The 144,179-nt window shown below is 43.9% G+C and overlaps 2 protein-coding genes across 4 annotated transcripts; one reads left to right on the forward strand and one right to left on the reverse strand.

Moving 5' to 3' along the window:
- Positions 1-15,030: 15,030 nt before the first annotated feature.
- ARHGAP31 (Rho GTPase activating protein 31) lies at positions 15,031-104,365 on the forward strand. The gene is made up of 12 exons (XM_082221537.1): positions 15,031-15,151; positions 73,321-73,423; positions 74,411-74,555; positions 80,225-80,307; positions 81,385-81,492; positions 84,900-85,045; positions 87,048-87,246; positions 89,676-89,800; positions 90,801-90,860; positions 92,240-92,860; positions 94,355-94,644; positions 98,010-104,365. Exons 1-12 carry the CDS (start codon positions 15,052-15,054, stop codon positions 100,440-100,442), a joined length of 4,413 nt encoding a protein of 1,470 aa, XP_082077663.1. The 5' UTR covers positions 15,031-15,051; the 3' UTR covers positions 100,443-104,365.
- Positions 104,366-110,432: 6,067 nt separating this feature from the next.
- Positions 110,433-133,186, reverse strand: UPK1B (uroplakin 1B). Of its 3 annotated transcripts, none has more exons than XM_082221602.1 (8): positions 132,919-133,186; positions 121,886-121,973; positions 120,427-120,627; positions 118,838-118,912; positions 117,821-117,943; positions 116,065-116,244; positions 115,129-115,212; positions 110,433-111,643 (listed from the first exon to the last, which is right to left on the reverse strand). In XM_082221602.1, the coding sequence occupies exons 2-8, from the start codon at positions 121,952-121,954 to the stop codon at positions 111,593-111,595; spliced, it is 783 nt and encodes a 260-aa protein (XP_082077728.1). In that variant the 5' UTR covers positions 121,955-121,973; positions 132,919-133,186; the 3' UTR covers positions 110,433-111,592. The 3 variants fall into 3 exon arrangements, with proteins under 3 accessions (XP_082077728.1, XP_082077730.1, XP_082077729.1); XM_082221604.1 differs by lacking the exon at positions 132,919-133,186 and adding an exon at positions 132,055-132,112; XM_082221603.1 differs by lacking the exon at positions 132,919-133,186 and adding an exon at positions 126,465-126,506.
- Between the last annotated feature and the right edge of the window lie 10,993 nt (positions 133,187-144,179).

The raw sequence follows: 144,179 nt of genomic DNA on the forward strand, positions 1-144,179 counted from the left end.
TCCTTGCTCGTATTCTAGCAATAGCTACTTCTTTTCATACTCTGTCCCCTGCTTGACTTTTGTCCTGTCTGCCCTACTTTGATTACAACAATCTCCTCAGGATAGGGTCCTGCCACTTTTGTATCATGTACAAAATCCTTCACACTGTCAGCACTAATTGGCGAGGGTGGCAGGAAGCAGCAAGACTGCATTCTCACCAAGTGCCATATTGTGCTATCATATGGACAAAATGTGGTGTGGATGAGCCCAGCGCAGGCTCATCACAGTGCATAAAATACAGGATGAAGCGGATACCTGAAAGGAGACTGGATGGGCTGTGGAAGTTGCAGCTTACAACTGATGCAAGTGGCCTTTGCATCTACAAAGGGCACCTTTTTGTGCAAAGAAAAAAAAAAGTACAACAGCACAGCTTTTGCTTGGTTATTGGGGGATCCAGATGCCTGTCCACAAAGCTGCAAGAAAATATGACTTACTCAGTGGTTGCTTAGGAAACACCTGCTTCTCTTACATTCCACTACACACATTGTCCCTCATCTCTCTTTTCATCCTGTCTCATCTATTAAACTGTAGGCACTGTTGAGAATAATACTAATACTAATAATAATTAGGATACCTGAAAGAGCATCTCCACCCCCTCATTCAGCCTGTACAGTGAGATCCAGCGATGAGGGTCTTCTGGCAGTTCCCTCACTGCAAGAAGTAAAGTTACAGGGAACCAGGCATAGGGCCTTCTTGGTGGTGGCACCCGCCCTGTGGAACGCCCTCCCATCAGATTTCAAGGAGACAAGAAGGAGAGAAGAATCCCATTGCACTTGTCACAAACTCATTCCTAACTCCAATTTTATTTTATTTTAAAAACTGAATGAAGAGTAGGATATAATAAACAAAGGGAAACCAGAATTGAATTTTAAGAAAATCAATGTTAAGAGGCTTGGTCTCCTGTGTTAGTAGGTTAGCTTTGACTTTTACAACCCCAAATGGCCCAGGACTTGGGTATCCAGAGGACCAGGAGAAAACTGTCCCGGTCTTTTAGATTTCAAACTGTATTTAAATATATATATTTATTTAACACTTATTTGTTTTTAACATCTGGCTTTATCGTTTACAACTTTAGGTTGTTTTTTGTATTGTGTTTTAAGGTCTCTTTCTTTTTGCTTTTTGTATTGGTTTTAACTTTTTAGTAGGCTTTAAATGAATTCGTTTCAAAACTGCCTTGAGGGCTTTGGAAGTCAAAAGATGTGATATATTTAAATTGATAAATATAATAGTAGACATGGGGAGGGTGTGCGTGCCTCAGAAGTACTTCAACAGCGATCCATTTAGAATTGGTAACTGCCGTCATCTGCGGATATTCAACTGCTCAAAAATGTGCCAGTGCAAACTTTCTCAGAGAGAGAATTTCTAAATGCTGAGAGGATTTATAGAAACCAGCTAATAATGTTACACACAAGGGTACATTCATCGAGAAAAAAACAACCAGTTAAATCTAACTGGAGGCCAGCTTAAACAGGAAATGGCCAGCATTCAGCAGTCCCACGCACGCACGCACACACACACACACAGAAAAAAAATGCTCCTGTGAGTAATTTCAAATAAAAAGCACAAGGAAAATCATATACAAACCCATTCCAAATAATCAGTAGCAGGAGGATGCCAATAATAATGTGAATCAACACATTAATTAAACTTTTTTCTGGACTTTTCAGAAGCAGAAAGAAAGCGATAAAGTATGGAACTAATACTGTAATCTTGCTTGCCGTTTTATTTGTTATTAATTAATTAATCAATCAAATTTCCATCTTGCTCTTCTTCCCAAAGGAGTACAGGGTGGCTGACAACAGCATGATACAATAGTATTTTATTTGTTTAAGATTTAAAAATATTAAAGATGTCTAAAAACATTTTAAGACAGTCACATATCCTCATAGCCAATAATGTCCAAGTATATTTCAGCAATCCAATACCTTGGTGAACAGGACTGTTTTTAAATTCCTCCTGAATGTTCAAAATGAGAAAGTCGGATGCACCTCAAGAGGGAGGGCATTTCATAAATAAAGAGCCACTACTGAGAAGGCTCTGTCACGTTCAGCGCACACTAGTGAAATTATCGCAGAAATCTCACACACCAGGGAAGGGAGAGGCAGGAGGATGCCAGCATGGTTAATTGGCAGAGGCAAGGAAAGGGGCAAGCAAGCTTCTGATGTGTTGCCCAAATTAGCAGAAGATATACAAACTTGGGCCAAAGAAATGCAAACAAAACAATATAAGATGCAAAGGTAAAGGTAAAGGTAAAGGGAGCCCTGACCGTTAGGTTCGGTCGTGAACGACTCTGGGGTTGCGGTGCTCATCTTGCTTTATTGGCCGAGGGAGCCGGCGTTTGTCCGCAGACAGCTTCCAGGTCATGTGGCCAGCATGACTAAGCCACTTCTGGTGAACCAGAAGTTTACCTTCCCGCCGGAGCGGTACCTATTTATCTACTTGCACTTTGACGTGCTTTCAAACTGCTAGGTTGGCAGGAGCAGGGACCGAGAAACGGGAGCTCACCCCGTCGTGGGGATTCGAACTGCTGACCTTCTGATCGGCAAGCCCTAGGCTCTGTGGTTTAGACCACAGTGCCACCCACAGGACTCCACAAATCTGAATAATTTTTATTACAGTGGATGCTTGGGTTGCGAATATGATCCGTGCAGGAGGCACGTTTGCAACCTGCAGCGTTCGCAACCTGCAGCGCCGCGTCTGCGCACGCACAGGTTGCGATTTAGTGCTTCTGCGCATGCGTGATTGCCGAAACCCAGAGGTAACCCTTTCCAGTACTTTCAGGTTTCAGCGCATCCGTAACCCAAAAAAACCCCTCAACCTGAAGCATCTGTAACCCGAGGAATGACTGTATATGTATATTTTATGCATATCCATTCCAGGTTTTCTAAAGTAGCCAGCACATAAATAGATACATAGAATAATGCTGTATAAAAATACCTGTGCATGAATACTTATTTACTTAGGAAACTGAAATAAAGCAGTGCCTGGGGCATGACTCCGTAATATTTATTATACATTTAATATACATATTACACCATATATTTTTTTACATAATTAGCTGGTTTTTATATCATTAGTTGGCTTAGCAATACGCAAGTGACTCAGACATAAGCGGGCACTCAGTGCGAGAGGTCTGATATGGACAAAACTCAGCCAGGTCAGATCCATCACATTCTGTATATAAAGTTAACCATGTTAGTTAATAGAAGCCATGCAGATATCAGTATGAAATGAGCCCTACCCTCCGCAGCAGGAGAAAACAAGCTTGCTCCATCTTCCATGTGACAGCCCTTGAGGTATTTGAAGATGGCTATCAAATCTCCTCTTGGTCTCAGAGTCCTGGTCAGTTCATATGACATGATATGAGGCAGCTTCCTGTCTCTATCACATTTTCTTTACTTTGCTCTAAAATAATATCCACAAAGGCAACAAGAAAACTCAGAACTGAAGTTAGGGAAAAATAACAAACCTATTTGTCCCGTCTCCCCATCCCCCCTCAGCCTTAGGATATCAGGAAGCCAATCATGACTTATTTTTATCACCTGATTTCTCATGTGTATGAGTGTTTTCTAAGATGTTTGCTTTTCTCCCAGGGTTTTTTTTTGGGGGGGGGGTGGGGTTGGTTTGAGGGGGGTTGGTTTTTTTTGTAAGTCGTCAGTATTGTGCTCTATACGTTTTCTCTTGAGACCCAAGGACAGTTTGAAAAATTCAGACACTGGCTACAGCAAGAGTATTATTAGCACAGAAATGGAAGCAGGAAGCACTACCGACGAAAGAGGAATGGCAGATGAAATTGATGGATTACGCAGATTTGGATAAAATGACAGGGAGAATTCGAAACCAGCGGGACCAGTAATTCTTGAAAGATTGAAGTAAATATACGAGTTATCTGAAATATAATTGTAACCAACTGACTACGCTTGTAGGACTACAAGAAGTTTTGTAAGGAGAACTATATGAAATATTGCAGAAAAGATTTATGAGAATGGATTTTAAGTTATGGATTATTAAAAGTAATAGGATAATAAATGTAAGATTAAGAGATGAGGTTTGAAAATCATTAGACGCGGTTGATGGAAGTCTCAGGCTAAAATAGCCAGAATGTTGTATAAGATGAGATGAGATGATATGTTCTGTTTGGAAAATATATGTAAAAACTAGTAAAAATGTATATTAAAACAAGAAAAGTTCAGACACTGGAAGCATTGAATCAGGACTAGGTGAGGAGACACTCTGGTACAGAAAAAAGTGTGCAGTGTCTCCACAGTGCTCATCTGGGCATTGAAAAGCAGCTATTCATAACAGCACTGAACTTGAGGTCCACCACAGACATAGACATGATTCAAGGCTTGGGTGTACTGAAGAAGAGCATCAGGCTTTCAGACTTCTTCTGTGCTCCTAAATGTGGTATTCTAGACGAGATTAAAAGAAGGGGAAGACTCTCAATTATTATTACTATTTTGTGTGTGTGGAGGGAATTCCTATCCACTGCCCCCTGTTTCTGTACCGATTCTTCTTCCTTTCTTCAGCAGTATTTCCGAGATGAGAGTTTCAAATGGCCTGAGTGAGCGTCTTTCACAGAAAAACACGTGTTTGAGGGGACATGAAGTGCTGTGGAAGTTCTGTCAGTGGTCTTGCCCCCATGAAGTCCCAAGACGGGTTACAACAGCACAGCGTACAGTTATAAAAACAGACAAAGCCATTACGGTTCGAAAACTGTTCCAAGTAGAACAGAAGAGCATACTTAACATTTCAGTCCTATTTCATACTACCTTGGGGGTTGCAGAAAGCTGTCCGAGGTTTGGCAGCTGACAGCTCCGCCATCAAGGCTGGCTGTTTTCCAAGCAATTCTTTCAGGTCTCATTGTTTGGTAGGAAACAAACAAGGGGAACAGCATTGGGTGGGCACATACGAGGGACTAAAAATAGAGAGGCAGCTTCAGGGAGCCAAGCTTCTCGGCTGCAGCTTCCTCCACAGATAAAACCCCACTGCTTTTTTCTAAAAGGAAGCTCAAGCAGAGTCCAAAACAGCTGCAAACCCAGCCCAGCTATCTTGTAGAGGTTGACCGTGAAGCAACACAAGAGCAACACATGATGTAGAGGGTAGATCCATACCACACATTTAAAGTACCGTCCAATGCACATTTAAAGCACATGCCTTACACCCGAAGAATCCTGGGAACTGTTGTTCCCCACTCACAGATCTTCAACCCCCAGTATTCTTATCAAACTGCAGTTCCCATGATTCTTTGGGGGCATGCCATGTGGTTTATATGTGCATTGGGTATTCTTTAAAGGTGTGGTGTGGATCTGCCCAACTATTTTTTTTTTTTTGCACTCTTTTGTGGAAATGGCATCTCAGCCATAGAGACACTGGTGTAAGTCCTCCATTCAGTCCCCCAAAAGGGGGCATGGCGAGAGTGGGACTTACTCATTCCAAAGTCTGCTCAACTCAGTCGCATGATCTAGCAACTCAGCAGAAGTTGCACTGGCTGAAAGGGTGGTGCAAATCAAGCTCTGTTTTAAAGGCTCAGGCTTAGGCCAGTTTAGCTGGAATAGGGGTGTGTTACACCGGGACTGAACCTTGGGGTTTCTTGGTATGCAAAGTATGTTCTCTACAACTGAACTACAGCCCTGTTGTGATATAGGAGGAAGGGCTAATCTTTTGTATGATGACCAAGGCAGGAAGAAGAGTGAAATGATCCACCCAGGGGTGGCAAACCTGTTCAAGGTCTCTCAAAAACCTATTGGGTGGCCAAGCCAAGGCAAAATTAGCCCTGCTTGTGGATTTATTTTGTTTTGTCACGATCCAAGCAGTTTATTGGGGTGACATTCCCCACAGAATAAAATGGGAGCTCTGCTTGTGTGCAAGAAATCAGTTGGAGGGTTTCACCCCAAACTTGATATCATTCTGGGAAACAGGAAAATGGTTTCAGCTGGAGAAGACAGGAATTCACCTTTAACGTAGAGAGAGGTATCACTGCCTGTTACGGAGCACCTGGGCATTGATAGGAAAGGGAGGGCCTCAGCCAGGAAGGAGAAACAGATAGTCATCTTATGTGGAGCCTCAAGGTAGCCAACATGGTGCCCTCAAGTACAACTCCCATCACCCCTAGCCAGCATGGCCAGTTGCAAAGGATGTTGGGAGTTGTAGTCCAGCCCCAACCAGAGGGCACCATGTTGGCTACCTCTGTGTAGCTTACTCTTCACTGTTCCAAACCCTCCAAGTGTCCCTATTTTCCAGGGACGTCCCTGATTTAGAAAATCCATCCCAAATGTTGGCAAAGAAATGTTGGAGGTTATAGAGCTGTCTGAAGGCAATTCTGTATAGAGAAGATTTTTTAATGTTCTAATGTGGTTTTTATATATTTTGGAAGCTGCCCAGAGTGGCTGGGACAACTCAGTAAGATGTGTGGAATAGCAAAATTGTCGTTATGGAATGAGACATCCTGTTCAGGGAAGTTTTTAATATGTAACGCTGTACTGTTTTTAACACTGATTGGGAGCCGCCCAGAGTGGCTGGGGAAACTCAGCCAGATGGGCGGGGTATAAATAAATTATTTATTATTATTATTATTATTATTATTATTATTATTATTATTATTATTTCATCAGAGAAATGTTGGAGGCTTCGGATCAGTAACTTGCTAAGGTAGAAGCTGAGACTATGGGCTGCAATGCTGCAGTTTGGAGTGAAATGGGATTTATCATAGGAGTACAACCTGGCATCAAGCTACCTAATAACTGCAGCAGTCTGACCCAATAAGCCAATCTGCCAACCTAGGTATCTACAGGGAAGCGGGCCTGATGATCTGTTTCGAACAAAACTGAGCAAAATTTGGCATCTGCCTTTCCCCTCTGGAGCCGAGGGAAGGCACTCTCCCAAATCTATTTTGAGGAAGCGTCATCCTCCTTTCCCCTGTTGTTTTTCCTTTACAGCACGATGCGTTTGATGTTTACTCATATCCATCTATGACTTGTTAAGTCTTCACCTACCTCCCAGGCTGAGGAAAAGAAATGGGAGGGGCCAGGCTACAGGAAAAAGAAGAGAGAACTCCCCTAAATATAGCTCTGCTGTGAGGATTGTTTTCCTGTCACACACACAGTTCATTGTTAGACCCTTCCATATGACCTCCCCCTTTCAACTTCGCCCCCAACTTTCTTTTCCGCCTATACACACTCACACACCCCTACACACCTTATTCAGTTTCCTGTCAACTCCCGAATCACATTACAGCTTCTATCACAGGATGACATGTGTGAGTAAATTAAAATCGGCATTGTCTGTGGGTTCTACAACGCCTCCTACACCTAGGCAACTTTACTTCCTACAAACTAAAGGAATATTTGGGATTGTGGGAGTATTTGTTGCACACAAAAGACAAAGAACGACTTATCTTCAGTAACTCCGCAACTTACAAACGGACCTCACCTGAAGCCAAAACACATTGGGTTCAATGGCGGGTGGGGTTGTCAACATCTTTTTTATGGGATGCTTACCCCCTTTTCAGTTTTTATCCCCCCCCCCCCGTTATTTTGCCAAGCACATAAAGCTGAATGTGCACAAGTTAAATGCACATAAGTTGTGGGCTTACTCTATAAAATCCAAGTGAAAGTCAACAACAGGTGAACTATTGCCATTCCCAGTAGCAACAAAGCAGTTTAGAACAAGGCAGTTTTCCACTATAAGGCTTACGCTATGGAGTCTTCTTGAACTGGCCACATCGCAGTTCAAGGCTAGGCTCATGGTGGAGGATATGACATAGACGGCCATCTTCTAGTCCAAACCCACACCAGGGAAGGGACCATACTGTGTACACACCGTACATTTAAAGCACATTCTAAACACATTCCCCTGTTCCAAAGAATTCTGGTTACTGTAGCTTGTCAAGGGTTGCTGGGCCTTGTAACTCTGTGAGGGGTGAAGCTACCCGTCAGAAACCCTCTCAGTGGTTTACAAATAACATTCTAAAGATCCTCTTAATGCTTAGTCTAAGCAACTGTCTGCCGTGTGCATTCCTTTGGCTGGGGAGCATCCTTGACAGATACTGGGAGGGGACTGAGGCCTGTGTTTTCCACAATCAAGCCCAAGTCTCTAGCTGTGATGTTGCTGGGCACCAACTCCCATCGGCTTCAGTGAGCATCACCAGTACTGTAGTTCAGCAGCAGCTGAAGGGCTACAGTGGTACCTCGCAAGACGAATGCCTCGCAAGACGAAAAACGTGCAAGACGAAAGAGTTTTCCCTATGGGCTTGCTTCGCAAGACGAAACGTCTTGCGAGTTCTTGTGAGTTTGTTTCCTTTTTCTTAAAGCCGCTAAGCCGTTAATAGCCGCTAAGCCGCTAATAGCCGTCCTTCGCAAGACGAAAAAACCGCAAGACGAAGAGACTCGCGGAACGGATTAATTTCATCTTGCGAGGCACCACTGTACCTCTGCTTGAGCTAATATGCCACACTGTCTCTCACTTAAGGAATTGCTTGTATTTTCTCTGTATTGTTGATTGATTCCACCTATGCCTCTAGCTTTACACAAATGCTTAGGGTTTCAATTAAATGGGCGGTGTGTGCTTTGCACAGTCAAGTATCTATACCGTACTGGGATGGATTTTTAAAAACCAGATGCAATTTATAACAAGTGCAGTGATTTTAATCCAAATGTGCATCCTCAGACCTTTTTCATGTTCCAAAGCAGCACAACAATAAAGATTTTAGAGATGCACAACTGTTTCTAAACACCCCTCTTACGGCTTTATAAAGGCTGTTCTTCCCACTACAGTTAATTCCTTTTCACCCCAATTGCTCCCTCTTTGCTTCAGTAAGGCAGCCGCATTAGTCCTTTGGGGGAAATCACCAGACTGATTGTAGCTTTTTTATTTTTAACTTTCCAGTTTTATTCTCAATGCAGCTTGTGATTTTTGAAAGATCTGAAATGCACCCATCTTTTATATGCAGCTTTTCATAGCCATTTCAGCCAATGCTCATGTCTAAACGGGCAATTCAGTGTCCAATTCAGATTCACCTGTGATCTCTTCTCCATGATTCCAAGCACTGATTGCTCACGCTCAGCCATTGTTCGGCTTAGTGTTGTGTGCGAACTCGGCCTGTGTATATCATAAGGGCCTCAAACTACAGGGAACAAACAGGGATAAACAATATTAAGCATAAGCAAAACTCTACATTGTACAAGCACTTAAGAATCCATTAAAAAGAAGTTCTTTTAACAACAAATATTAAAAAGCAAATGAGCTACCTATAAGCCACTCTGCAATAAATATACACAAATTGCTGCATGGAAAGCAAACACAGCCATGGACAGCCCTCTAAGGCAAATCATTATGAGCAACTTCCTTCATAACACACTCTCATGTCTAATGTTCCAGATGTCTTAGTCTTCCTCAGTGGCCCACTGTAGTTTTAATAAGCCTCATGAAAAAATGTTACTGTGTCTTAAAAGCATGAAAGCAGAGGCAGTTGAAGATGTTTTTAAGTGATACATGTAAGCAGGCTCACTTCTCCTTGCAGGAGCAGGCATTTCAATCCATTCACAGTATGCAACATTTCTCCAATGAAAATAGGTAAAGGGTAAAGGGACCCGTGACCATTAGGTCCAGTTATGACCGACTCTGGGGTTGCGGTGCTCATCTCGCTTTATTGGCCGAGGGAGCCGGCGTACAGCTTCCGGGTCATGTGGCCAGCATGACTAAGCCGCTTCTGGCGAACCAGAGCAGCGCACGGAAACGCCATTTACCTTCCCGCCGGAGTGGTACCTATTTATCTACTTGCACTTTGATGTGCTTTCGAACTGCTAGGTTGGCAGGAGCAGGGACTGAGCAACCCTGTCGTGGGGATTCGAACCGCCAACCTTCTGATCGGGAAGCCCAAGAGGCTCAGTGGTTTAACCCACGGCACCACCCATGTCCCAATGAAAATAGGGGCGTCCCATTCCATAATGATATTTTTACTATTTATACACCGTGACTGGCACCGTGCTCTTTTTATTGTAATTATTTGTATGTTGTTAATATATTTTTAATGTATATACACTTTTAATTCTATCAATGTTTAATTGTTTTTCCCTATGTTTTTAGCTGTTCTTATTTTTATCTGTAAGCTTCCTTGACTCTCTGTCAGGAAAAAAGGTGGGGCATAAATAAATACATAATAGAAATAACAATAACAATAATAAATTCTGGTTCATGGATAGTTCCATGATCCATACAGAAAGACCCTTAGCATTTGATACTCATGAATTAATTTAGCCTTTTGATAAAAATAGGCAATCTCTCAGCTGTTTGTGAATGTGAAGGGCATCCGAGAAATGCTTATTTAACTGGCTTGAGGGTTTTTTGTGCCATCTGAAAACAAAACAAAATACTTTCTTATCCACAAATTGGACCTTAGGCTGGTTTGAAAACAGAGGCAATACTGGTGATTGTTTGCTTTATTCAGAGGCAGACATCGTTTGCCAAGTTATTTGTACTTTAGGTCCCATTGTTTTTCGTGTGACATACATTAGATGTGAGTAATTTTACACTGATTTCACTGGTACCCAGTGGGACTAACTTGATTTGGATCAAACCCTTTGACCTTTCAGGTCAGGTATTTGACCACTATGCTGATAGATTGACAAACCAGCTTTCGGAGCTCTTGATGATCTGGTTTGGCAGGTGGGCGGGACCAAGCCCCTGATGTCACTGTGATATCAGGTGATCTGTTTTCCTTTGTCTATGTGGCATGAAATGAAACTGTTGTGGACAAAGGCACAAAGTGTCAATGATCAGCTGATTGCCAACAATTGCAAAACCTTGCAAGTAGCATCACAACAGTAAGTTCCGCTGTATTTGAGAGGGATGGCTCCCTAGTGAGTGTTTTATGAGTGTAGTTTTACAGAGCAATCTTCTACTCCAGTTCTATACCCTGGGGGTAGAAGTGGCAAAACATCACCACTTTGCCTGTAGAATAGGTACTGCATTCTGTGTGTGCTCTGATCACCTCAGGAAGGGAGGGGAAAAACACACAACCAGAAAATGGTATATAGAAGGCAAGTGTCTCTAGTGTATCTCACACTCTGTGTTCGAAAACTCCCATTGTTCTAGGTGCATTTTGCGACAGGGAATTTCATTAGTGCAAGCAGTCTCTGAGTTCTGGGCGCAGCACTGAGCCTAAGATTTCAGATTAAAACTGCAGAGTGGAAGGAAAGGAGGACCTTTTTCTGCCTCCATACTTCCAGCTACTCTCTGAAGACTGGAGGAGAGACCCTCTTAAGAATATTAGGGGGGTGGGTGAGCAGGGGAAAGTCTAGACCATGCGAAAAATGAACATAATATTTTAGCTGCAGTTCATTCATTTTCAGCTTTGTATAAAAAAGCGTGCCTAGACATTCTGTTGCTGTGCCCATAACCTAGGCTTAAGGTGCCATTTAGCTCCTGGCTTTTATATCTCAGTCCCTAACATTTCTCGCCCTCTGTTGGATTCTATGGCCTCTCAGTCATATTGTACGATTGCACCATATACTACCCAGTTTGTAAAAGCACTGGTTGGGCTGCAAAGCAGCTTTTTATACATATTCCATTTCCAAACGCTTAAGATGGCTCCAGCCTTGTGGAATAGCCTTCTATTCCAATGTTATGGTGATGCAATTCAACAAGAGTTTGTTTGTTCTTTATTGTGTTTACCACTGTGGGTGCGCATTCCTTTCCAGGCCCCCACCAACCCCGCAAGCCCTTAGTGATTTTACATGCACACACCCAGATCAAATTAGCAATTTGGAGGCATGAGCAATCCGTTTCCATAGAGCCTTATTAACTGTCGCACTTTACTTTGGGAAACTTAATGCTTTAAAAGAACTGCTCTTTTCTGCATCACTTCCCCCCAGTTTGTCAATGAAACCTATCTCCTGTCTCCTGTAATTTTAAGATGGCGATCAGTCTTTTTTCACGTGGTAGCAAAGCAAGGACCCCAATATAGGTACAAACAAGTGGGGTGAAACATTACAGTGCAAAACACGGCAGAATGCCATCCATCCTTCTCTGCCCTTTTCACAAACACTCCATTTCATGTCCATCCACACATGTAATCTGCTTTACGTGTGGCTGCTGAGCATGTATGAAGTTTCCATTGGGCTACTTCCAGTGTCTGTGTATCCCTCTTTAGATTTCCCCTTCCATCTTGTCCTTTGGTGATGCTGTTTTAACTAAGTAAGGACCAGCATTTGGACAACTGGGAACACGATTAGTGTATACAAATGAAGTCCTGCAGCAAAACATTGCATGGGTATGGTTGGTTTCTTAGTTTGCCAAGAAGCAGCAATTCTCTCTCTCTCTCTCTCTCTCTCTCTCTCTCTCTCTCTCTCTCTCTCCATGGTGGGAAGTAAGATTTATTTGCTGTCTTACAAAAGCAAGTCTCTGTCTAGCTGCTATCATTTATTTCTTTTTTTTAAAAAGAAAAAGCTCAGAGCAATATCTGCTTCTTAGGGCTCTTTTGTCTGAATCCGACGTCTGGCCCTTTTGAAGTTTGTTCCTCATCAGTTACAGTACACGAGAGACTTCCCACTAGAATGCTGTTTCACCATCTTTGGTGAAACAACCATCAGTGATGACATTGTATGTCATAAGGTCCGCGAGGACTCATGTGATTGCCCAACATGGTTGACTTAAGAAGCTCAAAATACCCAGACTCTGACATGTTTTGCGCAAAAAACAAAAAACATTTTACAAAAAAAAATCCCAGGGAAGATGGTAGCAATGGCGGAAACCCCAAAATTCTATGTTGCCAGATGTTTAGTTTGCAGAGTGCCTTACTGCCATCCTATCTCTGACTTCTGAGGAATGATTAACAGGAAAAGAAAATGTGTCTCTAGAGTTATACCTGTCTGTGAGCGTGGAGATTGCAAAGATGAATAGGTAGATGGTTCATGTATCTTCTATACTTTTTTTTTTTTTAAAAAAAGGTTTGGATGTTTTAGTGATAACATTTCAAGCATTTGGTATCTTGGTAGTTTAAACACTGTAAGCTGCCTTGGTTTTAATCTATAAACAAAGATGGGATAGAAAAATAATTGGACTAGTAGTAAACAATGCAGCTTGTAAGATAGAACTCTTTGCCTTCATGCCCACAGCTATGAAATGAAGGCTCTGGTGCCTGGCCCCACCTATTGAAATGCTTTTCTGCATTCTTCAGTTAAAATAAAGATGCAGAAATGCATTGTTATGAGTTTGGGGTGTGAGTGTTAAACTGTATGACAGATGTCTCCAATCCCTGGATCCAGCAAGTGTTAAAAGATAATCAAGCCTTCTAATTCCTAGATATAGCCAAGCTAGCTTCCTGGTGAGGTGATGGGTGATTAAGGGGCTCAGCTTGAAATGGCAAAGACAGTGGTACCTTGGTTCTCAAACATCTTGGTACTCAAACGCCTTGGTTCTCAAACACCGAGAATCCTGCACCACAGTTTCTGCTGTGCCTCATTCCCAGAGGAAACACAAACCCTGGTTAAGCACCAGGAACCCCTGGAATCCTGCACTGCTTGGAGGTTGTGCTGGCGTGCAATAATGTAATATTATTGTTTGGGTGCTGAACATACTTTAGAAAAGTGAGGATGAAAGCTGTGCAGTAATATCCATACTTTTTAGAGGGTAGCAGATTCCTTCTTGCTAACTGATAAGTTTTTTTACACTGCATCCATACTGCGGAAGGGCAGGCTGTGAGGTAATTGATGGCTGGTTTCTGATCTGAAGGAGTGTTGCGGGGGGTGGCTGCCGGGGGGAGGCGCTGGACAGAGAGAATCTCCTTGCTGCATTTACCTTTCTCTTTACTTGTGCCACAACTCTTTTTGCTTGCCTGATCCCCTTTTGCACACAATTCTGCCGCACGCAGGAGAGAGAAGAGCACTCTGTCCCAAGTATGAAGTAAGATGCATTTGGGTTGAGAGTGGTGCTGTGGCAAAACAACAACAACAACCACCACCAAATAAGTAGAGCTGGGCATTTATTGAAACCAGTTATGCTCTTTCTCTCTCTCCCCCCCATCCTCTAGCCCCTCCCTAGGCCTATTTCAGAGCTGACCATTTGTGGAACAGGAAACGTCAGAGCTCCGAGCTGCTGCAGCCTGACTGAGTGGAATTATTTCCTTTCAGGCTGTCCCGTTACCTTTTAGTTGGCAGGACGTCCCCGCCTCTCCCTGCTCTGAGCAGCCCCCTTCACTCTCTGCCTCTCCCCCCACTCCTACACTTCTCTCTCTCTCTCTTCACTGCCAAAAAAGTCCATCCTCCGCCCCCTCCTCAGCTAACTTCCTTCCAGCATTTCCTGAGCTGGATAATCCCAGGATTTGTAAAAACAGGGGAAAGGGGAGAGCGAGAGTGAGGGCACTAACTTAGGGAACCCAGCACTTGTTTTTCCTAACATTGTCCAGTGGCTGCAGGGGGGGGGGGAAGAAACCCCCCAGGGGTGTAAAAAGTAGTGGGCTTGCCTTTCTCTCTGTCATTTTGCTCTTTTCCCTCCCTCTCTGTCTTTTTACAAGTTCGTGGAAGAATCATTTTGCAATCTCTACTGCCTGAAGGACCCATCTTGACATACTTTTGATTGCCGGCTTGGATTGGTTCTGGAGGTTCCTGGGACCTGACAGCGAAGGAAGAGGGAACTTCAGCTAACATCTGCCCCATTGCTACCAGTCTCCCTGGAGGCATTGCTTCATCACCACCATCCGCCTCCCTCTTTGCAGAAGCCTCCTGAACTTGGGCTATGATCTCTCTGCTGCTGCCTGCTGGAGATCTCTGCATTGTCCTGACCTCTCCCTTCTGCAACAGAAGCAGCCGCAGCAGCAGCAGCTTCACATCTGGTGGGGATTAATGTGGAGACGTCCAGCTGGAAGTTCTTCTGGACTTTCGATGTGGCTGACCGGAAGCGGGACACGGGCGACGGCGAGGGTCTGAGGGAGTGGGGGAGCTTTGCACTTGTCTGGTGCAAAGCGAGGGGGGTGGGGGGGAAAAGAAGGAGGGGGGCTCTTTTCGGAACCAACTCATGAAGAACAAGGGAGGAAAGCCGAAAGTCAAGAGGAAAGGAGCCACAAACGTCTTCGGCTGTGATCTGACAGACTATCTGGAGAGCACAGGACAAGATGGTAATATTTATTTTTTAAAAAACAACAACAACCAAGGCCTTACTCTTGCTTTCTCTAGAGATGGGTCTATTGCAGTGCCTTTTGAATGGGAGGATTAATTGTCTACAGAAATGATTATCTGGTCTGGATAGGACTTTAGTGCCTTGTTCTGTCAGCGACCAACTAGCAATGTGCTTAGTTCAGGGAAATGTTTTGCTGTGTGAGAGAGAGGAAGATTAACTATTTGCCATCAAGTCTCTTAACTTGAGGCACACAGAGAAAAGATACTTTTCAGTTACTCAGAGGTGGGGTGCGTGAGCATGAGGCTTCAAGATTGCTCCTTAGGATGTGGCCCTTCCGTGTTTCGCAAGACTTTCCCTGCCCCCAGCCACAGGATGCCACAGAAGCAATGGAGACGGGAGACACATCAGTTCTCAGAATAAAGGTTGCAATGAAGATGTAACGGTGGCTCTTAGGCCCAAGCAAGGCTCCCCAAATTTTCTTACTTGTGAGACAAGGATGTGGGAGAAGGATCCGCCAAAGTGGGAGCACAGCAGTTGGTGCTTCTTACTAGAAACCCACACCCCTTGCCTACAATCCTTTTTCTCAGACGAGCATATGATGTGTCAGACCGTGGGAGGTGGCAGTGCCAATCTGCTTTTCAAGCGGACGAGATAGGAGAGAGAAGCAGAGAACATTTCTTAAAAGTGGGCTGGGTGACGCGAAACATATTGCTGGGTCTTTGGAGGTAGAAGGATTCCTCCCACCTTCTTCTTGGAAACTAATATTTGATGAGAAATCGCCCAGGATTTTCTCCCTCCTCTGCCATCTGCATCCACATGACGTTCCCAGTTTAGATTTATTTGGTTTCCTAAAACTCAGACTTTCCGGGCGAGGCGGCTCCTTGAGCAACATTATTAGGGTGTTTATTCAATAAATGTGGGTGACAGTCATTACAGATGCCTCAGAAAGGAAGTGTATTCATAATAAACTAAGGGACTTTGCTGTTACTCAGTGTTGTGGGCTGCCAGAGTACATGACGTTGTTCTCGTGTTTCCTCTCTTACACAGGCACATTATACAGAACATGTGTTTTCCCCCCAGATCAGTCCATCAAGCTAAGCTTAATTCATTTGACAAATGTTCATGGCATTTGTGTCGCTGTGTACATTGCAACTGCTGCCTAAATGCAGCCACTTTTAGGTTGCTGTTTTTCTCGTTTGGCAGTCCATAGCAATATTTCAGGCCTGTTCATCAAGGAACCTGAAGGAAGAACTACAAGGGGGGGGGTCTAAGTTTTCCCAAATCAGGCCTCAGCAACTTGGGATCCACAAAACCAAGCATTGTCCACCAGCCATTTTAAATGTGGATTTACGTGATTTGCCTGCCTAATGCGCTCTTCCTCTGAGGCTTTGCTGCAACTTGGGATTAGAGTCAGGGTCTTTTCGGTTGTGGTCCCTGGACAGCAACACCCACGCAGCAACACCCCAGCCCCATCAGCCAGCAAGGGATGATGGGAGGTATAGTCCAGCTACATATGGAGAGCTCAACATTGGCCACCCTTTGTGTGTGGATAGCAGTAGGCTAGATAGGCCAAAGGTCTGTTTTGATGTGGCAGCTTCCTATGTGAGTATTTTCTAGCTGGCTATGGTTTTTAGTTCTCCGTTGTTGTTTTGTTTGCTTGCTTATTGTTATAATGCATTTCTTTAATGATTGTAAGCTGCCCTAGGGGCTAAATGCGGGGAGAAAAGTGTCTTAATAAGTAAATGTATTGTTTTCTGCGTGATGGCCACCTCCTCCCACCCTGGGTTTTTTGCAGTCTCAGAAGGGCAGCAAATACAGAAGATTTACTGGTCTCTTGTGGGCCACCATAGATGGCTTTGTGGGTCTCCAGTTGCGCTGCCTTGTTCTCAATTCAATGTAGCCAGGAAAACAGAAACAAGAAGGCAGCTTTTATTTATTTTGAAGAAAGGCGTGATGGGATCCTGTATATTCTCCAGCGACTGCAGACTTTGTCACCAGCTTCTTTTGCAAGATGGCTCGGTCTACCAGCGTGGTCTGTTGTGAGGAGCAAAAATGGGCAAAAGTGAATTCCTTTTCATGTTTGCTGAATGGCATGTCCCATTGGCCAGCAGTGTGTGATCTAGTAATGAAAGACTCCATTGTTACAGGAGCCATTAGAAGGATGTGAGTTAGATCATAGGGTGTAGGTTAAATCTTAACGATAACAAGAAGCAGAAGAGATGTGGGAGTTTTTATTCCTTTGTTCTGCGGCAAGGCAAGGAGGTGGAATAATATTAAAGACAAATCTGCTCTCTAGGTAGCTGTGAGGGCAGGCGGGGGTCAGGTGTCACTAGCATGAGACTTAGAAGCCTCCAAATTACCCTAATTGGAGCCCTTGAGTTGAAATGGCGTCATTTGTGATGGGCAACCATCTATCAGGGGAAAGCGTTTGTTCAGACCCCCCCCCACCAAAGGGAGCCAAGCAATAACCTTGAAAGCGGGAGCGTTCTACCTGTTACATCACTTTGCCTCCTGTGTGGAAAGGGTGGACAGTACAGATGGATCTGGCCACTATTTATTTATTTATTTGCTTTTTTGTAAAAAAAGGTTTTAGGATTCCTTTGAGATTTTGTTTCTTCAAGGAGCTGGAACATATGATATGGGGCTAGAGCAGAGGTTTCCAATTAGCTAAGTACTGCGAACCCCCTATTTCTCAAAAGACCAAGCCATGGACCCCCTACTTTGTCTCTGTGGTAGTTTTCGTTAATGTGAATGGTGCCAATTGGACCAGCATTTGGGAACCACTGGGCTAGAGTGTTTCCTCTTCTTATTCAGAGTAAAGCATTCAGATGTGGGGCTCTGTGAGGAAGAGGTGGGGAACCTGTGACCTTCCAGTTATTGAACTGGCACCACCCCTGACTATAATTTATTTATACCCCACCCATCTGGATGGGTTTCCCCAGCCACTCTGGGCGGCTTCCAACAAAACACTAAAATACAATAACCTATTAAACATTAAAAGCTTCCCTAAACAGGGCTGCCTTTAGATGTCTTCTAAAAGTTGGGTAGTTATTTCTTCTATGGGAAGTCACCCCCTTACTTCTTGTGAAAGTGAGTTTCATACCGAAGAGGTACTTTCTTTTGCCTGTCCTGAGTCTTCCACTCAAACCAGTTTCTCCCCTTGATTGAGTTGTGCACTGATACTTCCAGCTCTCATTACGACTTAGGGAAGGGCACTTAGTAGTTCGATGGCTGGGAGAGAGATCCTGACTAAAACAAATGTCTAGATGTAGTCACAGGAAGTGGCTTGGCAGTTCTATACAGCTTTCCTCCTTCTAGGTCATCTCTTAGCAATCACCCTTGGCTTATGTAAAGCAGCAAGGGGGGAGGGGAGAGACTGGGTTGCTAGAACTGCTTACTTTTGGCTGAGATGTCAATCTAACCTCATGCCTGCTCTGCCACTGAAGAGCACAAATGTTGCTTTTGCCCCTACTGCAGAGGCTGATGGGCTTTTCCATGGTGAAACTGTTTGAGGTAAAAGTGGGGCTAAACACAGACTTGTTTCTCCTGCTCTGATGATTGGCAGGTGAAGGAGAAGCGCGACGAGCAGCCTTGTGGAGGCTTTCAGAACAAATGAATGGCACACAGTCATCTGAGCTTTGGTTCCCATGCAGCTACCTGCCTGCATGGCCACTATCATGACTTGCTCACCTGGAATTTGAGGCTCCCATAGCAAAATAGTTTGCTTCTCCTGGATTGCATCCAGACAATCACCACGTTTCACTTTTCTTTGTTTTCTACCTTTCTTTTTTCTCTTTCGTGTGCATCCGTGGGGGTGCACAGAGATTTCTCATGTGATATGTGCAGATCAGCACAGGAGCAGGGAAAGGGGCAATTTCCTCCTTATTGCTGCCAAGCCTAGCATTGAGATGGGAAGCAAAATTAAACCCTCTCTGCTCTTCAGGGAGCCAGTGTGGTGTAGTGGTTAAGAGCAGTAGTCTCGTAATCTGGTGAACCGGGTTCGCGTCCCCGTTCTTTCACATGCAGCTGCTGGGTGACCTTGGGCCAGTCACACTTCTTTGAAGTCTCTCAGCCTCACTCACCTTAGGGTAGTGATAAAGCAGGATATCAAATCCAAACTACTACTACTACTACTACTATTCTTCTTCTTCTTCTTCTTCTTCTTCTTCTTCTTCTTCTTCTTCTTCTTCTTCTTCTTCTGATAATGGTCCTGAAGAGTAGAGAGGGCATTATTTTTCTTGCCATCACAGTGCTGGGCTGGGTGCAGAGTATTAAATGTCTCTTCACCCAGCCCTGCACCATGATGTTACCCACCCTTAAGAATAGCCAAGGAAAGCCTCTTCTCCTCCTTCTCCTTCTCCTAGCAACCGTCTAGTCATTCCCAGGATGTGGAAAACACTGGAATGCTCAGGAAACAGGAAAGAGTGTTCCAATCTGCAATGTTCAAGTGGCCAGGAAACAATGGCGCTATGCTCCTTGCTGCAGCTGCCATTGGTTCAGGAGCCAGAATACTTTATGTTTAAGGTGCTGCCACTGCTGATGCCTCTACACCCTGAGCTGGTGAAATGGGTGAGGATCTGGTGGATCAGCAGAAAAGTCTAGGTGGGCCAGAATGGGCCCACAGGCTGATGGTTCAACACCTCTGCTGTAAAACATGTTCTTACTACATGAAGCTCTGCCCTGCCAAATATTGGCTGCTAGCAGTGTGTACCAACAGAGAAAGCAGCCACTCATTTGGCTGGTCATACATTACAAAATGTATGAGTTACAAAAGGAAGAAGAGAAACCAAAGAATGTGAAAGAGGGTTTCAAAAGTGGAAGAGCCAGAGGTTGGGAAATCTAGAGCGCCTCAAGAAGAGGTCATGATGAGCTTTCCTTTCCCCTCCTTTTTCCTTCCTTGTAGGAAGTGGCTTTTAAGCTGGCGGTTTGAATCCCTGCTACGGAGTGAGCTCCCGTTGTTCGGTCCCTGCTCCTGCCAACCTAGCAGTTTGAAAGCACATCAAAGTGCAAGTAGATAAATAGGTATCGCTCCGGTGGGAAGGTAAACGGCGTTTCCATGTGCTGCTTTGGTTCGCCAGAAGCGGCTTACTCATGCTGGCCAATAAAGCGAGATGAGTGGCGCAACCCCAGAGTTGGCCACGACTGGACCTAATGGTCAAGGGTCCCTTTACCTTTTAAGTACTTGCTGCTAGCAAGATTGGCTTTGAAGTGTAGTTTGGGGTGTTGCGCAGTGTGAAAAGGAGTGTGCACACAACTCATCACAAGCCAGCCTTTTCTTTTTTGCACTTCTGGTGCAAATTATGCGCAAGACAGCAGCTGTGCTGGTAGCCATGTGTCTTGCCCATGGAGGAATGTTAAAATACTCCCTCCCCTTACACACAACAGCAGAAGGGTCAAAGGGAGGCATACTGATTATGCCACAAGTGCATCCACTGTCTCATTTTCTTTGAAACCACATGAACTCCCAGAGGTGTTTCCCCTCACTATTTTAGGGATTTCTTACACTGACTTAAAGTTTTATGATGATTAAAACACCTTGGCACCCCTTCTCCATTGCTTTCTCCTTTAAATGAAAAAAGGAAATTTCTCAGCTTCTTTGCATCCCTTGTGGTAGCAGATACTTTCTCAAGCTTTCTTTTGCAACCGGAGATGGAAACTTTGTCAGTTCCTTTTTAAAAACCAAACAAAAACAAAATGTTATTAATCCCTGACATCAGCAATGTAAACTGGAATTCCTTGTTCTGCAGCTTACACTGGAAACAGCACATTTTTTTCTTGGGCTGCCTTGTCCGCTCAGAGCCAAGCCCACAATTTCTTCCTCAAGCAAAGGGAACACTCTCTGGGCATTTATGCTAAGTCAGGCTTTTAGAATTTGGTGGTTGGATGATGACTGAGCAAACAGACACACAGTCCCATCCTATTCACGTTGGGTCAGAAGTAAATCTCATCTTGCATAGCCTGCAGCTGCAGTTCTGTGTGCATTTACTTGAGAGTAAACTTCATTAGACACAGGGGGTCTTCTTTCTGGCTAACGTTAATAGATTCCTATTGTATAGTTTTGAAACCCAACACTGAATGTAAACTGAGCTCAGCCTGAAACAGTTTAATGAAACATCAAGGAAGAGAAGGAAGAGGCATTCACAGCCGCAAATAGAAAATGGGATACCAGCCAGATTTTAGCACTGCCAAAAAGGATCCAGGGTCTTTGATGGATCACAAACTGAAGGCAAGGCAATGAGGTTACACTGTCTTATAAAATGGCAAATGGCATTTATCACATCAGCTTTTTTGTTAGATAAATTAACTCCTTTTATAAGGTACTGGAATCTGCATTGTAACTTTATTTCACTGGACAGAGAATTGTTTTTGTTATGTTTTGAAAAATCATACAATTAAAGTTTTTATTTTTTAAAAATACTATAAAAAACTATTTCTCTTGAGAATTTTCCAGTTGACATGAATGTTACTCCTGCCAACAACCTTGGCTTCAACAGGATCATTCCTGAGTAGGCTGGACAAATCTTGACAGTTTCGGGTTTCTTATTTTTCTAGTCTTAAGTTCAGTTTGCTTTTTTTTTTTAAAAAAAAAACCTTATTAAAATTAGTCAGCGTTTTAGTGCAAAATTATATTAAATACATATTTTTGCGAACAAAATGAGTCTAATATATGCATTTTCTGTTATTTTCACCATATATACATTTTTAAGGCACACTTTCCTCTTCATATACACATTTTGGCACACATTACTTGGTTGGAAGGGTGCATCACAAAATTCACAGAAGTGCAAATTTCAAAGTATCGCTGTGCTTTGGTTCTCATATTGTTTCAGAAAGTGTGAGTTGGGCAGTTTCGCATTAGGATTCAAACCAAACCGAATTTCTCCTTCATCTCTACTCCTAAGTATCCTCTCCTGTGCTGTGGAGCTCAAAGGGCACCCTGGTTTTCTAGAGAACTTTGGACAATGAACCCAATTCAACAACACCTGGGATGCAAGTGATTGAAAGCTCACAGCAAACACAGCTGAAGATAAGTTAGAGTACAGTAAGCCCACAACCTCTGCTGGTGTTATGTTCTGGGAAAAGCCAAAATCCTGTATAGTCAAAACACATTGGGTGCAATGGTGGGTTGGACAGCCAATGTCTTTTTTCCCTGGAAGCCCACCCCTTTTCCGCCCCCCTTTCTATTTGTTTCTATATTTTTTGCCAAGCATGTAAAGCTGGCAGAAGCCTCTAAATTGTGAGTTTACTGTACATACTTGTGCCTCTTGTGTGGTGGTGATGGCACTGGAGAAAGCTTGCCTCTCCACTACTATTGCACCCTCAAGTAGCCACCCAGCAAAGCTATTTAGAGTACTTAGTGGGCTGGTGAAGTCTGGCCCTAAATTGGGATTATCAGGACGGTCAGAAGCCTTCAGTTCACAGACTTGCAGTGTGCTTGAGGATTAACTCATTCAATGCTGTCCCAGTATTGCTGCCGTAGTCAGTATGGTTTCAGAGGAGGTTTCTTGAGCACCATCTAAGCATGCTGTAGGAGAACTGTTTTGGCCATTGTGGCCCCCATACTGACTATGGACATGAAGAATCATTCTCTGTTCCTAGAACAAACTCTCTCACTCACATATAGAAGAAAGAATGCTAAGGTTCTGTTGGCATAATTATAAAGTATAAATTAGGGGCATTGGTCAACTGCCACATGTATTGGGGAGGGGGCGCACCAAGCTTTTTCTTACCCAGTGCTACAAATCCCTTAATATTAGAGAATGGGCCATAGCTCAGTGGTAAAGCATCTATTCTGCATGCAAAAGGTTCCAGGTTCTATTCCTGGCATCTCCAAGCACAGCTGGGAAAGACCTCTGTCTGACATGCTGGAGAGCTGGAGATCACCCTTCCCCGATCTGGTGCTCTCCAAATGCTTGGGACTGCAACTCTCATCAAGATTGCCAATGGTCAGGGATGATGGCGGTGTAGACAGTATTGAGTTGGATGGATAATTGGCCTAACTCAATATAGAACAAATTCCTATGTACCACCACAAATTATTTATATGCCATCCATCTAACTGGGTTGTCCCAGCCACTCTGGGCAGCTTCCAACAAATTATAAAACATCAAACTTAAAAACCTCTCTATACAGGGCTGCCTTCAGACGTCTTCTCAAAATCATGTTGTTATTTATCTCCTTGATAACTGATGGCATGGCATTTCACAGGGTGGGTGCCACCACTGCGAAGACCCCCTCTGCCTGGTTCCTTGTAAGCTCACTTGCAAAGGGAACCACCAGAAGGTTCTCGCTGCTGGACCTCAGTGTCCGGGCTGAATGATGAGAGTGGAGATGCTCCTTCAGGTATACTGGGCCGAGGCCGTTTAGGGCTTTAAAGCTCAGCACCAACAGTCCCCTGTGTGACTCATAACACGATGAAAATATTAAAGCTGCCCTTGGTTTTTGTTTTACATATGAGGAGCATAACACTTAGTGTCAGAGAAATGTAGGAAAATATCCAGGTCTCCATCTATTCCTCTGCAAACGTTCCCTAGGAGAGATCTTGAAATCTGGGCATCAGGCACACGTGAGAAGGAAACTGGGTTTTCATGCTGTTTGCTGCATAGTTTGTACTTTTGTTCTTTGTTCTGCCAAACAGTGATACTTTCTGTGGAGTCTGCATTTTGATTTGAGGAGAAGCTCTCTTTGAGCCAAACTCCAAACCTGCTGTCCAGATGTGAATTTGGGTTGTCTCTATCGTGGCTCCCCCCTCCCATAACTGCATGCACATGCCTGTATTTTAATAGACTTTTTGACAGAGTGATATGTTCTTCTCTGGATACATATGTGTACGAGGGAGTGAGTGCATTTTGAAAATTTTCCTTGTGTACATACGTCATCGTTGTATTGGCTTGTCACACAAATAAGGACAGAGAGACTTAAATTTAGTAGGTAGCCCAAAGTGCACTCAGCACAGTTACAACACACATAGCGATAATGTTTTAATCAGGCGATCATGCCAGGCGACTGAAGAGGAAAGAAACACACCAAAATAAAGCCACATGTCTTCAAACATTTTTCTGCCCCTCTCTTACACACAGAGCTTCAGTTAACTTCCTGTCTAGAGCCAGGTATGTAAAGCTTTGGAGAAGCAAGGTTGGCTGAGCAGCAGACCCCTGCTACTGTTTCTCTCTTAGTCTGTCACTGACTTAAAGCTGAATTTGATCTGTGCATATTGATAACATCCCAAAACCTGGAGACCAAGTCCTGTGAGGAACAGCTGAGGCAGCTGAGTCCTATGAGGAGAAGAGGCAATTCAGAGGTGATGGGATAACCATCTCCAGAGATTTGAAGGGCTGTCACATAAATGGTAGAATGAAATTTGGGGGGGGGGGTTGCTGCTTCAGAGGAAAACCTGAACCAACGGGTTCAAAGGACAAGAAAGAGGATTCTGACAAAACGTCAGAAAGACCTTTGTGATGCTATGAGCTGCTCAGCGGCAGAAGAGACAGCCTCAGAAGTTCACTACTTCTCCTTTGTTAGAGTCCTTTAAGCAGAACAATGTCAGATAAGCCATGGCAGATCAGACTAGTGGCCCGGCTATTCCAGCATCCACTTCTCCTAGTGACCAACCAGATGCCTGTGGGAAGCTTGCAAGCAGGACCCGAGTGCAACAGGACTCTCTCCCTCCTGTAGCTTCCAGCAACTGGTATTCAGAAGCAAACTTCCTATGGCAGTATGAGGCAAGGGCTGAATGATCACCTGGCAGGGATGCAGTAATAGCAGAGTTCCTGCACTGGAAGCAGGTTTGTCCAGGTGACCTTTGAGGAACCTGCCAGCTATGAGTCTATGGCCTGTTTGATTCCATGCTGATTGCCTCTCCTGCTCCCCAATTCATACTGTGGGCAGTATAGGGGCTGAGTGTTCAGTTTTTGCATTATAGTGCTACAGCACCAGGCTCCACACAGGCTATGCAGCATGTGGCACAGTCAGCCCTAAAACTTCATATGTAGCACACAGTGGTGGTGTTTCAGGCTAGGGGCGCTTCTCCTGCAGCACAATGTCCAGCCAGGCCTAGACTGGAGGGCCATGACATGGGGCTAGAATGGGTGAGAGTTCAGGGGAAACTGAAGGCAGAGGGTGCACACCTACATTTGTGCATAACCTGATCCGAATCTCAGCTCCACCCATTCCTGGATACTTTAAAGTTTAAGGAACATACAGTGAGGGGGGAAAGTATTTGATCCCCTGCTAAATTTGCCCGTTTGCCCTCTGACGAAGAAATGACCAGTCCATAATTTTAATGGTAGGTTTATTGTAGCTGTGAGAGACAGAATAACAACAGGAAAACCCTCAGAAACCCAGAAGACAAAAGTCAGAGATTGATGTGCATTATAATGAGTGGAATAAGTATTTGACCTCTTTGCAAAAGATGACTTAGTACTTGGTGGCAAAACCCTTGTTGTCAATTACAGACGTTTCTTGTAGGTGGCCACCAGGTTTGCACACATCTCAGGAGGTATTTTGTCCCACTCCTCTTTGCAGATCCTCTCCAAGTCAGTAAGATTTTGAGGCTGATGTATAGCTACTACACTAAACCTACCATTAAAATTATGGACTGGTCATTTCTTCGTCAGAGGGCAAATGGGCAAATTTAGCAGGGGATAAAATAGTAGAGCATAGAATCATAGCATTGTAGAGTTCGAAGGGACCTAAAGGTCATGAGACTCTTAATCTTCGAGTCGTGAGTTTGAGCCCCACGTTGGGCAAACAAATCCCGCATTGCTGGAGTTGGGGCTAGATGACGCTCTTAGTCCCTTCCAGCTTTACAATTCTGTGCTTCTAGGAGTGATAGGCCCAAGTCCACCCAGTGAGCATCATGGCTGAGTGGGGATTTGAACTTGGGTCTCCCAGGTCCTAGTCCGAAACTCTAACCCAAACATCAAATGATTGCTCTAGTAGCTTGGTGTTTCTTTGGCTTCTCTTTTATTTAATATTTAAACTAATATGTTCTTGCATATTTGGGTTTCTATCAGATATGCAGAACACCCTCCTCCCCCATGCTTGCGAGGCCAGTTTTGCCACCTCGCTGGTCACCATGGTGCCACCCGCTTCACTGTTAGAAGGAACGCTATGTGATGAGCAAAATGTCCAGGCAAATGAGTCCTTATTTATAGAACGTAGCAGGCTGCAAATAGTGGCATATACTGAAATAAGCACGGTCTGTAGGCGTAGACTGCGGTAGATGCTGGCATACGTGCAAAATATCTCTGTAAGTTCATATATGTGGCTTTCTTCTTGCTGGGCAAAAAACAAAGAACAAAATCTGGCTTGGCTGTTTGAGCTTTTAATAAACTGAAATTGTCTAGCTTGAGTGTTTGCTAAAGTTGGAGGCTCAGGATAGTTTTAGGCATTCTGGCACTCTAAGCTGGGCTTTCTGTGAGCCAGGGTTCCCTGCAGTTCATTCCTGGTAGCTGTATTTGTGCTGCGGAACAATGCTAAACCAATAAAGAGAGTGCATCTGAGCATACAATCATAGAATTGTAGAGTTGAAAGAAACCCCTGAGGGTCATCTGGCCCAACCCCCCTGCAATGCAGGGATCTCAACTAAAGCATCCATGCACAAGATTTTATTATATATTCTCTCTCTCTCTCTCTCTCTCTCTCTCTCTCTCTCTCTCTCTCTCTCTCTTTCTCTCCTAGCCCCATTTGCATATCTTTTGCCTGGAAGGGGACAAAATGTGTGCGCAATATGCATATTCAAAAGCTACAAATATTTATATGACTATGTAGGTGTGATTGAATGTGAACTAAGTAATGCATTATAATAAGTGAAAAGTTTTATTTGCAGTATTTGGTCTTTACTTTCTGCTGCATTAAGAGGCACCCACTTTTGAAAAACGTGCCGCTAAGCAGCCACCTACATTTGCCTGGTATTGAGGGCAGGCCCTCAGAAGGCAAATGTGAGGATAAGTTATTTGGAAAGAAAATTATCTGCAAGGCTGAAGTTCATAAAAATTAACCTGTACGCATAAAAAAAATTACACCAGTTAGGCAGCATCTAGGCATACCTTCAAACAGAAGCAATGCAGATTTATGGTGTGGACTGACCTTTGCTTATCCCTGCTCCTGTAACACACAATACCTGCAAACCCACCCAAACTATCCTCCATCTGATCTTCTCATTCTTCATCCTGCCTTTCCACTTTGTCTTATGTTTTTTCAGTATCTTCCTTTCTTTCCTACTCAACATTACTACTACTACTACTACTACTACTAGTAGTACTGTACTACTACTACTTTACTTAGCTGAGAAGGTGGCAGCAGGGTGGTGGCTGCATATGTAACTGACAAGGGTCGGCCAATCAGCACTGTCCACAGCCTTGCACTGAAAAAGGGAGAGGTGGCTTTATGACTCACACTAGGAGCAGCCAATCAGTGCTGTGCGAAACCAGCTTCTGCTGAAAGCTGGAAGCACGGGTTTCCCTTGTGGGTTGTACGTGTGCTTGAAATACGGTGGTTGTGTTTCCACAGTGGCCTTCTGGCTAAAATTATGTGCATCTGCCTGTCCTCTTAGCGCATCAGAACACCTGTTATCCCCTGTTGTACACAGAGCAGTATGCCTGGTCACCTGGAGGGACTGGCCCAAGGCATTCAGAGATGTACAGCTATTTACAGGCCCGCTATAATTAGTGCATGAGAAGAACTGCTTGGCGATATTCAGAGATATCAGGCATTCAGTTTTGGGGAGTGGGGACTTCAGCGCTTTTCTCAGTCTCCACAGGTGCATGAAATCCATCCTTCAGTCTTTGCAGAGCGGCAGAGAACAAGAATCTATAACAGCAGACTCTTTCCCTCCCTCCACCCGCCCCCCTTGTCTTTAGCTAACATCTCCTCTGGAGATTCAGCAATTTGGTTACCTCAAAGGGAAAACTGACAAGCCCTGTCAATCAGAGCCATGTATTAACACTGATATCACGGGGAGCGGAAGCCATATGTTTGCTCTTGTTCCTTTGCTGTCCGTTCTCGTCTGAGATTATGTTTTCATTATTTCCTCAATCTGCTGCTTGTTTCCTGGGAGCCGCGGCTTATTGTCACTGCAGCCGAACATTCGTGGTGCTATCACAGCTCTCGGCTTTGTTTCTGCGTTTCCTTTAGCAAACTTAAAACAACAGCAACAACAACACCACAAAACGTTTCACTCTGCTGCATATCCTGTTTTACATTTTCCCTCTGCAGTCCTTGCGTGAGGCACACATCTCGTTCTAATGCACTGGGTCCCCTTCTCCTCTTCCCAGGCTGCTAAACAAATCACATGTTTTCGGCGGCATATTCTCCAAATCAGATTTTACAAGGATACATTTTTTCAAAGGGAAGGCATTTCCACCCCCATCTTTTCAACGGTTTCTTACAGCAGATACATGCTGAGTTGGGGTGGGTGGGTGTGTATTCTGGAGCATGTAGTATATTTCAGCTGTAAAAAATACAGACGTCATAGATGAGTGAAGGCAGATACATGAGGCAAAGAAGTAATGGAATACTTTGTGGCCTGATTTCATTCTCCAGCCAAGACTTCAAAGCGATTCATGGTTTTACTCTGGGGAGCCTGCAAATGCAACTTATTTTTATTTATCACTATTGCTATCAGCGTGGAGTGCCCGGCACTGCCTGTGAATTTCTAGAAACCAAAAAAACCCCCCCAACATTGTGATTTTGAAATGGATAGTGTGTCATTTGTGAGCCAAAAAATTAGGTGAAATCACACCAAAGTCATGTTTGGGTCTGCCATATTGATTCAAAATGGCTCTCAGAACCCACACGGTGATGTATACACTCACCCCCAGTTCAGCAGCCCTCATACTGAGTACGATGACAATAGCTCAAGAGGCAGCAGAACCTTTGCTAAAAAACGGGTGGAGTCACACCAAAGTCATGTTTTGGTCTGCTACCGTGATTCAAAATGGCTCCTGGCACCCAAATGTCAATAGCTACCTCCTCGCCTTCACTTGAACATGATTTGAAGCCTGGCACAATCAGGAGGGTCCATAGCTCAGTGACAGAGCAGTTGCTTTACATTCAGAAGATCCAGGCTTCTCATCTCCACGTAGGGCTGGGAGATAACTCTGCCTGAAATCCCAGAGAGTTGCTGCAAGCCAGGGTAGACAATACTAAGCTAGATGGGCCAATGGTCAGTATAAAGCAGCTTCCGGTGTTTCTAGGAACCCTGGTAAAGCAGAGGCTTCTACTTGCCCTCAACAGGAACATGAATGGAAACTCCTGTGTTGCTTCCCAGATTGAACACAGTAAGATTGGGGACTGAGCAGACAGGGACACGCCTGGTGGTGTGTGCAGCCCCATGCTTCCTACTTGTACAGTGGTACCTTGGGTTACAGACGCTTCAGGTTACAGGCGCTTCAGGTTACAGACTCCACTAATCCAGAAATAGTACCTCGGGTTAAGAACTATGCTTCAGGATGAGAACAGAAACTGTGCGGTGGCAGCAGCAGGAGGCCCCATTAGCTAAAGTGGTACCTCAAGTTAAGAACAGTTTCAGGTTAAGAACAGACCTCCGGAATGAATTAAGTTCTTAACCCAAGGTACCACTGTATTCATATTTCCTGTTCAGGTATAGTACCCATATTATCTGCCATGAACTTTAGTTAGGAACACAGTCAGTGATGTGAATATTCCCGTTATTCTGAAACCTGTTTTTTTAAAAACAAATCTATACAATATTCACTGGTACTTCTGGCATAGTAATGTTTTCTTCTCCAGGGTAACTGCACTTTACTGTTGTAGTAGTTTGGGTGCCGAAGATGCTATCTTCTTATTCTTCCACAACCCCTGCCCCCCTCTCCATTCTCTGTTATTTTGCATTTTCCTTAGCAATTAATAGCCTATTGATGCAAAAGTTAGAAAGGATTAGCATAAAGAAAATGTAAAACTGTTTTGCACTTCATTAAAAAAAGCAGCCATTTAGTTTTCATATTTAACTGACTAAAACTCCCCATAACGAACTCAGCATAAATGCATCAGATTTTCCAGACTGCTAAGCCTGTCATTGGGGAATTGCTTTGCAGATGTTTTCTTTAAACAGGGTCCAGCATGAAGTGGAATGCAAAGATTCTCATCTGCAGATTTGGTCTGAGAGCCATCTAAGGGCCCAAGTGAAAGGGATGCAAGAGAACCTTCAGTGGATCTCCCCATTCCATGAAACAAGCGTTTTATCATTTCAGAAGATACTGTATTCTGTGGTTCCTGAGCAACTTGTATTATATCATGCCAACATCGCCCCCCCCCCCATTAAATGGATGTCTTGGCTCAGTAAATAAATATTTAGTAGCTGGTCTCCACAGTCCAGTTAAGATGGAATGCTCTGCCAAGATGGATAGATTTGCCAATTTAATGAAAACAAATTAGGTATTCCAACTTGACTGGGTTATGGAGCAAGCTGCATGGGAATTCAAGTTATGTGGGTGCTATGATCTTTAGCTGCCAAGAGCTGCTTTTTTCATTATTATATGCCCTATTATATGCCTAAAATTACTGCTTGCATGTGCGCTGTATGAGCAGTTTCCACAGTGAACAGCCTTCCCCAACATGGTGCCCTGCATGCATCAAGCAAGACTGACACAGAACAGTGCCTGAATCTGCTCTTAGGACACCTCCAGATGGCCTGTTTATTGAGCGGTCCTTATTTTTTGTTTTCAAGGACATTGGGCTATGTTGACTATGCCAATGAGTGTTCATTCTGATTTGTTTGTGCAGAGGTTAGATGGCATTTTGTCAAAGCAAGTGTCATCGCACGCTTTCTAGTGACTTTCCCCATCACTTTCCTTATTTTGGGGGGAAGCAGAGTAGTTGCATCAAAGCTCCTAATTCTCTATAATCGCTCAACCTGAATTTGCTAGTGTGTGATTGAATCCCACCCCAAAACACCCTTAGTCACCAAATGTGTTGAAACTTTGCAATGGATTCTTGAATAAGGGGCTCTTGAGTGCTAAACCCAATGGACGAGTAGCCCACCACTCTGTTAATTCTGCAGCAGCACACACACAGATGATGGTATTTAAGTTACTGACCTTAGCTGTTTTTAATAACAATTGAAACGTTCCTTTTCACTAGCAGCTATATTAAAAGATGTTTTCCTTTCTTGGGCACCCCACGGTATGGAATAACAAGGAATGGCAATTTGTGAAGTGGGGAATTCCAGTGTTCCTGATGGGAGAGGCTGGCCATCGTCCTCGTATTTCACTTTTATTCTTAATTTAAGGGAAATAAATGGTACAGCAGCTATTTAAATGCGGAGCGGCTTCAAAGACTTGAGCCGTGGTCAATGTGTCATGCTTCACAAACTTGTTTGGGGCTTTCACCAAAACACACACATGAATTTCAGGCAAACAATGTGAGTTGCCTGCACCAGCCTCCCCTCCCAATTAGTCCTGGATTTGTTTTCTTCTCTGCTGTAATGTGATCCTGGGCATGCCTGCATCTAATACAGAGTTCAGAGGCTCCTTTGGAGATGCTTTGTTATATACACCATGCTCTGCAGAGGCAAGAGGGGAGGCAGGCAGGCAGGAGGAATGTCTGTCCTGCTGTTGGATTCTCAGCTGCCTGCTGAGGCTCAGAATTCTGCCTTTGCATCTGAGCAGAGTTCACTTCCATTCATCCTCAGCTGCCCCCCCCCTCAATACCACACAACTGCCCTCCTCCCCTCTCTCACTCCTTGCCCTCTTCCATGTTCAAGGCTGAGCAGCTCCAGCCGTCTTCGGAGATACCATTATCCAATATGGTGTTTCAGGCCAGCGGCATCTGCCGGATTTATCAACGGAATCAGGGAGTTTTATCCATTCTCTTTAAATAATACATGCATGTTAAAACAACAACAACCAGACAAAAATTGCTTTTTAGTCCTTGGGCTAAGTCGCTGCTCTCCCAGTTATGACTCCGCCAGTTGAAGTGTTTTTGGAGCAGGGCTGCCCCTATGATAGAATCATAGAAGGGACCCCAAGGTAATCTAGTCCAACCCCTGTTCTGGAGGGGAAATCTAGGCAGGATGCTGACACTCAGCCACAAAAGTACAGCGGTACCTTGGTTCCTGAACGGCTTAGTTGTTGAACAAATCGGCTCCCAAATGCCACAAACCCAGAAGTAAGTGTTCTGGTTTGCGAACGCTTTTCGGAAGCCGAACGTCCGACTCGGTTTCCAGTTGAGTGCAGGAAGCTACTAGATCCAGTTGGAAGCCATGCCTAGGTTTTTGAATAGTTTCGGGAGACAAATGGACTCCCGGAACAGATTAAGTTCTGTAGTTGTATAGTAGGATTAGGGGTCTTTTCAGGTTATCATTCCTTAGCACAACAAACATGCTGGTCATTTTGTATGTTGGGGGGATCTGAAATGAGCACCCCTTTAGTGAAAATCTGAAGGAAAATTGGAACCTCTTACTTGGGAGAAACACCCAAGGAATCTTGGAAGCTACTGTCCCCAGAGATCCCTCTGAAGAGGCATCTGGAAATTGCAGTTTTCTGAGGAAAATAAGGGGTTTCCTAACAACTTTCAGAACCCTTAACAACCCGCAGCTCCCAGAATTATTTGGGGGAAGCTATGATTGTTTAGGGACGCGGGTGGCGCTGTGGGCTAAAGCCTCAGCGCCTAGGGCTTGCCGATCGAAAGGTCGGCGGTTCGAATCCCCGCGGCGGGGTGCGCTCCCGCTGCTCGGTCCCAGCGCCTGCCCACCTAGCAGTTCGAAAGCACCCCCGGGGGCAAGTAGATAAATAGGTAGCGCTTACCAGCGGGAAGGTAAACGGCGTTCCGTGTGCGGCTCTGGCTCGCCAGAGCAGCGTTGTCACGCTGGCCACGTGACCCGGAAGTGTCTCCGGACAGCGCTGGCCCCCGGCCAATAGATGTGAGATGGGCGCACAAACCCCAGAGTCTGTCAAGACTGGCCCGTTCGGGCAGGGGTACCTTTACCTTTACCTTTATGATTGTTTAAAGTGAGGGAATCATAATGCTTTAGATGCATTGTATGAATGTGGCCCTAGTTATCATGTTTCACAATGGGCAAAATGGAGGCTTGTACTTTCATGGTTTAAACATTTTTTTAAAAAAAGAAATACTGAAGTTTTGCCTAAGAGTGATATTTACCTGACCAAGTGATAAAGAGGCGTTGCGCAAGACATCTGTTCAAAATAACACTGATAATTAAAAGCTCTAACCTAACTGGGTTATAAAAATCTGAGTGTGCAACTGGTGGAAATAGGCATTTGGCTGTTTCCACCAGTTGGAAATGGCTGTGCTGTGCTTAGGTAAGGAGATGATGGAAGTAGATGTCAGAACCTGCCCACTGAAACATCACCACGCGTGACAAACCACCAACCAGAAAAGATGTGCTTATGAGCTTACACACCAACTGTGATTGCAGATGCATAACAGGCTAGTTCTACTTAACCGGGTTTTCTGCAGTATGAGGATAACTGGGTTAAATGTTCAAAAAGTATGGGCTGGCATTTTGATGATGACATCATGAGGATGTAACACACCGTGAGTTGCCCTGATTCCAAACTAAACTCCTGTCTGGAAGCACCGGAAGCCAAAGTTCCCCCAAGAATTGCAGTGGCTCAAGGAACAGAGCTTCAGCTCAGCTCTTGGAGCCCATAATTCCCAGGCATCCACCCAGTGATTGGTGACCTTGATGTCTTTGCCATCACAAGAGCACAATATTTTTTCCTCTTCTGCAGGTTGGAAACTGAAGCCAGATAACATTTATTGGAGTGTAAAGTGACTCAGAGTGAGAGACAAAATGGTTTGATGAGGCATTGAAAGAGGGATAGGAAATCAGCCTGGTCATTAGAAGACGAGAGGTCATTTCAAGCACGGGAGCAGATGTAAAAAGAAGACATGAATTCCAAATGTGCTAATTCTGACAGGAATCTTTTTGAATGCTGTCGAATACACCCACCCACCCCTAATACATAATTTCTCCTTCCTGAGGCTTCTGTTTTCATCTCAGTACAATTACTGACCAGGTCAAATCTTCTGTGAGGTTCTTGTGCCAAGGGCAGATCTAACTGGAGAAATGAGAGTGATGGGTTGACTGTGTCAATGTCTGCGGCTGTCATTTTCTGAGGAATCAGGTGCCTGCCAGAGACTGTTTTATTGTTTATGTATGTGCTGTCTGGAGATGAAAGAGCAAGATATATGAGGCATGGGATTTGGATGAAGAGACTCCAGACAGCAGAGACAGGTTTCAGTATGGACTCTCAAAGCTAGGACCGAGCAGCAGGCTTTTCCATCCAGGCCGCATTGCTTTGGATAAAGCCGCATCACTTCGCATTGCCAGTGGAAACAGCGACCTCAAATGGCAGCCAGCCCCCTCCTTGACACTATCAATTAGGTAGCTTCAAAGGAGGAAAAGGAGCTATCTAATCTGCAGACAGGAAGGTGGCGAATTCTAATTAGGTCTAAATTTTGTCCCACTTAAATAGCAGGCTGCCACTCACTCTGTCAGAAGAATCAGCATAAGGGAGATTAATGACCCTACTCCAACATGCACACACAAAGATGGCAGCGCCGTAATCTGGAGGCTATGAAGCGAGCAGCGCTAGTTATACAAGCCACGGCTGGTTGGTCCTTGGATAGGTGTTCTCTAAGGAAAAGCAGGAAATAGGATGTTGATGACTCAGAATCTTTCTCCTTAGCATAATGAGAGCATTCGGAGGTGAGAATGTCCCTTTGCTGTAGTCTGGAGGGAAAACTCTAATAAGCATTTGCAATCAATTAAACAAACTCTCGGAAAGTATGTCTTTCAATAATGTTTTTCCTGATAAGCTTCTGGTAGGCTTTAAAATCTTTATAATTATTTGTAAGGGCAAACAGAAATAATTAACAAGAAAGAGATTAGTCCTAATATGTTTTCTCTTCCTTACGGCCCACCCACCCCTCTGCTGCACATTTCATCCTCCCTCTACGATAGCTATCAGTAATGTGATATCTAGATTGATTGAAAGGGAAAGAGATAAAATGAATGGAAAAGAAAATGACAGTATGGGAAAAGGGAAGAGTGCTAAGTAAAACAGCAAGGGGAGTTGGCAATAAGGTCCGCAGGCAACTAGTCCTTAAGAATTAGGTTCCAAAATGCTTCGTGGATCTGTATCTGAAGATTTGGGAGTGAAATTCTCTAAATCTATGGATGGTCGCAGTAGTCTGAAAGGAAATGCAGGGTTATCCAGCCCATTCAGTGCTAGCTGGTGCCCATTGGATCTGGTAGGGTGGAAGACAGGGAGACCTACAGTAGATGGAGCCAGAGCCAGTGATAGGTGGAGCCACCCAGTTCATTTTCTCCTTATCTTCTTTCCTGCTGAGTTCTACAAGGGCAACACTTAGACCAGAGTTTCCCACACTTTGATCTCCAGCTGTTTTTTGGACTACAACTCCCATCATCCCAAACTACCAGGACCAGTGGTCAGGGATGGTGGGAACTGTAGTTCGAAAACAGCTGGAGACCCAAGTGTGGGAAAACCTGACTTAGACTAATGAGGAGGAACCTGATAGGCAGTGCCACCCCCTAAGGTGGTGGTAAGTAAGAAGGAGGGAGGTGGGGAGTGACTTAGAGCAGACTTAGAGCCCCCTGTGCCCTAATGGACCAGTCTCCACTGGGCCCATTGCAAGCAAGCAACATTTTCATGGGTATTTATTTATCCAAGCAAAAACGGACAAAAGCCAAGGCATCTGTTGCAACTGAACCCAGTGTTCATCATGGGGGATGATATTGCTGGAATTATAATGAAGCAGCTAATAGATTCAGCTAGAAACTAAAGAAGAGCAAAAAGAGCTTTCTTTTACTGAGTTGATACTTAACTGTTGTTGCCCTCTGCTAGCACACATGGGAGTGTTTCACCTTAGATCATGTGAGGGTATTCAATTGCAGATCGCCATCTTGAAGGGAGTTGCCTGTTGAGTGTTTCTCAAGCAGCTAAGACAAAGGATGCGATAATGAGGTCTCTTCTAAAGGGAAAACTTATCCAGGCTGTAATGGAGGCTGTGGCAAAAGGCAGACTTCTGATTTTAGATCCGTTTGGAGTATTTTATAAGAAGCTGAGCCTTTGCTGGACATGCACATGATTGTATGGACTTATTTGGATATATCATTGATATTTTGTACCTGTTTTTTTTTTAAAAAAGTTCTGGTTAGTAAAGCTTTGAACAATACTAATGGTTCTGGACAACGTTTTATTCCAAGAGGAGTCAGTTTTTATGCATCCAATTGCTTCAAGCTGTGCAATATTAATATCTGCAATATTAATATCTGCAATTGGCACTCTCTCAGTCCCCACCCTGTCTGCAATATGGGGATGATAATAATATCACAATCTACCTTTACAGTGTTTGCTGCCTGCTGGGGTACTGTGCGCTAAACATTTTTGACACTCAGAAAAGCACTACATAAATGTGAAGTACTGTATTGTTAGCTATTAATTTCTGTAGCCCGGCCTGTGAAGTGCTTTCCATCTCTCCACTTCCAAAATTCACGTTCTGATTGTAGGAGCCAGTTAACATGCTTATGCTGTTTCTTGCCCCATTTTGTGAGGAAGCAGATCAAGCCCAGTGAGACTAAATGAATGAGAAATGCTTCGAGGGAGATGAAACTGCAAGGCTTATAAATTTGCCAAGAAAAGTTTGAAAATGAAATTAATACCGGCATAGATAGACATAATGACTTGGTTCAGAAATAATTAGAATGAGCTTTGTGCTCCTCTGTGTCCCCCCCCCCAAAAAAAGGATAGTTGTGCTGCAGAAAAAAGAACAGGGAATATTGTGGCACCTTAAAAGACTAACCAATTTATTCTGGCATAAGCTATCATATGCATGAAGCTACATCAGATGCATGAAGGGTTACACTGAATTATAGATATATAGTCATAGTGAGGTCAGAGGGAAATGCAATCCAGAAAAGTACAGACAGTAATTAACAGAGAGTTGTATCCAATGAAGGCATCCCATTAGCACAAAGACTTCTGCCTGTGCAATGGGACTTCCTTTCCCTCTCCCCTCTCCTTATGCTCCCCAATCTTTTATGAGGTTTTCCCAGTGATACTTCACAGAACAGTTCTTGGTAACACAGACATTCTGGCACTGGTAAGCAAATGAACACATACAGTAAAAATACTTTGTCTTGGTTCAGTTCACAGTTGATAGCACTGAACTTGATGTCTCGTAGTTCAGCATTTTAACATCGCAGTCTCACTTTGCCAGAAAATTTGAAATGGCAATTTTCACAAGGCCAGCAATGAAAGATTTCAAGCTCACAGGCAACTCTTATCCAAATTTACCTTTCCTCCACTCTTCGCAGGCATGGCTTGAGATTTAAAGCTCCATGTCGGAGCACTCCCTTTCTTTTGCCCCAAGTTCCCCCCACAAAAACTCACCCTTTAAAGCTGAATCGGAGCGAATGTCTCCATTTGCTCCAATTCAGCTTTAAAGAGCTGCCTTTCATGGGAAAAGCTCAGGGCAAAAAAACCCACGCTTGGACCCAGAGCATCAAAAGTGTGGAAAGAGCAGGGCAAAAGATAAGTTAGTAGTCAGACTGGAGCAAAGGAACTACAACACGGAACTGCTGAACTATGATGTACCAAAGGGGTTTGATGCTTTTGTTTGTGGACTGAACCTGGATGAAGGATTCTCTGCATGCTGAGTTTTGGGGAAAGGCAGAAACAGTGAGAAAAGCTCTCTTTGCAGCAGAAATTGAGGGAGGGTCAAAAAAGCAGCGAGAGGTACTTGCATTGCTATTGACATTTTCCAAAGTTCACACCAAGTGAGAAGCCAACGCTCCACCCACCCAACCCTTTACCCTCTGCAGAAGTTGATGAAAAATATATATAATGATTGGATCATAAGTCGAGCAAAAGTCTGTGCGGCCTTTGGTGAATTTGCTGTAGATTTTGAGTGCCGGGCTTCCGGCTAGCAAATCAGATGCCTCTGAAGCAGAGAAATAGAGCATGTTTCATAGCAGCATTCCTTTTGCAGCATCAACAGAGCTCTGGTTACATGTATAATCCCTCTCTTTATTATCTGGAAAAGGGAGGAGATAGGGCCTTCTCTGACCTGCTCCTTCCTTTAGCGGTTTGCATGTTAATTAGCTCAGCTCTACGGCAGGAGCACACAGACCTACAGAGCGTCAATTCAGTAACTAAACAATGTCCAATTATCCCAGCTTAGGGAGCAAGGAGCAGGCTGCTGGCGCGTGGACACTGCAAACGCAGCCAAATGGCTCCTTGAACTCACTTGGCTTGGGCCAGCAATGCTGCTTGGGGGGAATTTAAGACGTGTCAGCAATTTCAGCTGAGCCCCCCCTGCCCCAGCTACCAAAAGCAGAATTGCCAGACGTGTTGGGAGCATCTTCGCTCCCAGCTAAAGCACAGCTACCCCTGAGAAATGAGCCAAAGTGGTGGAAGGGGTAGCACAAACTTGGATCAGGCCTCCAGCCAACAGCAGTTGGGATTTTAAGCCTATGCTAAGTTTGAGAAGATAACCCCCAACTGCATTATGCACTTAAAGCAGCATGATGCCACTTTGAACAGCCATGGCTTCCCTCAAAGAATCCTGGGAACTGTAGTTTGTTAAGAGTGCTGAGCGTTCTTAGAAGACCCTTGTTCCCCTCACAGAACTACAATTCCCAGAGTCCCTGTGAAGACGGATTGATTGTTAAACCACTCTAGGAATGGCAGTTCTGCGAGGGGGGTAGGGGTCTCCCAACAACTCTCAGCACCCTTTACAAACTATGCTTCCCAGGAATCCATGACTGTTTAAAGTGGTATGATACTGCTTTAAATGTATAGTGCAGATGAAGTCTTGATACTGGTGTGGATGGGCTATTGACATTCAGGTTGCTTCCAGGTGACCTAAGCATTCATTCTGATTTTTTTGTGGGCAGTTGATATGATGTTGCATCAAGCAAGTGTTACGCCATACAGTGGTACCTCGCAAGATGAACGCCTCGCAAGACGGAAAACCTGCTAGACGAAAGGGTTTTCCGTTTTGGAGGCGCTTCGCAAGACGAATTTCCCTATGGGCTTGCTTCGCAAGACGACAGCCCATAGGGAAATATCCGGGACAGCGGGGAAGCGCAGCGCGTCTTCCCCACTGTCCTCGGACCTCCTCCGAAGCCCGGCGGCGGCGGGAGGAGGCGTTCCCGCCTCCTCCCGCTGCCGCCGGGCTTCAGAACTCTGCTCCGAAGCCGGGCAGCGGGGCGGGAACACCTTCTGAAGGCGGGCGGGGGGCGAAAGTCTTTGTCCCCCCTGCCTGCCTTCCCAGGGGCTTTTAAATTGCCCCGGACAGCGGAGAAGTCCTCCGCTGTCCCGGGGCAATTTTAAAATGCCGCCCGCCAGCATTTTAAGATCGCCCGGACAGCGGAGAAGTCCTCCACTGTCCCGGGGTTTTTAAAAATGCTGGGGGTGGGAAGAAAAGCCCTTGTCCCCCCCCAGCCTTCAGAAGAGGTCCGGGGACAGACTGTCCCCGGACCTGGTCTGAAGGTGGTTTCCCTAGGAACGCATTAATTGATTTTCAATGCATTCCTATGGGAAACCGTGCATCGCAAGACGAAAAACTCGCAAGACGAAGAGACTTGCGGAATGAATTAATTTCGTCTTAGAATCATAGAATCATAGAATCATAGAGTTGGAAGAGATCACAAGGGCCATCGAGTCCAACCCCCTGCCAAGCAGGAAACACCATCAGAGCACTCCTGACATATGGTTGTCAAGCCTCTGCTTAAAGACCTCCAAAGTAGGAGACTCCACCACACTCCTTGGCAGCAAATTCCACTGTCGAACAGCTCTTACTGTCAGGAAGTTCTTCCTAATGTTTAGGTGGAATCTTCTTTCTTGTAGTTTGGATCCATTGCTCCGTGTCCGCTTCTCCGGAGCAGCAGAAAACAACCTTTCTCCCTCCTCCATGTGACATCCTTTTATATATTTGAACATGGCTATCATATCACCCCTTAACCTCCTCTTCTCCAGGCTAAACATGCCCAGCTCCCTTAGCCGTTCCTCATAAGGCATCGTTTCCAGGCCTTTGACCATTTTGGTTGCCCTCCTCTGGACACGTTCCAGTTTGTCAGTGTCCTTCTTGAATTGTGGTGCCCAGAACTGGACACAGTACTCCAGGTGTGGTCTGACCAGAGCAGAATACAGTGGCACTATTACTTCCCTTGATCTAGATGCTATACTCCTATTGATGCAGCCCAGAATTGCATTGGCTTTTTTAGCTGCCGCGTCACACTGTTGGCTCATGTCAAGTTTGTGGTCAACCAAGACTCCTAGATCCTTTTCACATGTACTGCTCTCAAGCCAGGTGTCACCCATCTTGTATTTGTGCCTCTCATTTTTTTTGCCCAAGTGCAATACTTTACATTTCTCCCTGTTAAAATTCATCTTGTTTATTTTTGCCCAGTTCTCTAATCTGTCAAGGTCGTTTTGAAGTGTGATCCTGTCCTCTGGGGTGTTAGCCACCCCTCCCAGTTTGGTGTCATCTGCAAATTTGATCAGGATGCCTTTGAGTCCATCATCCAAGTCGTTGATAAAGATGTTGAATAAGACCGGGCCCAAGACAGAACCCTGTGGCACCCCACTAGTCACTCTTCTCCAGGATGAAGAGGAACCATTGATGAGCACCCTTTGGGTTCGGTCAGTCAGCCAGTTACAAATCCACTGAGTGGTAGCATAGTCAAGACCGCATTTTACCAGCTTCTTTACAAGAATATCATGGGGCACCTTGTCAAATGCCTTGCTGAAATCAAGGTAGGCTACATCCACTGCGTTCCCTTCATCTACCAGGCTTGTAATTCTGTCAAAAAACGAGATCAGGTTAGTCTGACATGACTTATTTTTCAGAAATCCATGCTGACTATTGGTGATCACAGCATTCCTTTCTAGGTGCTCACAGTCTTGCGAGGCACCACTGTACTTTATGGTGCATTCTTCTGACACTTTCCATATCATAGTCCCCACTTCCCCTGTTTTGTTTTGTTTTGCACAGGAGTAGCAAATCTGAATTTGCTGGTATCCCTGAAAACTGAATCCCTCCTGAAAACAGTGACAGCCTGGAAGTTGTAAACTCTCTGCAGTCGATTTTTAAACGATTATCTTTGCAGACTCCCACATCTCTCAAACTGGTCCCTTTCTAAGCTTTTTCTGCCATCAGGGAATACCTCCCTTTTCAAAACACCAGTGGTAGCACAAGAGAAAGAAAAAGAATGGGGCAGCCAAGAGGGGAAACTTGCATTAGATTTTCTGAAAGAGAAATAACGGTATTTTTTCAAATTAACTTTCCCACATAAGCACACATTTCTCTCAATGAAGTCCTGTTGATTCAGATTGCGTTAACTAAGCAAGCACACTTAGGAAACCGTAGTCTTGTTTTAATTTCCAGCTGATGATTCATCTATAATGTAAACATGAAAAGTGCTTTTTCGAGTAACTCGAGGGCTCCAGCAACTGGGTTGGGTTGGGAGCTACTTGTCTGAGGCAGAGGGAGTCTTTCTGCCCCCTCAGGGACTGCCTGTGCCCCCCCTCTTAAAATGGCCTTCTGTTTATTTGGGGGGAGAGTGGAGAAACTTCCTGACCATGGTGTGAACTCTGCCGTTCCATGTGAGAGGAATTCTGAAATGGGGCAAATGGATATTAAAGTTTATTTTTGTGCCAATTTAGCAGGAAGGCGGGAGTGGATTAAAAATTAAGTAATTAAATAATTCAAGTGTGAGTGCTACCTCATTCCTCTCGTGCCCCTCACCCTCCTTTCTGTTGCTTGGCAACAGGGCCTTCCAGCAGCTGATCGTCCCCACAATCCCACAATTCATGACTGCCCAGCTTAGCCAAAAGGCAGCCCATGACTGAGGCAGAAAGTCCTAATGGATCCCGGCATGGCTGTAAACATCTAATTAAAAAGTAAATAATTGAAAATTTGCTTCCATTCAACAATATACTGAAATACTGTTGCTTTGAGACTGGGGAGGCTCTTGCCATACCTTATAAGAAGGACCAGTCACGGCTTTAAAATAAAGTTTTTAAGAACGTTAAGAAGAGCCAGTAGCCTATCGAGTTCAGCATCCTTTTCTCACAGTGGCCAACCAGATGCCTGGGGAAAACCCACAAAACAAGAGCTGACTGCAACAGTACTCTCTCTTTCCTGGGGTTTCCAGCAACTTGTATTCAGAAACATACTGTCTCGAACAGTGCAGGTAGAACATATCCATCAGGTTTCGTAGCCATAAATTGTCTAGTCCTCTTTTAAAGCTCTTATCACTAGCATCTAGTAGCATCTAGCGCTCTCCCCTCGAATTCTCAGATTCACTCTCCTTTTACATTCAGCATTCTAGAGGAGCTTATGGGAAGCCGACTGGGACATACTTAATAAAGACCTCCTAATGGAATCCTTTTTCACCTTCTGGCAGTCAGTGACTGCTCTGAAGCATGACAAAGACAGAGCATATTTTAACTCAAAGAACTGCGAGATGCTTCACAGCAACCTGGCCCATAATGTTAAAAAGAAAACCCTCCCAAGTGTCTTAAGTGAAATAGCAGAAGGAAATTCCTGAAATTGGGTTGAGGTGCTTATTTATTTATTATTTTAAACTCTAGTTATAAGTCACTCATCATTACGTAGTAATGACACTGAACTTTCCAACAACAGAGTTTCTATGCTTTATCCTCCTCTCTCTCTCTTTTTAACATGCTCACCACTTCAGTGCCTTTATACTGTGAAGCTGTCAATGAATTTGTTTTGTTTTTTTAAATGAAATAAAAATAACACACTAAGCCAACCACACAGTTCCAAAAACCAGTACACACAATTGCAGTAAACGAACAACAACAGGTGGGCAGACAAAGCCTTTGACCATTTACAACCAACCAACCAACCAACCAACCAACCAACCAAAAGCCTGAGACGTTTTAACCAGGCATCAGACACTTAATAAAGTTGTAGCCATCCGAGCCTCCAAGAAAAGTGCCTTCCACAGCCAGGGTGCCACTGGAGGGAAGGCCCTGCCTTGTGTCACTGCATAGGGAGCCACACCTGCAAGTGATCAAGACCCTGCTTGCTCAGGGTGGCCTATATAGAAACAAGTATTTTTTTTTTAAGCCTAAAACAACACCTTAAATTGGGCCTGGTGACATTTAGGCAGCCAGGACAGATCCTGCTGAACACAAGTGCGTGCCAAAATATTCACCAGCATTGTCAAGGCAGCATTCTGTTTGCCTCGCCTCTTGCGAATAGGAAAGGCTTTCAGTGAACAGTATCTGGTTTTTGTCCAGATCTGGTTTTGTCTTCAGAAACCAGAAGAGTGGTTCTAAGGAACAGGGCCTTCTCAGTAATGGCACCCTCCCCGTGGAATTCTGTTAGCTGTTTGAGCATTGGAAAACCATGATTTGCACTCGGTGAGACTGCTTCCCGGGACAACACCTAGGCAGATTAGTGACCGCTGCGTGTATAATTTTGGGTTATGGACTTTTAAGAATGGACAGGAGTAATATTTTCAGTTGCACATGCTCAGTGAGGTTTTTGTCTTCAGAGGGCTTCTGGAGTTTTATTCGCTGTTGTTGTTGTTGACATCAGGCCTAGCTGAGGTGTAGGCTTAATCCATAGGGGGTGCTGTTGGTCAGTGAGGAGCTGTGTGCCTGTATAATGCTGCCCCTGTCACCATCCCCCAGTCAGTACGTGAGCATGAGACCTCCCTTTCCCTCATTTGCTGTTCAGAAGCTGCAGATGAGTACTGTTCCCACTGCCTGTCTCTAGAAAAATGGCTGTTTTCCAACGAATAGATAAAAATAATAAATTGCTGTTTACATGCAACAGAGAAGTAAAGGCCTAGCTTTTATTGCAGCAAAATCCATCATTTGAAATAGCTGTCGAATTTTAAATATGATTCTGGATCCAAGACTCCTTAAAAGTTTGACATTGTTTTGAATGCTGGAAGTGTGCAGTGCTGTGGAATTTCTTTCATTAAATGCATCAAGTGTAAATCTTTCAACATATGAGGAAGCTTAAGTGAGATCTTTGCATTTTTCTGCAACATCTTCTCTCTCTCTCTCTCTCTCTCTCTCTCTCTCTCTCTCTCTCTCTCTCTCTCTAACTGCAATAGTTTTTAATGTGTCTATGATGCTGACAATCAAATGAAAAAGGTGGGTTTTTTCCAGTTGCAGGACACACACCAGAGATCTGTTTAGAGTAGGCAAAATAGACCCCCCCCCGCCAACCACGACATGCACTCCAGGGCATAGAAAACCATGTGTTTCTGGATTAGCAGAGGATCTGCGTGGTTTCAAGGTCGTAACCTTTTCTTTTCTTTTAGCAGCTATCCCGCCCTTACCCAAAGTGTCTGTGCATTTTTAGGTCTTAATAAGAGACAGGAAAAAGATCTCCAAACAGTTGGCCTTTAATCAGAGAAAATGCATCAGTCAGCCTCTGTCAGCTGGGGCCTTTCCAGAGTTCAGAAAGCAGCACACACAACAGATGCTTCTTTCACTTTGTAATGGAGAGGACAAGCCCAGATCTGCCTGCACCAAGGCAGTTTTCTTGTATTCTGCTGGCAGCATAATGACCCAAAGTACAGAGGCAGCCATGTGAGAGAGACTGTTTATTTGTGGATGTTGAAGCAGTTGGCAATCTATCCGGTTTCAGAAGTGTTGAAGACAGTGTGCAACCTTTCCTGTACAACACAGCTCTGCAAACTGTATGTCGCGACACATTAGTGTGTCGGTGTGTCATGCGAACGCTCCCCACACTCCTCCTGGGGCTGGAAAGGTGTTAGTTTAACCTCCAGTTTGCTAGTAAAACTGAATTACCGTGTCACAAAATGATGCAAAACTGAATTACCGTGTCGCAAAATGATGCATGTCTAAAAAGTGTGTCACCAATGTGAAAAGTTTGGAAAGCTCTGCTGTAAAAGAAAATAGCACTGCTTTGAAGAGCGCCTTGGAAATGTTTGTTTCTGCAGACTTTTATACTGCTTGCTAGTACTACTACTAGTACTACAACCTGCCACGGTTTTACTTCTCACACAGCACTGTAGCATCTTACTAGGTTTGGCACCAGAGTACCTTGAGAGGTAGATCCCTATTATTCCCACTCAACTTGGTGAGGACTGGAGGAAAGACCCAGATTTGGCCAAGACTTTCTATGTGTATTGAACTTAGGTTTCACGCAGTCCTCTAGGATATCGCTGTTGTTATTATTCATTTCTCATCATGAATTATTTTTAAATTATTTGTGAGAATTTTATAACCCACCATTCTTGTAAAAGACAACCCCAAAAGGCAGTCAAGGTAAAATGGTACAACAAAATTGCTAAAGCTGCAGCCCTGAATTCACTTACAATAACATCAAAATGTACTCTATGTGCAGATGGTAGGTGAGCATGTTACTAGCATAGACGTTATCCAATGGGTGCTTGCAACTCTCACATTAAAATATACACATGTGTATGGCAATGCTGGGAGGTAATTTTGGCTTTTCTCAGGTATTATAGTAAGTGCCACAGTGAAGGCAAAGGCAGTTGGACCAAAATGTATCAGAGAGCCAAGTTACAGGGCCTTCTTGGCAGTGGCGCCCGCCCTGTGGAACGCCCTCCCATCAGATGTCAAAGAAATAAACAACTATCTGACATTTTGAAGACATCTGAAGGCAACCCTGTTTGGTAAAGGTAAAGGTACCCCTGCCCGTACGGGCCAGTCCTGACAGACTCTAGGGTTGTGCGCCCATCTCACTTAAGAGGCCGGGGGCCAGCGCTGTCCAGAGACACTTCCGGGTCACGTGGCCAGCGTGACATCGCTGCTCTGGCGAGCCAGCGCAGCACATGGAAACGCCGTTTACCTTCCCACCAGCAAGCGGTCCCTATTTATCTACTTGCACCCGGGGGGTGCTTTCAAACTGCTAGGTTGGCAGGCGCTGGGACCGAGCAATGGGAGCGCACCCCGCTGTGGGGATTCAAACCGCTGACCTTTCGATCAGCAAGCCCTAGGCGCTGAGGCTTTTACCCACAGCGCCACCCATGTCCCTATACCCTGTTTAGGGAAGTCTTTAATGACTGATGTTTTAATGTATTTTTAATCCTTGTTGGTAGCTGGGGCTGGGTTATAAATAATAAATTATTATAATAATAAATGGGGGGCTGGGGTGGGGGGACAAGCTGTGTATGGCAAGCAGTGACAACTCTAATATCACCTGAATGCTCCAGTTAAATGTAACAATGGACACATGGACACCACAAACACACACTCACCTGAGCCTGCTCTGACTTCTACTAGATTCATGCCTGGGCCACAGATAGCTGCAGATATACAAACCAGTGCACAGAGTAAGAATATTTTAGACCTGGTGCCGGCCATATGGGCAGCCAACATCTGCAAGAGCTTTTTCTGTGTGGATGTTATTTATAAACTGGTCCTTAGTCTCTAAGGTGCCATAGTGTTGATGTTTCCAACACATCTGGACTCTTCTGGAGTTTTGCAGTTTTCTTCAGCGTCTGAAGCACTGGCGTTCCTTCCCAGAAATAAAGACAACAAAGAAAGAGTCCTGGGATTCTCCTGCTGCCTCATCTGGCTGTGTTTCCTGATGTCTTTGGCAATCTGTTGGAATGAACCAACTGCCAATTTCATCTGAAAGTCGATTTTGAAAAACTTTGAATTCTCGTCTTGTCCTTTCTTTTCTTTTCTAAATGTACTCAGCCAAAGGTCATCCTCAAGTGCTTTCATATAAGACTTCACCATACCAGGGATTTCCCCCCTTATACTCCTCATAAATGTCAATACAGGTGAAAAGGGAGGAGGAGGACAGGCGTGTAGCAGAACGACCTGTGAATCAGGAAGTCCCCTGGTCATATCACAGAATCATAGAATTGTTGGAAGGGACTCTGAGTCATCTAGTTTAACCCCCTCTGTGCACTAGGCAAAAGTCTTTCTCTTTAACCAGGCCTTTGGCTGATTGACATCCAATGCCTTTTTAAAATCTGTTAGGGGTGTGTGTTATTGGGTTGGTTTTGTTTTTATTTTGATCATATATTTTGTGTTTTTATATTGTGATTTTATCATGTGAAGGGCCCTGAGACCTGTGGTATAGGATGATATGCAAGTTTAATAAATAATAATAATAATAACAAACCCCTGCAATGCAGGAATCTCAGCTAAAGCATCCATGACAGGTGGCCATCCAACCTCTTCTTAAAAACCTCCAAGGAAGGAGAGCCCATCACTTCTGAGGGAGTCCATTCCACTGTCAAATAGCTCTGACCACCAGAAAGTTCGTCCTGGTGCTTAGATAAAATCCCACTCTTTTATAAATGAACTAATTGGTATTCATCAAGCAGGCCACACGCTGGATCTGATCTTTGGGGCTGGCATAGATGTGATCATGCTCTCCCTTGTGGAAGTGCCATGGTCTGATCACTATGCTCTGAAAGCCAAGATTGACTTCCTGCTCCTCCCTGCTCGGGTGGCGAGCCTATTTCCCTATCCGCGAAAACTGATGGATCCTGATAGATTCCGACAAGCCTTGCGGGACCCTGCTCCTCCTGGCGACTCATTAGATGACCTTGTTGAGGACTGGAATTACCGGCTCTTGGCAGCCATTGATGAGATCACGCCTAAGCGCCCTCTGCGACCCCGTCGAAACCGGGCCCCTCGGTTTACTGAGGAGCTCTGGAAAATGAAGCAGGATCTCAGACGGCTAGAGCGAGTATGGCGACGGACTCGTGATGGAGCCTCAAGAACATCTTATAGGACGCTTATGAAAGCCTATGAGATGGCTATGAAAGCTGCTAAGAAATCTTACTTTGCAGCTTCCATTGCTTCCGCTAGCTCTCGCCTGGCACAACTTTTTAGAATAATTAGATCAATAACGTCCTTAGGAGGACAACCAAATTTAAGCACAAATTCGACCCACAGCTGTGAGGCATTCGCGAGCTTTTTTTGCGGAGAAAGTCCTGTTGCTCCGCCGTGACCTCCCTGCCAATTTAGATACAGTGACTAAACTGGAGGCCCCTCGACTGACTTCAGGTCCAGTGTTGGACCATTTCGATCAAATACTCCCTGCTAATGTGGATAGATTCCTCCAAGTTAGTAGGCCCACCACCTGCCTCCTTGATCCGTGTCCGTCTTGGCTGATTAGGGAGTGTCCAAATGTTGCGCGGACCCTCCTGGTTGAAATTATCAGTTTGTTCCTTGACATGGGGACATTCCCAGAGGAACTGAAGGAAGCAGTGGTATGTCCACTCTTAAAGAAAACTTCATTAGATCCCTTAGACCTATCCAATTGCCGCCCAGTTTCAAATCGTCCATATCTGGGTAAGGTAATTGAGAGAGCAGTTGCTGAACAGCTTGGTAGGTTTCTGGAGGAAACATCGGTTTTAGATCCATTTCAGTCCGGTTTCTGTCCTGGTTTTGGGACCGAGGCGGCTCTGGTTGCCCTAACAGACGATCTCCGTAGACAGCTGGATCGAGGCGGGTCAGGACTGGTGATCCTTTTAGATTTGTCAGCAGCCTTTGACATGGTTGATCATGATCTTCTGGACCACCGCCTCGCAGACGTGGGGATACAGGGCATAGCCCGTAACTGGCTGTGCTCTTTTATCTCTGGTCGGGGACAGAGGGTGGCACTAGGGAGGGAAATGTCGTTGCGCCACTCCTTGGTGTGTGGAGTGCCGCAGGGTGCAATCCTCTCCCCAATGCTTTTTAACATCTTTATGCGCCCCCTTGCCCAGATTATCTGTCACCCACTGGAGCTTTGGGCTGGGCTGTCACCAATATGCTGATGACACTCAGCTCTATCTGCTGATGGATGGCCACACTGACTCGGCCCCGAACACACTGACCAGATGCTTGGAAGCTGTGGCTGGATGGTTTTGTGGGAGCTGATTGAAACTAAATCCTTCGAAGACAGAGGTCCTATGGCTGGGTCGGGATGGCATGGGGATGAGGGACCAACTCCCTTCTCTTGCGGGGGCCCAATTAGTGCCATTGCCTTCCGTTAAGAGTTTGGGTGTAATCCTTGACGCCTCCCTTTCCATGGAGGCGCAAGTTACAGCAACAGCCAAGGCGACATTTTCCCACCTTCGCCGCATCAAGCAGTTGGTCCCTTACCTTTCCCGCCCCGACCTGGCCACAGTGATCCATGCGACGGTCATCTCCAGGCTTGACTACTGTAATTCGCTCTACGCGGGGCTGCCCTTGAAGCTGTCCCAGAAACTCCAGCGGGTGCAGAATGCTGCAGCGAGACTCCTCACGGGGTCTCTGCCATGGGAGCATATTCACCCAGTGCTTTTCAAGCTGCACTGGCTCCCGGTGGAGTACAGGGTCAGATTTAAGGTGCTGCTTTTGACCTTTAAAGCCCTTCATGGCCTAGGACCCTCGTACCTACGGGACCGCCTCTCCCGGTACGCCCCATGGAGAGCCTCAAGGTCCATAAATAGCAACACCCTTGTGGTCCCGGGCCCTAAGGAAGTTAGATTGGCTTCAACCAGAGCCAGGGCCTCTTTTCAACTCTAGCTCCGGTCTGGTGGAACGCTCTGCCTCACGAGACCAGAGCCCTGCAGGATCTGATTTCTTTCCGCAGGGCCTGTAAGACAGAGTTGTTCCACCTGGCCTTTGGCTTGGAGCCAATTTGATTCCCTCCCTCTCTTTCTTTTTTCTTTTCCTTCTCCTTCTGCGATGAGGCTACATTTTAATATTTTAATGTTTCAGTATTTTAATGTTGTATTTTTTAAATTTTGTTTTTAAGTTGTAATCACTTAACTTGTTTTTATTATTGCTTGTAAGCCGCTCTGAGCCCGGCCTTGGCTGGGGAGGACGGGGTATAAATAATAATAATAATAATAATAATAATAATAATAATAATAATAATAATTAATATTAATTGCTGTAGGCAAGCTGCTGTCTCACAGCATCAACTCCCATCTCATTTCTTAAGAGAGGGGTAATAATACTGACCCGCCTTATAAGGCTGTTGTGAGAACAGGAACACATGAGAGTGAACCTCAAAGAAGCACTCAATCTGTGGTTTGCTGAGTGCTAAACATTTTGATTCAGTCACTGCTCTACACATACAGTCTTCCCTGGAACCTGGGATCTACACATAGATCTTCGCTGCTGTAGACACCCATTCTAATGCATGGATGTTAGGATTGGGGCCGGGGGAAGCTGTGCAGCCCTTCGTCACTTGAGTACCATATGAAGGGGACTAATATCAGTAGGACTACTGGCACCATCAGCCCTGAAAGAAAATGTTATGTATTGAAGCTCTCACCCTGGCCACCAGGGGTATTGTGTATATAGTTTTCACTCAGGTCCACGTAAGTTAATTTAGGCGGAAAACCCTGGGCTGTTGTTGTTACAATGTTGACAGCTGGCTGCCTATAAAAGCAGGGAGCAAGACCTACTAAGCACACCGGTCCTAGGAGGTTCTTGAGATCTTGCAAGGTATTCTGAGCTTGCATGAAGATTCAGCTGGCTGAGCTGTTTGTAGTTCAGTTCAGTTCAGTTCCAGCTTACTTATAAAGAACTACTTGGAGAAATCTCTGTGTCGTCTGCTATGTTCACCCACTACTTAATAGAAAAGTAGTTGGATGTTTTCTAACATTAGATTTTATGGGGAGAGGGAAGGAATCACAGGGATGCAGTTTAGGTGACAGCAATGACCCTTTATGTGTAAAACCAGGTGGGTTCCAAAACACCCCCCTTTTTTTGCACTGCGATTAATTGCAAGGCTTGTTGGGGGCTGCTGTTTTTTTGGAGGGGAGGAATGTCCAGAATATTGAAAAAAATCTTCACCAACTGTGCCTGTAAAACTGTGGCACTCTTCGTCTTCTATGGTGGGGAAAGAGAAAATTCCTGACCTAACTTCCCCTAAGAGGTGAAGTACACACAGCGTACTTTCTTCTTGAGCATTGCATTCAGGCATATGTTTGGAATGCACAAAGTTGATGTATAAAATGTAAAACTTTACTGGCTTTAAATGTCACCCACTAAGCATATAATAGATGTTCTCTGGATTTTTATTAGCTGTTGTATTCTCTCAGCCAGCGTGGCTTCTTTGAGGTGATTTATGGTGCAGTCTTGGGTCACAGGCAGTAATGCCAGATCCATAAATTCCTGGGATTTCCTCAACTATTGTGTTGTCTTTTACAATCTCAGGGTTCGTTTCTTGTTCCACTTCTGTGCTTATTTGTTGTATTTATTCAGCAGTTGGGAAGCGCCACCAATAGCAGCACCTGTCAGGGTCAATTCAAGAAGAGCAGATGAATAGCTAGCTCCTTCCCTTTGAATCCTCTAGTTCCTAATCTGGTATTCCTTGCCTTGATTTCCAGCACTGTTTTACTTTTTGAAAAAAAGAGAAAGGGGCCCTCCCGTCTTCAAAAAACATTTAGACACCTTGTGTACCAACTTCTGAAAGAAAACACTGCTTCGTTCCAAGATACTGTGATGGCTTCTAGGATAGATTTAGTTATGTCCCCAAATTTTCGCAGTTATCTGATTTGGTTTACCAATTACTGGGACACACAAGTGGGGAGACTGCTGTTGCAGTCAGGTCCCTGACAGGATTCAAGGCAGCTTACTGATGAAAATAAGAACTGCTTAAAAAGTAGGGGGGAAATAATTAAAAAAAATTAAACGTTGATAAAATTTAAACTATAGACACATATAAAATATATTAACACTTCCTATAGGCTTCCTATTGGGATGTGGTTGGCAATTCTGATAATAGGATATAGGACTAGATGAGCCTTTCATCTTATCCGGAGTGTCTCTTCTTAGGTTCAGTCCAGCTTGTAATGCTCACTTGTATTACAAATTGAATACCGATATCTGTGGGATAACCAGCCTCATCTAACCAATGTGCTGAAGTCTAATTAATGCATGAAGGGGTTAATACCATAGAATAAGCTGTCCTGCTGGGCTTAGCTATGTCCACATCCCCTGACCTGGGGAGGAACTAGGTAATCAAGCCTTTGGTCTCCTTCGTGTCTACCTGAGACTGTGAACTATGTGACCAAGACCACCTGACACAAATAGCCCTTTGTTCAGTGAATATCTTCTCTGGTTGGGTCAGCTAGTTGCCTTGTTTGCTTCTTGCTGCAGTTAGAAGAGTTAAATTTCCAGCTGGATCTTCTTCTTAGCTGATGTCATGTGGTGGATACAGAGTCTAGGAACAATGAATGAAGATCTGGAGTAGATTAACAGCCAGATAAAACCTTGACAAGAAACAGTCAAGGCAATTGATCAGCCCAAAGACAGCGGATACTAAATACATAAAAGACTGGTGGATTGGGTACTCTGGTTGCATAGCCAACAGCAATTAACAATACTTTCATCAAAAGTAAGGGTGAATACATCTGCAACACAGGTTTGGGTGCCTGCTCTGGAGGGAATTAGTTTCCTCTTCAGTATTCAATATGACTTTTTAAAAGGACTAGACAAATGCTTGGAAGCTATGCCTATCTGTGGCAATTTTCTGTGACAGCTAAAATGTCCAGTTAATATCTAGGAAGGCTTTGGGTCCTGATGCAATTCCTGATGGAGTTTCTTAAAGCTGTTCTGGACTGGTGAGCCATCTCTTGGCAGCTCTGTTTACAATAATTGATAAAACTGGCTTAATGCTGGGCTGTTGGACCAATGCAATGCTGGTACCATTATTTAAGAAGGCATCCACTCACTACCGAGCAATTATCGCCCTATCAGCCTCCTCTCTATTATAGGAAAACTCTATGCCAGACATTTGGTCAATAAACTTATAATATGGATGTCTGAGCACAGTATTTTGCGGCCCGAGCAGATAGGTTTCTGCAATGGGACAGCTAAAATGCAAGTCTGTATTCAGCAGAAGCATACCCCTAATTTCTCAGAGCTGGGGGCCAGCTCAAAGGGATGGCTGTCCCCACCTTGGTTTGCTCGTGTGCTTCTAGTTTGGCCACCTGGAGACTAGACTAGGTTGCTGTAAGTTCTTATCCCACACTGAAATCTAAAGTTTTCTCTTGTTCCCGAGTGTCCATATTTGTGTAGCAGATAAATTTCTCCTTAACTAATTCTATCCAGCAGATACAGGGCAAATACCTACAAAAAATGCAAATAGTACACCCACAAAACATTTCCTATAAACACATGGCCTGTGTGCATACCATACATTTTAAGCCCATGACCAAAGCTGTCAACATTTCCCTTTTTTAAAGGGAAATTCCCTTATTCCGAATAGGATTCCTTGCAAGAAAAGGGGAAAGTTGACAGCTATGCATGACTGTCCCCAAAGAATCCTGGGAACAGTAGTTTGTCAAGGGATCTGGGGATTGCAGCTCTGTGATGGGTAAACTATAGTTCTCAGGAATCTATAGAAATCTTAGGAATCTCAGGAATTGGGGGAAGTCATGAGCTTTCAGTGTATGGTGTATACACAGCCTAAGTCTCCTTCTCCTCCTTTTTCTATTGCACACCTATTTTTGCATTTACTTTTGTTGCTCCTTTTAGGTGTTCACTGCTTCAGTCCTCTGCATAAACAGCTTGGTATCCTGTTTTGCTTTTCTCCCCGTAACTGCAACTAGACAGAACACTGGGTTAAAGGATTCAAGGATTTTTCCATTAATAATCCTCACACCCATTTCCTGGCCAGTATGCTGTTTAAGAAGGGATAGAGGTAATTCATTCAAGGGTAGGGAACTGTACTAATAAGTAAGGAGAAAATCTGAGAGTGCCAGCAAAAGGAAAAACTGAGTTTTTGTGGTAATTGCTGATCTATTTTTGTAGAACATTTTTTTTAAAGCATATATGTACTTTCTCTAACAAGGAACAAGAATGGCATGGCTTGCTCGCCTTGAGTGAAGCTTTGTCCTGTAGGATCTGAAGATGCTGTCGGGGCCCTGACCAGCAGAATTCCTTTCTGTACAAAACCTGTTAAGTGGTGTTATTGAACATGAAACGCTCTGAAATTGTATCCAGACAATGTTTTTTCAAAAAGAAAGAATTTGAACTCTTCTCCACATGATGCACTGCTGAGTAGCACTCCATCTTTCAGCACACCAGTGCTTCCGATGAAATGGAGGGAGGGAAGAATCTTGATTGGGGAGGAGTGGAACCTTGATCAGGGGCAAACTTGTTTGCATCTGTTCTTGGTTTCTGTTCAGAACCAATGATATGCATTATACAATGTTCAGAAAAGAAAAGGAAAATGCCAAAGGTTCTCGCTCCACATTCCTTCTGGGAAGAGGGTTGTCTTGTTCATGTTTACCCCACATAACCCCTTCGTTTGTTCTCCTTACATTTCACCAGGTGACTTGCTGGATTCAGGGATTAGAAGGGCACTGCAAACTCATAACAATATGAAATCATACAAGTGCAGAACAAAACACAAAAATATCAATGGGAGGCTGTCAGTTGTTCAAAATTAAATTGCCCTACCTCTTTCCCAGTATAGCAGAGGAGGAGGGAGGTATGCGTGTGTGGGAGGGAACACAGTGCAGGAATTCTATGTGTGTACCCACAACAAAATAGCATATCCAGGGATGGAAACGGATGGAGACCTTTAAGCAAGCCCACGGGATCTGAAATATCTTCCAAAGGACCAACTAGTGATGTCAGCATCTCCTTTCCTCTGGTTTTGTAGACACAAGTGGTTCTCAGGCACATATAACTGTATTTTGGGGCCTATGTTTTGGTGATACTTAGGAGATCATAGGGCTGTTTACAGCCTTCTTCTTCTTCTTTGGCGATCACTCTTAGCCGAGTAAGATTGTCTTCCATAAACAATGAGTCCGTAAGTGACCCACACGTCCTTCCACAGTGGGGACATTGGTTCCCGGATGGGAGTTGATCACAGTGTGGATTTGCCAAGCATGCCTTCCTCTTAGTACGTTTCTCCTTTGCGTTCTGAGTTTGAGTGTCTTCAAAGTCCATGACACCTTTGGTAAAGGCTGTTCTCCAACTGGAGCACTCGCAGGTCAGTGTTTCCCAGTTGTCAGTGTTTATACTACTTTTTTAAGATTTGCCTTGAGGCAGTCTTTAAACCTCTTTTGCTGACCACCAGCATTATGCTTTCCATTTTTAAGTTCGGAATAGAGTAGTTGCTTTGGACGATGATAATCAGGCATCTGCACAAAATGACCAGTCCAATGAAGTTGATGCTGAAGAATCATTGGTTCAACACTGGTGATCTTTGCTTCATTCTGTACACTGATAGTAGTTTGCCTGTCTTCCCAAGTGATGTGTAAGATTTTTTTCGGAGACACCGTTGATGAAATCCTTCAAGAAGTTGGAGATGGCATTTGTAAGTGGTCCAGGTTTCACAAGCATACAGTAAGGCTGGTAGCACAATAGCTTTGTAAATAAGCATTTTGGTTTCCCTGCGAATGTCCCGGTCCTCAAACACTCTGCACTTCAATCGGGAGAAAGCTACACTCGCAGAACTCAGGCAATACTGGATTTCGGCATCAATGTTGACCCTTGTGGAAAGATAACTGCCTAGGTAGGAGAAGTGATTGACATTTTCCAACATTACACCATTGAGTTGGATTTGTGGCACTGCAGAGGGGTTATTTTGTACTTGTTGGTGCAGCACTATGGCTTTTTGGATGTTGAGCAACAGGCCAACCTTTTCGTAAGCTTCTGGAAAGATATTTAGGATGTTTTGAAGGTCATCCTCTGAGCGTGGACACACTACGTTGTCATCAGCATACTGAAGCTCTATGACGGAAGTTACGGTAGCCTTACTCTTTGCTTTTAGCCTGCTCAGATTGAAGAGCTTCCATCTGTTTGATATATGATTTCTACCCCAGTGTTTGCAGCTATTCTTATAGTTGTATTAGCATCAACAGGCTCCACCTTCTGGTGAATAAACCCCCCTTTGGGCTCACCCCTCTTTGAGTGGGTGGAGTCAATCTGTCATGGTCCAATGCCTAAGCCAATACCTTCTCACTTGCTGTAATCAATAAAGTTGTGGCCTTTCCTTGCCCATTAACCTTATACTCTGTGTCTGTGTGTCTTTATTCCACAAGCGGGGATCGGGTCCTCGAACCACAACCATTGTTATCTGTGATCGTTGCTGTCATATTATCATGGAGGAGCTGAATGATGTTTAAAAATTTATTTAGGCAGCCAATTTTCAGAAGGACAGTCCACAGGGCATTACGATTTACAGTGTCAAAAGCCTTAGTCAGGTTGATAAACGCCATATACAGAGGTTTGTTTTGCTCTCTGCATTTTTCCTGAAGCTGTCGAGCAGTGAAAATAATGTCCACTATCCCCCTAGAAGGCCGAAAACCATTTGGGGATTCAGGAAGGGTCACCTCGGATATTGTTAAGAGACAGTTTGCTAAGATTCTTGCAAGAATTTTGCTGGCCGCAGCTAATAGAGAGATGCCTAGATAGTTTCCGCAATCAGTTCTGTCACCTTTTAAAAAGAGATTGATAAATTTGGCATCCCTAAAGTCTGCTGGGATCGCTTCTCTTTCCCAGATTTTTTTGATGAGCTTGTGAAGTTGTTGTGTAAGTTCAATTCCACCCACTTTGAAGATTTCGGCAGGTCCACTGGCTTTGTTGTTTTTCATTTGGTTAATAGCTGTACACAACTCTCCCAGATTTGGAGATACTGCATGCAGCTGGGAAAGCAGAGGCTAACTTGTTTTTGCAGAATTTGTGAGAGGACCTCAGCAGTTACGGGGGAGTTGTGGCTAAGGAGATGTTGGTAGTGTTCTTTCCAGTACAGTGCAATAGCTTCTTTATCTTTTAGAAGTATGGTACCATCTGCTGAGCGTAGGGGACATATGCCATGATTTATTGGCCCATAGATGATCTTTGTGGCTTTAAAGAAACTCTGTGCATCATGAGTGTCGGCTAAGTGCTGGATCTCTTGAGATTTTTTAATCCACCAGGTGTTTTTTAGTTCTCTGGTTCTTCTTTGAACCTTGCCTTAGCGTTGGCATAGGTTTTTTTCTTAGTGGCACAGTTTCTATCTCTTTGCCAGATCTAAAAGGCCTTCCTTTTCTTGTCACTCATGCGTTCAATCTCACTGTCATTCTCATCTAACCTGTCCTGGTGTTTCTTGGTTTGGTATCCAATAGTTTGTCCGCAGGCTGCAATAATGGATGTTTTTAGCTTGGTCCAGTGTTCCTCAATGTTGTGGTTCGAGGACCCGATCCCCGCGTAGTGGAATGAAAACACGAGGACACGTGATATAAGGTTAATGGGCAAGAAAAGGCCACAACTTTATTGATTACAGCAAGTGAAAAGGTATTGGCTTAGGCATTGGATTACGTCAGCTGACTCTACCCCCTCAGAGAGGGGTGAGTCTAAAACAGGGGGGTTTATTCACCAGTAGGTGGAGCCTGTTGATGCTAATCCAACTATAAGCTCTCCCCTGATGTCACCGAGGGTCGTGCCATGGCCTCCCGCCAAGCAGGCATCGGACAGAATACACAACCGCCAGATTCCTTTAGCAGAATACCCAAAAATTGAAGGCATAGGCGATGGCTACACCTAGCCCTTCGACACACCACAACACATTATTCCAATGCCTAACCTACCCACCAATACCACCAGAAAGTTGTGACGATTGCTACGAGGTAGGCGAAAAAACCAAAAAGCCTAATGCCAAATGGAAAAATTCCTACCAGGCCCCCCGGACAACCAGGGCGACCAACCTAAGGTCCATAGCAAGGCCAAAAGAAAACTGAGACCCTGAGCTCTAAGGGAGTGGAGGGTGGGTGACTCGCGGCGGGACGACGAAAAGTGAGGCCAGAAGGCTGGTGCCGCAGCAATCTGGGCTGCTAAACACGCCTCCTCGCAGGCACCTGGTTGGGTGCCTGCCTGTGGGCGTAGGCCAGCCAGGTGAGTGGGAGGCAGGGGGCTAACACCCCCTGCTTGAGGTGGAGTCCGGCTCCCGACCACAACCACTCCCCTCTCTTGTAGGAGGAGAGTCTTTATCAGGGAATTCTGAAAGCAGGTGGTCCTTAAGAGTCGTTTGGAAGCAATCCCACTTAATGGGATCTTGAAGGGCTTGAGTGTTCATTTTGCGCCTTGGTTTCCTTCCTTGAAGCCTGTGCTGAGGTATGTAGACATTAAAGAAAAATTTTACTCTCAGCTGGGTACCGTCCTATCAGAGACGCCTAAGGAAGATAAAATTATCTTCCTGGGTGATTTTAATGCAAAAGTTGGGCGAGATTTTGGCCTGTGGCCTGGGACTATTGGGAAAGAAGGAATTGGCAATAGCAACGAGAACGGAATCTTACTTTTGACGACATGTGCAGCGCACAACCTTGTTATTACCAACACACTCTTTCAACAGAAAAATAAATTTAAAACTTCATGGAGGCATCCTATGTCAAACCACTGGCACCTCTTAGACTATGTTATTGTCTGTGCTAAAGATCGACATGATGTGCTCCTTACCAGAGCTATGACGAGCGCCGACGACTGTTTACAGTAGTTGGCATCATGTTAGAGAGCAGACAAATTTAGCTTCTTTTTAAAATTCTCCTCAAAATGGTTACAAATTATTTTTGTTTTTCCAGCATTTATAATTTCTATATCTATATATCAGTAAGATTTTATAGTCATCCTGAATTTTAAAAAATAATAATTGGAGGTGCCAATTTCAAAATAATGAAAAGCAAGACAGGGATGGGTAGCTGGCTGCCTATGAATGCGATTTTTCCAGTGAAGAATTTTGATCTGGCCGGTGGTAACCCTGGCAAATGAAATTTTGCCATAGCTTCATGCATAATGGAAATAAAAGTTTTCAAAAGTTATATGAGAGAGAGAGATCCTCTTTTAGCTTTGTAATACTGTCGTTGGTACCTACTAGAAGCAATAAGACATTGATTCTGCCTAGATGTTATGGGAAACCTTGGTTTTCTGGGATGAATGAGCAATGGCAGGGTTATCCCCTGCCTCCCAATTCTACAAGAAGACTGAAAGCTTTTGCTTTCAGTTTAAACTAACCATAGTTTAAAACTATGGTTCAAAAAGCAGATCAAAAACGTACCAGTGCAAGTAGATAAATATGTACTGCCGTGGCGAGAAGGTAAACAGCATTTCTGTGCACTCTGGCTTCCGTCACAGTGTTTTGTTGTGTGAGAAGCAATTTAGTCATGCTGGACACATGACCCGGAAAGCTGTCTGTGGACAAAAGCTGGCTCCCTCAGCCTGAAGCGAGATGCATGCCGTACCCCATAGTTGCCTTTGACTGGACTTAACCATCCAGGGGTCTTTTACCTTTACCTAGTTCTCTTGAGAACAAGTCAACATGAAACCATGGTTTCAGATCTTAGCTTGTTCTGAAACCATTGTTTAAACAATCCACAGTTCTTCAAGCTCAGATGTTGTGGGCAACTGTGGATAGTTTGAAACCAAAAGCTTGTCTGCTTCATGAAAGGAGAGAGGAACCAGCAAACCTGAAGCCTCACCATGGCTGTTCTCATAGTGGGAAGCCATCATTTCCTGTTGTGTATGAACCAAGCAATTGTATGTGTTTCATATACTTTTATCATATTGCTTTCACAATGAGGGATAGTTCAGTTGGTTGAACATGAGACTCTTAAGTGAGTTTGAGCCCACATTGGGCAAAAGATTCCTGCACTGAATGGGGTTGGACTAGATGGTACTTGTGGTCCCTTCCAACGTTACAATTCTATGATTAGGTGTGGTTGGAAAGCTGGATGGAGAATATGGTTGTTACATAAAATAATGATCCAGCTCTGTGAGCCAATGTAAATCCATCGTTGTCAAATGTCGGGTCTGTTAGAACAATTTACTAACAGATTGGTAGAGTTAGAAACTCATAAACCCCTTGCACAGCATCTAGTGGGCTTTCTGCCTCACAGTTTTGCTTGATAAGCATAGTAATGCATCTCCTGCCGAGAAGGGCAAATCAGCGCTTGTAATGTCATAGTTTAAAAGGTTCCTGAGTTGGCAGCCTGGCAAAAATTAAGAGTTGCTTTGCTGGAGCATATAGAGTTCATTGAGTTCAGCATTCTGTTTCTAATAGCAACCAACAAGAAGCTTAAAATCCCCTGGAAGCTTAAAAGCAGTGAAGGTGATTCCATTCCCTGTTGTTTATCTCTAGTTGCTTTTTTGTAGTGTTGACGCATAAGTCCTGCCTATTGTACATAGATTTATTGACATAGTAGATCTCTCTCTTGCTGAAGTCTGTCTTCAGCCTTGGCATCAAAAGCTGGCATGATTGGGCACATGTTGATGTTCCTGGGAGTTGGAAGGAGACATCAGGTGAGGCCCTGGGGTGGTTGAGCAGTCAAGTCCAGCCCCACTCACCCAAACACTGTGGACTGGCATTGCAAAGGCCATTGGGACCATACCATGTGCTGCTGCTTGCTACCACCAGCCATTCACCCATCAGAGCTGAGTGGTGGCTTTGTTTCCTCCCATCCAAAAGCACCACTACCCTCACTTCCAGGCATAGCAGCCGAGTGACTGGCAGTGTCAGCAAGCAGCAGTGCTACCTGCGGATCTTGAGGGTTGCAGTCATTCACCTTATCCTGTTGGACAGGCAACCACAGAGCTTTTGGATGGGAACTGAGCTACTGGTGGGCTCTGCTGTAGGCAGTTCCTTCTTAGGTTGCCTAAAATGCCGTGCCCAGCCCCAAGCACAGCAGTTTGGGCAATCCAGGATAATGACAGCTCACAACAGATCAAAGCAAAGGCCTGGCTCCCATTCAAACAATATCATCACAGCTGCCAACCAGATAAATACATCTCAAAGAAGTGTGTGACAAGCTGTAGCAGAGGACCAGAGGTCTAGAGAGGCATCTGCAGTACCATGCCAAAGACCTATTGAAGTTTGGCACCAGACATGTCTTTGTTTTACAGTGTCTGGTTTGAGGGATGGGAAAAAAACAATAGAACCTGCAGCATCATGGGGAACTGTTCTTCAGGTTTCCAGCCACTCTGTTTGAGTTCCTCCTCCACCTTTTCTCTTCCAACAGTCATCCAGCATTCCAGGGCTACTAAGCATGCTCAGTCACCACTGGCAGTTTTTGAGGTTCCCTCTCCACTTAGGTTTCCCTCTCTAAAGATGCGCCATACATCTGCAAACCTTGGGGCTCCCCCAAGTCTGCTGATCCCAGCCTCTTGTGGATAGCGGGCAGTGATGGATGAATCTGTCTATTTCTGTTTTGCTCAGTTTCTCATTTTTCCAGTCTTTAGTTCAGTTCTCCATATTTCCACATCAGTTTGCATTTTTTAAAGCAAAAAGTTTTCACCAGGGGCCTGGACAGCTGAGTTGGTTAGAGCATGGTGCTGATAATGCCAAGGTTGCAGGTTCAGTCCCTGTATGGGATGTCTGTATATTCCTGCATTGCAGTGGGTTGGACTGCATGATCCTCAGGGTCTCTTCCAACTCTTCTATGATTCACCACATTCTTGTACAGATTCTCCTAATATGCGTATGTTCATATGCAACTTGGCCTAATATGCAATTTTCACAAAGTGAAATATTGCAGTTCCATATATTACTTTCACAGATATATGCAATCTCTGCACAGTTTAACCCCAGTGCGTGCATTTTTGTACATATCACTTGGCTGGAGAACTGCTCTGCAAAATTCAGAGAAATGCAAATTTCAAAGGATGCCTTGTTTTGGTCCTCATATTCTTTTGGAAAGTGCAAATGAGGTAGATTTACCTGCAAATGCAAACTGATTCACTTCTCTCCCCCAACCCTACTGGGTGGTGCCATGTTGGATAGATAAGATACAGCACTCACAGCCTGAACATCAGTAATAGGTGAAATAATAGGTGACTCTTCCACGTTGGCATCCATCTTTTTTAGGACCTGCTTATAATAACCGCAGGAGCTTTAGAATTCAGTATTTCCCAAACTTGGATCGCCAACTGTTTTTGGACTATAACTCCCATCATCCCATGCTAGCAAGACCAGCAGTCAGGGATTGTAGTCCGAAAACAGCTGGAGACCCAAGTTTGGGAAACACTGGCTTAGATGATAGACAGACTTGTTTTGGGGATAAAAAGGGGGCGAGGAGAACTATGTACGCCACCTTGAGTTGCTTGGAGGAGAGGTGGGATTTAGATGTATGTATGTAGAATTAATAAATAAAAATAGCTTCAGGTCCTCTGGCTTAGATGTCCCAAGCCTCACCAAAGTAAGGGGAAAATTAGATGTTGGTGGAGATGTGTGACAAGCTCTGAAAATGCTTCTGCTCTTAAGTTTTCAACCAATGTAATAGAACAACTGGATTAAATGACTTTGTGCGTCATTTAAAGTCTAGCCAGGTTGGAGTACTGCAGTCAATTTTACCCTTCTACCATATATCAGGAGTAATACAGTACTTCAAGCACCTGTTAGGGAAGCTAAAGAAATGCGGTACATTTTGACATGGGGCCGAAGATGATGAAGAAACTTGCAATGGGTTTTATCAAGTGCTTGTGCCTTTTCAGCCTTAGAAGCCTTCAGAACCACTTCTAATTCAGTTAGTGTGAAGATTGATGTATCGTTTGCATCCACACTTGGCATCCCAATTGCCTCTCTCAATTTACCTTGCACTTCATGATTGATTTCCTTGTCCACTTTTGTTCATGAAATCAGCAGTAGCCCTATCACCAGTAATTGCATACTCTCGCTTTCCCCAGGCTGGGATAGACCATTAGTCATTTGGAATTTCTGTTGGGCCTGCTTGCTTGAACAGGTCACGTCAATTGTTTTAACAGCTTAAAGCCATCTCTTTATTCTGATGGGACCTAGATATGTGCTGGATATGTGCTTCTGTAATGACTTTGGATTCTTCTGGTGTTTTACCAACTAAATTCGCAGTTGCATGTTGGGGTTGCGGCAGACCTTAGTTTTTTCAAAGGGTTCAAAGCACTTTGAAAATGGTGTGTATCCCACTTTTCCCACTTCCCTGCAAAAAATGGAGAATCCTGAATTGTTCCAAAAGTGTAAAGCCATAGAATCAAAAATGCTTTGAGATTTCTGAAATATTGCTATTGCAGATGCAAAAATGTGTAGGTGAACGTTATTCTACAACCTTTTCAACGGGGCAACATGGACACTAATAGCATGGCAATGTGTGGCCTTGCTCCCTGAAGAACTGTGCATGTACTTTTAAAGCCACAGAATTAACTGGCAGCCTCTAGAATGGTCAGATAACCTATGGCTTTCCAGATATCCTTGGACTCCAACTCCCATCAGCCCTTAGTCAGTATGTCCAATGATCAGAAGTGATGGGAACTGTAACCCAACAGCAACTGGGGGGGGGCACAGATTCCCCGCCAATACTCTAGAACAGTGGTTCCCAATTGGTAACCCTCCCAGGTGTCTGTTGCACCATTCACATAACAAAAACTACCACAGAGATATCAAAATATTCAAAAGTAGGGGGCCTATGGCTTGGCTTTTGAAAAACAAGGGCTAATTGGGAACCACTAGAGAATTAGTCATGCTAGTAAAAAAAACAAAAAACCAAAAACATACAAGTAACACTAACCCTTTGACTGGCAACTCTGTTATTCTGTAATAGTGAGAAATCAATGACTATAACCAGTCTTTGATGTAGACTCTGCATCACAGGAAATCACTCGTAAGCACGGGTATTACAGAGATATAGCTGTTCTGTTCTGGATATATTATCATTTTCCCTTAACAGGGGGGAGCCACTGATTTCCTGTGAAAATGTAAGGCAAGTCAAACCTACCTACTATTTCCACTATTTTCTTTTATTATTTATTTATCTCCTCTGCAGGCAAATGGCTCTCATGGAAAAGGTTACATATGCTAACAGGAAGTTCCATTGCTTTAAGAGGAAGTGGGACCTGACATCAACAGGAAGCCCTGGGCAGCCCAACTACTGCTGCTTTAAAGAGAGAGAGCTCTCTGAAACAATGTCTGCCAGCAATTTAGAGCTAGCTAGCAGGAAATGAATATACGCTGCTGTGTGTGGTAGAGAGGAAATGATAAGCGCTACCTGGTCTGACATGGAGCAGAGATAGCGGGGAGAGAAAAGGCCTTGTTTTCCCTTATGATAGATTTTGTGCCTGCAATCTGCGAAATGGAAAACAAAACAAGGAACAAATCGCAGAACATAGCAGTGTCCAGGGGAAAGCAGGGATTTCAGTGGGAGAAAAGCTGGGCTTCATACTTCCAAGTATTAGGTATTCAAATACTCTAGTGAAAGTTTTAGTATAGATATGTTTCAGAATGGTATATTTAAAGGTCTAGTAATTGAATGGGAAAATCCTGCTTTTCTTATATTTCCGGAACTATAATTTTCCCTGTTCACTTTTGCTGCTTTGTGTGTGCATTTCGATTTTTTGCTGCTTCTTTCTGTGAGAGCCTTGGAAGTTTAAAATGAACTCGTCAAGTATCATTCTGAAATTTTATCGGAGCAAGCCTTCCTAAGTTCTATAATGATGTAGATCAATGGGATAATGCATGTGGGAGATCTGGTGGGAGGGAGGTACAGCAACGATGGGTCACTATGGCGACTTAACCGAAAGGAAGCAATGTACATGCAATGAGAAAAGGAGGAAGCAGTTTGTTAAGAGTTCTTGACACAAACAGGTGATGTAAGCAGAGGCTGAACTTAGGCAAAGAAATCAATTAGGACAGAAGCAGACATTTTGGGGAGAGCGTCCATAGAGCTCTCCCCAGCACAGTTCCTTAAGGCCTGCTTCATAGCATGCCAATTCTGATTCTAATATATCTGAAATGTGCCCCAGATGCACCCCAGTGTGAGTGTGATGTGATGACCCAAAATGTAGCATCCAGGCTAATGTGTAGCCCAGTCATCAGCATGTAAAGTAAGCCCCACTGAGCTTGATGGAGCTGAAACCCCTTGGAATCGTGCCTGGGGTTGCACTTTCGTGGTAGAATTTTCTGCTGATTTATATATTTATTATTCGTTTACGAAAAGCTCATCAACTACACTCTTCGTTGTGAACAATTTCAGAGCAAGTGTCAAGTTAAAATGTAGAGTGTCTACATAAAACACTAGAAACACCAGGGCAAATAAAAATACAGCCGGAATAACAACAACAACAAGCGATTTGACACTAAACGCCCATGAAACCCAGTAGGATGTCACCAGGAGCAAAATCCAGCACATCCTGGTTAAGGATGGGACAGGGCTAAAAGCAGATTTGCCTTCTTTGCATACAGATTAACAGGAGAAATGTGCACAGTTCATTAATGGGTTGCAAAGTGACCTGAGGGATCCTTCTCCAACTCTGTCTTCCTGGTTCCTTTCAAAAGCAACTGCAGTGGCCTACAAGTGCCTAGCTAGTGCTGCCACTACCACAACAATCATTCAAAACGACGTTATAGCAAGTGCCTCTGGGAACAAGAGGACTTGATGACATGCCATCGTTCCCAGAGGGAGTTGACGGGGAGGACATGGCTGCCCCCGTGACCTTTCTGCTGGAGACCCTGAGAAGGAGGTTAAACCCCTGAATCTTCCGGTCAAGAAAGAGATTGGTAAATCTGTCAAACATGGTCTCACATTTTTCCAATCTTCAGTTCTCCACATTTGCACATCGCATTGCTTTTTTAAAAAAAAGTCTTCATGAAAATTCACCAGCATTTTTATATGAAATTCTCCTCATATATACATGCTCATATGCAATTTTGTCCAGCCCCGTATTTATGCAAAGCCATTTCCCCTTTTCATGAATGTATGCCCTTTCACCCCTGTATATGCATTTTTGTATCTGTTGCTTGCTTGGAGAACAGCATGTAAAAATTGGGAGATCTGCGAATTTTGAAGAATGGCTACCTCTGGGTCCTCAGATTGTTTCGGAAATTGCAGATTAGGTAGATTTGCCTTTGGATTTGAACGGCGTTGAATTTCTTCCCTATTGCTAGGGCAAGCCGTGAGAGCTAATAAAGTACTTGAACATGTCTGCTGGTCATTATTAGACTTGTGCTTTAAAAGAACCTTGCTGGTGGAGCAGCAGGAATTCTAACACTTACCATCTGAGTATTGGGATAAACGGCTCAATTTCCTTTACAGAAAGCCTCACGGTGTTGTAGCAACTTGTCCAACAAAATGAAGTGGGAAAGTACAGGCGACTGATGCAATAGTACCTGCTACATAGATAGTCCAGGATCACAGCAGTGTCGTCCTGTCTGTTCCTCTTCCAAGCAGAGTGCAGGGCAGCCAGAGTGGAAGTGAGCATGGAAGTTTTAAAAGGGAGATTCATTTTTAAATCCGTTTGATGTTGGTTAGCTATCTCCCTGTTCAAACACAGGTGCCTGGGACTTCCAGCAGCCCAGCCACCCTAGCCAAAGTAAACATTGGCAGAGGAGAGCTGGTCCATGTTATCCCCCCCTCCTTCTTTTAGAAACTAAATGCAGTCCTGGTGAAAGGTGTTGGTTTGACAGCTGTGGAGAACGAAGGCCTTTGTCTACATACAGCACTGTGGAGCAGACATCCGCTTGCGCTGTTCTGTTGACATGTCTCATCCTCTGATCTCAGTGGGTCTGTCTAAAAAGAAAACGGGACATATCCAGTCCTTAGTAGTCTCTCATCTGCCCCATAAGGACCTTTGCTATGTATCTTCCTCCCAAGTGTGTGTGAATCTACAATAGGTAAACATTCACCATAAACAGGCATACCTTTTATGGGGCAACTCTGAAGGCCTTTCCAAATAATTTGTTCTAGTGCAAAAAGGCATAGTGGTTTATAGGTCACCAGTTCCCAGCTTCATGCAACATACCTGATTTGCCTCATTATAGAATTTGCACTTTTTAAATGCACACTGTGGGGTGTGCTGTCTTAGTGTAAGACCAAAGGTAAATTTTCATGACAATTCTCGGTTAAACTGTTCAAGGACCCCCAAATTAGGAAGTAAATATGTGAAATTTCCAGCTCTACTTGATGCAGTATTTATTGCTTCCAACAAATTCCTGTTTTCTTCTAAAAGAAAGAAAGAAAGAAAGAAAGAAAGAAAGAAAGAAAGAAAGAAAGAAAGAAAGAAAGAAGCTATAACAAGGAAGTTGCTATATGTACAGTAAAATGGATGTATATCACCATGGTGCAGTAAACTGCATAAAAAAATGTGGAGATAACATTTTGTTTGGATGCCTGCTTCCTGGTTTCTACTACAAGGTTCTCGTCCCAAGGTTATCATCAATAGGCAATAAAGGTTTGATTTATGTCCTACTGTAAGTGTGGGCGGGTGTGTTTAGATTTGGGATTTTGGTTGAGCAAGCTACAAGGACGTAGGCCTGATTTCTCGAGCAGGGCTTGTTACTGAAAGATGGCACACCAATGGTAGTAGTAAGTGGAGGTATACTTCATAACCAATGAAAGGTTTTTTTTGCACAAAAGCCACATTGACTCAGAGCATATTATAATATAATTTGAAATGTTTAAGCGGGTGCAATATTGCAGATGATGATGAAGAAGAAAAGTTTGGATTTGATATCCTGCTTTATCACTACCCGAAGGAGTCTCAAAGCGGCTAACATTCTCCTTTCCCTTCCTCCCCCACAACAAACACTCTGTGAGGTGAGTGGGGCTGAGAGACTTCAAAGAAGTGTGACTGGCCCAAGGTCACCCAGCAGCTGCATGTGGAGGAGCAGAGACACGAACCCGGTACACCAGATTACGAGTCTACTGCTCTTAACCACTACACCACATGGGAGAGATGAAGACTAGAAACTTCTTCTCAAACTAAAAGCTGATTTATACATACAGTGGTACATCTAGTTGCAGACACAATCTGTTCCGGGGTGCTGTTCACACCCTTAAAAGTCCGCAACCACAGCGGTGCTTCTTTTCATGCTTTGCTGGAATTGCTTAACATTAAATGTAAGAAACCTGGATCCTAATGAGATCATTCAGATGCTTAATATTTTGCTCATAGTTTATATGCTTAATATTTTGCTCAGCTGCCCAGCCAGGGCCTAATCAAATGCAAACTCAAATAGGAATGTCAGAGAAGTCTGATGAAAACTGAAAAGGAAGTAAAGGGAAATTGCTGCAGTTTGTGCGCCTCTCTCTCTCTCTCTCTCTCTCTCTCTCTCTCTCTCTCTCTCTCTCTGCGTGTGTGTCTACGGTCAGGATAGAAATTGGTCCAGCAAATACGATCAGTATTCATTCACAGCATCATCATTGCTGTTGTTGTTTCTAAGTCCACAAATGATATGTAATAAATTACTTTTTTGAAAATTGTTTCGACATTTCCTTTACACTGAGCTGTGCAATCCAGCCAGATGGGCAGAGTATAAATAATAAAATTATTGTTATCATTATTATGCAGGGGTTGGACTAAATGAACTTTGGTAACACCTCCAATATTCTATTGTTCTATGACTTACATTAAATAGCAGATAGCAAGAGGAATAATGTAGTATTTGGCAATAACCAAACTGTAGCTGAATGGAAGCAGCACCGATGGTGACGAATGGAGTCCAGAACAGAAATTGCTGCCTCCTTACATCCCTGCAATCCGAGCTTCTAGAAACTGGCAATTCAAAACAGATTTGAGCAGCTTACAGAAAGTGCTTTTATTTTTTGGATATAGGAGGGAAACAAGTGAAAAATGCTATCTAACATTGTTAAGAAGGGGACTGTGGAATATTAAATGCACCCATACCACAAAGGAGATGGGAAGAAGATAGACAAGAGTGGGAAATGTTTGGGTTTAACAGGACATGTTTATGATACATGTGTTATCACACAATACCCTAGATTGGGGGAGTGTTTCTATGACACTTGGTCAACTTTTTGATTTTATTTTTTTTTAATAAAAGAAAGAAATGTTTTCATTGCAACTCATTTCCCCCCCTCCCAGCTGATGCCAGGGGTCCACACTCTCTCTTTCTTCTACATCTGGTTTCTATTGTAGTTGTAAAATGAGGACATTTTGGCTGCCTGGCACAACTAGCAGAAACTGTGTGACACCAGCTGCCTCTTCCAACTTCCAAGCCTTGAATATGGTTTCAATTATAGACATGAGAAGACTGGGACATCCAGCTCCATCCCTTTTCCTCCCCGCTGCCTACATATGCTTTCCTCCTTCTTCTCTCCCCCCACCCCAAAGAAACAACTGAAAAGTTCTTATTCAAAGTTCAAGAATTTTCCATTTACATTTCCACACATATCATGTGCAGATCTTGCTGCAAATGGATCTGAGTTTCGTTTTCTCTCCGCACAGGACCTCTGCAGACTAATCAGAAATAAATTATCTCAGGACCTACCATGTAGTGATTACCATCTTAACCCCACCTCCTGCTAGCACTGCCTAATGTGCCAGAGAGCAAAGCTTCTTCTGGATTTGGGCTCTCCTGAAAGAGAACATTTTTTTGTATTCTTCGTTCATACAATCAATGCACTGAGGAGCTGGGCTCTGCAGGAAATTGATGCATAGCCCTTTCATCTCCAGGGACTTGAGGTCACGACTGTAATTTTTGGTCAGAAGCAAAAACGAGTCCCTGGTGGAATTTTTTTTTTTTACATCACAAAACCACTGCATAGTCTGAGAAAATAGGCTGTTTTCTGTAGAGTTCAAGGACTGGGAGAGCAGGAAATGGTGTATGTGGAGTTATGGGAGGGAGTTGGCTGCAGTGGTGTGGGAAGTGTAGAGTTGGGATGCCAAATTTGGCATTGCAGGTCAAGGCTGTGGCAAACTAGAAAGAAGATGGGTAAAGGATGATGAAAGCAAAGTAAATTGGCACCAGAATAACAAAGATCTATCTTGTCGGGTTGGAGGGGAGCAGCAACCATGATGTGGAAAGTGTTGAATTGGGGAAAGGAGAATACAGTTTTTGTGTGTGATGCCATTCTAACCCACCCCAAACTTGTGGTTCCAGAATGCCTCACATCAGGCATTTAAAGTGCTATGATACCACTTTAAACGGTCATGGCTTCCCCCAAAGCATTCTGGGAGGTGTAGCTACAATTCTCAGGATTCCCTGGGAAAAAGGATTGATTGTTAAAGCTCTAGAAATTGTAGCTCTCTGAGAACAGGAATCTCCTAAACAACTCTCAGCACCCTCAACAAACGACAGCTCTGATCATTCTTTGGGGGCAAGCCATAACTTGTGGTATTGTCAGGATGCTGTTAGCGGCTCCCGGCTGGTTTGCCCAGGAAAGTATAAAGACAAGGAAAAGTTTATTACAGTCCTTTTTTATTTCAATTTTTACAGAGAGAGGCTATAGAACCTAGCCTCTTGGATAATGGCATTGTCCTGAGTGAATCTCCAACCCCCTATCTCTCCCGCTTCCTCATTCCTCAATCTTATCATTTGCTCTCCTACTTTTAAGGCTCACCGGGTTCTAGGAGATGGAGGGTCTGGAATGCTTTCTAATGACAATGTGTCAGCCAGGTGTTGCTCTAGCTCTCCCTTGATTTCCCAACTTTCCCCCTTATCTGCCTCTGAGCTGTGACCTCCCTCAAACCCCTGTTGTAAAGCTATACTGTCTTCCTCTTCCTCCTCCCTGGTAGGGTCAGGATGGGGAGGTGGTCTCCACCATTCCTCTTCTGCGCAGTCCCTGACAGGTATCATTGCATTTTAAGTGGTATCATAGTATTTTAAATATACGGTGTGAATGCGGCCTTGGTACCCTTGCCTGCGTAATGAGGTCTAGTGTAACCTCAGGGTTATCTATAGCTTGTGCCAGGCGCCTCCTGCGTCCCTTGATGCCAAGATTAGTCCCTGCAATTTTGCTGCAAAAGCCAAGATGATGTCCTTTCCCCATTCCATTTACAGAAGGCAACAGGACTGGCAGCTGAATCTTACTTCAAGCTTGGTGACAGGATACTTTCCTCCACTGTACCTGAAAGAGCAGGATAGTTCAGGGCTCCGGACCAGGGTTTGTGGCATATTTAAGTGTGTATTCCTAACAGAGATCAAGTTAGGAAATCTGGCTGGTTTTTACTGAACAGGAAAAGGGGAAAATGCAAGCGTCTGAAAGAAAACTCAAGGAAGCAATTTGTATATTCCACCTGGCTCTTACCTTGGTTCTGTTTGTAGGGTGGATGAAAATAGCCTCCTTAAACTGGTTTGTGTGAGGTTCATTCACAGTGCTTGAGGGTATTGTTGGCCTAAGTTGCTTCTTAAGAGAATATGTGTTCTGCATAAGATAAAATAAAGAGGTTTCCGTATTCAGTGTAATCCCATTTCCTGCTGCAAATTTATGCTCTCACCGAGTAAGGAAAGAAGTGATTTGCAACGATTTCAGATTTGTGACTGTTATTTTTCTTTCTTGATAGCCGCATTATTCAGATGACAGGTTTATGGACAGTAGAAAACTGTCGCATGTAGATCCTGTCAGTTTATAAAATGTACTTTTCAGGATTTCTGAGCTCTTAATCTGTAACTGTTTTATCTTCAATGGAGCTGACCTACTCCATTTGTTTCGTTGAAGCCTGAAATGAGAAGAAATAATAATAATAATAATAATAATAATAATAATAATAATAATAATACGAAGCTAAGGTCTACAGTTGCAAGATTATTGTTTACAGGCAGGATATAATCTAAGGATGATTTCACCTAGAGGTTCCCCCCCTTCCATTTGGGATATGTTCATTCAGCACATCCCAAGACTTTTGACTCAAATGAACAACCTGAACTCATTTCTTTCCTGCCCGTGGCACAGATGTGGGAAAACGCAGATTTTATGCAGACAGCATAAGCCACATGGGAGAAGAAACAATGTGAGCATTGCACCATCCATACTTCACATCATGCTGGATCCAATATTTGTAGTTGTGTGCCAAAGCAAGGGTGCCAGCACTGTTTGTGGATTGGGCCCTCTCACCCCCTCACATAAAATTTGCATAGGCTTTGTAACATAAGCAAATTTGTGTCCTCTTTTGCAGATGGAGTGGAGGATCCAAATATAAACCAGCAGCCATGCATGCAATAGAATGCCTAAATGCGAACGGGTGAAGCTTTCCCCATAATTGTATTTCCTTTTTAGAAAAGGCTTAGCCTGTTGAATTTCTGCCTACCACACAGCTGCTAAAGGCTCAAAAGCTATGCTTTCCCCAAATGCCAACCGTAAACCAAAGCCTAGGCTGCCATTCTGTGCGGCTTCACCTGGTAGCAAGCCAAAATTACTTCTGAGTGGACATGTGTACCACTGTACTGCAGGTTAATTATACAGAGAATTTGTAACGAGTGCCTGGAGACATAAGCCTCTTTGCAAAGTTTTCACGTTTTTATTTTGGTATTAATTCATATTTATGTATGTTGGACAGGTACAAGTGTGGAGATCTGCTTAGATTTTACGGCTGTTGGTTCAATCCATCTGTATGTCTGCATGGAATAGTGTCTAAGAGACAGGGGAATGAGTAGGCTTCCGTAAATGAAGTATATTGTTGGAAGGTTCAGTTGGTTAATCTGTTTCAAATTGAATGTTTTCTTCATTTTCACCTCAGTATTTGGTTAAATAGGAAATAATATTTTTGATGCAAGATAGTTTTGCTTGTTTACCCCATGATATGATTGTTTAGTTGTCTATTTGACCTACTTATATGATTTTGTTATTTTGTATATTTTTTTCCTGGGTTTATTTTTATTACTTTAATAAGAAAACATTTGATGAAGAGTGGGCTATAAATACTGCAAATAAATATCCCCTCTTTATGGGAAGCCACTCAGAGATTGCAATATTCTTAGGTGGCAAACGTATGCAACAAATAATAAAGCTTTGTGTTCTTTATTCATCAGCTTTTGGCCATTGTAGATGTTCATAAAGGTAAAGGGACCCCTGACCATTAGGTCCAGTCGTGGTTGACTCTGGGGTTGCGGCGCTCATCTCGCTTTATTGGCCAAGGGAGCTGGCATACAGCTTCCGGGTCGTGTGGCCAGCATGACTAAGCCGGTTCTGGCGAATCAGAGCAGCGCACGGAAACGCCGTTTACCTTCCCACCAGAGCGGTACCTATTTATCTACTTGCACTTTGACGTGCTTTCGAACTGCTAGGTTGGCAGGAGCAGGGACCAAGCAATGGGAGCTCATCCCATTGCGGGGATTTGAACTGCCGACCTTCCGATAGGCAAGCCCTAGAGGCTCAGTGGTTTAGACCACAGCGCCACCCTTGTAAATGATCATATTATGGCATAAAAGATAATTCAAGCTGAGGACCCCAGGGAAAGACCTCCCTTTTGTGGTTAATCCTTTCTTTCTTTCTTTCTTTCTTTCTTTCTTTCTTTCTTTCTTTCTTTCTTTCTTTCTTTCTAGTTCCCCCGGTACTGAAGAGCTGCGCAGAGTTCATAGAGACGCACGGAATTGTGGACGGAATCTACCGGCTTTCTGGAGTGACGTCCAACATCCAGAAACTGAGGTGAGGTGAATAAGAGAACCAAATGCAAGAAAGGCCAAGTGTTAACCATCCACTGCATTAGAACAGCATATGAACATGCCTGGATTGAGGGTGGCTGGCTTTTGGTCGATAGATAGCAACCCAACTATGGCAAGCCAACTCCAGAGCAGCCTTAAAGCTCACGATAAATGAATTTATAACAAGAGCTAAGTCATTTGAACTTTACAGGGCATTTGCAATGCAGATTACCAATGTGTCCAACTGCCCTCCTGTGCAGATGGACTCTGGATCATAGAGCACGGGCTTTGAGAAAACTCATTCCTTTCTCCAAAGCTCATTTTGCTATTTTTGAAGATCTAGCTGAGGTTTATCCTCATGGCTTCTGTGTTTTATAGGCATTAGGTTATGGTAGTAAGTCTTGCCCCACTCCTTTTCCCCTTATAGTATAACTAAGGCCTATATATGTACATTACAGGTTAAACCCTCACTCTTGCAAGTTTCCTGCTGCAGGAAAGGGGTGAATGGATGATGACAGACGGTGCTGACTTGCTTATGAATATACTCAGCTAGGTCTCTCTCCATCCTAAAATAAAAATGGCGGGGGGAGAAAGAACACAAATTGAACGGGCTGTTCCTGCAAAGGCGCTTGTGTACAGCGTGTGTAATTGGGCCTTCTGTGAACCAGCCCTAAGACCATTGCAAAATTATGGCCACCAGCTCGGCGGTGGTTTATCATAGATAATCTTCATGCAAATAGCAGTTAAAACATGGAAATGATGTCTAACTAGCATATGCAGAATCCATACAGCCCTCAAGGTTATGATAGGTTTCCATGGTGATCCTCGGTGCTGAGCAGGTTCCCCGTCACTGAGGTAATACATTATCAGATCTTTGCAGCCCAATCAGTACACCTTTTTTAGCCTTTGTCTGGGCATAAATCAAGATGCAAATTGATTCCATCTCTTGCTCGTTAAACCCACTGTCCCTCCTCCATCTCTGTTGTTTCAGGCAAGAGTTTGGATCAGATCAATGCCCAGACCTGACAAGGGAAGTTTACCTCCAGGACATTCACTGTGTGGGCTCACTCTGCAAGTTATACTTCAGGGAGCTACCGAATCCCCTCCTCACGTATGAGCTCTACAAGAAATTCACGGTGAGATGTTTTCTGCTATGTCTCCATTCCTGATAGGCCTCTTCCACTCTTTGCCCCACACCACACTTTTAACATCTGTGGGCTTTCCTTATAGGCTGTACTGCCATTTTGGAAGTCCAGGGCCACATTCACACAATGCAGTTAAAGCACTATAAAACATTTAATAATTAAACTTTAAACATTTGTGGCCTCCCCAAAGAATTCTGGGAGCTGTAGTTTGCGTGGCAAGGTCCCGACCCCCCCCTCCGAAGTTGAATAAAGACACTTGACACCAGTATTTTAGGTTAATGGGCTAAAAAAGGCCACAACTTTATTGTTTACAGATTGTGAGTGATATTGGCTTAGGCATTGGAGCTAACTGACTATATCTGACTCCTGGCTGTCTGCAGGGAGTCCTGGAAGCGTGAAAAGGGGAGAGCTCCCATCTGCGTCCTGCTTAAATTGAGCAGGCCACACCTCCGGAGTGACCTGATTGGTCGCCTGGGCAGTGACGCAACCAGGAACCCCCAATCGCACGGGACTGTCCACACCACCTCTTCCTTGCACATGGAGGGGTCGTGAGTAACCACAACCCCACCTCCTCCTTAAGGTGGAAGTGGCCTTGTTAAAGGTGCTGTCAGTTGTCAGGAGACCCCCCCCAACCACACTCACAGAATTACAATTCCCAGAGTTCCTTGGGAAGAGGAATTGATTGTTAATTTACTTTACACATGTGTCATATACATAAAGCATATTTAAAGCACATGGCTTCCTCCAAAGAATCCAGGGAACTGCAGTTTATTCCTCATAGAGCTGCGGTTCCTGGCTCCCTTAACACACTATAGTTCCCAGGATTCTTTGGACAGGATTCTTCTATAGGAAGAGTAGCTCAGTTGGCAGAGTATAAGACTCTTAATCACAAAGTTGTGGGTTCAAGCCCCACGTTGGACAAAAGATTCCCGCATTGCAGGAGCTTGAACTAGATCAGTGTTCCCCATTCTTGCCTCTCCAGCTGTTTTTGGACTAACGATAGGTCTTGGATGTGAAGAAGTTGGAGGCTACTGGAATATAGTAGCACACTGAAATCATAATAAAGGACTGCCTGCAATTTGTTTTTAGGAATACTTTAAAAACAATTTCAGTTGATTATAAAGGCCACACAATAATGCTCACAAGATCAATGCAATAGCAAAGATTTAAAAATGAAATAAAAATTGGGCTCCACACATTTTTTGCAACCAGAGCCATCTTCAGTTCTGGGAATTCATAATACACTATTTCTGTTCGTAAATTTTTTCCAAGCAGGGCTTGGGTAACTTCTCTTTTTTAAAAAAAACTTCTTTCACAATTCTTATACCAGTGGATCCTTATTATAATTTTATCAGCAGGGGCTTTTACTGTCACTTAATCCAGTGCAAAATGGGTGAAAGCAGCATATTTTCTGGTGGCACAGCTACTTTCTCCTCCCTGCTTAGGCTGAAGTTAATGAGTCAAGGTGCACAGCAGTGGAAAATCAGGTTCAAAATTGTCATGCCATGAATGCAGAGAGTGGGTGTAGGTGGAAACTGTCCAAGCAGAAATCTTCAAACAACTTTAATGCAAAATGTAATGACTTGATTCAGGAGGGGGGAAATGAGTACAGATTAGCTCCAAAGTTGTGAGCAGGTTGGGGGAGCCATAGCAATAGGCCAGAAGTTCTGTTGTCAAAATCTGCACTGTGCAGCTGTTCCTTGGTCCTGTAATAGGGTCAACAAATGTAATAATTATCATAAGTATTACAGAGGCAAGATGTCAATTAGCTGAACAGTTAACACCAGTACGGTTGTTTGACCAGATGTTTTCTCAGCCAGGAACTCACTCAGTAGAGTCCAAATGCAATTTGGATAATCACCTTCCAAGAGGTCTCAGAGATAAGGGCATAATTTGAACCCTTCTGCCTCCTTCTATTCTCTACTATCCAGTCACTGAGAGCAGCATTCCTTCTTGTCATGACTGACTGTGCAGCCCATTGCCATAACATCAGTCCCTTCGTGTGACCTTTCGCTTTCAAGGGCCCCTCTCCCAGTGGAGGCTGGTTCATCACAGGGCAGATAGGGCACTGCCCCGCCAACATTAGTTTCCCTTCAGCCAGCTCCTACTTGCTTGCTTTCTTCCTTACACCCGGTCCAGAGAGTGGCACCGCCTGCCTTCTTCCTTCCCCTGAGTCTCAGTGGTGCCCTTGTAGAAGGTGGGGACAAAACTAGAAATACTTGGCTCTGCCACCTTCTGCTAGTCACTTTCTACCTTGCCACTCCTAATGGGCATCAACCGCCACTTCCATTCACTCGTCACTTCTGAATTGACCAAGGAACTGTAAACTCATACTGCTTTGGACTTCACCTTGTCTTACTGCTACCAACTCTTAAGGCAGCTGTTGCACACCAACCCAATCTCTGAGAGGTGCAAGATTCCAGGTGTCCCAGGTGCTTACCTAGGGTTAAGTTTCCTCAGAATGGTTTATTTACACATATATGCAGCCTGTGCCTACGGTGGAGGGACTCACAGCATTAACACCCCAAGAAGGTCTTGCTTCTCCCACAGCCACAGTTTTGCATTCCAGCAGAAATCAGGCATGGCTCTGTCTCACAGGCTTCAGTCTGCAGCCTGTGTCCAACTTCTATGTTACACACACCAACTCCCAACTTAGTCTTTCTAACCACCAGTTAGAACAGAGCCACTTCCTTAATGGCTTATACTTAGAGGGCTGTTACCAAGAAACGTGTCTGGCTGTTACGACAGCTTGAATCCTTCCTTAGATTTAAACACTTGCTGGATCCAGAAATTAGAAGGGTCCCAGGCATACAGCCTACCCTCAGGCATAATCAGAGCAGCCTTTGCCAAGCCGGTGCTCTCCAAATGTGTTGGGCTAAAAACTCCCGCCAGCCCCAGGAAAAACAGGCTGGAGTGTGATGGGCATTGTGGAGGGCATCAGGTTGGCAAAGACTGCTTTAAGTAGCTTGGTTTTCTACCACAATTATTTATTTATTTCAAAAGTGACTAATGTATACTGGATGTCATACGCAGATTAAAAACTAAGGCTCACAGTGTTGCAGTCAGGTTCACCTGCGTCTGCAGAATTACCTCTCTACCAGAAAGGAAGCCAACAGTAAAGGTAAAGGTAAAGGGACCCCTGACCATTAGGTCCAGTCATGACCGATTCTGGGGTTGTGGCGCTCATCTCACTTTACTGACCGAGGGAGCCGGCGTACAGCTTCCGGGTCATGTGGCCAGCATGACTAAGCCGCTTCTGGCGAACCAGAGCAGCACACGGAAACACCGTTTACCTTCCCGCCATAGTGGTACCTATTTATCTACTTGCACTTTGATGTGCTTTTGAACTGCTAGGTTAGCAGGAGCAGGGACTGAGCAACGGGAGCTCACCTCGTTGTGGGGATTCGAACCGCCGACTTTCTGATTGGCAAGTCCTAAGCTCTGTGGTTTAACCCACAGCGCCAGCCAACAGTAGGCAGAGCCAAAGTCAATGGCAGGCAGAGGCTACTAATTCTGTTTTTTGACCCCATCTTCCTCTCAGTCTCCCAGCACTGCTGCGCTTGGCCAAGTCACTGGCTTATCCCATGTCATCACATCTGTAAAATGGGATTAAGGGCTTGCCTTGTGAGAAAACTATGGGAATACTGAGTAATATGGGATGCTGGGAGAAGTGTGTGGGAAGCAGAATGCACCACCTCTGTCAAACTATACGATCACGTTCCTAAGGTGTTATTACAGCAAATATCTCCAATCTTGTGCCATACAAATTACACTACCTGTATACAGCTGCCTAATTATGGTAGTGAATATTTAATGCAGCATAGATTTCTGCTCCCTTTCATCCCGACACACTTTATAAGAGAGCTCATTGAAAATACAGAAAATCATTGCAGGGTTTTCTTTCCTGCAATGCTCACAAAGTGATGCATTGCTCTCTGTTTGTGCTGTTTCCCCTTCTCTCCGCCTCTCATTTTAGCAAACATACCTGGTTTGGAAAATGACAGGAAACAAAGAGAGAAAGAACTGATAAAAGAGAGAGGATTTACAGAAGTGATTTTTTGCAAATAAGGGACTGTCTCTGGGCAACCCTTTCCTCCCCACTCAAGTGAAAGGTTCAGTGTGAGCTTCAGTTAAGGAACCAGCATCTTCTTATTAGCACCAGGTGGGTGAATCATTGGTCTGGCTTGGAACAAACAGCATTTCCCATGACTGCGTTGCAAGGGACGTGCTAATGTGCTATGAGCAATTAATTAGGAAACCCAAAGTATCCACCCACGGCGGAGCAGCGATGAGTCAAATATGATGGACCTCTAATCACAACTGGTGCAGAGAAGCAGCAGAATTGCATGCCCTCAGGTGCCACTGCCACCCAAGTATCTGCATGAGTCACTGCTTTGAGTGTGCCTTCTTCCTAGCAGGAGACATGCTCAGAGAACAGCAATTCAGGACCCAACCAGGCAGGATGTGAGATGGCACCTTTGTCTTTTACGTGCACATTCCTTTAAATGCAAAGAGCATTCACAGGGGAGGGGGTGGTAAGTATGGGGAACATGCCCTGAGAAGGGGGGAAATCCTTCCTCTGAAGCTGCTATTTGCATAGCCCCTCTTTATGCTGGCTTTTGACACCTGAGACGTGGGTTTTCAGGGACCACACTATTCGTGTGAGTAATCTGTTTTGACTGTTATTAATTGTAAATTGCTATAACCTCTTGTAATTATTAGTGAAGGGCAGAAAATATAATAATAATAATAATAATAATAATAATAATAATAATAATAATAATAATACAGTGGTACCTCTGGTTACATACACTTCAGGTTACATACACTTCAGGTTACAGATTCCGCTAACCCAGAAATAGTGCTTCAGGTTAAAAACTTTGCTTCAGGATGAGAACAGAAATCGGGCTACGGCGGTGCGGCGGCAGCAGGAGGCCCCATTAGCTAAAGTGGTGCTTCAGGTTAAGAACAGTTTCAGGTTAAGAACGGACCTCCAGAACGAATTAAGTACTTAACCCGAGGTACCACTGTGATGAAAATCCCCTATTGGTACCCTAGGTGGGGTTTCTTGCCACTTCTCTGGAGAACAGCCATAGCTCAGTAGTAGAGCAGATGGTTTCAGCAGCAGTCCATGGCATCTCTAGTTCATAAGGGTGATTGGAAAGATTTCTGCCTAAGACTATAGAGAGCTCTGCCAGTTGCAGCATACAACAGTGAGCTAAGTGTACACATAATCCATTGAGTTTCCTATATTTGGTACTCAGAGGGTCTCCAAATGGAAGGTGCAGTGGGCGGGGGAAGTTGAAGAAGCCAGAAAGATGTTGGCCACGTTTAGGCAATCATGTCTCAGCTTAAGAGGCCTTTTGGGTATGTACCCAATTTCTGTCCTCCTCCCTAGCTACAAGTGAGCAAATAAGTTAGGAAGTTTATCATTTTATCATTTCAGCAAAATGATGCTTAGAAGCCAGCATAATAAACCATGGTTTGAGGATGCCTTGATATCCTGTTGTGTTCTGAAGGCATTAATCATAATTTCCTGGTTTAGACATAGTTGACTTGTGATTTTTGCTTTCGGGAAGTAATGCACTAATTAACCCTTGAAGTCTTTTTCAGTCCTACAGGTCTTTGACTTTATGATTATTATTATTACTATTATTCAGGAGGCAGTATCGTGCTTCCCAGAAGAAGAGCAGCTGGCCCAAATTCAAAATGCCATCCAGGAACTTCCGCCATCTCATTACAGGTAAAAGAGAAACCTGGCCTCTAAGCCTTGGCTTCTAAGTTTTAGGGACAATCTTAGTAATGATTAATGGTAGTTACCTGAATTACCTAAGGATTCAGCCGGTGAGTCAACTACTTTATTTTCACCTTTCTTTATTTGCACTAGGCAGACTTGATTCACCTGTTCAAGGAAAGATGACTATCTTAGAAGCTTCTTCTCCCCAGAAACCCACAGAAAGCACATGGCAAATTGTGAATGAGTTCTGTGCAGTGGTCTTACCTATAATAAAGGCTGATCTTATGTTTCAGAGCTACTCGGGTGTTAGCAGTTCCTTGTACCTGCTGGGAGGCTATTGCTGATTTCGTCACACCCACTTCTAAAATGCAATAAAGACGTTTTATATTTTTTGTATGGTAGAACTCTGCTTTGTAACCAGGAGCTGTGCAATAGCCTCTGAATAGCAATGCCACTGCCATTTACCAAAAGAGGGAGTGGTGAGCTTGGAGCTGCATGTATGGTGCACCAGTGGAGCCAGTCCAGCACTCTCACCAGCCCCAACCTTGCCACCCCTTCACTGTCTCGGTAAGCGGCAGCAATGCTGGTCCTGGGAGGCTGTTGCTGCAGCTCTGCCCTACTGGTAGACCTGCTTCTGAGTTTCACATCTGTAGACATTGTGGCGGACAGCAGCACTAGCAGCTGGCCCCATGCGACTCCCAAGCAATTCAGGGTAGATGGTCTTTGCTTCTTCCTTACCTCCTTTCAAAAATGTGATTCGATGGAAAGAGTTGAGAATTGTGAGAAGGAGCAACATGGTCTTTGGGCAACTCGGTGAAGAGAGGAGATAAGGGGGCAGAGGTGGATTGGCAGGAGGAGAAGCGAGGGATGATCGAGGGGAAATAGGGATGCAAGTGGGGAGAGGTTATTGGGCTAGCATGAGTGTCATGGGTTGTAGCTCTTGACTCATTTAAGACATTTAATGTGGTGCTTCGGGATGTTGGGCACTTGTCTTCTCTGAACAGACCCAGTTGGCCAAGACATAACCGCATGTGCAAGTCTCAATGTGGGTGTTTTGATTTTATCTTTGTCACACCATTGCAGGACCCTGGAATACCTGAGCAAGCACCTAACTCACTTAGCATCCTTCAGCAGCACGACTAACATGCACACCAGGAACCTCGCTTTAGTGTGGGCACCTAATCTCCTCAGGTACAGTAGAGGCTCTGATTCTTTCACATTGCAATGCAGGGAGCACTAAGAATGTCTATTAGAGTTTGTAATAAGTTCAAGAACTGGCTAGAGTGATCCAGCCAGTGGTAGCTTGCAAGGGTGTATGGAAGCAGTGGTATTTTCTCAGTGACAATAGTGTTGCATTGGTTGGAGCAGGATGGGGGCAAGGTCAGAGTTGCTTGGGTTGATGAACTCATCTGACCTCACCAGCGCCTCACTCCAACAAGACAGCACCAGCAGGATGACACCATTGCCTCCAACCCTGTGCATGGGCTACTGCTTAATTCAGCTACTGCTTAATTCAACTGTAAGGTAAAGGACCCATGGACGCTTAAGTCCAGCCAAAAGAGATTATGGGGTGTAGTACTCATCTCACTTTCAGGCCAAGGGAGCCGGAGTTTGTCCACAGTCAGCTTTCTGGGTCATGTGGCCAGCATGACTAAACACCATGACGGAAGCCAGAGTGGACGGAAATGCTGTTTACCTTCCTGCTGCAGCAGTACCTATTTATCTACTTGCACTGGCATGCGTTCAAACTGCTAGGTTAGCAGTTCAACTGTAATTCAGCTGTAGCTTAAACTGACCATGGATTGTCCTGGTTAGGGTGGAAGAAAAAGTGTGATTGGTTGAAAACAGAACCAGATGGGTAGCACTAAACTATGGTTTGATATTATATTGGAACACAACCAGTTCCCACATTTAGGTTTTGCAATGTTTTATGAAAAATAGAAATGTCTGATAAGAGTCACATGTCATATTTGTTTCAACTGGTCTTATGGTCATGAAGTTCCTGGTCAATGACATCCATAGTGTATGTGTAACAGTCATTTGTGAGCTATTGCTAAAGAAAGCTCAGTTGAGGAATCCTGGTTCATTTATGCGATAGCCTGGCAACCAGAGTAGCATAAGAAAAAATAAGGAGCATTGTCACCTAGCTGAATAACTGTAGATAAACTTCCTCAGCTTTTGTAAACTGCTTAGAGGTGCTTCTTAAAAAATCAAGTGGTATATAAATTTTGTTAATAAAAATAAATAGCAAAGAAAACAGCTGGTCCTGGGTGGATAAACTCTCTCAATCTTAGCAACTGCAAACCAGGCAGAAAAGGTCCCGTGATAACTGCAAGAGATGTTAAATCTACTGAACACCCACAGCTCAAAATCTTTCATTCTATCTATTCTCCTCTCTTTTTTGATGGGAGTCTAATTCCCTTTATAAATATAGGTCCCAAGGAGAACATGAAAGAAGCGGGAGGCACAGCTGTAGTTTCCTTACATGGCTATCCCACCGGCAAAAGCCCCCTCTGTGCTTTATCTCACACTCCAGCCATTAACTTTACAAAGGATTCGCTGCCCAGAGATAATGTCTTCAGTAACACTTTGGCATGTCATGATAAGGAACAGTTTGTCTGCTACTCTGTTTGGGGGTGGGAGGGGGGATGTGGGTGGAAGGAGAGATTGGTTTGTCCATACCAGCGAGGCGATGGAGAACAAGAAACAGGCATTTGGGAAAAGCACAAGGCCCACAAAATTCGCCAAGAGGAGTTGCGATGCTCACAGTTGATGCTTTCCCTTCCATCCCCACTTGATGTTTTTTTGATGTGATGGTTCTACTCAGAGATAAACTAAATCCTGAGGATTATCTTAAGCTGCCCCAGCCCCAGCTGTAACTAGCACTGCTGCAGCTGAATCACACCATGCTTAGTCTGCAAAGTGAAATGGCCTGCCGGGAAATCCCTTGGCAAGGTAGGCTAGTTATGGTGGGAGCTGGTATCTGCAGCTCTTGTGGACCCAGCCCCTCTGAAAGTCCCTTGTGCCAATTAGGGACTAGGAGGAATTCAGTTCAGTTTGTGTTTTAATGCAAATATATATACCTAAGTGTGGTGTCGTGGTTAGAGTGCTGGACTAGGATCTGGGAGAGCTAGGAAGCTCACAGGGTGGGTTTGGGTCAGTCTTTCTCTCTTAGCCTAACCTACATCACAGGGTTGTCATAAGGATAAAATGGAGGGGGGGAACCATGCATGCCACCTTGAGCCTCTTGGGGGAAAGGTGGGACACAAGTAAACTAAAGAAAGCAAATCAATCAATCCATGAACTGAAATGCAGTCATGCTCTGAATTTTGCACTTCTCTGAATTTTGCATTACAGTTCATCGGTGACAGAAATGCATGCGTAACTGCATTTATTGTGAGAAAGTATGCATTGAAATGCATACATTTGTGAAACTGTCATACAGAAATACAGAATATCAGGCAAAATTACACACAAAAATATGTATAGTCAGAGGGATGTGCAGTAAAATGCTGGTGAATATTCATGAACTTTAAAAACCCCGAAACAAATGCACAAATGGTTGCAGAAAAGTGGTGAACTGAATTTAAGATTAGAAAAAGAAATGGACACATTTGCCCTTCCCTAGTCCCAATGTCCTGTGTCACATCAGTGCCTCGGAATGCACCAGGTCTTTTGAGAGTATAAAATGCCTCCTAGACAGCAGTATTGCTTCCAGACAGAGTGTTCCATGGAAGAATCTCTCATGCTTTCAGCCAGGCTTCCATTCCCTGCCCTTCTCGTTTTCCCCTGGGGTTGCTGTCCCACCAAAATCCATAGACACTGCTTTGCAATGAGATTCTCCAGAAAAGTGGGATAAAACAAGCAAACAAACAAAAAATCTATAAAATACTAAAAGAAATGTGCTGCAGTCTAAAGATCTCTTCTTTGGTTCATTGCTGATAAGTCTGGGCTATAAATTTCTGTCTTTAGTCGACAAGTTAAAAGAGTGCTGTTCAGATAAGCATTTGATCAGAATGCTCTTTGAAGTAATCTGAAATGATTTAGGCCTATGCATTTGTTTCTGCTGATATGCTGGTGGTTCTTTTTCATTAGTTTTTTTTGGGGGGGAATCTTACACTATTTTATTTGTTTAGTATGTTTTAAAAGAACAGCTCTTCTTTATTTATTTACTATATACTTGTATCCCACCTTTCCTCTGTGGTGCTCAGTGTGATAATTATTGTCACCCTGATAACTATTAGCTGCACACTCACTCACATACACACAGAGTTTGCATCTTTCAAAAAACAACCCTGGGTGTTAAATGAAAGGATGCATTTAACATCACATCTAGTTAGTGGGAGATTTGTGTGTGTGTGTGTGTGTGTGTGTGTGTGTGTGTACTAGGTACAGAGAAGGCTTAATGGGGTTGGCACTTCAATAGATGACCCTCGGTGTCCCTTCCAACTCTACAGCTCTAGGATTCTGAGATTCTATGATTTCTCGGTGTCCCTTCCAACTCTACAACTCTAGGATTCTGAGATTCTATGATTCTGTTCCTGACAAGCAATGGCTTGGGGATTGCTCTTCCAACCTCCTCCTTTCCTGTGTCACAGGTCCAAGGAGATTGAGGCTGTAGGCTGCAATGGAGACGCAGCTTTCCTGGAGGTGAGAGTCCAGCAGCTGGTGTTTGAGTTCATACTGAACCATGTGGGCGAAATCTTCAGTGACAACATCCCTGCCAAACCGAAGGAAAATGAGGGTGAGTCCTTCTGAGCTAATCATTCCATGTCAGAAATGACCAATTCCAAATCCACAAGAAGCCACCCAGAGAACATTATGTTAATGGGGCAGCATGCAAACAGTCTAGATTTTAAAAAACAATACAGGCGTTTATTTCTTTATTTAGATTTCTTACCCGCTCTTTCCCATTGGGTCCCAGGGTGGGTTACAACCATAAAATACACAAATATTTTTTAAAAAACCAAGATGAAACAGTTTTTTACAGCCATGAAATAAGAAAAGTGTAAAAAGCGATTAAAAAACAAGTCTACATATAAAAAGAGTTGTATTTAGTTGCAATGCAGATGCAGACTGGGAGAAAGAGCTCCACTTAGAAGACTTGATGAAAGAGGAAAGTCTTTGATAGGACCAAAAAGGCAACAGAGATGACACCCATCTAATACGTAACATATTACATAGTGTGGTGGCCCCCAAAGGAGAGGTGCCACCATACTAACAGTTGCCTTGAGTAGCGAATTAAAATGGCTTTTGTGTGATGGCCCTAATAGCATCTAAACAGACCCTAAGTATACTGTAGTTGTTGTTTTAAATTTATAGCCCATCGTTAAATTTATAGGCCTTGGCAACCTTGGCTTGGTACAGTCTGCTGTTTTCCTCCTAATTCCAACTGGTCTTTGTTCTCTTATGTGTTGCTTGTTTCCACCCTTTCTTTTTTACTGTAGGGGTGGGAAGCCTTCCCAACATATGCCTATGGCCACACTGACCACTGGCATGTGCCCCTGCCACCACCCCCAGAAGCATCTGAAAAATGTCCTTCCCCCCCGTTTTTCTGCAAGGGAAGTTTAGGGAGGGTGTTTGCTTTTCCTTTTTATGAGTGACTACAGTTGTTGTTAGAAGGGACACGGGTGGCACTGTGGGTTAAACCACAGAGCTAGGACTTGCCAATCAGAAGGTCAGTGGTTCGAATCCCCACGACGGGGTGAGCTCCCGTTGCTCGGTCCCTGCTCCTGCCAACCTAGCAGTTCGAAAGCACGTCAAAGTGCAAGTAGATAAATAGGTACCACTCTGGTGGGAAGGTAAATGACGTTTCCGTGCACTGCTCTGGTTCACCAGAAGCGGCTTATTCATGCTGGCCACATGACCTGGAAGCTGTATGCCAGCTCCCTCGGCCAATAAAGCGAGATGAGCGCTGCAACCCCAGAGTCGGCCACAACTGGACCTAATGGTCAGTGGTCCCTTTACCTTTACCTTTACTGTTGTTGTTAGTGAGAAGTGCTAAAGTACCAGCTCTGAAAAATGGCCTCCACAGGACTTTGGCCTTATTCATACTTGTCACACTGCTTTCACACAGGGGAAACTGCTCTTTAGCCCTTAATCAAAGCAAACAGCAATTCGGGTTTTCTCTGGATTGATGTTTGCTCTGATTTAGCACTAAAGAGCAGACTTTCCCTGAGAAATTAGTGGGGCAAGGGGAAAACCACGTGAATCCATGCTTGGAAAGTGCTTTCTAGGCACAAGACAAGCGGAAGTGTGGATGAGACACACACCCCCCCCGCTGCCCCCCAGTTCCAGACCTGGCACTTTGACACTTCCTGCTAACAAGAGTTGTCATTTCTCAAATAGGAGAAGAGGCAGCAATTTTCAGAACAAATCCTCTGAAGTGATTGGGAGGGGAGGAGAAAGTTCATTCATCTCAAAGGTCGGAGCTGGAGCTGAGCCGTCCTAAAGTTCAGTTCAGCAGGGATCTTCAGGCCTCGTATTTAGAAGATACGTGCCAAAGCACTATGGGGTCTGGCTCATGACCAGGGACCTGCTGGGGTGGAAAGCAGAGGCAATGGATTAGATTGCTATGTAAGAGGAGAATTTAACCAACAAGCACACTCCCAAAAGATGTTTTCACTGGAAGGGTTCAATCAGAAAAGAAAACGCTTGAGGGGCCCACTGAGGACCTTCCGTTCTCCCGCTCTGCTACCCTCAAACCAGGCTGGACTCTGAAATTTCCTATCCCTGTCGCTTTCCAGAGAACAAGCCCATTATGAAGAGCTTGACGCTGCCCTCCACCTCTCTGCCGATGAAGCTGGTGAGTCTGGAAGAAGCACAGGCCCGGAGCCTGTCTGCCTGCCATCCTGCCCGCAAGGAGCGGAGGGAGAACAGTTTGCCAGAAATCGTTCCAGTCACAGGCTCCTTCTTCCACACCGTCCTCGATCTACCTGACAGCAAGTAAGTGGCTCCATCTCTCCGTTATCTGAAAGCTGGACTCAAAAGATGGACTAGGCTTCCCCTTGTCACGTGAACATGGGGAGCAGAGACCAGAGCCTCTTCTAGCCAAGCAGTGCTCCTCGTGATCCTCCGTGGCCCTTCCAGTTGTTTTCCATTCTTTGTTGCTTATCGGTGGAGACTTGGGGCATTATGGATGCAAAGCATGTGTGTCACTACTGAGCTATGGCTCCCCACCAGTGTAAATGTCTCTTACTAGTCAGGAAAAAAAGAGACGGATATAGGCTTGTTTTGGAGAAATGGCTTTTCCCACTTTCCTTCATTTACAAGTTTTGATCAACGTGAGCTGAATGGCAATCGGTTCTTGAGACGTCTGTCGTAAGAGAGCCACCTGCTGGTGACCTGCCCCAATGACACATGCCGCGTCCATCTCTGCCTCTCTGCCCCCGCTCTCTCTCTCTTCTTACCGTACCTCACAATTATTCTTGTATGTGAAGGGCAGCTGAGAGGCCAACTTCTCATTCCGGGAGCACAATAAGGAGACTCTTGCAAGATGGCAGAAGTGCTAACGTGAGCCTTATGTCATCCGGCCTCCGTAGAGTTGTCAGCGCTGCTTTCAAGTTACTTAAATTACTGTGCCTAGGGTATTCAATCAAATCTGTGGTGTGCAATAACTTACAGCCACTGCATAACAACATCTTTGTAAGACTATCACAGGAAACTTATTAATCCAAAGAAGCATTAGCTTGAATGAGAGGCTGTGATGAATTTAGTCCTGAGAGGCCTGAGGTCATTTCACCTTATTTTGTGTGATACATTTCTATCCCGCCTTTCCTGCAAGTTAATCAAGGTGGCAAACATGGCTCTCCCTCTCTCCAGTTTATCCTCACAATAACTCCGTGAGGTAGTATTGGCTGAGAGAAAGTGACTGGCCCTGAATTGAAGAGACCAGTTGCCCCATGGGAAGGAAAAAAGAGAATGAGGCAGGGCAGAGAAAACATAAGGGCCTGCTCCAGTCAGACTCTCCTTCCTCCCACACGGCCAGCTATGCATTGTACAGTGGTACCTCAGGTTACAGACGCTTCAGGTCACAGACTCCGCTAACCCAGAAATAGTACCTCAGGTTAAGAACTTTGCTTCAGCATGAGAACAGAAATCATGCAGCGGCGGCAGCGGGAGGCCCCATTAGCCAAAGCGGTACCTCAGGTTAAGAACGGACCTTCAGAAAGAATTAAATTCTTAACCTGAGGTACCACTGTATATCGAAACAGAATTGTAGAGTTGGAAGGGACCCCGAGGGTCATCTAGTCCAATGCCCTGCAATGCCAGAATCTCAAGTATCCATGGCAGAGGCCACCCAATCTCTGCTTAAAAACCTCCAGTGAAGGAAAGTCCAAGGGAGTCTTTCCCACTGTGAATGTTAATAGTCAGTATGTTGTAGAATATTTTAGCAACTTCACATACATTATCATAGAAATCTGTATGGAACCTCTTGGCAACTTGTGAATAGGCATTTAAGAAGGTTCTGGTTTCTCTTCCACCCCATACTCTTTGCATGCAGCTGTGTTTCTGTGCCACAGCAATTTGGCTTCAGACAAAAACGACACTATTCCACTCGCTGTCCACTGTGCCAAAATTCTACATAATTTGTTGCATTATCATTACCTCATTCAGCACCATTCATTTCAGTGCAAAGGAAACACAGGGCAAATGGGGGACAGGAGAAAGTCACCGACAACGTATCGTTTGCAAACTACAATTGATTTTTGTTCCAGACATGGAATGAATAAGTGAACGCCAGCAATTCCTGCTCCTGTTTTTGTAAGAATTCTCCAATATATCTGCTGGTGACCCAGCAAACTGAATGCAGCCCATCAGCAATGTGTACTGTGTGCACGGCTCCTGCAGGCAGCAAAAACAGGAGGGTTATTGAGAGTTCCTATGTGCCACTACTCAAAACTGATAGGCTGCCTTCATGTTACATAGCCCTGCCTTATGACAAACAGCCCTGCTGTGTCAACTCCAAAAGTTAGAAAAACCTGAATCCTGGAACCAGAATAAAATATGCTGCCCTGAGCAATTTTGGAGGAAGGTGCAGGGTGTAAATCTAATAAAGAATAATAATAGATATAATATGCAAATGTGTGTGAGAGAGACATTCTTGATGCCCTGATGTAATATTAAAGCTTGAATATTTAAAGGCTGCTGATGCCTATTTCTGATTGAAAACGATGAGGCCAGTTGGGCTCTACTCTTCCCTATATAAGACATTGAATATATATATATATATAGAGAGAGCGAGCGAGCGAGCGAGCGAGCAAAGGTTTGCATGTTTGAATGCAATAAATAAAAAATGGAATGGAGGCAGCTGCAAGACAAACACATTGAGCCTACTTGCTTTTCATAGAAATCATACTAAATTTCTCTTCCAGGAGAAAGTTATCCACAAAATCCAAGAAGTGGAAGTCAATATTCAACCTGGGCCGGTCTGGATCAGAAGCCAAGACCAAACTGAGTCGAAATGGGAGTGTGTTTGTCCGAGGACAGAAGCTCTCTGGTAAGGATTGTTGGTGGCCCACTCTGGGGGGACTTGTCTTTCCTCCATTAGCTCAGCCTTGCCTCTCCTTCTTTGTGTAGTACAGAAATGTTCCACCACATTGCAAGGGGGCATTCATACTAATAAAGCTAGAAGGATTTCAGAGATGGCATGAAAGACTTTTGAAGGGAGCAGAGGGGAGATCGCATATTTAACCTCATGCGTCATACGGAGTATCACTTCAGTGGGACAATGAGAGGCAGTCATAGCAAAAGACTCTGAATACGCCCCATTATAGTACTGGGGTGAACATGCATCTCTTCAACCAGCTACATGCAAACAGCTAGAGGGGTCAAATATTTGTGCCAGAGCTCTGTTACTAGGAATATGTATTTGCCAGTCATTTTAGCAAGGATTGGTCCCAAAATATACTGGGAAAGGTTGGTGGAGTCTGCACTTTGTATTGATTTGTGCTCCTGATTAGAGATCTACTTACGGGGAAATTAATATCTCATTAAAGCTATACTAGGTCCCCTACATTGTCCCTTGAGATGAAATAGCAAAGAGACACAACTGATATTATCTGCATGTTTGCAGTTGCAGATATGTGTCTTCAGTAAACAAAATGTGTCCAAACAGAGGCTGCCAAACTCTTTGAATGGCGAACTATGCACAATTATGCAAGTTTGAGAATTAGTGGTTTGGAAAAACCCTATTAAAAAATCACTTGTATTTGGGCAGATAAACATGCCAAACATGTAATGCCCCTTTTCTGCAAGGTAGGAAAATAACTGTGGAAATAATAGGAAAGAGTTCATACTTCCCTAGTCTGACATTCTTAGCTTCAAATCACAGATGAAGCTGCTCTGAGTTTTCCCTGGAGAATAAACCCTTTTCTACATTGCGGCTGCACTTGGAAAAGTTAGTTTCCATGTAATTGCACTGTATTCTGGAGTTACACTTCAATCTCCCAAAAACCCAGAGCACTAAATTAACTGTGTTATAACTTTTCTTTCTGCAGAAAAAGTCACCATTCGGCCAGCTAAAAGCATGGACTCCTTGTGTTCACTTCCAGTAGAAGGTGAGATTTTGTTGGCATGCACGTGAGAGGTTGTTACAGCTGCCTTTGTGGTTTTTTTTTTTTTAATGTATATGTTTGTTCACAATAATAGGTTTGTTTATTTAATATCCCAAGAGTTTTGCATGCTCTTGTGTGTATGCGAATGTGTTTCTGTTCACAGAATCAGAGGCTTGGAAGGCCACCAAAATACAGCCAGTCCAATCCCAGCCAAAGACAGTGTGTGGCCAACCCCTTGCCTCCCCTCCTGCTCGCCACCCAACCAGCTTGCAGCAATTAAAAAGCAACACATTTGTATAATAAAAATACAAGAAAGTGGGACAGAACACAATTCCAAAAAATCTTCTGCAATCTAACATGCCGGGGCAAATAGAAAGGCGCTAAATTGTTTGCCATGCCAGCGCTAGATGAGCCTAGAGGGAGGGCATTCCAAAAACGGGGCACCAACACAGAAAAGGCCCTCTTTTCTGTAGAAGTGTAGTGTAAAGGGACCCCTGACCGTTAAGTCCAGTCGCAAACGACTCTGGGATTTCGGCGCTCATCTTGCTTTACTGGCCGAGGGAGCCGGTTTACAGCTTCTGGGTTATGTGGCCAGCATGACTAAGCTGCTTCTGGCAAACCAGAGCAGTGTACGGAAACGCCGTTTACCTTCCTGCCAGAGCGGTACCTATTTATCTACTTGCACTTTGACGTGCTTTCAAACTGCTAGGTTGGCAGGAGCAGGGACCGAGCAACGGGAGCTCACCCCGTCACGGGGATTCCAACCACCAACCTTCTGATCGGCAAGCCCTAGGCTCTGTGGTTTTAGACCACAGCGCCACATGCGTCCCATAGAAGTGTAGTGTACATGTACTAAAAAGGGAACTATGAGCAAGGCCTCTTCAAAAGGTTTTAAGGCACGGGCAGGCTGCCATGGGAAGAAGCACTCCCTGGGGTATTTAAGTCCTATGCCATTTAGGGCTTTTAAAGGTATAGTTACCAGCACCTTAACTCGGGCTTGGAAATAAAGAGTCAATGCAGATCTTTCAAAATAGCTATCCCCTCAATCAAAACCAGGGTCTCTGGGCTGTACTACCCAGAAGTAAAATTCTTCCCTCTTCTAAATAATGGAAGGTCCTTTCCTACCATGGGCAACTGGCCATTGGCCATCGTAGGAAAGGGAATGTTGGTCTTGATACCCCTTTGATCTGTTCTGGCTGGGGCTGTATTTTCTCAGTCACTATAAACTTGGGAAACTCTTCATAACCTTTGAAACATTGGAAGAAGCACCCAGAAAAACTCTATCTGACTGATGGCTCTTGCCCTGTCTTCCCCAGATGTGCTTGGAATAAGAGGGTACCTTTGGCAATACTCTTTGGCTTTGCTCTCTCTCCCTTCTGCAGGAGATGGTGAGAAGGGCCACTTCAAGCGCACCGTCGTGGCTGGAGGGTTCTTCGTTCCAGTGATGAAACCACGGACAGGGGGCCCAAGCAGCTCATCGGACCTCAGCAAACAGGAGAGCGAATGGGATCCAAAGGGTGCTGTGAAAGGAGCAGAAGGAGGTTTGGAGGATGGTGGGCAGAACGATGCCGCCCGGTCTACTCATGTCAGACCACTTCCTGAGCAACTGAAAGTGTTCCGTGCCATAGAAGACCCGGAGAACGAGCAAACGTCCCCAAAGATGTGCCGTATGTTCTACACTTCCAATGATGGGACGGCTAAATCGGGGTTCCACGGGACCCTCTTCCCCCTGGAAGCCTCCCCTCGCCACCAACGCAAAGCCCTGAACATTTCAGAGCCCTTTGCTGTGTCGGTGCCCCTTCGGGTGTCTGCAGTCATCAGTATCAACAGCACCCCTTGCCGCATGCCGGCTAAAGAGAAGCCCGCCTTCTCGAGCCTACAGGAATCTTCTTTCTTGGGGTTGGACAGCACCGCTTCCACAATCCCAGAAGCAGACAGCCACACCAAGCCAGAGCATACCACCGTCAAGGAAGAAAAGAAGCCCGAGTCCAAAGCAGTAGAAGGTAAGCTTATTTGAAGGCTGCAGCAATTTGAGCAGAGAACTTGGTCCTGGAAAGGAACAGCTGGATGCAACTGAAGGAGCGTCTCCACCCCCATTGTTCAGCCCGGACACTGAGGTCCAGCTCCGAGGGCCTTCTGGCAGTTCTCTCCCTGCAAGAAGTGAGGTTGCAGGGAACCAGGCAGAGGGCCTTCTCGGTAGTGGCGTCCGCCCTGTGGAACGCCCTCCCAGCAGATGTCAAGGAAATAAACAACTATCCAACTTTTAGAAGACATCTGAAGGCAACCCTGTTTAGGGAAGTTTTTAATGTTTGATGTTCTGTTGTGCTTTTAATATTCTGTTGGGAGCTGCCCAGAGTGGCTGGGGAAACCCAGCCAGATGTGCAGGGTATTAATAATAACAATAACAATAGCAATATATGATTATCATTATTATTTATTCCCACATAGTCATTAAAGGACTTTGAAAGAATCACTCCCAAAAGCATACTAAGAGAAATGGTTAAACATACTGATATATCACAATGTCTGAAATAAGGATGGAGCTATGTAGAGGCATTGACTGGCTTCATGGTTTTCCCACGTCATGATTTTTGCTGGTGCCTGCTCTTGCGATTTGCTGCCCCCTGTAGGAGGCAGGGGAGAGCTTAGCCAGCAGTGTTAACAGGAGCTGCAAGAATTGAGAGAAGCACTGGTTGGCTTCACAATTTTCCCCACATTGTGATTTTTGCATCGCATGTGTACGCACGCACGCACACGCACACACCATGATTAAGCGATATATACCCAGGTCAAAAATTATGAAATTGATATTGCAATATGGACTTCAAACTGGGTTTGGATGATATATCGATACATTGCCCAGCCCTAGTGCTTACAGACTGTGTTGTGCAGCACCCACACAACGTTGGCATCAAATGTCAGCCCATATTCCCACCCCCACCACACTTAATTCAGATTCTCCCTTTCCAGGGGAAATCCAATAAGGAAAACGGAGCCATTGGCAGTGACCCCCCCCCCAAGCAGCTTGCAAATTAAGCCCCTGTCTGGAAGAGCCCGTGCTATGAATGTACAGATGTCTCTTGTGGAACACATCACTGAACAGAACATTCAGTTCAAAAGAGGTGCAATAGACCCAACCCACTTATTTAGGAACACTCACCCATTGAAATTAATGAGATTTATTTCTGAATAGACATAAGTGTTCTTAAGCCCATTGAAATCATGGATAGCTCTCATGTAGGCATGTGGCTGCCTTGGCTATTGCAAAATTTTATTTGCATAAATCTCTTTTTCTTTTTTTAGTCTATTTTGAACTTATTGCAGTAAAAATAAAGAAAAGAGGGGGAAAGTCAATGTGGAGCTATTGAGAGAAGCCCATGCTGAAAGCTCAGGCCACCTTGTGACCATTTTCACCTTTTACATACACCATTTCTGGGTCCACCATCCCCCCCATCCCAATGAAGTTTTTAAAGCTCATCTTTTTGCTTCTGATACAGATTCTATTACTGAAGAACCAACAATAGCCAACAAGCTGGAGTCCACAAATGGCTCTCAGTCAACAATGAAAACTTGGGAGGCAAAGAGCAATGACAGCAGCTGCAGCCAAGATCCAGAAGATAAGCAGTCACTGGAACCGAAGCAGCAAGTCAAGATCCCAACAAGCCAGCCACAGGCAGGCCAAGCAAGCCAGGACCAACCAGAGATGAAGGACAAGCCAGAGCAAGGCTGCTGGACACAGGAAGAGACAAGGGATAAAGTGGAGAACACCTTGTTTTTAAAGGAGCAGGTAAGAAGGTGTTGAAACTAGGGGTGGGACAGTTTTCAGTTTCAGTTTCCCATTTTTCTACTCTTAATTTCAGCTCCTGACATTTCACATCCATTTGTGGCAGGAGATTAAGTCCTCCCCAAAATTCACCAGCATTTTAATGCACATTTCATATCCTTTTGTGGCGGGGGGGGGGGTTAAGTCCTCCTGAAAATTCATTGTATTTTAATGCACATTTCTCTCATTTTTAATACGATTTTGCCAGTTATATGCACATATTTGCAGGCAATCTCCCCTGATATGTGTATCTTTGTGCCGTCTTAGTATACAGTGGTACCTCTGGTTATGAACGCTTCTGGTTAAACACGCTTCGGGTTACGAGCTCCACTAACGCTGAAGTAGCTGCTCCTGGTTGCACGCCAGAGCCACCATTAGTGAAAGCGTGCCTCAGGATAAGAACGGTTTCAGCTTAAGAACGGACCTCCGGAACAAATTAACCAGAGGTACCACTGTACACATTTTAGATAGACATTTTGTTGGAGGATAAAATGTACAAAATTTGTACAGTGCAAGATTCAGAGAACAGCGAATTTCAAAGGAAAGCTGTGTTTTGGCTCACGTATTTTTGTGGGAAATGTAAATTAGATAGACTTGCCTTAAAATGCAAGCTAAACCAAAATCCCCTCCCTCTCCCCTTGCTGAAGCCCACCCCAGCCCCTCCAGCTGGTGGCGCAGCAATAAAACTGCCTGTACATTCGCAAAGCTAAGCAGGATCTGATATGGTTGCAAATTGGATGGGGAAGTGCGTGTTTGAGATTCCTGCCTTGCAGGGACTAGATGACCCTCGGAGTCCCATCCAACTCTATGATTGCATGGTCATCTGAATTGGTTGGGAAATGTCTCACCACTTTGCTAAGAAACTTGTTTTCTCTGCAACTCCCATTGGCAATACCTTCTTTTTTGCATTGTACCACCTTCCACCAAGTGCCTGTCAACTTTATAGTTCATTGCTTTGCATGTACCCCTTACTAAGCAGTCCCAGACCTGTCTCCTTTCAGTTAAAAGCCTCTATAAGCCTCCTTGGCTTAAAGTCTTCCCCCAGTGCTCCCTGTTACAATAGCTTTGCTTATCTGATGCTGCCTCCACTCTTTGGATTGCTGTATTGTCCCCAGATGTGGCTTAAAGTCCCATTGAGAAAAACCTCTGGATGAACCAAGCAGGTCTAGGTCTGGCCAGTCCTTAGAAACTGTTAGCTCACTTGGTAGAGCATGAGACTCTTAATCTCAGGGTTGTGGGTTTGAGCCCCACATTGGGTAAAAAACAAATTCCTGCATTGCAGGGGATTGGACAAGATGGTCCCTTCCAACTCAACAATTCTGTGATTTTGCGAATGCCACTTTTGAGTTCCATGGTGGACGAAAGGGAGGCTATAAATGGAATTAATCCATTTGTCAATAATTGTGTCTTTAGGTTTTGTGCTTCCAGCTGATCATTTTATTATTATTTGGGAACCAATGCATGTTAATTATCCAGATTAGTCAACAATGCATGCTAACTGTCAGGTGGTTCACACTGCCCTAGCCTGATGTTTCTCTGGAAACTGCTGCCTAATTCTGAAGTTAGACAGGTTTCGGGAGCCTGCCCACATTTGGAAGTTAAGGAAAGAACTCTCAATCACAAAAGAGCAATTGAATATGATTGGACAAACCGTGCAAACTCAAACAGAGTCTAACAGTGGTCCAAAAACAATAACTTACAATGAAAAGTCTAATTATGTGCCAATACTGTCTGACTCCGACTAATATTAGGGTCAGCCCTGTCAGGATTTGTGTTGGAGTCATGGCCTGACATAAAAGACTACATGCTTTCTGTCCATCCTAGGGATCGTTAGGAAAGTAATAGAAAACAAAACTGCTGATATCATAATGCCATTATACAAATCTACGATACAACTGTGCTTTGGGTACTGTGTGCACTTCTGGTCGCCTCACATCAAAAAGGTTATTGTGGATTTGAAAAAGTTTCAAAAATGGGCAACCAAAATGATCCAGCCACTCCCTTATGAGGACCAGGTTGCAGGGTTTGGGACTTTTTAGTTTAGAAAAGAGGCAGGTGAAAGGTTTTTAACATATTAAACATGTGACTATGGTGCAATTCTCCCAAGTTGCAGAAAAAGGTAGACCAGGATCAGTATATATGCATTTTGGAGGCTGTGGTGCCCTTTGAAGTAATTTTGGGGGAAATGATTTCAGGGATGTGTGGGTTGCAAAACTAATTCCTACCTCTCCAGAGCTCCCCAACACGTCTTGTGTTTTTAACATTTGGTTCCAAATAGAGCAGCATAGACAAATAATTAAGATTTCTACCGTCAGTGGGCATGAACTTCAATTTGTCTGTATTTACTTAATGTGACGTTTGATTCGCCATGTTTTTGTTTTTTTAATAGAAAAGGGTAATGCAGAGCCTGAAGGAAATTTGTTTTTCTTTCAGCATGGTACATGCTTTAACTGCTGTGCTGCTGTAAATTGCATTTGAAAATCCATATGTTAAAGAATGTCTAGTTTTAACAAGATGGTGTGTGTTCAGGGCCAGCCCTACCATTGGGCGACAGATGCTAGGGATGTGGAATGGTGTTGAAAATCAGTGCTGTGTATACCACACAGCCTACCCTGCACTCCTTAAGCTAGCTTGCTTCCATTAGGTGCTATAGAAGATGCTGCCCTATCCAGCATGTTGAAGTAAGATCCAACTGCCAGTCCAGTCAGCCTCTGTACACAGAACAGGCACAAGATGGGCACCACCTTGTTTTTCACCTCAGGCAGCAAAATGTCTTGTGCTGGTCTTGCATGCATGATTTAGTCAGGAAGGTAGGTTTTGTACAATGATTAAAAACAACAGAACTGTACCACAGTGACAACCATAATAAGCTTAAGAGACAACCAGCATTAAATGAAAATACCTTAAGGAGCACAGAACCACATCAAATAATTACATTAAAACCACCAACCACGTCACAGGGACATAAAACCAGATCTTAAAAGACCTGGGAAAACAGAAAAGTCTTATGTTGGTGCCAAAAAGCCAACAATGTGAAAGCCAGGTGAGTTTCCCAGGGAGGGCAGTTCTATAGCCAATGCTGTCACTAAACAGACTTCATCTGAGCTCCATCTTGAGGGGCACATGAAGAAGGATTTCTCTAGTTTACATGTATATGTGTGTGTAAGTATTTGTGTGCTTCTGTATGTGCATGTGCTCATATGTCTAGATTAACTTATTTATTACACAGAATGCAGCATGAAGGAAAGAATGTGATTGTTTGTGAAGAAAGGGAGAGCAAACTGCCAAGAGAGAGTTTTTCTGATAATGCTGGTTTTATTTTTGTTCAGGTTCATGGCAGTCATTCCAGTGCCTCAATGGTGCCTCTGTGGCCAGAAATTCAACAAGAGCTGAAAATTGTTGAATCTGAAGAGGAGCTGCCACTTGCCCTGGAGACAGGCCAGCAACAGCGAGACCTTAAACCCAGTGCTTCATTGATTTCATCCTTGGAAGCAAACAATTTGCCATGCAGTTCTGAGCTGCCTGTGACGCCACCCGAAGAAGAAAGCATGGTGAGAAATCCACCAGTCGCACCTCACATTTATTCGTTTAGTGCTCCATCCAAAAGATCAAAGGATTCACCTGTTTGTGATTCTGAACTATCCCCAAAACAAGATGGTGCTTCTTCCGCTTCATTAAAACTGGAAAATATCCCTTGTGGGAAACCTTGTCCAAAGGACTGTTTAGAAACAGAGGACATCAGGTGTGTCCATCCATCTCAGCCCAACGATTGGAAACTTCCATCAGATCCACAAGAAAACATGGCTCTTTTGAGAGATGAGTCTTCGTTTGCTGAAGAAAAGCGTCTAGACCAACCAGAGTGGGAAAGTAGTGAATGGCTTCTTCACAGGGAGAAGGAAGGTGCTGCTGTGACCCAGGCAGCAAAAAATGATCAAGTGCTTTTAGAGAGCCGAGGCCTACAGAGTTCAGTTGCCTTAAGTGGAGTTGGAGCCCACCAGCTCAAGGAATGTAAACTGAAGAATCGGGCTCGAGACTCTCTTGACCACCAAGAGGAAGATACATGGGTGGACCATGTTCAGAGCTTAGAGTTGGTGGAGCCGTGGGAAGAGCACCAGTGGGTCACCAGCCCACTCCACTCCCCTACCTCCAAGGACATCCAAGGAAAGGCGCTTCACGAGTTTCAGCCACTGAATCAAGGAGGGACCAGGAGCCATTTCAAGAAGCCTTGTTTCAATCGTAGCTTTTCCTTAGACAGTAAAGACTTTGTGAAGAGGCACCGGGCTATCCAGCTGCCTTTTGAGAGCGCAGATGTGGAGCATCTTTGTGCTGACATCCGACTAGGGGTCAAGCAACCCTCACAAACAGAGTGGAGAGAAAGTGACGGAGGAGAAGCCTGGCTGAATTGTCCAGAGGAGCTTTCTAAGCCAGATGAGACAAGCAGGAGACTTCTGAGCCACGAAGCAGGCTTTGCAGCCAGAGAACTGTCATCCGGCCATAACAGGGTCTACCCTGTTGCTCACAAAAAGTCAGGTGAGAAGGAAGCATACAAGGACAAAGAAGACCAGGGCTTTTCAAAGCCCGAGTCTCCTTTGCCACAATATAATACTGAGAACAGTTCCTTGAGTTTAAACAGCCCAGAAAAGGATGTACCAAGTATTCAACAGGCTGATAGTCCTGGAACCTCTGCCACAAAAGATCTATGTTCTGTCAAGGAGTCACAGACTGGTAAAGGTGAAGACATCCCACGAAAAGGGAGGCCAAGGCCTTCTTCTCTCAATTTGGATTCCGTCCTACCTGCAACCAACCTTTTTAATTTTGAGAGTCTTTCTGTGCCCACCCCACCCAGGCACTTCCTGTGTGGGCAAAAAGAAGTTAAGACGAGTGACTCTGTGCCATCACTCCCTGTGACCTGTCCAAGCAAAAACAAAGCTGACCTTTGGGGTTCTCACTTTGACCCCCAAGACGTAGACCTAGACTACATCATGATGGCTCATGCTACCACTGGTCGCCGCAACTCTGCTCCAGTGAGTGTCTCGGCAGTGAGAACCTCTTTCATGATTAAGATGTGCCAGGCTAGAGCTGTGCCGGTTATACCACCTAAGATTCAATACACACAGGTCCCACAGCCCCTGCAGACACAGAACCCCAACTGCAGGACGCCAGAGAATAAAGAAACAGAAGCCAATGTAGATCAACGCAAGTCAACTGAAAATGCTCAGGGTCAGCTGCAACCTCCAAAGAGTCCACCAGTGGAAAGGAAGGGGAAGGAAAATAATAATGCAGCCTTTATAGATTCAACGGCAAGTAGAAAGGCAGAACCATCCTTTGCCAATCATAATTCCACGCAGGATGCACCAGTTTTTCGTCGGAAACGCAGCTCTGAAGGGGAATCTACAGGGGACAATCCCCAGTCCTCAAAAATGGAGAGGTCTTCAGGGGTTTCTAAGCCTTCTTATAGATCTAGACCAGGAAGACCTCAGAGTCTTATACTATTTAGTCCTCCCTTTCCCATCATGGACCATCCTTCCTCCTCTGCAGACTCCAGAGTGTTGCTTTCTCCCATAAGAAGCCCCCCACAGACCCCTTCTCCAAGCCCCATTTCCAGTGATTTGTCAGGGACAGCTTCAGAGGGGGTTACACTTCGGAACAAGATGACCATTCCAAAGAATGGCCAGAGACTAGAGACTTCCACAAGCTGCTTCTACCAACCCCAGAGGAGGTCTGTGATTCTGGATGGTAGAAGCGGGAGACAGATAGAATAAGTCCCATTCCCTTCACCTCTCTTCCCTGGTGGATGAGATGGGGTGGTCACACGGAGAACTATGATTATTGTTAAACCCATACTACTCAAAAAGTACTTCCTTTTTCATTTCCAACAATCCCTTATTTTACTGATTGTCACTTTGATGATTGATAGAATGTTTAGTTGATTTGACCTTGAGTCCACCTTGGCAAAAGGTGTGCCAATGAAAGCAAAATTATGTGGAAAGAAAATAAGAGATCAATCCTTGTTATGTTAGCCAAAGCTACCCCCTCCAGACTCTTCCTCGTCTTTCCAGCTTTCCAGCAACAGAGAACAATCACAAGAATCATCTCAGCAACTAATGCTCCGTTCCTCACCGTGTTCCTGAAATGGCTTCCTTGTTTATCTTGATTTGTCGTATTCCTGGGGGTTCCAGCCCACACCTGTATTAAAAGTTTATAGGCTTTCCCTTCCCTTTGTACTTGTTTATGCACAGACTTACTGTACTGAGAGTTATGTTCTCAATGGGCACTCAGCTAAGTGGTTTAAGAGGAATGGTGATGCATTTGAGCTAAAGCTTTCTTCAATAGGCTGCCATTGCCATTAAGCGCCTGTTTGTGTCTACGGTCCTATTCCCCTAGCACCTGTTTCTTCATAATTTTTGATAATTTAGAGCTAACTGCAGAGTTCTTATATTAATTGTCTACAAGGATTTCTACAAATAGCCATGTAAGCTACCTGCTGGCACACAGCGATTGGCAGAGTTAGCGACCCAGTAGCTGGGACAGTCCCACCATTGTGCTGACTCTATTGACCCTATCCAAAAAGCACTGCATTCCCCCCCTCCTGCTAGTCTTTCTGCACTATCAGGCACAGGTCTTGGTAGCTGCTGAAGCAAGGGATGGACAGAGCAGTCACAATAAGCTGCAACCTAACTGCATTTCTTGTATTTTCATAGTGTGCTGCTCTTTATTTGAAGACATCACAGCGTGGTTTTTCTTCTCTCTTTCAAGAAGTGTTGCTGCTGCTTGCTCAAAATAAGCTTGTTTTTTAAGCTGCCACTCAGTCTGCATAATCAGGACTGTAGGTGGCGAGAAACAGTTGTAGGATCTGATTAACGAAGAAATCCCCATGCTAATTTGCAATTGTGAGTCACTAAGTTGGAACTGGGAGCCTTGAAAGCATCTGAAAGCCGGGCGAATTAAAAACGTTACATTTTGTTTTCTCATAGATCAGTGCCCAGGTCACAACACTGCATTTTCGAGTTACATTTTCCCAGGGTGCATTTGGGTTGGATCTGTGACTTGGCTACAGGCAATAAAAATGTAGATAAGCTATGTTGTAGTGAGTGTTGGCATGCAAAATGGAAGTGGCAGCATGGTGGAGGAGCCTTGCTTGTATTAGAGAGCGGCACTTTGTGCCAAGATTCTGTAGTGACAGGGAGCTGCATGAATTTCTACTGTGATGCATGTGCTTCTTCCTAGAATTTCCAACCCTTATGGTGAAGAACTGAATTTCACAATGGCTGCTTCATGAAACACAATGGGTACCTCTTCTCTGAGGCTCCAGAGATCTAGATGTCCTTGGGGGGGGGTACCCCAACTTTGCCTTGCAATAAAAACTTTGTGGGAGCATTTGAGAGATTATGGTAAGAGTAGATTTGAGCACCGTCAGTCCCAGAGCTTTGTTTGCCTGTTTCTAAAGAAGGAAAGGTCCAAGCTGCCTTTCCTTTTTGCTTATTTTTATTAAAATGAAAATAGTCTTCTTGGCTTGACCATAAAGAAACTCAGCTAAACAGTTACTAGGTATTGTGGCTTTTTAGATTGATCCACAAAGTAACTCAAGTTTGTTTGTGCATAGAGCAAAAATGAGGGGGCATCTGCTAGGGGTTTTGTATCCTCCAGTTTGGCTGGGCCACACTATGCTGCTTATAAGATCTGAGAAAGAGGGTGAAGAAGAGATGGAATTGTTTGGTTTTTGTTGCTGTTGTTTCTTGCAGCTTAAGTAGTATCATGAGGTTGTGCTCTTTGGTAGAAATAAGGAAGGATCAGTGTAGGAGTGAAACAGGTGGTCTGAACAGAGGGAATTAGGTTAGTTTATCATTCCACTATCTGAATAGCGGGAAGAGTTCACTGGTTCAAATTGTGGCAGAAGAGTTACTTATCTAAATGAGAAGGGAGGTAGTGCAAAACTCATCTGGTTGGAAGGCATCATCCCTTTGTCTAATCCAAAGGTAGCCAGCATTGTACCCTCCTTATGTTGTTGGACTCAACTCCCATCATCCCTGGTTATTGGCCATGCTGACAGCGGCTGATGGGAGTTGTAGTCCATTAACACCTTGGTTTCCCCTTGGTTTAAACGAAACCCAGGACTTGCGTAAAACCTAGAGCAGTGACTGTTTTGCCAAGAGCAGAGAAGTTTCCCAAAGCAGGGTTTCTGTATGTTAAAATGCTTTTGAGTATTTCGGTTAAGAAAATGCAGAAGGGTCTGAGCAGCTTCCCACCGACCAATCCCCCCTCCCCTGCCCCACAAAAGTTGCAACCAAAAGTTATAGCTAGCTTTTCCTCTCTTCAGAGTTTTGAAATAGCTGTATTGATTAATATTGTGCTAAATTTATATATAAACAGAACTTATATAAATATATTAAAGTGTAATTAAAAACTAAGAAATTGTCTCTGAGCAGCATTCGTTACACCTGCGAATCTTGGGTGGATCCAATGTACAGAAATGACTTTTTTCGTTGAAAACTCCTTATGTGCAAGTTTTCCAAAACTTTTCTAAAGAAGGCAAGCAATGGGATCAGAAGACCAGCATTTCAATCCCTCTCTCTCTCTGCTCATCCCTTCTCCTGGATTGCCCTTAATAGCAGTTTGAGCCTACCAAGCAGCTGAGCAGTAACTGAAGTGTATCACCTATTGAATCAATCATCTATCATGTATTGAAGTTTATCATCAGCAGTTGTATCCTGGAAGGAGAAGTGCAAGTTATCACATGTCTGCACACCAACATTTCCCCCTCCCAGTGGTTCTGTGCAATGAAATGAGCACATTTTTCCTAATGGTAGGAAAGTGTTACAATCCACCCAAAAGCTACAGCATAGGTTTTGCTGCTATTTCTTGCCAAGTTCAGTTCTCGAAAATGAATATTTATTGATGTTTCAACACTGCAACACATTTGATGGTTCAGCATCTTCCTTGCCTTTAGAACTCTATAGGAACACAGGAAGCTGCTTCATACCAAGTTAAACTATATATCCATCCAGTTTAGTATTGTTTACTCTTGCCTGGCAGCAGTTTTCTAGGATCCCAGGTTTCACATCACTGCCTTCCTAATATTTGAACACACACACACACACACACACACACACACACACACACACACGAGAGATGGAGTGAGGAGGGGTAAACTCAAGAGATAAATACATATCTTTATTCCAGGAAAAAGGTGCTCAAACCTATGGCTTATCCAAACTTCCTCTTTTCCCCCTGCTTTTCCCTGGGGGGGGGGAGGAAACCTGCTCTTTATTGCTCAACCAGAGCAAACAGCAAATTAGGTTTATTTGGATTAACATTTGCTCTGATTTAGCACTAAAGAGTGGGTTTTCTCTGGGAAAGGAATAGGGCAAGGGGAAAACTGGTCTGACCCATGTTTTCTAGGCACAGGATAAGCAGAAGTATATAGTTCCTCCTATATCCATTAAATTCAATGTAGGAATGGGGAAAGAGAGAGAGAGAGTCCATCACAGTGCGATGAGGTCTGGAACATGCATGAATGTGTTGTGTTTTCATTGGTAGCCCTGGTGGGTATTGTTTTCATGGTTCATTGTTGTTCCTGTAGGCTATCTGTTTCAGCGCTTTTATTGCTTTGGAGTTTTGCTAAGTCTCAACCATGAGATTAAACTGGAGGTGTTTTTTTTTTAATTAAAAACAACAACATATGAAATGTGTCCTTGTGGTGTTTGAAGATTACTTATTTGTTGCAATCTCAGTGAACGCAAAGAACTGTTTCTGTTGAGGTCTCTATTATTTGAGTAGCTAGCCCAAAGCACCATGGGATTTGGAACTGATCCATCAGTAGTTATATAATACAAGAAAACTGACTCCAGATGTTCAGGAACCCAGCTTTCTTTGGGGGGGGGGGGACAGTGACAAGGTTTGCATATGCCTGGAATTTGTAAATAAAATAAATGGGTCTGAATCAATTATCATCTCCCTAGAAATAAACGTGTGTGTGTGTGTGTGTGTGTGTTGCACCTTAGGAAACGTAACATTCCAGAAATGCAGCTCCACTTCATTAGGGGGTTTGGAAGAAGTCATTTGTCTATGCAAAGTTAGGCAAGGAAGCACCTCCCCCCCTCAGCCATTTCACTTTTCCTCTATTCACCCAACCAAATATATGTGGCACCATCAGAAAACTTTTTCAGAACGAGGGCAATGCTTCTTGTTCTCACTTGTGTTCCTTTGTGCCATTGTCATGTAGGCAAATGTAAGAGAATGCAGGCTGATGTGATGCCATCACTCTGCATGCCCCCTGATTGGTTGGGATTTTCCTAGGGAGAACAGATAGCTCTCTGAATGTGAGAAGAAGAGTACTTTGGAACAGAGTTATTAGCCCTCAACCGTGAACAGAATGCTTGGCCACCATTGCGGTTCATTTGTTCAGACAGACCTGTGGGCAGGAGTCCGAGAAGGGAAAGTCACTTAGTCTGTGTGGCAGTTCTGCGGTCCTTTACGGACTGAGGCTCCTTGTGGTACCCTGGCTCCTTCTGTATAGTCCCCTGAAGGAAAATTAACAGCATGTCATTCGTCACTGTTTCCACAGCAACCTGAATAAATCGAATGCTACATTCTGTGGTAGCTGATCCTCACACCTTTACACAAAGCATCCATCTTGACTGCTGTCACACCAGCTTTTGAATAGGAGTGATTTAGTGCTCTCTAATCTCTTTTTCGGAAACTCCCTGTTACTTTTCTGAAAACAAATGCATTCATTGGTGTCTTGCTTGTGTGCTTAGATGCAGCGCTGCCACGGGGGTGGGGGTGGGGGGGGTGGGGACAGTGTAATTCTACAAAGGCTATTGCCCTGGATTTTGGATAGAAATGCCAGAACTCTGGGACTACACTTGGAGGGTTGGTTTATCCTCCAGCTCCTTCCTGAAATCTTGCCAGCACTGGATTTAAAGTTGGCTGGCCTGCTCTTGTACTCTTGTCAGGTGTAGGACACTGTTCCAAGTTCCAAAATTTGAAATGGGCCAGGGCTTCTGTATCAGGGGTGTTAAACCTGTAGCCCTCCAGATGTGGTTGGATTCCCACTGCCATCATCCCTGCCCTTTGGCCATACTGACTGGGGTTGATGGGAGTTGCAGTCCAACAACGTATGGAGAGTCATGCATAGGCTATCAACACCTCCTTTCCTGGGTCCATACAAGGGGAAATGCCACAAATGCATTGGTGAAAGAGGTTAAACCAGCCAATGTTCTTCCTTCTTACGCAAGTAATCCTCTCTCTTCTGCTTGGAAATCCTGACATGAGACACAAAGCAAACAGATGCAGGGTTTTGCAGCGTGTCTACCATTTTCCTGCTCAAAATAGCATCTCATGTTTACAGTAGCTCCAGGTGCAAAAGAAAGAGCCTGACAAGATGACAAGATGTAGGAGATAAATGTGCTGGCTTTGCCGTTGCTATTATATCAGCTGTCATATGGTTCAGGGCAAAAGCTTCAGCACATTCTAAGTTGCAATTTTATTTGATTAGGAAGAAATTAAGTTGAAAGTTTCAGGTATGGAATTCGTAAAGCAAAAATGGAAACAACAGCTAGGAAGTCACAGCTGGACCTATATATACTAGAACTGATGTGAAAAACAAAACTCAGCCTTGGCTTTTCGGTCCCTAATGCTTAGCCACAATAGTTACGCTAATTTTCTCCGATAGAATCTCAGTGACGCTGACAAACCAAGGGACTGCAACACATTCTCTTGGCTTTAGCAAATCTCTGATCCAGAAATATTTAATTCTGTCCATAGGAAAAGACCTTAGAACTTCAAAGAAAATACAGCAGCTTCTTAAGAATAAACCATGGGATTAAAGGCAGGGGCAGGGGGGATAAACTAACATAGCCTGAATAAGGAGCCGTTTCTGAAAGGCAAAGCTTAAGCGAGCAAACAAAAAGCAGATGCTGAATTCATTCTGAAATATCCAGAGAACCTGAAAAGAAGGCTCTTTTTTAAAAAAAGAATTAAAAGCATATACAGCATTCAAGGTTCAGTGTATCTCATTACTGTTGCCTGAGGCAACTGCATTTCTTAGGAATTTTGCAATGAGAAAAATGCTCACAATTGAGCCCTTATGTTTTTCAACGTGTCCTAGGGTGCCCGCAGCTTCAACCAGGTACCTGAGCCTCTGTTACAGGCTGCCCAGCCCCTTCCAGTCTTTCTACAAGCCTTCATGCCCCACTCAGAAACCAAGCCCAGCATCGTCCAACCAGTTTCCTGGTGGTTGAGAAAGATGCTTCCGATCAGAGATTCTGCAAAGGATTTTCTCCACAGAACACATAGCGCATATTTCAGAGGGGCTTTGCTTAATTGTTACAGAAGATAAGACTTCTGAGTGGGGATTGAGCTTACCGGGAAATTTGGGGTCCAGCTTTGCCTCAGTGGATCAGCTGCTACTGCTGCAAAATTCATTTGCGAAATGTCCTGGATGTAAGTCATGATGAACTAGGAGTCTGGGATTCTCTAATACCCTCAGGTGCTGGTGGAGCAAAGGTGAGGATGTTGTGAGAGCCCCAGTTCAAATGCTTGTGAGCAAGGCTGAAGCAAGCACAGCCATGTTTGCAGCTTGATCCATGTAAGACTTAATTGGCAAGGAAGAAATGCTGCTTCTGAAGGGAGTGCATAACACAGGGATAGAAAGTATACTGTGCCCAGGTTTAGTCTCCAGAATCTCCAGGTAAAGGAAGGTTAGGGATCTGGTGCCCTCCACTTGTTCCTGGCCTTTCAGTCCTATCATCCTTAGCCATTGGCAATGGTGACTAGGGCTGATGGCAGTTGGAGCAGAACATCTGGGATGTTACAGGTTCTGACCCCATCCACAAGCAAGAGAGGAATCCCAGCTGATTTCCCAGTGGTGAAGTGTCAAGTCAAGGGACACATGCAGACACAGACTAGTACTTGAAAGCAAGAAATGATTTTGTTTTTATTCAGGCAAGTAACAGTATAGGCTCAGCAGCAGACAAAGAGTTCAGGAGTCACAATTCAGGAGGGCAAGAAGATCCAAACTGGATGGAAGCACCAAAAATGTCCCAACCCCTCCCACCAAACAATTAAAGACGTGGCATGGCGAGCTCACCCGCGAGACTCTCTCGCCTTGTGGGAATATCATGATTGTAAGTAAGTTCTGCATTGGGGTGGGTGGTTCTGCTCCCATCTGCAAATGTAGCACCCAGTTCTAGGCAACAAGATTGCACCTTTCCGCTCAGTCTCCCATTCAGTTGCTGCCTCTGCCTCCTGTTCAGCCTCCTCCAGCTGATCAAACCCTCCCTAGCCTTCACTGAGGTTCTTCTCTCCACAGGGAGGTTGGGGGAAGGAACCAGGGTCCCTGCTACCCCTTCCAAAGAGACTGTTGGGTTGGAAAGTGGAGAACCCCCTCCTTCAACCCCAGTTCCAACAATTCAGCCCCCCACTCTCTGTTTCTTCCTCCACAGTTCGAGCCTGCCGACTCACACCTGATATTGACAGTCTACTGCGAGAACAGGATGCTGAACGAGAAGGGCCTTTAGTCTCATCCAGTAAATCTCATGTTCTTAATGAAAAGATCTGATGTCCTGGATGACCTGTTCAGAAATGCTTCTGTGGTGGAATGCATGGCATTATAACCAATAGAGTTTGGTGAGCATGTTGGAGTGATTATGTCAGGAACCTGTTACTAGGGTGAGCCTGCCAGCTACAGTTTCTTTCGGCTTATCATTTCCCCAGTACTAAGTTCAGTTTTGCACATTTTCACATTAGATTGCTTCCTCCCCCACATAGAGCATCATGAACATTCAGCATTTCAGTGTGAAATTTCTTCCAATATACACATTTTTGCAAAGCAAGTTTCTCTAACACAATGCATTTTATATGCTATTTTCACCAACACCCTCATTTTTATGCACCCGTTATCGCAATATATTCATTTTAAAAAACATATTTTTTCTTTGGAGACCCATACGGCAAAATTCAGAGAAGTGTGCATGGTGTTTCAGAAAGTTTGTATTAGGCTTGGTTTTGAATGTGAGCTGAATCAAACTTTCCCCCTATTTGTACCTGTGGCTCTCCAGATGTTGCTGGACTGCATCATCCTTGACTATTGGCCATGATGGCTGGGGCTGTTGGGTGTTGGAGTCCAACAACATCTGGAGAACTACAGGTTCCCCTCACCCTTAGGCTAAAACAGAGTTCCCCAAACTTGTTTTTGGACTAAAACTCCCATCATCTCTAGCTAGCAGGACCAGTGGTCAGGGATGATGGGGATTGTAGTCCAAAAACAACTGGAGACTCAAGTTTTGGAAACCCTGGTTTAAAGGCACATGATGCCACAATTTTGCTAAAGCTAAGCAGATCTAGAGCTGCAGATCACCAAATAAAGGCTAGCTGATGTCAAGCTGGTGTTCATAAAGGACACTGTAGTAGTCTGCTTCAAAACTATTGCTGTCTGCATACTGGAAGTCACGTTGACTGATTCAGAGCTGGCTTTTGTCTCAAAACAAGCACCACAGGTATGGCAGATTTGCCTTCCAGGAGGAACTTCATGTTGATCTCCTTATTGCTTCTCCCTTTCCTTTTTCTGCAACTGTTCCTCTGACCTTTACCCACCCTGTGTTGGAATCTCCAGCAGCCACAGTCAGCAGAGGAGTAGAAGCAGCTTACACGACAATAAAGACTGAAATGTGATAACTCCAGGGGCCAGAAAACCAGAACCAGCAGTGCAAACTCCAGGTAAGCCTGTCTGGCAGCATTCTGCCACCAGCCCGTTCTTCGGCCATAGAATGGACTGTGCTTTGGTATGCGATCAAAGGGAAGTACAGTTCTGTGATAAACAGCAGCTCTCTTTGGGAAAAGTACACATAACTTGACTGTTAAAAAGCAGCACTACTAAGCCTAGTGATTCTCTGGCAGGAAGTAACCATTTGTCCCTGCCTCACATTAAGACGAATGGCAATCTAATCCTAAATGTTTGCGCTCCTTGCCTACTTGCAACGCTGAAGGAAAAACACTCCAAACTGATTCCAGCTAGAAAGTCCAGACGTTACTGGGGCACACATTAGAATGTGATGCCATACAGGTTGGATTGGGCACTGACCCATTCTTGTTCTATTATGCCAACATGGCATTAGATCATGAACTTTGTTAAGAACTAAGCTGGCAGAGAAGTGACATGACCATTGAGGACTTATAACAAAATCCAGTTATGCAGAATGACAACCACATACTTGGCTGCTTAGTCAAATACCACACCACCTTGTTTAAGCTGCTGGAAAAATGCAGTATAGCTGTTTTTACTCAGCAATAAAGAGAAACAGCTTGTGTGATCAGATATTGTGAAGGTGGGATACTGAGAAGCAAACATCCGCAGTGATGGGAAGTTTGTTTGTATGTGTATGTTATTAAAAAGGGCACATTTCCTCATTATTTTCCAGCAGTAGACAGAGGGTAGTAGACAGAGGGTCTAAAGCAACCTCATCTTAGATAAGTCCCCAGTAATAATAGCTGCTTAGGTTTTCATGTAGTAGATCAGGGCTGCCTTACAGACTTGCTATTTCATTTGTAAGTTAGCAATTTAGCTCTTAAATCTGCAGTTCACTTTTCTGGTGTGGGCAGTGTTGAGTGCGGAAATAACATAAACATTATATTCAAAGTCAGGTCCTGTTGCTTGAGAATCCCACTGTGGAAGGATGCTATCATTTTCATCACAAGAATGTGAAGACGCAGATGTTTCGTTGGGATTAACTAGCCAGTTTTGTCCTTGAAGGTTTCCCTCCAGCATAAACTTTTATTTGTTCTCATTTTTCAGCTTTTGAACACAAAACCAATATATTTGGATCACATGTGAAAGAAAGCTCCGTTTGTCCTAAACATTTCTGTCTTTCTTATCTTTTAACTCCACTTTATTATTAAAGATTTGAAGAATAAAATATACATGAAACAGGGTGGGTGGTATGTTCTTGGAGCTTACATGTGGATGGGGGGGGAGGAGAGAGGAAGCTTTCATCTTAGAACATTCTGTACAAGGAACAAAATATCACAAAAAAGGAGCAAAACTTGATGTATGTAGAACAAAGTATCAGAATGGACCAGTTCAAAAATATTCCTTGTAAAACCAGTTTTGCCCTCATGTCACGTTAGTAAGCTTAACCTTCTAGTGAACTCCATGAACAACATATTTAATTCAAGAGGAGAAGAAAATGTTAAATTCTTCCACTGCCAGGTTCCGCTGCTTTAAAAATAAAGCTCTCCAAAGCAAAAGTGACAACAAATATTACATGGGCTGGTTGAGGTAAGAACCACGGGAAAAGGTGTGAATATCAGTGATCAGTTGAAATAGGTAGCTATGAAAACAGCGTCACACACGTAGTTTACTGATCACCACAGCAAAGCAGGCTAACCCAATTCAATCTTTATAGTGAAAGGGTGATATCCGACCAGCTCGACTAGTTCATGGATAAAGTTGTTTGCTGTATACATGTAAGGAGATCAATGGTCCATTAAAATAGTTCAAAACATTACAAAAGAAAGAAGATCTGACACACAAAGCAGAGGAAATTATAATACTTGATGGAGCATTACATCTTGAAACCTACTTGTTCCAGACAACTGGCTTCAGATCAGTTGATGCATTTGGAGCCATTTCTTCCTCTTTTGCTCTTTCTGGGAGTAGCATACCCATCCAATGTTGTTTTCATGTACCCAAAGTTTTGGAATACAGAGCAAATTAAAAGGCAACTACCCGTTTTTCATCTTGCAGTTATTAGACCCGCTGTGTTTGAAATGGGGGTGTGGGGTGGGGAGCATTGTGGTGAAGAGGAGAAATCGTCAGAACTTCCATAGAGAGAAATATATTACATAGACATCACATTTTAAAGAAAAGAAAGTGTCAACTCCAAGGAGGAGAGGTTGGTAGGATACTGCTTCTTTAATACTCGATTCTGCTCCAGTAGAACATGGTACAAAGAAGGACCCAAGTCTGCAAGGGAAAAAGAAAACAACAACTCAGGAAGGACCACACCTTATGCCATTGCAACAGCTTACTTACGCAGCTTGCCCAGATTTCCCACCCCAAAACTCTACCAGCCAGAGGGACAGCCCGAAGTCAGTCTGCACAAACAACATAATTATGTGGAATGGAAGTAACTCTGGGCCGCATCTACTATATTTGACCCTGAGGCCCAGTTTCTGTGGGATGTTTGACCACAATGGAGAAATACAGATGAAAACCAATGCACTGGAATTAAAAAGAAGGAGACCTATATGCTGAAAAGCAGCAGCAACAAGAGGTTTTCATAGGACTCCCGGACTATTTATTTTTTACAATTCTGTTTATCTTCTAATAATGTTAACGTTTTAGTACTGTTTCCATCCAAAGCAGAAAAAACTATCTGTCCCTTGTTGCGGCATAGCTACAATCTATTTTCAGAACATTCAAGACATTTCCCATTGGATAAGACAAGAAGGAGGGAACAAAAGTTTGGAAGTGGAAATCAGGTTGAGGTGCTTTACCACTGACCCATTCCTTTTAGAGCTTGGGGGGGGTGGAGAGAAGATACTATGCCTTCTACCACACAGACACCCTGGCCCAATTCCTGCTAGATTCCTATCCTACAATATTTGAGAGAGAGAGACCATTCCAGATGCCTGAAGCTATTAATTAATTTGCGGGTCCATATTCCTGCTCAGCCCTGATCTCTCTACCCCCAATCCTACATAGGTCATTTCACGATTTTATTTCTCTGTGATTATCATTTAGGATGGGGTGGGGAACCTGTGGTCCTTACACCAAATGTGGCCCACCAGGGGGTTCATCAGACCACACCCATCTGACAACTTATGTGATATCTGGTGATTGACAAATGGGCACCGTGATCTGATGGGATCTAATAAAGATCTGATCAAAAAAGGTTATTCACGCCTGATTTAGGTGATTTGTATACCCCATGGGAGGTGCAAATATTTGCTAAGCTATAGTTTTATCTTATGAGAACTATCTTAACCACCCATAGGGCTCACAAACTCCCACTCCCCCTTCTGTTATGGCTGCATTGATGAATCCTAAAGCTTCCACTTCTACAGTGATGCCTCGCAAGACGAAATTAATCCATTCCGCGAGTCTCTTCGTCTTGCGGTTTTTTCGTCTTGCGAAGCACGGCTATTAGCGGCTTAGCGGCTATTAGCGGCTTAGCAGCTATTAACGGCTTAGCGGCTTAGCGGCTATTAACGGCTTAGCGGCTTTAAGAAAAAGGAAACAAACTCGCAAGAACTCGCAAGACATTTCGTCTTGCGAAGCAAGCCCATAGGAAATTCATCTTGCGGAACGACTCAAAAACCGGAAAACTCTTTCGTCTTGCGCGTTTTTCATCTTGTGAGGCATTCGTCTTGTGGGGCACCACTGTATTGCAGATCAACCAAGTCTTGCCATGTCATCTGAACACAACAAACTATGGTTTGCTTTTTTTAAAAAAAATCCAACTTCAAACCATTATTGTTAACAAAACATAGTTGAGCTGAACTAGTTTGGGGTTTGAGTGAACAGCTACTCGAAATTGGTAGCAGAAACTTCCAGTCTCTTCCTTTCAGCTGTGCTGGATGCAAAGAGAAGAAGGGGTGGCACACAACCCAAAATTTGCAGTGGCTCCTCTATGTTTTTGTATTATATGCGGACCAAACTGTGCTGTCCACATGCCTGTGATTAGGCAATAACCCGTCTCCCGAGTTTATTCATAGTCATTTTACTGTCTCCCTAGAGGTCATTTCACATTTACACTGCTGCTGGTTACACCAGTTTAGGCACTATGTAAACATAGGTTGGTATTGCAAGTGTCCTGAAAGGATAGTCCAAACAAATTGGGTACTCAAAACAAGTTTTCCCGGATGCAAAAGGCTTATTTGACCTTAGCTGGCTCAAAAAGCTTAGTACTGATCAACCCATAGGCATTGTTCCAAAATAGGAAGAAATTTTAAAGAGTTCTTCCAGCAATGTCTTTCAAGTAATCAAGCCATATTATTTATCTATAATTCATTGATAACCAAGTGACATTGGCTGTATAGCACTAGGCTACAGAATAATATGAAGGAAGAGACAGGTCTCTGCCTCAAGTAATAATAATAATAATAATAATAATAATAATAATAATAATAATAATAATAATTTATTATTTATACCCCGCCCATCTGGCTGGGCTTCCCCAGCCACTCTGGGCGGCTTCCATAGAAACCAAAAATACACTAAAATATCACACGTTAAAAACTTCCCTGAACAGGGCTGCCTTAAGATGTCTTCTGAATGTCAGGTAGTTGTTTATCACTTTGACATCTCGTGGGAGGGCGTTTCACAGGGCGGGCGCCACTACCAAGAATACCCTCTGCCTGGTTCCCTGTAGCTTTGCTTCTCGCAATGAGGGAACCGCCAGAAGGCCCTCGGCGCTGGACCTCAGCGTCCGGGCAGAACGATGGGGGGGGGAGACGCTCCTTCAGATATACTGGGCCGAGGCCGTTTAGGGCTTTAAAGGTCAGCACAACACTTTGAATTGTGCTCGGAAACGTACTGGGAGCCAATGTAGGTCTTTCAAGACTGGTGTTATATGGTCTCGGCGGCTGCCCCCAATCACCAGTCTAGCTGCCGCATTCTGGATTAGTTGTAGTTTCCGAGTCACCTTCAAAGGTAGCTCCATGTAGAGCGCATTGCAGTAGTCCAAGTGATCAAGTTCTAAAATGGCAGGAGGGTGGAAGAGCAGCAAGAGTAACAAGGGATGAACTAGTTTCAAAGGGGAATGAGTGATAAGGAGTTAACATGCCTCCTCTTAGCTGTTGTGTCTGTGCAGGGACCTACTGTGCTTTGTGGTGTGTGTTTGTGGTGTGTGTTTGTGTCATTCAAGGTAAAAATCCTGCCAACTGATTTCTACCAATAGAGAAAACTAGGAGCTATAATTCTAGAACCACTGTGTATCATCATCTTCATAAACTGCTACACTGAACATATTACAAAAGTCATCAGGTTCTGACACCATCAGAAGTCAGTATTAGTTCAAATATGTCATTCATGGCAGTTAAAGCTTTCTTAGGAAAATGAAGTGAATGCATGATTGAAAACTTGGAAGCAAAGGCAAAAGCTCAATTAGCAAAAAAACCCCAACAACTTAATTTTTGTCATTTCAATAAAGAAAACTGTGGATTTTAATAAGTCCAAATGTCCAGGAACTTTATTCTTAGAAGCCAGTGGGTGGGGGAGAGGAAGATGATGGTGATGGAGATTTGTGCATCCTTTACCCCAAGGTCCCAGGGCAGGTTAAAACAATTAAGACGCCACGTTTTTAAAATTGAAAACTCAGGCATAGCACCTGAATATGTACCATTCTGAACTGAGAGAGTCCCCAACAGATACAGAACCAGTTTCATGCTTTTGCTAAATAAGAGGTATCTTACCCAACATGCAAGACATTACAATTAGATACTCACAGTCCAGCACAGAATGGCGAAACCAAACCAGGCAACACCCCAAGCATGTCTGTCCATTGGGCCAGAGATGATTGGATAGCAGCCCTAAGTAATCAGAACAAACCAACAAGAGAATCAGTTTCAGGGAACCAAGGCATCATTCCAGACATCACAGGCTTTAGCTTAGAGTTGGTGAGCTTGTCTAGAAACTCTACAGCCTCAGGTTAGCTCACTGTTTCCAGTATTAAGCCTTGGAACGAGGACTGCAGCAGTCCAAACATGCTTTCAGGGCCCACTTTGTAAAACACACACAAAAAAAACTTTTTAGCACTCACACAGCTTTGCTGCTATGTCTCCCAGCTGCTGTACACACTGCACGTGAGAGTGCATCAGCCACAAACAACAACAACAACAACAATAATTTATTACTTATAACCCACCCATCTGGCTCGGTTTTCCCCTGGACACAGAATTGACCTGCACCTCCATGGACAGCTATGAGTCCAAAATGACTCCCAGGCTGCGCACCTGCTCCTTCAGGAGCACAGTTGCCCCATTGAGGACCAGGGAGTCCCCCACACCCGCCTGCCCCCTGTCCCCCCAAAAAACGTAGTTCTGTCTTGTCAGAATTCAACCTCAATCCATTAGCTGCCATCCATCCTCCAACTGCCTCCAGGCAGTCACATAGAACCTTCACCACCTGGTTCCGATTTAAAAGAGAGGTAGAGCTGGGTATCATCTGCATCCTATTCCCCTGCCCCTGTGCTTTCTATTACCCCACCCCAAATAGAGAGCAGGAAGAAATAATCTTCTTCTTCTTCTTCTTTGCAGCTGCAGGGCTTCAGCCTTTTATAACACTTTTGGTTTTCAGCACTTCACCAACATTCTGGGAAGTAAATAATTGAGATAAGCATTTCAATCGCCTCCCAAAAAGTAAGACAAAGAAGGTATTCTTACGTCTTTATGGTAATAGCCATCCATCCCCAGTTTGCAGGCATCCACATTGATTGACTTTCCTAGAAGATCCATTACGCAGCACTGGCGTGGCCAAGGAAAATCTGCATCTTGGTTCCTTTTTCTGAATACAGAGCTATATGTTTGCCAGTCTGATGGGCCAACCACACCACAGCACTTATTCTGGGTTTAAGAAGGAGAGAGAAAGTTGCTCATTAAGGTTAAAGCAGTTAAGCACCTCATGCCACATTCAAAAACTAGAGAGAACTTTGCTGAGAAGGAAAGGAATGTAAAATAATGTAGGATAGGCTGATATTCAGTTAGGGACCCCATGCTCTACAAATAGTGAAACTACTAGAATATTACTGGAATCTTCAGCTGTGGTCTCCTGCCCTCCCAAGTGAGGCCTGCCTGGCTCCAACACAGACATACCTCTGAGCAGCAGCTTAAGACTTTCTCCTTCCCTTTGGGTATTTCATGGAATTTCATCCAGCTGATACAAAGCTTTATGTTAGTGCTGCACTAGACTGCTGAAAAGTCCCAGAACATTCCCCTTACCCAGGTGGAAGCTGGCATTTTATGTTGCATATTTTGATTGTTGAAATTTTGCTTCCCACCTCCACCATGGTTGTTGTTTTTAATGATTTTAAAATGTGATTGTAACTGAGCAATCCAACCCCCCCATGGCAGTGGGTAGGATGGTGGGTGGAGCTGATGTGGACAGAGATGTCCCTCTAATCAGCTTTCCCAGCTACGCTGGCTACCAAGAGTGTGGGCAAGACTTCCGCTGGTGGAATGCCTTGAAATGGGGCGTTTCAGAGGCAGGAACTGGGAAGGGCTGAGCCACACTGAGATCCTGACTTAGCTACAGTGCCACTGAGTAAAAGCTTTTGACCATATGGCTGCACCAGCTCTAAATTGATGTAGTGAGCCTTAACTTTCTTACCTGGCCACAGTGTTACCTTCATAAAGCATGAAGGTGGGGTGGATTGCAGCCTGAGTTCAGCTGGGTTAATCATCCCAGGAATATAGTTTTAGCCAAGTTTAGCTACTACTCTGCTAAACAAAGTTATTATCGTTTTATATCACATGTTCATTGGTCCAGATTCATCTAAGTTGTTGGGCTAGCAGAAGACAGCTTAACATTTCCTGCTAGCACAATGGGACTTTGCTTCCCACAACTGCTTGGGAGGGTCAAGAGAACCCCAAGAGCAGTGTGCAAGGGAAGGAGAGGGGAGATTGTTCTGCCTGGTAAGCAGAAATTACTGTGGTGATGGAAGAATCACCTTAGCACGCCTCTGAGTTCCACCCATTATTTTTATATCTGAAGAAAATCTGAATGTGTATCAGTGCAGCTGGGCTGACATACAGAAGTTGGCTAATATGAGTTTAAGAAGTGTTGAAAGGTGGTGCTTCTAATACTGGGCAGTAGCAAGATGTGGAAAATCATTGTTAATACACTGACCACTCTCAAAAACATAACCTTTCACCTTCCCCAAAGGAAGTGTGCACAGCAACATAAAAGTAAGAATAAACAAATACACTTAAGAATCCAACAGAAGCCTTAGAAGGGATTTAGCAGCATTTCATTATTAATATTCATGCAAAACGTAGGAACCGTCCAGCAAAAACTTGTTTGCTCACAGGACAGAGGATAGATGTACCTACAGAAGCATCAGACTAGAGAGTCTGACAACATTTAGAGCTGTATTCTTAAGGCTGGAGTGAAGATTTACAAAAATGCACCCCTCATCATTACCTGCAACATAAGCCGATCCCATGTCCTGGTGATACCTTCACTCTTCCATTTGTCATCATTGTTGATGGGGTCTGGATTCTGGTATTTTTCCAGCATTTGCTTCAAGAAGAGATTGGGGGTGAGCTGCGTGACAATGAGAGAGGGGTGTATGAATGCCAGCCAGATTTCTTTGGGGAGAAAGAAAGACTCTCAGTAGGACCAAAGCCTCCATCCCAAGTAATAACCAACAGAGGCTACATTCCTGGTGGAACGCCCTCCCATCAGATGTCAAAGGAATAAACAACTATCTGGCATTTAGAAGACATCTGAAGGCAGCCCTGTTTGGGGAAGTTTTTTAATGACTAATGTTTTAATGTATTTTTAATATCCTGTTGGAAGCTGCCCAGAGTGGGTGGGGTATAAGTAATAAATTGTTATTGTTATCATCCAGACATGGTATTTATTGTGTTTGTTTTACTTAGTATAATGGTACCACTTCTTGTCCCAATTTCTAACATTTCTTTCACGCTGCAGAACCTGTATACCACACCATGTCACATTAAATCTTATTCACACCAGTAGGTTACTACAGTATGAAAGGAACATTAGAAATTGGGATTGCCACCTCCTTTCAGCAGCTGTTGAGGGGAGGGGATGATCCTGTAAGGCCTTGGCTGAATACAGTCAACAGCCCTTTGTAAAACTCCCCTGCCTTTCCAGGTTTCCAGGCTTGCAAATGTTTTTTTTTTTAAAAAAAAGAGGAGGATGAGGAAGAGGAAGAGGAAGAGGAAGAAGAAGAAGAAGAAGAAGAAGAAGAAGAAGAAGAAGAAGAAGAAAACAACAGGGGAATGAGAACAAAGCTTGCACTATCTTCCACTTGATTTCCGGAATGGCATTTACTTGGTGTGAAACTCAAATATAATGCGGGAATTAGTAGGGAAATGGAATAAGCTCCTGTGTAGGTGCAGAAATTGGGAAGATCTGAGAGAAATTGGGAAGATCTGAGAGAATGAGAAACCAATGGCGCAGAGTACTTACAAAGTCTCGGTGCACAGCTGCTGTGATGCTGGAGGCAACTTCAAAGGCAAAGACTATCATCAGCAGGATGATATACTGAAAAAAAGCCAAAAACACAACACCATGTCAACAAAGGATGCTACGTACACTTAGCTGTCAGGTTTAGATCCTTGAGATGAAAAGGAACACGTGATTCTTGGGGTAGGTTGCTAAGCTTCTACTTTTTCCTTCTGAAAAGGTAGATTAAGAGCAGCCTGCCAGACCAGGCCAAAGACCCATGTAGTCCAGCATCCTTTTATTACAACAGCCAACCAAATAACTACAGGAACTCCCAAAGCAGAACTGGAGCAAAAGAGCACCCCCCCCATATCCCAGCATAATCCCCCCTGGCATTCAGTGGCATACTGTCTCCAAGAGTGGAGGCGCCCATTATTTATTTACTTAATTTATATACTGCTTAGCTACAACTGCTTCCAAGCAGTGTACAGAAAATACACTAGAGGAAAGGTAAAAACTAAAACACCTGCTGGAATAAAAAAAAAAATGCCTTCAGAAGTTGTTGGGAGAGACCCTGTTTGAGCTCAGCTGGAAGGAAGTTTGATAAAATTGGGCCCCCAATTCTGAGCACACAATTCCTGGTGCAAATGAGCCATGCCTCCAAGTCATAGGAGACCACCTACAGTGACTCCCACAAAGACCTCAGTGATCTGTTGGGCATATAAGGGGTTAGGTGGTCCTTTGCTCTGAAAGATCTTTCTTTCCTTCAGTCCTATAGCAGAAAGTTGTAAATCTTGATTCTATATGGCAAAGTAATTTCCACCTCATGCCCACTCTATCTTCAATAGGAAGATCTGTTTGGGGTATTAAAACAACAACAACAACAACAACAACAACAACAACAACACAGTTCCTCCTAAACAAGGATGAATTCGTGGATTATAATAGCTACATCATCCCATTAAAAAGAGATGTTTCCTTACACAAGTGTCCTTCAACTTGGGGTCCCCAGATATTGTCTGATGACAACTTCCATCATCCTAAGTCAATTTAGCCATGGGCATGGATGACAGGTGTTGCAGGTAGACAGTATCTGGGGGCCAAGGCTGAAGAAAACTGCTTTACACTACACTAAGATTTCAGTCATAGTGAACTGGAAGCTTTTTCCTCTCAGACTAGAGACTCATGGATACAATTCCTACGGTGACATCCTTTTTTCTATTCTTTTTTTGCAGTTGTGCTTTGTGGAATGATAATACAAGGTATCTACTCAGAATAATATGTCTCTCACTTTTTCTGCCATATCTTTCACAATGATTGACAGCAAACTATGCACACATATCTATAATTAAATAAGTTTCTACTTCTGTGCTAGAATTGCAACAGAATGGAAGACAAAACATTAAGTTTCATTTGTGCACAATGTCCCTGACACTCATGATTATTTCATTTTCTAAGACTCTGCACACATAGTAATAACTAAGTTGCCAAGGAAATACTCTCTCCAACACCCTTTTTACCATTTAGGAAATTCCTTTGTGTGCAAAAAGTCAGAAATACACTGACCAACCTCTTAGAGAATGCTGAATACTCTTGATAACTATCCAACTTACCACCAATAGCATTGTCCTATTTGACTTCACGACACCAACAATACCAAGGACTGCCATACAAAAGAAAGAGAAGCCAGTGAAGATCCCAATCCAGGCAGCACCATAGATGTCGTCATTGTCGGTAGCTTCCAGCAATGGATAAAGTGTTGGCTGATCTGACACGAAGAATATACACTCTGCCATGAGTGCAAGGCCACAACACTGAGAAGACACAACCAAACAGACATTTCACTGTCAACCCAAGGGTTTTTGCTTGACCTGAGGACAAAAACTTGAGCCCATATTGAACACACAATTCAAAAGTTTGGCTCACTCATCTACTACTAAGGGCATCCCACATCGTCCAACTCTTGTACAAATTTGTGATTGAAAGAACGACACATTGCTATCTACACTTCTGCCACATGACCTGTCGCAGCTAATTCTCCATGTTCAGATTTATTTGCAAAGAAGCTAGGCAATAGTTAACACGGCAATAGTTTTCTTGCATTGTCCATTGCTTGTGTTTGAGTTAAATGCTGCTTGATGCCTCTTGTCCCAGCACCCCTCCACCTGACATATACCAGATTTTGCTGACCTCTATTCTACACAAACACCTTGCTATTCTTTTCCTTTTACTTATTTGAAGAGTGAAATGGGAGAGGTGCCTTCAAGGTTTTTTCGACAACCCTTCTTGCCTTGCCAACACAAATATATTTATGCATTAAATATATATATATGTGTGTATATATATATATATATATATATATATATATATATATATATATATAAATCTAAAAACAAGGTAGATTTTTTTAAAAAAAAATAAAACACACAAAATTGCATTTACAATCCTCAGAGGAGGGAATACAGTGAACTTCAAATGTGGCAAGACTATTGGGGATCAAAAATGTGGATCTATACTTTCTAAGGACATTGAAATGAACCGCAGGGGTTTTAGCAACAAAGTAAAATGTAAGATTGGATTAACAACAGATAAATTAATAGGATATGAATTTGCTGAATTAATTTTTAAAAAGAGATACAAGAACGGGAGACGTGAGGAAGTCCGGAAAATAAGCTAATTGAAGATGAGAAATTAAGAAAGAGGGAATTTTTGTTTTTTGTTATTATATGTGTTTTTATCTCTTTTTTCTTTTTCTTTTGATGTGTTTAATGTCTGTATTTTTGTATTGTATTGTTTTTTGTGATTTTGTATTTTCTTTGTCTTTTATTGTGAATAAAATATTTATAAAAAAAACAAAAAACAAAAATGTGGATCTATACTTTCATCTGTCTTTGCAGCCATAATCATGATACTTTCTACTACGTAAATGCATACGTATTAATGGGATAATTTCAAGAGACATACATATCACTGGAAAATTGCTTCCCTCTAGAAGGAGATTTAATTAATCTATGAGGGACTGCATCCGTGAAGTAGCCAACTCCCATACTATTATATTTCAAGTCCACTTACCCCCATGACGACATTCCCCATGATGAGCAAGCCTTGGAAACATCGTGCACCAGTATCACCTTTTGCCATTTTCAGTTTCCTGTGCAACCTAGAAGCAAATCACAGATTGATCAGCACTGTAGGTTCTCCCAGAAGCTTTCTGCCTGCCCTCCCACCTCTGCCCTTGAAAGCAAGAACAAGCACACGCGAACTACTATGATATATTGAGAAAGAAGCCTCGGAAATTACATCAGAACAAACTATCCACATAACTTTTTATTTGGTGTACCTGTAAGCAGGTTTGTACATTCTTTCAATACCTACCCACGGAAAATGGAAAGTTTCATCACAGATATATGTGATATATGTATACATTTGTGGAATTTAAAAGGTAACTCAGAGATCACTTGAGAACTGATAAAAAAGTAGAAGACAGAGCAAACAGAGGCCATATCTTTTATTGGACCAAAGGCTGTTCAAAGTTATCTAGAAGGGCAAGCAGAGGAAACAGAGAACACATGAATCTGATGGCAGTGTAAACCAGGGATGGGAAACGAGAGGGCTTACAGATTATTAAAAAACATTGGACATGCTGGCTGGGACTGATGGGAATTGGAGCCCAAGAACACCTGGAGAGCCATAGCTTCCCCATCCCTGGTACAAACCATACCTAGGAAAAGAAAGTTTCATGAATCCCACGGGTGTCCTCAATTATCCAAATAGCCAGGCACAGAAGGAAGAGAATAGACAAAATGCATCTGGCTATACCTGATGCTGCAGTCACCAAGGTGCCCTTTGAGTAGAACTGTTCAGTGGGGTCAGGGGCCAATCAACTTTGAAACTAATGAAGTTTAAGCTTCTGGTCCTAATCCCGGATGGCCCCCAGGAGCGACTTTAGTCCACGTTGCTTTAAAATGTTAGGTGTAGTACAACCAATTTAAGTTGCACAATTCAAATTGATTGTTTTTGTGTGTATATATTCCCGAAGTTTGAGAGTCAGCAGCACAGATACTGTAAATGTGTAGTGATCTATAAATGCAGGTTCACACTGACTGTATTTCTTGCAATACCACATTTGGAAGATTACACACACAAAAATACACAGGATACACAAATACACAAAATGTTGCAGTGTGGAATAGCCTTGTTCAGTTCTAGTCAGTGGGCCATGCCCTCCATTGGGACACTCCAGTCCATTGCCCTTTCCATCTGGTTTGCTATCTCCTCCACCCTGGTCGGCATTCTGTAGCCACCAAACAAGCCCATATGTGTGGCTTTAGGCTTGTTTCCTAAATATCTTTTTTGTACTTCTTCAAAACTTGGAGTTTCCCCAAGCCTGCCGGTACCCCACTTTTGTGCATATTATTCTGTGAACTGCCCTGAGACCCCCAGGTATAGGGAGGTATATAAAGTCAGTAAATAGATAACAAATGGTGGAATTTTGACTAAATAAGCATTGGTACTCATACCCAAACATCAGAAACAAGAGGAACGATGCAGCCCTGCTTCAATTTACAGTCACCTTCTAAAAAATAAAAATAGAATACAATGCTTGTACATCCTCCCACTTCTGTGAAGTCTAAAGCTGCATCGTGCGTGAAGTGTTTTCATAAACTTGTCACACCCGTTTCCAGTCTAAGAGGCGCCTTCTACCTTGGGCTATGGGTTCTGCTGCATAGCTGAAAATGTCATTGCCCATTTCATGCAGATTGCCTGCAGCGAGTCTGACCCAACCTTCCCAGGGAGAAAGTCACACCCATGTGAGACACTAAAACTATGCTTCAGCATCCGTGACAAAAGAGGCACGGGAAGATAATGTGAAGAGCCAGTTGTAGCTGGAACATGAGAGACCAGGAGAGTCACATTCCAGTTGCATTTTTGAAAGTTCTGAGCTCTCGACTGGGCACCCCAGGAATTCTCAACGGAATTCAAATACCCTCAACTCTGACATGCTACAGACAGGGGCAAGACAAACTCCTCCTTCATGTTCCGGACAGCTGGATCCCACAGTCCTTTGTGTATAGGGTTTGAACATCTGTAGTGGAGAACCTGGCACACTCGTGTCAGTTCCCTTTCAGATCAGGGTTATAAGTCATGTTGTGAGCCTGCAGGATACAGCAGTCTGCCTGCCTTAGAAGTTCGCCCTTCCATGCATGGAGGATTTGTGAGGTTGGTCACAGTGATGCAGCAAGCACAACACACCCTTGTACAATGGGAAATGCATGGGTTTAAACATCTGAGTAGGGCTTGCGCCCTTCATCTATGGACAGGAATGATGTGTCATCGTGCTAGTCACCTTTTTCATGGACAGAACCTCTGCACCTTTAATAACTGAACCGCAGGCTGAAATCAATAGCTAAAGCCATTCCAGTACACACAATTATGGGGGGGGGGCTGTCAAATTTCTGCTGACCTTGTGGATATAGATCCTCTTTTCCATTAAATCAAACCAACAGCCCTAATGCCACTTCTGACAACTCCCACTGTGGTCTCAATCACCCGGTCTACTAAAATAGTAGGGATACTGTGAATGAAGTATGTTGCAGCGTATATCTAAGAGGCTCAGTGGTCCAGTAGGCCAGCTGGAGACCAAGTTTGGGAAACCCTGCAGTAGGGTTAATGTCAACGGAGACACTGAATAACAAGATGGGGAGTGCAAAAAAAAGTGGTATTGGTGTAAGAGCATCCAAGCTAGTCTTTGACAAGGTGTAGAAGATATTTGGGGAAGGCTGTTTCATCGCTACCAATTCAGTTCTCACTTTTAATGAAGAAGAGTAAGCATGCCCTAAAAAGGTTGCTGCACAGGTAGGGAAGGGAAAATCTGTCCATTTCCATTTCTCTTGGTTTCTCAAGTTTCCAGTCCTGAGTTGAGTTCTCCACATTTTCACATCACTTTGTAATCTTTTTATTAAAAAAGGTTATCATGAAAGTTCACCAGCATTTTAATACAAATTTCCCCCAATTGTGACATTTTTACATAACTCTGTCTAATGCACACCTTTGCACTAATATGATGTTTTGTGTACAATGTTCACTATTGCAAACTTATTTATGCATGCATTACTCGACTATATGCATTTCTGTACACAATATTTGGTTATAAAACTTCACTGCACAATTCATAGAAGTACAGATTTTGAAAGATGGCTGTGTTTGGGTTCACAGATTGTTTTGGAAAATTTGAATTTGGTAGATTTGCCTTTAAATGAGAAGTGAATTGTATTTGTCCCCATTTCTCTACCTACAGGTAAAGTGTCAACTTACACCTACCCCCTGCCCCCAAACAGAGAAAATTCATCACATGAAAAGAGGGTAGAAGATGACTGAGATTTGCACAAATTTTTCACATGCTATTTTACAGGTGTGAATTTAGAAATAATTAGTATGTTTAGAATATTCCGATTATATTCAGAGTTTTCTGACCACATTAACTATTTTCTGGCCACAAGACGGTCAGAAGCTTTGGTTCCATTTAGGATGAAGAGCAGCTTGATGTATTGTCCAAGCCCAGATAAACTGGTTAATCTTAACCATGATTAGTGAAAACAAGCCAACTTCAAACCATAGTTTAGAAGGCAGCTTGTTTTCACAAACCATAGTTAAGATTAACCATAGTTCAAAGTTATTTCAGCACAGCAATGGTTTAAAGTTAAAAGTTAATTCAACATTGTGGTGAATCTAATGCAGAAGTGGAAGTTTCCAGTATCCTCACTATGATACTAGAGGAAGAGAGCATAGTGAAGAGAGACAAACCTGAGGCTCTTTTTTGAAATGCTAAACCATGCTTTACCATTATGTATGAATGCTTTCATTATATGATGGCTAACATAGGTTTCACTCCAAATCCACAAATGTATAGACAGACAAAAGACCTACTGAATAACACAGTTACTGCCAAGTAGTAGTAATACATGGGATCGTAATCTTTAATTTTAAAATGTTTAACTTCCTACTCTTCCCTAAGCAAGTGAAATCTGCACTGCCTCCACTGCCCTTAAAATTATTGAGATCAGATAATAGTTTCCTTCGTGCCACAGAGGCTGGAATGCCCCTGCTTAGACCAGTTCCTCAGCCAGTTGAACAGGCTTCTTTATCTTTCTTTCAGAACTAATATCATGTTAAGTTTATGCATTTATTGTCCTCAAAAAAACACACACGCAGGAAGCTAGCTTTCAGTACAGGAGTTCTGATTTGCTCGCAGCTATTTGCCCAGGTCTAGTGCAGAAAATGAAATGAAGCCATGCACGTACAGTGGTACCTCGGGTTACATACACTTAAGGTTACAGACTCTGCTAACCCAGAAATATTACCTTGGGTTAAGAACTTTGCTTCAGGATGAGAACAGAAATCATGCAGCGGTGGCGCAACGGCAGCAGGAGCCCCATTAGCTAAAGTGGTGCTTCAGATTAAGAAGAATTTCAGGTTAAGAATGGACCTCCGGAACAAATTAAGTTCTTAACCCAAGGTACCACTGTATTAAGGAAGCAGCTGGCATGAAATAAAAGGTAGAATGTAAAAGTACAACAAGATGCCATGATGAAGAAAAGGGTAGCCAAAGCCCAGGTGTCACCTACACAAGACCCATGGGCACCAAATGTACCTGTCATATGAAAGGTCACATCCCCTTGAAAATCCACAAAGCACGAAAGTCAGCTGGCTCTCTCTGCTCAGTAGCTGTTTGGAATGATCAGTCTCTCTTACATGCCTCCATGGCAACCATTTTGTGACTGGCGCCAACAGAAATTACTCAAAATCGCAAAGGAGTCCACTGGCCCAGGAAGGTTGACATCCCCTGCCACAGCCTATAGCAGCACTGCCAAACCGAGCACCGTCCAGATGTTTTGGATTACAATTCACATCATCATGGGTCACAGTCAGAGATCACGAGAGGGGTAAGTCTGTCTGAAAGATTTAGAGGGCCTCAGGTCTCGGAAGACTGACCTATTTCATTTTTGTAAATTCTAAGAGGGACAGTTGGGTTTATTGGGCGTGTGGGTGTGTATAATGGGTGGAAACAGAGAATTCTGTGGCATGATCTTGATGCACATTAAACCACATCTAGGGAAAAGCAGCATTAGGCGGCTTGAGCGCTGCAACCCCAGAGTCAGTCATGACTGGACCTAATGGTCAGGGGTCCCTTTACCTTTACTATACTGACAACTGCCCTGAATTGTTATGAGCAAGATGGGAAATCAAACCCTCTTATGCTTGCTTGTGGATTCGTGGAGTGCACAGTCTAAAATTCCTATGCAAACAAGTGGACCAGGTGGCAGCTCGGAGAATGGAGAAGTTTTTGTTCCAGCAGTTTATAATTTAAAAAAAATAAATGGTGTCAGGTACGTGCGCCACTTGTGGAAGTTCACAGAGCTATACTTGCTCATGTTAGACTAGCAGGTAAGAGATGCATTGCCAGCCAAATAAAAGGCAAGTCCTCATTACTCATGCCTCTCCCTTTCTCAGGTCACCCTGTGTCATTCTCCATTAACAATTTAGAGACTGTAAGCTCCTACAGGAAGGGGTTTGTCTTTCGAGTGTCATGTCAGTCTAATTGCCATGTACAGCGATAGCACTAAAGGACAGTTCCAGGTTTATATTAGATCAGAAGAATGAATAGCTGCCATGGTATGTGTGGTCCAGACATCACCCCTTCAAGAGAGATTATTATACGGTATCTACAGAAGTCCAAGATATTCCATCTGTCTCTGGAGACAATGGAGGAGTGAGCTTTTGGGAGTAAAATAAAATTGCTTGAAGGTTACAGTGCGGCTGTAGAGACTAATATGGAAGAGACACGCTTTGTTGCATCTGGGGATATTCTATGTGTTTTACACAAAGAGTTCATTCAAAAGAAATGTAGGTTTTATTTTTATTTTTTTAAAGGCTTTTTTCTACAGCCTTTTAGGTCCTGGAAATGCTTTTATAGCACACTCTTGTGCAAGTTTACTCAGAAGGAAGTCAATTACATTTAGTGGTGCTTTCTTCCCAGTATGTATGTATTGGTGCCTTAGAGATAATATTCAGCTATTGGTGTTCCTATACAGGTGTTTCATAGGGGATGAATTTCACCCTTATCAATACTTTTCACTCTCTCTCAGATAGTCTGCCAAAGCTTTTGCCACAGGATTGTTGGTTCAAGAACAACGCTTGCTGAATTTCTCCGTTTCACCTCACTGTTAACCAATTTTCAGGGCAGGACATTGGCACACCAGATAATACAATATGCCCACTGAGAGGAATTGAAGCATAAAATAAAATAAATAGAAAATTTCTCAAGATTGGCAAAGGGCTCTCCTACCCTGTGCACCCGCCCAAGACATGACGCATCCATGCCGTAACATGTCCTCAAGCCATTTCATGAGGACCACACCTCTGTTTCTTCAGTGAACCCTATTCAATTTTCTAACGATTTTTCATCTGATAGTAGAAAATGCATTGCCCCAAGGCTCCATGGCATATCTATATCTAGGGAAATGGGAGACACTTCACTTTAATCTATAGCATCATTGATCAATTTCATAGTCATATTTAGCATTTCCACATGTCGATTTGAATTTTTCATTGTGGACCTTTTATTACAAAAGCAGTGGGGATGTGGCAGTGAGAAAGTCAATCATTTAGATTATATATGCATCTTAATGCCAAAATAGGCTTCAAAGTATGGCTTCATCAATTGTATCAATGGTGTAGGTATTCACTAAGACCTTATACACCAGCAGGGCTTCCCCCCACCAGCCAAAACTCACTGGAACTCATTTCCGGCACCTCTCAGGTAGGAACTTTTGCCATTCTAAGAGAACAAGGGTTCTTCAGTCTAAGAGTTTATGGTAAATTCCAGTACCTCTTTTTCTAGAAAAGTAGCACTGTACACTAGCAATGGTTTTATGTATAAAAAGTATTAATATATTGTTTCATCGTGAAACACCAGGGCAGTGTGCATCATTAAAACGTTGTTGTTGTTGTTTAGTCATTTAGTCATGTCCGACTCTTCGTGACCCCATGGACCAGAGCACGCCAGGCACTCCTGTCTTCCACTGCCTCCCGCAGTTTGGTCAAACTCATGCTACACTGTCCAACCATCTCGTCCTCTGTCGTCCCCTTCTCCTTGTACCCTCAATCTTTCCCAACATCAGGGTCTTTTCCAGGGAGTCTTCTCTTCTCAAAGTATTGGAGCCTCAGCTTCAGGATCTGTCCTTCCATTGAGCACTCAGGGCTGATTTCCTTCAGAATGGATAGGTTTGATCTTCTTGCAGTCCATGGGACTCTCAAGAGTCTCCTCCAGGACCACAATTCAAAAGCATCGATTCTTCAGCGATCAGCCTTCTTTATGGTCCAGCTATCGCTTCCATACATCACTACATACCTTAGTGTTAAAAGCAGTATCAAAATTATCAACAAAGTGACTGGCTCAACAGTACTGTAATGTTTTAAGCAGCTGCAAAAAGGTTTCCAATAAATGCTAAAAGTGAGTATGGTTGCCGATTCCCTGCTGAAAGTGTGTTCCACAACATGCCTATCTTCTGGTCAAAGCCAGTCAGGCCTCTGTGCCATGGGGAATGACAGCTCTACTCCAGATGATCTCAGTGACTAAACTGGGAACTGCAGGCTCAAGCGGTCCTTAATGTATCCTGGACTCAAGTTGGTCATGACTTTGTATATCATCACAAGAGCCTTGAACGTGGCCCGCTAGCCAACCTGGCCTCGGACATTTTGCTGCTTCAGACAAAACACAAAATGCAACCCCACTATGAGTTTCTCCTCTGCCGTTCCCCCATCCCCCATGCTGATGGTGGTCGTGGAATAAAGGTAACTCGAGGAGGAGTGGGTAGTGGCAAGCGGGCACGGACATGCAGTGGTAGTATACTCTTCAGAGGCTGGATTTGCCACCTGAGACAACTGCCTCACCTCGTCTCATGGGCAGGCGGGTTCTGCCTGGTAGCAAAGGGGCAACCAGTGCAGACATTTTAGCAGAGATGTTGCCTGTGGTCAGCTACCTGTCCACATCAGCAGTCTAGCCACTGCATTCAGCACAAACTGGAGCTTCCATATTCAGCCCAAGGGCAGCACCACATACTGTACATTACCGTAATCCAGTCCTGAGGTTACCAGTGCATGGAGTAAAGTAGTCAAATGGCCCTGATCCAGAAATGGCTGTAGCTGGTATGCCCAATGAAGCTGGTGAAAGGCATTCCTAGCCACATAGGTCTCTTGCGCTTCCGATGACAAATATATATCCAAGAGTATCCCCAAGCTTTATTCCTGCCCCTTTAGAGGGAACACAACCCCATCCAGAACAGGCAACTGGCCTGTCTTCCAGACACAGAAACCACCTACCCACAGAGCCTCCACTTTCCTAGGATTCAGACGCAGTTTATTGTCCTTCATCCAGTTAATCACGGCTTGCACAGCTTCAACTGATTTAGAGGTTACAGAGAAACAGAGCTGGCTGTCATCAATACGCTGAGGTCCCCATGCTCCAAAACTCCCAACGGCTGCTTCCAATGATTTCATAAATACGTTAAATATTTACTGGAGACAATGTGGTGTCCCATGGAGCACCACAGCACAAGTGCCACAGGATGAGGAGCACTCCCCCAGTGTTACTGTCTGGACTCAACTGCACAGGTAGGCATGTAGTAACTGTGCCTCTGATAACTCATTTCACACAGCCCACCTAGGAGGAAACAGTGGTCAAAGACCTCTGAGAGATCAACACAACTCCCCTTCTTCCTTCTTTTGCTAAAGGTCATACATCAAGGCAACCAAGGCTGATTTAGTCCTTAAACCAGGCCGAAATCCAGATTGAAGTGGGCCCAGAAATCAGAGTTATCCAGGAACACAGGCAGTTGCTGCGCCACCACTTTCTTCCCAAAAGAAGTATGACCAGGTGTGGGTGATTTTGTACATTTTTGGTTGTCTCACTTTCTCATTTTTTCTATAGTTAAGCTCAGTTCTTCACAATTCCACAGCAGTTTGTAATTTTAAAAAGTCATCATGAATATTCACCGGCATTTCCATATGAACTTCTCCTAATATACATATTTGCATGCAAGTTTGTCTACTATATACATTTTTTTACAGCGTAATATCCATTTTCATATACTATCTTCACCAGCACAGGTATATGTAATTTTTGTGCATGCTTATTGGCCGGAGAACTGTGTGCAGAATTCAGAGAGCTGCAAATTTGGAAGGATAGGTGTGTTTCTGTTCTCACTCCCCACCCCCACCCCTGAAAGTGCAAATTAGGTAGGCTGGTGTTTAAATGAGAATAGAATCAAGTCTCTCCCTCAACCCTACTGGAGACTGGCTGGTTGTCATTGCACAATGTTGGATCCTGGTTGCACTTTTTAAAGAGTAGGTACAGGCACTCCACTGCCTCCTTGAGGGTGACTGGCACCAAAAAGGCATTCACAACACCTTGTAGCAACCTTGTCACCCTCCTCTGACCAGTTTCAATCATATGGTTGGGGCTTCAGAGGGCACATGGTCGAACACATTCCTGTGGTTATCCTGTCCACATCAACTGGAAATGATGCCCAAACACTGTGCCTGATTGTTTGGCAGTTCTGTTTTGGGGAAGTGATTATACTACTTCTCCATTGTGCTATAATTACATATTATCTCATTTTTTATACACACACAAACACCCCAACACAGCAACACACAGACACACAAATACACTCCAAGCAAGATTTTGAGGTGCTTCAAAGACCATTGACACTGCCTTGAAAAGGGTGGGGTTTTCTTGATTTTAAGAGAGCACATCTGAACATTTGCAACGTAATTGCAAGAGTTAACAACACTCCCTTAAATACAACCCTTTTAAATAGGTGGAGTCGTGGGGGTGGCATTCAGCCAAGTTTTGCACAGAGTAGACACACTGAAATGAAAGAACATGACTAAGTGAGAGCCATTAATTTCAATGGTTCTACTCTGTGTAAAACATCCCCCATGCTTTCGAACATCTTTTTTTTTTAAAAAAAACCAACATAAAATTACAGCTATCCAGCCACACAATGCTATTATATAAATAAGAACAGGCTTGCTAGACAAGCAGATTATATGGCAGAAATAACAGTGCTCAAACACATTTTAGAAAATAGGAATGAACCATCTGGGGTGGGATGTATGATCAGAGCAAAGCTGTGTCATAGCACAGTTTCCTAAGCCGCAATCTGACGCACACTTACTTGGAGCAAGCCCCATAATATTCAGGGGGGCTTCCAAAAAAAGATAATGAGTATGTGAAAAATTTACACTCTGGGTTTCCCCTTATGATTCAGCAACACAGATATCACTAGCAAAACAAGAGGCTCATCTTGAGACAACACAGATTCACCGTACAGGTCAGAAGATTGCAATGAACCTAATTAAATAGCTCAAGGCTTCTCAATGCACTGAAGACTCCTTCCTGAAAGCTGTTTTGTTGGCTGCCCCCTTCAAAATACTACAAGGGAAAAACTGAAACAATCCTTACAAGAACTTTGTGAAGAGTTCACTAGGCAGAAAGCCTGTGTGTGTGTGTGTGTGTGTGTGTGTGTGTGTGTGTGTGTACCAATTTTTGATTAACTGAACTGAACCAGGAGAAACTCATCCTTTTTTATCTTGTGCTTGTTCACAGAAAATGAAGGGAAATGCAAATCCTTCACCTGCCTCTTAACAGTGCAATCCTAACCAACTCTACTCAGAAGTAAGTCCTATCGAATTCAGCAGTGTTTTCTCCCAGGAAAGTAGTATTATTGCAGCCAAACTTGGTGGCAGCATTAAGCAGCGATACACAGAATGATATCATCATTGAGGGAAACAGATGAAAAGTTCCAAACTCCCACCCTGTGCAAAAACTGCTCAAATCCAATGAAATTCAATCTAACCATGCAGAGAATTGCAACTTAGTAATTATTTATCAGAAAACAGCAGCAAAGAGATGATGAATTGTTTTAATATAATAAGCAACAGGTCTGAACATCTATTGACTTAATAAATAATTTTAAAATAAAGGACCTTAGCATTCAAAGACATAAAAGGAATGCAGTTCATGGACACAGAAAACTCACCTTGCGCCCTCCTTATTCCACTGCTTGATCCCCAAACACACCTACAGTACTGAGGAAAATCCCCTCTCAATCAGTCTTTAAAAGAGCCCAAGGCAACGAAGTAAAATCGCGTATGATTGGTGGGCGCACATATCACATGAGATTGTCCTTGATCTGGCTAGACCTGTTCTTCGATTGCAAGAGAACCCAAGATCCTCCGATTGTACTGGAATGTTGCGCACAAACCCATTCACCAAAGCTGGTGGTGTTTCTGTCATTGCAGTCTGTCAAGCGTGACCAGGTGACTCATCCATGTGCAATCTTTAAAGTGGATAGGCAAATAAAAATAATGTACAAAGACGCGCAAAGGGATGTTAACATCGTTACTAAGCGTACATGAAGAAAAAAGTGCACATTGCCGTGGAAGAGATAAGAAATCAGAATTTTAAAAATGCGTTTTGCCTAGAGGCAAGATGATTTTAAAAAATTGTGTTTAAGATTTTGTCTCCCTCCCTCCTTCAAAATGTTCATGTATCTCAGCTGAAGTTCTCTCTCTCTCTCTCTCCAGCTGAAATCAGTTCTATGTGTCCTGACACAATTCAGAGATGTTTAGGCTTTATATAAACAAAGTCCTTGAATTTGTAGTTGCAGTGTGAGCAATAAGGTCCAATTGGGAAGAGGTGAGACTGTTGATGTTCCGAAAGAACTGGTCATAACGAAATAAAACCCTGTATCAAAACTCAGAATCATAGAATTGTAAAGCTGGAAAGTACCCCGAGGGTCATCTACTGTAGTTCAACCCCCTACAATGCAGGAATCTCAACTAGATGGTACATGAGAGGTGGCCACCCAACCTCTGCTTACAAACCTCCAAGGAAGGAGAGTCCGCAACCTCTCATTGGAGTCTGTTAACTTGTTAATAATCCTTCAAATGGATGCCTGAAAATGGCTATGTGGTCTACCCCCCTCCCTGGGCAGGCTCCTGTGCCATGAGAATGGCAGTCAGTCAGAAATTCAGCAGAGGTCATAGAATCATAGAATCATAGAGTTGGAAGAGACCACAAGGGCCATCGAGTCCAACCCCCTGCCAAGCAGGAAACACCATCAGAGCACTCCTGACATAGAAGGAAGGTGGTTGAAGGAAGCAGGGAATAAATGCAGAATATAAAGAACTGTGTTTAAAGTCACTTCCAGCACAATGTTTTCTTAGAAGCCCCAATGTCTCTAGCAGGGCTTGCTTCACACTCATTATGTTTAGGACTGAAGCCGTTCCTGTCTTAATGAGCAATTGGGTTAAGCATTGCCTGAATACCTTTTTCTCCTGCTTCCATCATTAAAAGGACTATACTTTATAGTGGAGATAACCTTTCAATTACTATTTTACTACAGGGTCAAGAGGAAGAATTACCACTAAGTTATGGTGAAGAGATATTCTTCTACTGCAGAATCCTGAATAGGGAGCAGGGATTTCCAATCACCACCAATCAATCTCTTGTTCACTTTCCACCTTTAACCCGTCAATGCAAGGAGATAAGAATATATGTTCCAACATCATTTCTTCTAATAGCAAACTCAGGCTGTGAGTGCCGACAGGACTAGAACCAAAAAGGGACACCTGAGCAGCAAGACCAGCGTATCAGCAAGCTTTTGGGGAAACCTCATGTTTACAGCAGTAGGACAAAACTTGTTTTTTTAACAGCTAAAAAGGCAACAACAACCATAAAAAATGCCAAATGCAGACTAATAAGGACTGCTCAGTAGCTATGGAATGTGGTACAGCTGGAAAAGCAAAGCAAAACCTGGTGTGGATTGTCCCACTTGGAAAATTTGGCGGGCAATCTGAAGGGAGCATTCCTTGAGGAAGAACACAGCAGCAAATAAAAACGACGACAACAACAATTTATTTTTTATACCCCACCCATCTGGCTGGGTTTCCTCAGCCACTCTGGGTAGCAACCCAACAGAAAATTAAAAACACGATAAAACATCAAACATTTAAAACTTCCCTAAACAGGGTTGCCTTCAGGTGTCTTTTAAAGATAAGATAGCTACTTATTTCCTTCACATCTGAAGGGAGGGCGTTCCACAGGGCGGGCGCCACTACAGAGAAGGCCCTCTGCCTGGTTCCCTGTAACCTCACTTCTCGCAGTGAGAGATCTGCCAGAAGGCCCTCGGCGCTGGACCTCAGTGTCTGCGCTGAATGATGGGGGTGGAAACTCCCTATCTCCAAGAGAACTTAAGGGCTTCTGTTCTTGACCAGCTAAAGTCCAGAAAACAACTCCTTTTAGGAAAGCTGCATACTGCAACATTTTATTGCTAGTCTGAAAGCATGTGATTATGAGAAGGTTTCCTTACCCACTCAGCCTTATGTTGTTCCCAGTATTCTGGGTGTAGGAAAAGCTTCCTGTTTAATAGTCAATCTGCCTCACTCTTTCTAGCAATTCAAAGCATTGAGAGGACTACAGATTTCTATCCTGAAAAGACAGCAGATCTAGGCAGAAGCAGTAGCTTTCATGATGCTCTCCTCCATGCTTTGAAAAGCTTCACCTGTTGATTCCTTGATACCTAAGCTGTTAAAGGAACAGGCCAGAGTAACCAGCAACCCTACGAGGCCTATAGTAGTTTTGTTAGTAAAGACCGTGCTGTACGGCAGTGTGTTCCGATCCTACCTCTAGCAAGCAGCATTAAATGGGTGCACATGTTACGGTATGCCAGAGTGGGGCATCATTTTTTATCACCAATGCTTCTTAGCATCTCAATGAAGCAACTGGGAGCAGCCATGGTGAGTTTTTGGGGTGGGATGTCATTAGTACACCAATGGCACTCAGCTCTATGGTCACATCCTTGCCATACATTTAAATCATTCTTTGACTGTTGTGGCTCCTCCCAAAGAATCTTGGGAACTGTAGTTCATTAAGGGCGCTGGGATTTGTAGCCCACTGGAGGATCTCATAACAGCTCTCAGCAACCTTAACAAACTATACTCCCCAAGATTATTTGGGGAAAGCCATGGCCATCAAAGTGGCATAAGGGTGTTTTAAATGTCTGGGGCATCATTTTTTATCTCTCTGCTATATCTGGATCAGGTGAGGCTGTGCTGGCCCTGGACTGCGGCTTAGACCAATCAAGGTCCTTACCTGTCTTGGTAAAGGGGGAGGGGTCACAGGTATGGGGGCAGGGCAGTTCACATCTTATAAAGGAGAAGCACTGCAGAATGTAGACTTCCTAAAATCAGTTGTTTTCTGGACTTTAGTAATTCTGGAAGAGTTTTACTCGTGTCTGACTCTTCATGACCCCATGGACCAGAGCACGCCAGGCACTCCTGTATTCCACTGCCTCCCGCTGTTTAGTCAAACTCGTTGGATAACCATCTCGTCCTCTGTCATCCCCTTCTCCTTGTGCCCTCCATCTTTCCCAACATCAGGGTCTTTTCCAGGGAGTCTTCTCTTCCCATGAGGTGGCCAAAGTATTGGAGCCTCAGCTTCAGGATCTGTCCTTCCAGTGAGCACTCAGGGCTGATTTCCTTAAGAATGGAAGAGTACCCGTTGCTAATTTTTTGGGCAGCGGGTTGGGGGATGTGGAGGAGGTCCTCGTAAAGCACTATCTTTAACACGACAGGCAGAACTTCAACAGGTCTAGCCTTTCCTAACATGGCTATGCATTAATGAGGGGAAATAAGGAGGGAAGCTGAATCTGGCACTTTGAAAGCCAGCGCAGAAAATGTCCTCAACACATTTCTTTCCCGCCACCTCCTCCACATGTACTGCAGCAAATCTCTGCAAAAGGTCACACAGCCTACACTTTGGATATGTCTAACAAGCATGCAGCAAATTCAGTGATGACTCCACATCGACTATGTGTTATTGGTGGGGGAATATATATATATATATATATATATATATATATATATATATATTTGCTTTCGTAGATTTTCACGGGTACAGGAATGCAGGTTTTGGTGTCTTCGGGTGTCTTCCCGTGTAAGAGTCGGGGTGTCTGTGCGACGTTTCGACGAGGTCTCACTCGTCATCTTCAGGCTGGTGCTTTCGGCTTCTTGTTACTGGAACAGAGCAGAATCTGGTGTTTGAGTTCCTATAAATACTGCTGAGGGGTGTGGTGTATAGCCTCCAACGTTCTGGGCAGAGAGGAAGTTCCTAGATTAGTGTGCCTTTTCTTCTTTTGTTCCTTAATTACTTGAGGGATATCTTGAGTGATTTCATGAGTGATATTCTGAATACCACTGGGTGGGTCATTAAGTGTAGATTAGTTGCTAAAGCTTTCGTGTCTTGACCTCTTGAGCTTGTGAAGAGTTTTTCTGAGAAGATGGCTGTGCTGCATTTAGTTGTGCTCTGGCTTGGCTTCGTGTATAGGGGCGAGCTGTGGTTTTGTGCCTAGTGCCAGCCAGATCTGTGTAGGGATTGTAGGGGGGTGCAGCATCCGGAGGTGCCACTATAGTTTGGCTACTGGATGGAGTCTGTAATATGTCTGTGGAGAGGGTCTGGGTTTGGGTCTGGTGTGGTTGATTGGTGACGGCGTTCTGTGTGCCTCTGGTTCTGGTGTCGGTTTTTGTGGGGAGGGCTAATTTCCAGATGTCTGGCAGGCGGGACGTGTCGTCACGCTTGTTCATGTTGTGAGGGTGTTTCTCTATCTCGATGGCTTCCATGATTATTCTCTTGTGGTGATGTTCCATGTTAAAGAGCAATTTGGAATCTGCAAAATTAATTTCGTGTCCTGTTTCTTTCATGTGTTGGAAAAGAGAGGAAGTTTTTTCTTCTTTTTTGACGGCATTCTTGTGTTCTGCGATGCGTGCATTTATTCGTCTGTTTGTTTGTCCAATGTACGTGGCTGGGCAGACTTTGCAGGGTATTTCATAGACCCCTTGGTTGTGCTATACACCACACCCCTCAGCAGTATTTATAGGAACTCAAACACCAGATTCTGCTCTGTTCCAGTAACAAGAAGCCGAAAGCACCAGCCTGAAGATGACGAGTGAGACCTCGTCGAAACGTCGCACAGACACCCCGACTCTTACACGGGAAGACACCCGAAGACACCAAAACCTGCATTCCTGTACCCGTGAAAATCTACGAAAGCAAATATCTCACCTCTACGGGGAGGAAACCTTCCAGCTGACAAGAACCTACGAGAAACTAGAAATCCGAAGAGCCACCATCTTATGTGATCTCCTGTTCCTACGCAACTGCCGAGACAACAACTTAACTCCCACATGCTTCCAACTTAAATTCCACTCTAAAACCCCAGCTACCGAAAGGATCCTGAAACGAACTGAACTATCCCTAATCAGAAACGAAATACATAAGAAAAGATACCTACTAAACCAAACCAACAAAGATCTGCTCACTCTTCACCTCAAACTATGTAACAAAATCCACCCTGCACTCTGGGACAAATGCAAACAACTAGCCGTCTGGAGAGCTGAAACTGAGACCTCACATAAGACAGACAGACACACCAACAAACTCTACAAACTAGAGAAACGCCAGAAGCCCAGCCACCCTCCACAACAACCCATGAAACAAACAGTACATAACATATCAGACAGGATCCTCACCCCAACTGAAACCAAAGTACTCTCCAAAGGTTTCAACTTTGCAGTCGCCCCGAGACGCATCCCCACGGAAAACATCATATGCGGAGTCGAAGCTAGCCTGACCAAAATCGACCCAGATGAAGCCAATAAAATCAGACTTGAAGTCACCAACATCCTCTGCTCCAGCAAACCACCCAGAAGCAATTTACACAAAGAAGAACAGAAAGCACTCACCAACCTGAGGAAAGACAACAACATAATCATTCTCCCAGCAGACAAAGGCAACGCCACTGTTGTGATGAACACATCGGACTACCAAGCAAAACTATCAAATCTACTCCAAGACCCTACCTACCAACCTATAAAAACAGATCCCACCACCTATCTGGAAAAAAACCACCAAATCCAAAATAAAAGCCTCTCCTATCAGTGAAGAAATCCAGCTAAGAATCATCCCCAGAGAAAAATCATCCAGATGCCCCAAACTCTACGGTCTCCCCAAGATACACAAAGAAGGAACACCACTCAGACCAATAGTCAGCTCCATAGGCTCACCTCTACAAAATCTCGCTAAATTTCTCGCTAAGCAACTTCAGCCCTATGCAGAATCCATCGCTTCACACGTTACTAACTCCTTCCAGTTCATAGAAACAATAAAGAAGCAATACCTACATCCCGATGACCTACTTGTGAGCTTCGATGTTGTATCTCTCTTCACTCAAGTGCCCATTAATGAAGCCTTGACAGCCATTCAAAACAAATACAACCCCCCCAAATACATCCTGGACCTGACCAGCCACTGCCTAACCAACACGTACTTCATCCACAATGGACAAAGATACAAACAGATAGAAGGAGCACCTATGGGATCACCCCTCTCACCGGTCATCGCAAATTTGTACATGGAACACTTTGAAACCAATGCTTTAGACAAGTCAGAACACAAACCCAAACTTTGGCTCAGATATGTTGACGACACCTTTGTAATTTGGCCACACGGGAAAGAAAAACTAGATAGCTTCCTCACACATCTCAACAGCCTACACCCCAAAATACAATTCACTATGGAAATAGAAGACAACAACCAACTCCCCTTTCTTGACGTCCTAATCTACAAAAAACCTGATGGCTCCCTAGGACACACTATCTACCGGAAAAAAACACACACCAACCGCTACTTACATGCACAATCACACCACCACCCTGCACAAATAAACTCCGTAGCCAAGACTCTCATCTCCAGAACCAAACGCCTGGCTGACAAAGACCACTTGACAACTGAGTTACAGAATCTCTCAAATGTGTTAATCGCCAATGGATACCAGAAAAACAGGGTTACGAAGCTAATCCAAAAAGAAACACCCCCCAAAAACCAAGACACAGAAGAAAACAATGGCATGGCCCTCCTTCCTTATATCAAGGGCACTACAGACAAAATTAGCAAAATCCTCCATAAACACAATATCAAAACAGCCTTCTGCACCAACCAAAAAATAGCCAATATCCTCAGAAACCCAAAAGACAAAATCCAGCTGGAAAACCAAGGGGTCTATGAAATACCCTGCAAAGTCTGCCCAGCCACGTACATTGGACAAACAAACAGACGAATAAATGCACGCATCGCAGAACACAAGAATGCCGTCAAAAAAGAAGAAAAAACTTCCTCTCTTTTCCAACACATGAAAGAAACAGGACACGAAATTAATTTTGCAGATTCCAAATTGCTCTTTAACATGGAACATCACCACAAGAGAATAATCATGGAAGCCATCGAGATAGAGAAACACCCTCACAACATGAACAAGCGTGACGACACGTCCCGCCTGCCAGACATCTGGAAATTAGCCCTCCCCACAAAAACCGACACCAGAACCAGAGGCACACAGAACGCCGTCACCAATCAACCACACCAGACCCAAACCCAGACCCTCTCCACAGACATATTACAGACTCCATCCAGTAGCCAAACTATAGTGGCACCTCCGGATGCTGCACCCCCCTACAATCCCTACACAGATCTGGCTGGCACTAGGCACAAAACCACAGCTCGCCCCTATACACGAAGCCAAGCCAGAGCACAACTAAATGCAGCACAGCCATCTTCTCAGAAAAACTCTTCACAAGCTCAAGAGGTCAAGACACGAAAGCTTTAGCAACTAATCTACACTTAATGACCCACCCAGTGGTATTCAGAATATCACTCATGAAATCACTCAAGATATCCCTCAAGTAATTAAGGAACAAAAGAAGAAAAGGCACACTAATCTAGGAACTTCCTCTCTGCCCAGAACGTTGGAGGCTATACACCACACCCCTCAGCAGTATTTATAGGAACTCAAACACCAGATTCTGCTCTGTTCCAGTAACAAGAAGCCGAAAGCACCAGCCTGAAGATGACGAGTGAGACCTCGTCGAAACGTCGCACAGACACCCCGACTCTTACACGGGAAGACACCCGAAGACACCAAAACCTGCATTCCTGTACCCGTGAAAATCTACGAAAGCAAATATCTCACCTCTACGGGGAGGAAACCTTCCAGCTGACAAGAACCTACGAGAAACTAGAAATCCGAAGAGCCACCATCTTATGTGATCTCCTGTTCCTACGCAACTGCCGAGACAACAACTTAACTCCCACATGCTTCCAACTTAAATTCCACTCTAAAACCCCAGCTACCGAAAGGATCCTGAAACGAACTGAACTATCCCTAATCAGAAACGAAATACATAAGAAAAGATACCTACTAAACCAAACCAACAAAGATCTGCTCACTCTTCACCTCAAACTATGTAACAAAATCCACCCTGCACTCTGGGACAAATGCAAACAACTAGCCGTCTGGAGAGCTGAAACTGAGACCTCACATAAGACAGACAGACACACCAACAAACTCTACAAACTAGAGAAACGCCAGAAGCCCAGCCACCCTCCACAACAACCCATGAAACAAACAGTACATAACATATCAGACAGGATCCTCACCCCAACTGAAACCAAAGTACTCTCCAAAGGTTTCAACTTTGCAGTCGCCCCGAGACGCATCCCCACGGAAAACATCATATGCGGAGTCGAAGCTAGCCTGACCAAAATCGACCCAGATGAAGCCAATAAAATCAGACTTGAAGTCACCAACATCCTCTGCTCCAGCAAACCACCCAGAAGCAATTTACACAAAGAAGAACAGAAAGCACTCACCAACCTGAGGAAAGACAACAACATAATCATTCTCCCAGCAGACAAAGGCAACGCCACTGTTGTGATGAACACATCGGACTACCAAGCAAAACTATCAAATCTACTCCAAGACCCTACCTACCAACCTATAAAAACAGATCCCACCACCTATCTGGAAAAAAACCACCAAATCCAAAATAAAAGCCTCTCCTATCAGTGAAGAAATCCAGCTAAGAATCATCCCCAGAGAAAAATCATCCAGATGCCCCAAACTCTACGGTCTCCCCAAGATACACAAAGAAGGAACACCACTCAGACCAATAGTCAGCTCCATAGGCTCACCTCTACAAAATCTCGCTAAATTTCTCGCTAAGCAACTTCAGCCCTATGCAGAATCCATCGCTTCACACGTTACTAACTCCTTCCAGTTCATAGAAACAATAAAGAAGCAATACCTACATCCCGATGACCTACTTGTGAGCTTCGATGTTGTATCTCTCTTCACTCAAGTGCCCATTAATGAAGCCTTGACAGCCATTCAAAACAAATACAACCCCCCCAAATACATCCTGGACCTGACCAGCCACTGCCTAACCAACACGTACTTCATCCACAATGGACAAAGATACAAACAGATAGAAGGAGCACCTATGGGATCACCCCTCTCACCGGTCATCGCAAATTTGTACATGGAACACTTTGAAACCAATGCTTTAGACAAGTCAGAACACAAACCCAAACTTTGGCTCAGATATGTTGACGACACCTTTGTAATTTGGCCACACGGGAAAGAAAAACTAGATAGCTTCCTCACACATCTCAACAGCCTACACCCCAAAATACAATTCACTATGGAAATAGAAGACAACAACCAACTCCCCTTTCTTGACGTCCTAATCTACAAAAAACCTGATGGCTCCCTAGGACACACTATCTACCGGAAAAAAACACACACCAACCGCTACTTACATGCACAATCACACCACCACCCTGCACAAATAAACTCCGTAGCCAAGACTCTCATCTCCAGAACCAAACGCCTGGCTGACAAAGACCACTTGACAACTGAGTTACAGAATCTCTCAAATGTGTTAATCGCCAATGGATACCAGAAAAACAGGGTTACGAAGCTAATCCAAAAAGAAACACCCCCCAAAAACCAAGACACAGAAGAAAACAATGGCATGGCCCTCCTTCCTTATATCAAGGGCACTACAGACAAAATTAGCAAAATCCTCCATAAACACAATATCAAAACAGCCTTCTGCACCAACCAAAAAATAGCCAATATCCTCAGAAACCCAAAAGACAAAATCCAGCTGGAAAACCAAGGGGTCTATGAAATACCCTGCAAAGTCTGCCCAGCCACGTACATTGGACAAACAAACAGACGAATAAATGCACGCATCGCAGAACACAAGAATGCCGTCAAAAAAGAAGAAAAAACTTCCTCTCTTTTCCAACACATGAAAGAAACAGGACACGAAATTAATTTTGCAGATTCCAAATTGCTCTTTAACATGGAACATCACCACAAGAGAATAATCATGGAAGCTATCGAGATAGAGAAACACCCTCACAACATGAACAAGCGTGACGACACGTCCCGCCTGCCAGACATCTGGAAATTAGCCCTCCCCACAAAAACCGACACCAGAACCAGAGGCACACAGAACGCCGTCACCAATCAACCACACCAGACCCAAACCCAGACCCTCTCCACAGACATATTACAGACTCCATCCAGTAGCCAAACTATAGTGGCACCTCCGGATGCTGCACCCCCCTACAATCCCTACACAGATCTGGCTGGCACTAGGCACAAAACCACAGCTCGCCCCTATACACGAAGCCAAGCCAGAGCACAACTAAATGCAGCACAGCCATCTTCTCAGAAAAACTCTTCACAAGTTCAAGAGGTCAAGACACGAAAGCTTTAGCAACTAATCTACACTTAATGACCCACCCAGTGGTATTCAGAATATCACTCATGAAATCACTCAAGATATCCCTCAAGTAATTAAGGAACAAAAGAAGAAAAGGCACACTAATCTAGGAACTTCCTCTCTGCCCAGAACGTTGGAGGCTATACACCACACCCCTCAGCAGTATTTATAGGAACTCAAACACCAGATTCTGCTCTGTTCCAGTAACAAGAAGCCGAAAGCACCAGCCTGAAGATGACGCGTGAGACCTCGTCGAAACGTCGCACAGACACCCCGACTCTTACACGGGAAGACACCCGAAGACACCAAAACCTGCATATATATATATATATATATATATATATCCTGTCCAACTGTTTAATTAAAAGAAATAGAAATGATTTCTTTTTTTATTTTAATGGAGTAGTATTGCTGGAGTTCTAGGAAGCGTGAGGAGAAAACAGGGCAAATCTGATTTCAGGAGGAGCTATGTTGGCACCTGAGACAGAATCTTGCCCCCCAAATGTCAAATAACCAATATGGTGACTCTCCATAAAAAGCAGCAAGAGAATGGGGGAACTTAATTCCTTCCCTCCAAATGCCTTTATTTTGGAGATGAGTCATATGATTG

This window comes from Podarcis vaucheri, assembly GCF_965113315.1.
Source record: "Podarcis vaucheri genome assembly, chromosome: 4".
NCBI classification, from domain to species: domain Eukaryota; kingdom Metazoa; phylum Chordata; class Lepidosauria; order Squamata; family Lacertidae; genus Podarcis; species Podarcis vaucheri.

Excerpts from the sequence above, each read along its gene's own strand:
- UPK1B (XM_082221602.1), bottom strand. The coding sequence starts at position 121,954 with ATGGCAAAAGGTGATACTGGTGCACGATGTTTCCAAGGCTTGCTCATC. Across the intron at positions 118,913-120,426 it reads ATAGGACAATGCTATTGGTG|TATATCATCCTGCTGATGAT; the intron begins GTAAGTTGGATA and ends GCTTTTTTTCAG. Across the intron at positions 117,944-118,837 it reads CAGCTGTGCACCGAGACTTT|CTCACCCCCAATCTCTTCTT; the intron begins GTAAGTACTCTG and ends ATTGTCACGCAG.
- ARHGAP31 (XM_082221537.1), top strand. The coding sequence starts at position 15,052 with ATGAAGAACAAGGGAGGAAAGCCGAAAGTCAAGAGGAAAGGAGCCACA. Across the intron at positions 87,247-89,675 it reads CTCGATCTACCTGACAGCAA|GAGAAAGTTATCCACAAAAT; the intron begins GTAAGTGGCTCC and ends TTTCTCTTCCAG. Across the intron at positions 92,861-94,354 it reads CGAGTCCAAAGCAGTAGAAG|ATTCTATTACTGAAGAACCA; the intron begins GTAAGCTTATTT and ends CTTCTGATACAG.